This window comes from Drosophila navojoa, chromosome X, assembly GCF_054131105.1.
Source record: "Drosophila navojoa isolate 15081-1374.11 chromosome X, UAZ_NAV_1.0, whole genome shotgun sequence".
Classification (NCBI taxonomy): domain Eukaryota; kingdom Metazoa; phylum Arthropoda; class Insecta; order Diptera; family Drosophilidae; genus Drosophila; species Drosophila navojoa.
In genome coordinates, this window is record NC_142895.1 from 32,567,695 (window position 1) to 32,704,313 (window position 136,619).

The 136,619-nt window shown below is 38.0% G+C and overlaps 4 protein-coding genes, 1 long non-coding RNA gene and 1 pseudogene across 7 annotated transcripts in view; 2 read left to right on the plus strand and 4 right to left on the minus strand.

Annotated features, from left to right (window-relative positions):
- Positions 1-14,361: 14,361 nt before the first annotated feature.
- Positions 14,362-88,840, minus strand: LOC149090874 (uncharacterized). The gene is made up of 2 exons (XR_016197484.1): positions 88,746-88,840; positions 14,362-15,650 (listed from the first exon to the last, which is right to left on the minus strand). It is a non-coding gene; the product is annotated as an uncharacterized LOC149090874 (long non-coding RNA).
- Atg101 (autophagy-related protein 101) lies at positions 24,790-40,579 on the minus strand. Its single transcript, XM_089264681.1, has 3 exons — positions 40,323-40,579; positions 26,644-26,722; positions 24,790-25,849 (listed from the first exon to the last, which is right to left on the minus strand). The coding sequence occupies exon 3, from the start codon at positions 25,566-25,568 to the stop codon at positions 24,912-24,914; it is 657 nt and encodes a 218-aa protein (XP_089120807.1). The 5' UTR covers positions 25,569-25,849; positions 26,644-26,722; positions 40,323-40,579; the 3' UTR covers positions 24,790-24,911.
- Positions 50,159-53,074, minus strand: Myb (proto-oncogene like protein Myb). Its single transcript, XM_089263747.1, has 4 exons — positions 53,007-53,074; positions 52,534-52,678; positions 50,923-52,454; positions 50,159-50,845 (listed from the first exon to the last, which is right to left on the minus strand). The coding sequence occupies exons 3-4, from the start codon at positions 52,355-52,357 to the stop codon at positions 50,208-50,210; spliced, it is 2,073 nt and encodes a 690-aa protein (XP_089119873.1). The 5' UTR covers positions 52,358-52,454; positions 52,534-52,678; positions 53,007-53,074; the 3' UTR covers positions 50,159-50,207.
- On the plus strand, positions 65,662-70,808 carry Gbeta13F (guanine nucleotide-binding protein subunit beta-1). Of its 2 annotated transcripts, none has more exons than XM_089263393.1 (3): positions 65,662-65,888; positions 67,018-67,228; positions 67,287-70,808. In XM_089263393.1, the coding sequence occupies exon 3, from the start codon at positions 67,415-67,417 to the stop codon at positions 68,435-68,437; it is 1,023 nt and encodes a 340-aa protein (XP_089119519.1). In that variant the 5' UTR covers positions 65,662-65,888; positions 67,018-67,228; positions 67,287-67,414; the 3' UTR covers positions 68,438-70,808. The 2 variants fall into 2 exon arrangements, with proteins under 2 accessions (XP_089119519.1, XP_089119520.1); XM_089263394.1 differs by having other exon boundaries at positions 67,030-67,228.
- On the minus strand, positions 76,687-79,075 carry LOC149090875 (uncharacterized; annotated as a pseudogene).
- A 28,196-nt stretch (positions 88,841-117,036) lies between the features above and the next one.
- CycD (cyclin D) overlaps positions 117,037-136,619 on the plus strand; it is a 21,961-nt gene continuing 2,378 nt past the window's right edge. The window contains exons 1-3 of one of the 2 annotated variants that reach the window (XM_089264668.1): positions 117,045-117,240; positions 119,500-120,152; positions 134,940-135,161. In XM_089264668.1, coding sequence (XP_089120794.1) covers positions 119,574-120,152; positions 134,940-135,161 — 801 coding nt within the window. In that variant the 5' untranslated portion in view covers positions 117,045-117,240; positions 119,500-119,573. Of the gene's footprint in view, positions 117,241-119,499; positions 120,153-134,939; positions 135,162-136,619 lie in introns of both variants that reach the window. The other variant, XM_089264669.1, reaches the window with a different exon arrangement.

Consider the following 136,619-nt stretch of genomic DNA (forward strand, 5'->3'; position numbering starts at 1 on the left):
TAAAGAACATGTTTTGAACAGTATAAAGAGAATACATAATTCGCGCTATCCGAGCTAACACTCTTGCAACTTGTAGTATAATAAGCTTGTAAATAAACGAATATTAAACAAGTAAGAAGACTCTAGTCGAGACTGCTCGACTAGGAGATACCCTGAACCCTCCAAGCTGATATTCTTATCATTCTGCACTTCTTTTATGCACGCACACATGCATTTACATGCATCCACCCTCACGCGCCCGCTCTCTGCTAACTGCGCAGTAAGCAGCGACTGCGCTTGGGCTGCGCTGCAGTGTGGACAATAGTATGAGAATTTACTTGGTGAATAACTTCTTTCGTAAACATACGATCTTAATGAAACTTTCAGGGCGTAATTATATGGTCAAAATGTGTGTACATTCCAAAGCACAAGTCTGTAGTACTTGAAATACGTTTTTTACAAATTGGGGGCGAAGGGGGCGTGGTATCCAAAATCTGTTGATTACAAAATGTTTGTATTCATCATATATATATATATACACAGTAAATCTGAAGTCTCCACGTCTAATAGTACTCCGATGAGGCACAAAAAACAAAATCAATTTTTATACTCGATAAAAAAGTTATCGGAACTTGTCCGCCGCCGAACCTCGCTGCACAATGGAAATTAAGAAAGAGAATACTAGTGCTTCAACAAGAATACTAGTGCTTCAACATATACATACGTATGTACATACATACATGTATCCAAATCCATATACATTAGAGGTTTATCTTAAATGCAATTATGTTTTGTTTAACGAATTAAATAATTCAACAGACTATATTAGTCGGTTGATATTAATTTGGCAGTATCGCTTTTTTATACAGGGCAGTGACCAGGGATGAAAGTGACTCAGAAGAGCAGTCATCTTGACAGGGCACTAACCTTGACAGGGCACTGACCTTGACATGGCAATGACCTTGGGAGGGCAGTGTCCTTGAGAGGGAAATGACCTTGAGAAGGCAACGACCTTGGGAGGGCAATGACCTTGAGAGGGCAATGACCTTGAAAAAAAAAAGTGATCAGAAGGCATATGTTATTGTTCAAGTAGACGCGTTTACCAGATATGTCTATCTTAGTCATAGCCTTAAACTAGATTGTGAAAGTTGCATAAATGCTGTTCAATCCGCTGTTCATTTGTTTGGAGTACCAAACCGAATAATAGCTGACCCGGGAAGGTGTTTTGCGGGTGCAAAGTTTAGTCAATTCTGTGCAGATAAGAAAATAAACTTGCATTTGTTTAGTACCGGTGCTAGCCGAGCTAATGGCCAAGTGGAACGAACCATGAGCACGTTAAAAAATATGTTGACTGCGGTCGAAACTGGAACTCAGTCTTGGCAGAATGTGTTAGGAGAGGTGCAGTTGGCAATCAATTGTACAACTAACCGTGTGACGAAGGCTAGTCCATTGGAAATGCTATTGGGAAAGGTGGCACGCCCATTAGGTTTACTCCCACCTAGTGACATTGAGCATGAGGTTGATCTGCAAACGTACAGCAGTTTATGACAAGGAACGATTTGATAAAAATAAGGCGAAAGTAATTAGACACAAAGTTGGAGATTTTGTGTTACTAAAAAGTGAAGAAAGGCATCAAACTAAATTGAGTATAAGGGGCCTTTTGAAATAATCAGAGTCCTAGAGGGTGACAGGTACATTTTAAGGTCTCTAACTAGTAAACGAAATTACAAAAATATGCTCATGAAGATTTAAGAAGATGTGTGTGATAATTATAATAATATTGTTGAAATTGATAATACAGTTGAAGACGGTAAAGACAGTGAAAATAAAAATGTTGAGAATGAAGAAGTCACTAAAGAGAGTGAAGAAGAGTGAAATCACTAAAGAGAGTAAAGGGTACGGCTGGCAAAAGAAAATTGCAGAAAACTTGGTTATATAATAATGCAAGCACAAGTGCAAAACATACTGAAGTTCGGTTTGATCATGGCGTGTGGGGATTATATAATGTCGATTATATATAAATGCAAGCATAAGTGCAAAACATACTGAAGTTAGTTTTGATCATGGCGTGTGGGGCATTTGATTATATAATGTTGAATGGAATGGAGTAAAAATTGTTTAAAGAAGAATGCCGACAAAACTACTTATAAAAGAAATATAAATAATAATAATAATAAAAAAAAATTATAACTATGCTAAAGTATTCTGGTAATAAAACCTGATATTTTGTATGAATGGAATTGAAATATATTGTGAGGAGCAATATAGGTATGCACGTATTAATGTATATGAACGTACGTATTTGCTGTGCGTTTATATGCATATACGTGCATATATATGTTGCTCCACACAGCGACGCGAATACTGTAGGAGCGACCCTCGCACTGGAAAGGGGGTCAAAGTCCTGTTAGAGGCGGTCCCTTTCGCTCCTACAGATTCAGCAATGGGTTCGCGTCGCACGCACGACTATCATCGGGGACCGTTAGCCGAGGTGTCGTTCGTGCCGGGTGATAGTAGTGATCACTTTCACTCGCAGGGCACCAACGGTACTTCGGCCAATGGGAGGCTGCTACGCAATTTGGCGGGAAAGTGGCGTCACCCGGATCACGCCACTTTACCGTTTCTATGGGCACGAGCGGCTGAAAGGCCCCGCTCCAGAGCCGAACGGGCCCCGTTATCACCCGAAGCAGGGCCTGTGGCTGGGCTATAAAAGGCCACCGGCGGCTTCATACGGGGCTTTAGAGGATTTAGATGATTGAGAGGATTAAGTGGTGATTGAGTGACGATTAAGCGAGTGAAAAGTGATTAGTAAAAGTCAACGCGAGTGGTAAATCAGGACTCCCAGGACTTCAAAGGACAGCAAGGACATCGTGGGAACAGCAAGGACATCCAGTGGGAATCCTTGCGACAACGAAAGAGGCAATCAGCAGCATCAGCGGCACCGATCAGGACATCGGTGCATATCAGCGGCTTAAGCGAGGCCTGCACATCTGAGTAAGTTCACGTAGCCGTGCGCAAGAGAAGTGTTTGTGAGTGAAAACGAAGCTAGTGTTGTGCTGTGAGCGAGTGGGATAGTAGGAGAGGCCTGCATATCTGAGCGAACCGCGAGAGTTTTGTTCAGACCGAAGTCCTGGCGTTTCTCGAATCGTCCCGGTAAACTAGCGTGTTTTTAGCACAATACTCTCCTAGCCGGAGTGCGTTGAACCAGCGCTCGGTAGGTGTGCTCCGCTAAAGCCAACCAGCGAGCCAGCATAACTTTAAGTGACGTGTACATTTTAAACTTATTCAAGAGAATATATATTTACGCTATAAAACCTAAATTCACAAGTGACTAATTATTATCGCAGGGGCTTCAGCAAATAAATTTGTTGGCACGAATCCACAGTCAGCTGAAACTAGCCCAGCTTAGACTCGTGATAAACCGAAGGTTCGTTACAATATTGTTAGAATGATAAGTTAATACGAGTTAAGAAATCACATGAAAAGAAGGTTGATTTTTGTATAGAATTATGAATATCGTTTATTTATAAAAAAAAAAGGAAGAAATTTGAAGAAACAAGAAAATAAAGACTTAAATGTTGTTAATGCCAGATCCCATTAACAAGAATTGCTCCTCCCGCAACACACGTTATGTTATTAACAGCACTCTGTTAATAACATAACAGCACTCTGTTAATAACATAACCCAGTTCTCCTACTGGTTCACTGTACTCGGCGCCCCGCGGAGTACCTCGTCCCCCCTCCACGGTCACTGGCCTCTCCTGGTATTGACGAGACAACATACATATATTATTTCATACACGAGGGCGTGTTAAAGTCAGGATGGCCGTGTCGAAGCAAGTAGTATTAATATGTTGGCGCGCACTGTAATTGTGCTTACTACCTACTCGCATATTTTCCCTTTTCTGTATGCCTTCGTACTTATGCGTGTGGCTGTAGTGTCGGTGTGTAATAAGGTTGTATGAGTGTGGTTGTAGTTTTCGGCTAAGTTCCAGGAATTGATTTCATCATATTGCATCAGCCAATATTTGCGGTTGTCGCTTAAGAAGTACCGTTTTAGCGGGGCGACAGCGTTGTGTCGTTGTCGCCGAGTGAGGTTCGAGAGTAGGCAGAAAGAATAATTGAGAGACACAAGTTAGTTGCGTCTAGAATTCAAGTGCGATCGAAACTCGCTGCGCGAAACGATGACCGATAATAATGCTGTTCCGACATATATGTAGGATTTTACATTTATTGAGTAAATTAAAAGTCAATTTAACGATTTCCTTTTAACTTTAAACTTTAACGAGTTTTACAACAAATGTCTACAAAATTATATTATATTATATTGTATTTTATTATAGAGATTAATTTTAGTTACACTTAGGTTATTTAATTAACTGTACGTGTTCATGATCTTTTCACTTCTTGTGATCTCTATTTCACTTCTGTTCTTCTTTATCTTATTCGGTACTTTTACTTAGCGACACTTGATTCTGTTGTACGTCTTAGCTGCTTGACGGCTGCCTCACGACTCTTTCGTCGACGACTGCATAACGACTCTTCTTCTTCTAAGAACGACTCTTGATCTAGTTCAAAAACTAACGCTTACTCCGATTCCCTGCGGTTCATCTGCCAGGGGTGTTGCAATTTTTACGAATCCCACATTCGGCCCTCCTGAGAAGTCCTTCGACCCGAAGGAGTCCCACATTTTCATATACTCCGCTACTGTTGTTGTTCTACGTGGTCCTTCTCCGATTCCTACCTTTTCCACCTCATATCTGCCGTGATCTTTCTTTTCTAGTATCTTATACGGTCCTAAATACTTCCCTTTCAATTTTAAACCTGTGCCATATTGGGTGCGTCTAATAGCTACTAAATCATTAATATTGTATTGAGTTTCTGCCTTCCTCCTCAGATTGTAAGCTCTTTTGTTTTCTTCCTGTAACTTCTGTATATTTTCTCGAGCTCGGTTCCGTACTTCAGATCGCTCATCATTTAACTCATCGATTAAGCTTTGATCCATTAATTTCTTCAATTCGAGATCGTCAGGCAAACGCATCTCCAGGCCTGTTAGGATTCTAAAAGGAGACACTTTAGTGCTTCTTGGTGCCGTGTTATTAATTACTTGCTGGACTCTCGCGAGATGCTTGTACCAGCCTCCAGGACAATCGTGACTTAACTTGGAAAGCATTGGTACGATTATCTTATGCATTCTTTCTACCTGACCATTCCCGCGAGGTACACCGGTAGCTATTTGCATGTGTACAATTCTATGCTTTTGACAATAATCTTTAAAGATGTGCGAAGTATACGCCGTTCCTCTATCTGATACTATTCGCTCAGGGTTTCCAAACGCAGAAGCTTGCCTTTCTAAACATGAAATAACTTCGTCAACACCTGTACTACGAGTTGGGTATAGCCATACAAACTTTGAAAAAGCATCTACCACGACCAGAATGTGGTTATAACGTTTGTTAGTCGACTCCATTGGCCCGACGTGATCAATATGATAAGTACATAACGGTCTATCACCTTTATCAATCGAGTACAAAAACCCCTCTCTCTTTCCACTTTTGGTATTCATTATTATGCATTCTATGCAGTTTTCAACAATGCTGACTATTTTCTCTTTTGATTTCGGAATGAAATAATCTCTTTCAACTAGATCCTGAGTTTTTGCGGCTGAAAAATGTCCCTGCCTATGTGCAATCTGTATGATTTCGACTTCCATCTGTGCCGGAACAACAATTAGTCTACGGTTTGGATCTTTAAACAATATTCCATTTTCTATGTAAAAGTCTTCATACCTTCGTTTTTCCACAATGCTTCTTATAATCTTAGTCCACTCATCTCTTAGTTGTGCTTCTTTTAACCGATGCAGTAAACTATCACTTAGCATGTAACATGATACACGACTCAGCGCATCAACATGACGCATTTTTTATCCAGAACGATGCTCAATTTTATAATCAAAATCTTGTAAGTACATTGCCCACCTAGCTACTCGCAAAGGAACATCTTTCTTTTTCATGGTCATTGTAAATGCATTAGAATCGGTTACAATCTTGAACTTAATGCCTAGCACATACACACGCCACTTCCTCAGAGCACACATGACGGCTAAAACTTCTAGTTCGTAAGAGTCATACTTTTGTTCGGCTTCACTAGTCTTCTGACTCATGTATTGGACGGGATGAAACAAACAATCTTCGGGGTCTCTTTGTAATAATACTCCCCCATACCCATACTTGCTTGCGTCTGTATGAATCTCAGTTTCAAACTTCGGATTGTACAATTTCAACACTGGCCCATTTGACAACGCTGCTTTTAACTGTTCAAATGAAATATGCTCTAATTCATCAAATTTAAAGGCTACATTCTTCCGTAATAGATCAGTTAGCGGCTTCGCTATTACTGCATATCCTTCGACAAATTTTCGAAAATAAGATGTGAGCCCTAGAAATCGCTGGATAGCTTTCCTATTCTGTGGCACTAGAAAATTTGATACAGCTTGTGTCTTCTCCTTACTTGGACTTATTGTACCCTTTTGTATAATATATCCTAAAAAATTTACTCTTTCTTGCAATAGCTGACACTTCGACCAATTTATACGTAAACCACTTTTCTCTGCAACACTCAGTACCTTCTTGAGCTTCATCAGGCCCTCATCAAAATTAACACTCGGAATGATGACATCATCCATGTAAACGACGGCCTCATTATTCTGAATTAGTTCGCTCATAACTGACATTATGAATCTAGTAAAGACTGCTGGGGAATTCGAAATTCCAAAAGGTACATAAAGAAATTCATACTGCCCCTTCTGAGTTACAAACAAAGTGTACTTCTGCGAACCTGGTTCAACTGGAACATGGAAAAATCCATTAATCAAGTCTAATGTAGTGAATACCGACGCTTCTTGCAACTTATCTATTACCCATTCCATATTCGGCATTGGAAAATTATCTCTAATTACTTTCTCATTCAATTTTCGGTAATCGCAGCATAAGCGCTTTTTACCATTTTTCTTAGCAACTAAGACAATTGGAGAGGCATATTCTGAATAATTAATAATTAATTAATAATTTTCTCTGCTAACCACTCCTTTATTTGTTTATCGACGATCTCCTGTTCGCACTCCGCCATTCGTCTCGGATGTTGATACACCGTCAGTTAACAAAATTTTCATCTCAATCGGGGAGCTTGGCTTTTTTATCGGATGATAAGAATCTACTATTCGTCTCACGTCTTCTTGTTGTGATTTAGTCAAGTGTGGCAACTCTAAGTCTATTGTCTCACCATCTTGATCCAAACTAAGCATACACATGTTTTTAAACTCACTTAGCGCTGTTGAGCAAGAACTACTTTCAACGGATACTTTAGATTTTAATATGGTTCCACCTTCAGTCACTACTAAATCGACACACTTTAGAATTGTTCGGCCAAGAATGGCCTCGAAAACGATATCCTTGTCTGGTACCACATGAAATTCGATATTTATCTGTATATCGTCTATTTTTACTTCTACTACGCAGCTTCCAAATGTCAAAATCTGACCATCACCTATACCATTCAAAGATTTACCAGGGCCAGACAATTCTCTTATTCCTAACTTCTGATATACACGCTTTTGCATAAGACACAGATCAGCTCCAGTATCGACTAAGCCTTGCCAAATCACTGCACCACAAACTATATTCTTCAGTTCTAATCCAGAAGGCGTGAATGTACTCGACATCGTTTCGATTGAATTGCTTTCATTAACGAGATTTGCTGATTTCTTTGGTTCATTTACAATTTCACCTTTGCATTGTGCTGCACGGTGTCCTGGCTTACCGCATTTAAAACAGCAGAACTCTTTCTTAAGACAATCTTTCAGGGTATGCGAGTCAGCTCCGCATTTAAAACATTTTACAGCTTTTTTTTCTGGAAAATCTCTTTTGACTGCCTTATTTCTTGCTATGAACGTATTAGGCGTAGAATTACAGAACTTCTGATAACTCTCTATCTGTACTTTTAACTGTTTAATTGATCGAGCTTGGTACAAAAGTGTCTTATTTATCCGAGAATCTGGTATCCCTTCAACAAAATACTCGATCAAACTCTCCTCATCTAAATCAATATTCTTTGCTATTTCCATCAAGGCATACAAATATTCTTGAAGTGTCTCACCTTTCTTCACGATTCCCTTGTACGATTCCCTCGACGCACTTCGTCTAGCGCACACCTGACACCTGACATGCGCTCTTGATCAACTGCATCCAGTTTTTCTATCCACCTGATAGTCCGCCTGTGATTCCAACGATGAATCTCAGTTCCACCTTCTGTGTTGATCTTAGCGCACAGCCACCTGACTTGCGCTCTTGATCAACTGAGTCCCACGACGAATCTCAGTTCTTGATTAACTTCGTCTCTTTACGCACCAGCTCATCCGCCTGCGTATCAGCAAAATTTTCATCCACCGACTTCTTCGATGTCTCTGCTCGCACTTTTGTCTTTGTCTTTTACTCTTTCTGCTTGCGCGCGTCGCTTTCCCAGAAAAGTGAATTTCATCAGAATTTGCAATCGTCACTGAGCGTCTCTTTTTGTCTCGCTCGCACCTTCGCAATAATTGTTCATTTCTCACTTTTCAGCAGCTTTGTCTTTCGTGATTTAATTAATTAAATTGTTTAAAGTGTAACTTGGACCAATCCCGGTTGAGCCCCCAATTTGTAGGATTTTACATTTATTGAGTAAATTAAAAGTCAATTTAACGATTTCCTTTTAACTTTAAACTTTAACGAGTTTTACAACAAATGTCTACAAAATTATATTATATTATATTGTATTTTATTATAGAGATTAATTTTAGTTACACTTAGGTTATTTAATTAACTGTACGTGTTCATGATCTTTTCACTTCTTGTGATCTCTATTTCACTTCTGTTCTTCTTTATCTTATTCGGTACTTTTACTTAGCGACACTTGATTCTGTTGTACGTCTTAGCTGCTTGACGGCTGCCTCACGACTCTTTCGTCGACGACTGCATAACGACTCTTCTTCTTCTAAGAACGACTCTTGATCTAGTTCAAAAACTAACGCTTACTCCGATTCCCTGCGGTTCATCTGCCAGGGGTGTTGCAATTTTTACGAATCCCACATTCGGCCCTCCTGAGAAGTCCTTCGACCCGAAGGAGTCCCACATTTTCATATACTCCGCTACTGTTGTTGTTCTACGTGGTCCTTCTCCGATTCCTACCTTTTCCACCTCATATCTGCCGTGATCTTTCTTTTCTAGTATCTTATACGGTCCTAAATACTTCCCTTTCAATTTTAAACCTGTGCCATATTGGGTGCGTCTAATAGCTACTAAATCATTAATATTGTATTGAGTTTCTGCCTTCCTCCTCAGATTGTAAGCTCTTTTGTTTTCTTCCTGTAACTTCTGTATATTTTCTCGAGCTCGGTTCCGTACTTCAGATCGCTCATCATTTAACTCATCGATTAAGCTTTGATCCATTAATTTCTTCAATTCGAGATCGTCAGGCAAACGCATCTCCAGGCCTGTTAGGATTCTAAAAGGAGACACTTTAGTGCTTCTTGGTGCCGTGTTATTAATTACTTGCTGGACTCTCGCGAGATGCTTGTACCAGCCTCCAGGACAATCGTGACTTAACTTGGAAAGCATTGGTACGATTATCTTATGCATTCTTTCTACCTGACCATTCCCGCGAGGTACACCGGTAGCTATTTGCATGTGTACAATTCTATGCTTTTGACAATAATCTTTAAAGATGTGCGAAGTATACGCCGTTCCTCTATCTGATACTATTCGCTCAGGGTTTCCAAACACAGAAGCTTGCCTTTCTAAACATGAAATAACTTCGTCAACACCTGTACTACGAGTTGGGTATAGCCATACAAACTTTGAAAAAGCATCTACCACGACCAGAATGTGGTTATAACGTTTGTTAGTCGACTCCATTGGCCCGACGTGATCAATATGATAAGTACATAACGGTCTATCACCTTTATCAATCGAGTACAAAAACCCCTCTCTCTTTCCACTTTTGGTATTCATTATTATGCATTCTATGCAGTTTTCAACAATGCTGACTATTTTCTCTTTTGATTTCGGAATGAAATAATCTCTTTCAACTAGATCCTGAGTTTTTGCGGCTGAAAAATGTCCCTGCCTATGTGCAATCTGTATGATTTCGACTTCCATCTGTGCCGGAACAACAATTAGTCTACGGTTTGGATCTTTAAACAATATTCCATTTTCTATGTAAAAGTCTTCATACCTTCGTTTTTCCACAATGCTTCTTATAATCTTAGTCCACTCATCTCTTAGTTGTGCTTCTTTTAACCGATGCAGTAAACTATCACTTAGCATGTAACATGATACACGACTCAGCGCATCAACATGACGCATTTTTTATCCAGAACGATGCTCAATTTTATAATCAAAATCTTGTAAGTACATTGCCCACCTAGCTACTCGCAAAGGAACATCTTTCTTTTTCATGGTCATTGTAAATGCATTAGAATCGGTTACAATCTTGAACTTAATGCCTAGCACATACACACGCCACTTCCTCAGAGCACACATGACGGCTAAAACTTCTAGTTCGTAAGAGTCATACTTTTGTTCGGCTTCACTAGTCTTCTGACTCATGTATTGGACGGGATGAAACAAACAATCTTCGGGGTCTCTTTGTAATAATACTCCCCCATACCCATACTTGCTTGCGTCTGTATGAATCTCAGTTTCAAACTTCGGATTGTACAATTTAAACACTGGCCCATTTGACAACGCTGCTTTTAACTGTTCAAATGCAATATGCTCTAATTCATCAAATTTAAAGGCTACATCCTTCCGTAATAGATTAGTTAGCGGCTTCGCTATTACTGCATATCCTTCGACAAATTTTCGAAAATAAGATGTGAGCCCTAGAAATCGCTGGATAGCTTTCCTATTCTGTGGCACTAGAAAATTTGATACAGCTTGTGTCTTCTCCTTACTTGGACTTATTGTACCCTTTTGTATAATATATCCTAAAAAATTTACTCTTTCTTGCAATAGCTGACACTTCGACCAATTTATACGTAAACCACTTTTCTCTGCAACACTCAGTACCTTCTTGAGCTTCATCAGGCCCTCATCAAAATTAACACTCGGAATGATGACATCATCCATGTAAACGACGGCCTCATTATTCTGAATTAGTTCGCTCATAACTGACATTATGAATCTAGTAAAGACTGCTGGGGAATTCGAAATTCCAAAAGGTACATAAAGAAATTCATACTGCCCCTTCTGAGTTACAAACAAAGTGTACTTCTGCGAACCTGGTTCAACTGGAACATGGAAAAATCCATTAATCAAGTCTAATGTAGTGAATACCGACGCTTCTTGCAACTTATCTATTACCCATTCCATATTCGGCATTGGAAAATTATCTCTAATTACTTTCTCATTCAATTTTCGGTAATCGCAGCATAAGCGCTTTTTACCATTTTTCTTAGCAACTAAGACAATTGGAGAGGCATATTCTGAATAATTAATAATTAATTAATAATTTTCTCTGCTAACCACTCCTTTATTTGTTTATCGACGATCTCCTGTTCGCACTCCGCCATTCGTCTCGGATGTTGATACACCGTCAGTTAACAAAATTTTCATCTCAATCGGGGAGCTTGGCTTTTTTATCGGATGATAAGAATCTACTATTCGTCTCACGTCTTCTTGTTGTGATTTAGTCAAGTGTGGCAACTCTAAGTCTATTGTCTCACCATCTTGATCCAAACTAAGCATACACATGTTTTTAAACTCACTTAGCGCTGTTGAGCAAGAACTACTTTCAACGGATACTTTAGATTTTAATATGGTTCCACCTTCAGTCACTACTAAATCGGCACACTTTAGAATTGTTCGGCCAAGAATGGCCTCGAAAACGATATCCTTGTCTGGTACCACATGAAATTCGATATTTATCTGTATATCGTCTATTTTTACTTCTACTACGCAGCTTCCAAATGTCAAAATCTGACCATCACCTATACCATTCAAAGATTTACCAGGGCCAGACAATTCTCTTATTCCTAACTTCTGATATACACGCTTTTGCATAAGACACAGATCAGCTCCAGTATCGACTAAGCCTTGCCAAATCACTGCACCACAAACTATATTCTTCAGTTCTAATCCAGAAGGCGTGAATGTACTCGACATCGTTTCGATTGAATTGCTTTCATTAACGAGATTTGCTGATTTCTTTGGTTCATTTACAATTTCACCTTTGCATTGTGCTGCACGGTGTCCTGGCTTACCGCATTTAAAACAGCAGAACTCTTTCTTAAGACAATCTTTCAGGGTATGCGAGTCAGCTCCGCATTTAAAACATTTTACAGCTTTTTTTTCTGGAAAATCTCTTTTGACTGCCTTATTTCTTGCTATGAACGTATTAGGCGTAGAATTACAGAACTTCTGATAACTCTCTATCTGTACTTTTAACTGTTTAATTGATCGAGCTTGGTACAAAAGTGTCTTATTTATCCGAGAATCTGGTATCCCTTCAACAAAATACTCGATCAAACTCTCCTCATCTAAATCAATATTCTTTGCTATTTCCATCAAGGCATACAAATATTCTTGAAGTGTCTCACCTTTCTTCACGATTCCCTTGTACGATTCCCTCGACGCACTTCGTCTAGCGCACAGACACCTGACATGCGCTCTTGATCAACTGCATCCAGTTTTTCTATCCACCTGATAGTCCGCCTGTGATTCCAACGATGAATCTCAGTTCCACCTTCTGTGTTGATCTTAGCGCACAGCCACCTGACTTGCGCTCTTGATCAACTGAGTCCCACGACGAATCTCAGTTCTTGATTAACTTCGTCTCTTTACGCACCAGCTCATCCGCCTGCGTATCAGCAAAATTTTCATCCACCGACTTCTTCGATGTCTCTGCTCGCACTTTTGTCTTTGTCTTTTACTCTTTCTGCTTGCGCGCGTCGCTTTCCCAGAAAAGTGAATTTCATCAGAATTTGCAATCGTCACTGAGCGTCTCTTTTTGTCTCGCTCGCACCTTCGCAATAATTGTTCATTTCTCACTTTTCAGCAGCTTTGTCTTTCGTGATTTAATTAATTAAATTGTTTAAAGTGTAACTTGGACCAATCCCGGTTGAGCCCCCAATTTGTAGGATTTTACATTTATTGAGTAAATTAAAAGTCAATTTAACGATTTCCTTTTAACTTTAAACTTTAACGAGTTTTACAACAAATGTCTACAAAATTATATTATATTATATTGTATTTTATTATAGAGATTAATTTTAGTTACACTTAGGTTATTTAATTAACTGTACGTGTTCATGATCTTTTCACTTCTTGTGATCTCTATTTCACTTCTGTTCTTCTTTATCTTATTCGGTACTTTTACTTAGCGACACTTGATTCTGTTGTACGTCTTAGCTGCTTGACGGCTGCCTCACGACTCTTTCGTCGACGACTGCATAACGACTCTTCTTCTTCTAAGAACGACTCTTGATCTAGTTCAAAAACTAACGTTTACTCCGATTCCCTGCGGTTCATCTGCCAGGGGTGTTGCAATTTTTACGAATCCCACATATATATGTATGTTACTGAGTACAGTGAACATTTGATAAAGTGGACATACTAGATCTCCCTCCTTTTGAAAAATAACGTAATTTTAATGGAGTTATATTCTTAGTTATATTACTTATCCAAAGGTTTTTTTGTGTCTTATTTTTTTTATTATTATTTTTTATTTTTATTTTTTATTTTTATTTTTTTTTATTTTTGATGTTTTTTTTTTGCAATTAATTGACTATGAATTAAACATTTTTAATCTATCTTTATGTACTATTTGTTTTTTATTTTTATTATTTGAAATTGTTATATTATCGTTTTTTCCTATGCTTTCTACTTTGTATGGTCATGTATATTTAAAATCTAACTTATGACCTGTTTCGTTATTTAGTAGAACTTTATCTCCTACATTTAAATCAAAATTCTTAGCATTTCTATCATATTCTAATTTCCTAAGAGCCTTGGATTTTGCTAACATAACTCTTGTTCTTTTGTATGCAACTTCTAATCTAAATTTTATTTCCTTAGCATAGTGTTCTAAATTATATAATGGGCTTACTATATTATTTTTATTAAAGTTTACGAATGGTCTCAGTACTCTACCAAAGACTAGTTCGTATGGACAATACTCATGCGTTGCCGATGGTGTAGTGTTGAAGCAATATGTAAAATATTGTATCCAAACATCCCAATCAGCTTTGTCCGCAGATATGTATGAACGAACGTATTCGTTGAATGTTCGATGACTTCGTTCTATTGTCCCTAAGGTCTAGTGGTGGTGTGCAGTAGACGTTATGTTGTCTATTTTCAAATATTTGCACAAGTCATTTATAATGGAGTTTTTATATTCTGTTCCCATGTCCGTAATGAACGTCTTCATTGGACCGTACTTCAAAACAAAATTTTCGAACACAGCTTTGGCAACAGTTGTTGCACTTTTATTCGGAATTGGAATTGCTACTAAGTATTTTGTTAAATCACATATTAACGTAACTGCATATTCATTGCCATTTTCCGAACGTGGTAGTGGACCTATAGTGTCTACTATCACTCTGTCAAAAGCATGTATCGGGGTCTCCGTTATTGTCATTGGGGTCTTTATGTTTGTTGTTACTTTTGATTTTAGGCATTTTGGACATTTCTTAATGTACTCTTTGATATGACGTGTCATATTTTTACAATAATAATGTCTTTTTACTTTGGCCAAAGTTTTTGTATTGCCTGAATGACCTCCTTGAATTGGATCATCATGGTATGTAAACAGTATCGCTTCTTGATCTTTACTATTATTTATTAGGGTCACCGGCTTGAGTAGCGCTACTCTTAATGTTTATACCCTGAACCCATTGAAAATGGGAAATCAGGGTATAATGGTTTTGTTAAAATGTATGTAACAGGCAGAAGGAGGCGTGGCAGACCTCACAAAGTATGTATATTCTTGATCAGGGCGACAAGCTGAGTCGATTTAGCCCTGTCCGTCTGTCTGTCCGTCCGTCCGTCCGTCCGTATGTCTGAACGCGTCGATCTCAGAATATATAAGAGCTAGAGACTTGAAATTTTTTCCTAGGTCCGTGTATATCATATAACTACTACCGATGTTTTATTATAGATTAAAAACCTTATCGAAAGCTAGTTATTTAATTATATCTACTATACCTTTAGAGCTAGAGCATCTAAATTTTAAATGTACAATGATGTGTATTTTATATAATTTCGGTTTTTGGTCAAATTTACCCCCCACCCCTAAATCTACCCCCCACCATCACCTTTGTAAAAGGCGTATTTCAAGTAGTAGAGACTTGTGCTTTGGAATGTACATTCATTTGAACATTATGAGTATGTTCTGCAAGTTTCATTAAGATTGGACGTCTAGAAAATAAATTTTTCAACAAATAAATTCGTTTAATATTGAACACTCTGCAGCGCAGCCCAAGCGCTGCTTACTGCGCAATTAGCAGAGCGCGTTCTAATACGTGCGTGTGTATGTATGTGTGCCTAAAAAAGGTGCAGAGTGATTGGAATATCAGACTGGAGGGTTCAGGGTATCTCCTAGTCGAGCAGTCTCGACTAGAGTCTTCTTACTTGTTTTAACTCTATTTGATGACAGACATTAAGTCTAGACATGAGAAATATTTAGCTCTCCCTAGTTGGTCAAGAATATCAATTCTCGGAAGTGGAAATTTGTCAGATAATAGCTTTCTATTAATTTGACGACAGTCTATTACTAATCGCCATCGTTTTTTATCTGAACCTGGTAAGCCTTTTTTGGGTACCAGTAATATCGGACTGTTGTATTCGGAAACTGAAGGCTCTACTATTTTATCAAAAATGATAATATTTGGCTATGGCCTCATTCATTGTTTTGAAGTTTCCAGCCTCATTTCGGCACTGCCTTGGGATGGCATCCTGCTACAGACAATTCGTACTAAATTTCGCGTCGTTGGTACAACCGATGACGAAACTTCCCAAGAAAGGTCAGAAGTGGATCTGGAGCGAGGAGCAGGAGGAGGCATTGCAGAAGCTCAAGGAAAGTTTGACGACCGCGCCTATTCTGGCCTGTCCCGACTTCTCGGCCAAATTTGTGTTGCAGTCCGACGCCAGCGACTACGGCCTCCGTGCTGTGTTGTCAAGAACGGGTGATAGCCTACGCCAGTCGAATGCTATCGAAGGCCGAGCTGAACTACTCGGCCACAGAAAAGGAGTGCCTCGCAATCCTTTGGGCGATCCGAAAGATGCGTTGTTACCTGGAGGGCTACAGATTCGACGTGGTCAAGAATCACCTGGCATTGAAATGGCTCAACTCCATAGAAAGTCCCACGGGCAGGATTGCTCGATGGGCGCTAGAGTGGCAGCAATATCAATTCAACATACGTTATCGTCGAGGGAGCTTAAATGTAGTTGTCCGGCAACCCCTATGCAGTTGTCAGCAGGCCGTGGAAAATGATCCTCCTTGCGGGTGGATAAATAGGATGCGTGAAAGTATCGTAAAGGAGCCTGAGAAGTTTCAGGATTACGTGGAGGAGAACGGGCAGTTAGATCGGAATTTAGGTCATCGGATAGACGAGGAGGATTTTATCCCATGGAAGCTCTGCATCCCAAGCAGTTTGAGGAGCAGAGTGATGAGAGAGTGCCACGACGATCCCACGGCCGGACATCAAGGAGTGAGGAAAACGGCAGCACTACTTGTGATTTGGCAAAAAAGCAAAAACAATTCTCAATTCTCACTTTAATTTTGAATATTGCTGATCTGATGCTGCTGCTCTGGGTCAGATGGCTTCACAAAGCCATTCACTACTTTTTCTAAACTTTTCTTTTGGTAACTATAAGGAGTAATATATTCTTCCTGAATGTCTATTGAATAAATGTCATCACTTACGTCTGCACTATTATTTGAAAGAAAGTTTGAGCTGCATAAATTTAAAGTTGGAACTGCATTGACGCTTTATTTAAATTTACCAAAATATTTCCTTGCGAAATTTTTTTTGAATATTTTAGCTTTTTTCCAGTCAAAATTACTGGGTAAATTACAATGCTTTGATCCACTTGTTTAAATAATCGCACAATTAAAAGCCCATGGCAGTCACAAGGCAATGTACACGGATTATGAGCATACAAACTTACAATATTCCTCACGCAGCAAGAATAGTTTACATACATGTAAAACGGGACAGTAACTAACGACTGACGAAAATACTGAGAAAAAATTGACTTTCGCGCCGCACGCTCACAAAAGCACATTCCTGTAGCAAAGGACTTTGAATGTGTGGGTGGACGGACGGACAGGGCTATATCGACTCAGCTCGTCGTGCTGATTAAGAATATGTATACTTTGTGGGGTCTACGATGATTCCTTCTGCCCGTTACATACTTTTACACAAAACCATTATACCCTGATTTTCCATTTTCAATGGGTTCAGGGCATAAAAAACGAAGAGCAATGTCATCGTATGTGTGCAGGCCGGACGGTCGACCAACGGCATATATGCCGTTACAATGTCGTAGCGAATACATATTCTTTATGCGTACCAACGCTTTCATACTCTTCCCACAAATAACGAGCAAACGAAAGCCAATGTAATTTTTTTGATGCAAGACCTAAATAAACTCGTTAGGAGTATTATTATTTGCTCAATTAGATATTTTGTATAAAGCAATAATAATTAATGGATAGATCGATATATAATATAGTTACGTATTCATCATACTCCAACAATTAGAGTATTTGGTATGCATACATAATTTCTCTTATAATCTCCCTTAAGCCACTCTGTAGCTTAATCTTACGACTCTCAAAGCTCGCAAGCAAAGTTACGGCAGAATCACGCCACTTAAAGCTTTTACAAGAAAGGTAACTGCATGATCACGCCACCTAGAGCTTTGTAACGCCAATGTCATCCCATGCTGGAGCTTTATAGCTGTCAACGCCGACGCATTGCATTGTAAGCTTAGAATTAGAGTCAGTTGTAAATTTGCATCATAAGAAGAAACTTGTTCAACTCCAATGCTATTAAAATAAAGTTATATTTCTATTTAACTAACCGCATTGTTTAAAAATGTAATTGGCGCAGCCGGTAGGATACGCGCGGAAAACATAAACTCTATAAAGTCATTTTATTTGATTGGTTAAATACTAGTACCATCGCCCAATTGTGCGGAATCAATAAAAGACAGTGAAAAAGTGCGTCAGTTAAATTATAATCAACTGCCACAAACATTTCAAACAAAAATTATTGAGTGGAAACCACCGTATCCGCATAAGAACCTTATTTAAATCGTGAGTGAAAATTTGACCACGTAATAAAAAAAATAAATAAATAAATTATGTCGCTGACTGAAAACCATAACCAACTACCTTCAACTGGGAGTAGCACAAATATGCTTACTGAAGGCCAACTCAATCAATTGTTAATGCAATTAAAACAAATTCCAACATTCGAGGGCCAAGAAGATACTCTGGGGCCGTTTATTCGTCGACTGGATTATCTGCTTGCTCTTTATCCAACACATGATCTCAGACAGCAAAGCATAATCTTTGGAGCGACAGAGGTGTTGCTGGGTATCCAAGCACAAAGGGCAGTAGGACTTCAAGGTGTCAGCAACTGGAAATCCCTAAGGGCAGCTTTAATCAACGAGTACAAACCGCACATATCTTTCGAGGAGCTGCTTCGCCGTCTCTATAATACTAATTTCCAGGGTAGCTTGCGTAAGTTTGTAGAAGAGCTCGAAATCAAAGCCAGCATAATTGTAAACAAATTAGCATTAGAAAATGATGAAGTAAACAACTTTTATTATACACAAGCTATGAACGAAACACTAAAGAATGTAATAAATAAAAAATTACCTGATCGTATGTTCATGATTTTAGCACGTCATGATATATCTAGTATTTCTAAGTTAAAATGTGTTGCCCAACAAGAAGGCATGTATGAAGATAATGTAAACTTAATTCTCGTACAAAATAGTAGGAAATCAAATTCAAATATCAATCCTGATAGGCCTTCTAATAAAGAAATAAATAATACTAAAATGAATTCATACAATAATAGTCCATCTCAGCAAAAAACTAACGAAATTGTCAGCAATCAATATCTTATACCGCACCATGTCCGACAGAACACATTTAATCAGGGACGACCTTCTTTACTATCCTCTTTACCATCACAAAACCCACAAATATTTAAAGAATTTCAACAAAAACTCGTACAAGCTCAACAAAGTGATGCCCATAGAAAGTCAAGTCAAGTTTATTCGATACCAAATTTAACTCAACCTCAAAAGCGCCAACGTGAAAGTACAAGTGGCCATCAAAGGATGGAAATTGATGATTACCAACATATAGAAATGCCGATTGATCAATACTATTATCAAAGTTGCGAATATCTAAATAATGGTAACGAACCTTATTGCGAAACCGACCATCAGAATCTTAATCATCCATACCAACAACCAGATGAAGATAATGCCGAAAATTTAATAATAAACTCTGTCGTTGTCTAATTGATACAGGTAGTTCAATTAATATTATGCACCAGAATTTCTTTAACCTACCCATAACATTAAAGCCTACAGCAGTTCGTGCATTGCGAGTGGTGAATTTGAACGAACTAATTACTGTTCAACCTAATGAACTTTTCCCAGTAGAACAGCATTTTTACATATTTCCATTTTCACACTATTATGATATATTATTAGGACGCAATTTTCTTAAGGCAACTAATTCAATTATCGATTATTCCAGAGATCAAATTATAATAAACAATAAAACAATTTCTCACAAACTTGATGTTCCTGACAACAATTAAAATTTCACAATTACTCCAGAGCTTACTTACGCAATTGAAAATCCAATAGCCGAGCAGCCTCAATACCGACTCGATCACCTCAATGAAGAAGAACGGGCAAATTTGCTGAAGCTTTTAAAACAGTTTATTGACATTCAGTATCGCGAAGGCCAAATCTTAAGCTTTACTAATCAAACCATATATACCATATCATATTATAAGCCCATATGGCATCAAGCCCAATGAAGATAAAATAAAATCAATTAAATATTTCCCTCTTCCCAAGAGTCCAAAAGAAATAAAATCATTTCTTGGATTATGCGGCTACTATAGGAAATTTATCCCAAATTTCGCACAAATTGCAAAACCTATTACCAATTGTCTTAAAAAAGGAAATAAAATTGATTTAAAAAACGAAGCTTATCTCCAGGCCTTTGAAAAATTAAAAATTCTAATTTCAAGTGACCCAATACTTGTTTGCCCTGATTTCAAAAAATTGTTTCAAGTCACAACTGACGCTAGTAATGTAGCAATAGGTGCTGTTTTGTCACAAGAAGGTAAAGCTATTTGTTTCGCTAGTCGAACACTAAACGATCACGAACAAAACTATAGCACCATTGAGAGGGAATTATTGGCCATTGTTTGGGCAACAAAATACTTTCGGCCCTATTTATTTGGTAGGACTTTCGAGGTATTAAGTGATCATAAGCCATTGGTTTGGCTTCACTCAATACAAGATCCCAACATGAAACTCCAAAGGTGGAAAATTCGCCTATCAGAATACGATTTTACAATAAAATACATCCAAGGAAAAACCAATTATGTAGCCGATGCGCTTTCACGTATTCAATCACAACACGAAGAAGTAATGTTAGGAAGTACTTGTGCAACTGTACATAGTGCGGAAGAGGATAGTTCATTCTTAATCCCTTTAACGGAAAAAGCTCTAAATCATTACTCTCGACAAGTAATCATGGTTAAAGCAGACAATATTTCAGTTAAAATAAAACAATATTTCAAAAAAACAAAAAATTATAATAAATTATAAAGAGATAACTTTCGAATCTGCAAAGCAATTATTAATAGACCACTTTTTTGCTAAATCCAGTGCACTCTATATTGAAAGTGATCCCGACTTTTTCATCATCCAAAAAGCTTACAAGGAGATAGTCCATGACCAAAAAACTTCCATTGTAAGAGCATTATTATAGCATATTAAGCTTATCCACCCTGGCATAGAAAAAATGTTAAGACTTTTCAAAGAAAGTTATTATTTCCCAGATTCTGGTAAATTGATACAAAACATTATTAATCAATGCGATGTTTGCCAATTGTCGAAAAAAGAACACAGAAATACAAACGCCCCATTTGCACTATTACAAGTATTTACTCAAATGGGCAAGCCGATAACACTCAAAGCAGACAGAGACTCAGCTTTCACAAGTAACGCAATTAAACAATGGTTGACTTCGGAGGAGGTTAAATTAGAATTAGCATCAATAAAGACAGGGGTTGCGGACATTGAGCGATTTCACAAAACCTTAAACGAGCGTATTAGACTAATAAATACTGATACTTACGTTGAAGAAAAGCAGATGAAAATCGAAACTATCCTATTCATTTATAATCATAAAATTAAACACAATAGCACAGGTAGAACACCAGCCCATTTGTTTATTTTTGCAGGCACCCCTGCATACAGTAATCAAGTCTTAAAAACACAAAAAATTAATAAAGTCAATGAAAATAGAAAATCTTTTGAAGTCAATACAAAATATAAAAAAGCACCAATATTGAAAGGCAAACCCCAAAACCCATTCAAGAAAACTGCCGAAATTAAGGCTGTTGATGAGAAAAACTTTAGCGAATTAAACAGAGGAAGGAAGTTTATTCATCATAAAAATCAATTTATGCGTAAGAAGGTTATTAATGACTCTAACTATCACACCAGGCCTCCTGAACTTGTTCGTACGACTCATACTGATGACAATTGATTCCACATATCCCTACTCCACATATCAATAAAAAAATATAAATTAAAAAAATAAAATAAATAAATAAATATAAAAAATAAATAAATAAAATAAAATAAATAAATAAATGGAAATAAATTACCATTACTATTATTAAAACATTTTGAAAAATGTATTTAACCTAACATCACCTTTTCAGAATTGATATTTGAACATCTAAAATAATCCAAAATATTAATACCTAATATTAGAAAATAGCAAAGAATACAAAAAAAAAAAAAAACAAAAAACAAAATTGCGAAAAAGAACGCATTGTCAGTAACACTATATTTGTAATAAGTATGTTAATCAATATTGAAAAAAAAAAATCATAAATTTAATACTAAACAAGTAAGAAAGCTCTAGTCGAGACTGCTCGACTACGAGATCCCCTGAACCCTACAAGCAACTGATATTTCAATAATAATTCGCACATACACACGCACACATACATACGCAAACAAACAAACACAAGCACACACACACACAGGCAGCAAACAAACACAAGCACACACACACGAGCACATATACAGGCGATTGCGCTTGGGTTGCGCTGCAGTGTTGGCAATATAATCAGAACTTATTTGTTGAATAATTTAATTTCTAGACGTACGATCGAAATGAAACTTTCAGAACGTAATCATAATGTTAAAATGTATGTGTATACCGAAGCACAAGTCACTAGTATTTGATATACGACTTTTACAAAGTTGAGGGTGAGGGGGTGGATTTAGGGGTGGGGGTAAATTTTAACAAAAACCGAAATTGTATAAAATTCATCTTAATATACATTTTAAATTTGGAGACTCTAGCCTGAAAGATTTAGGAGATATAATATTTTAACTGATCTTCGATAAGGGTTTTTATCGATAAAAAAGTATCGGAATGAGTTATCGTTTTTTAGTGATAAACTCGATATGCGCGCGATATATACGGACATTTTAAAAAAAAGTTGAAGTCTCTAGCTCTTATATCTTCTGAGATCGACGCGTTCATACATACGGACAGACGGACGGACGGACGGACGGACGGACGGACAGACAGACAGACGGACAGGGCCAAATCGACTCAACTCGTCGCCCTGATCAGGAATATATATACTTTGTGGGGTCTGCCACGCCTCCTTCTGCCTGTTACATACATTTTAACAAAACCATTATACCCTGATTTCCCATTTTCAATGGGTTCAGGGTATAAAAAGATGAATTGTTAGAATTAAGTCCACTTAATTGTTAACTAATTCAAGATACAATATGTAGAATGGTAATACTTCAAGTGTACCGCCTGAGGACAGGCTACATTCTCGGGTTGGAGGAGTTACGTATTCATCATACTCCAACAATTAGAGTATTTGGTATGCATACATAATTTCTCTTATAATCTCTCTTAAGCCACTCTGTAGCAAAGTTACGGCAGAATCACGCCAATTAAAGCTTTTACAAGAAAGGTAACTGCATGATCAGGCCACCTAGAGCTTTGTAACGGCAATGTCATCCCATGCTGGAGCTTTATAGCTGTCAACGCCGACGCATTGCATTGTAAGCTTAGAATTAGAGTCAGTTGTAAATTTGCATCATAAGAAGAAACTTGTTCAACTCCAATGCTATTAAAATAAAGTTATATTTCTATTTAACTAACCGCATTGTTTAAAAATGTAATTATATATATATAGCATATGCTCACAGTATAGTAGTGTACACAATATATGATTTTACATATGCCCGAACATTATCATGCCCACAACATAGCAACACTTTGTTGCTTTATTTATATTTTAACAGCTATACATAAGTGCCGTAATATGATCGGTCACTTATGTATACGCCGCAGCTTAAACGCTAAACTGTATATGCCTTTTGCATATACATACAAACATATATACACACACATACCACATGCATTTATTATTACAATATATATATATATATATATATATATATATATATATATATATATATATATATATATATATATATATATATATAAAGGATATATAAAAGGATCGACAATCGCATTCCATTTTGTATACTGAGCTTAATCAGGTACTACTTTTTTTTAAATTCCTTCTGATTGAAATGAAATCAGGTGTTTGAATATAATGGCGAGTTACCCGCCAGTCACTATACTACACACATACACATATGTGTGTAGGAGTTATTCGCCGGTCACAGTGCCACAAAGTATTGGCAAGTGCACTTGTCAGGTATACCCTTCACTGAAAAGGAAAGAGCTGGGATCGTCGCGAAGAAAAATTTCAATTTTTGTGCGTTGCTAAGAGTGATGATTTCAGCGACCACAGATAGCGAGAGAGAAGGAAAGTAGGACAAATGGCACATAGCTATGCTTCATACGGAACCGGGACCATTTCGATTGAGCACTCACAGCGCACTGTTTTAACAGTTTCGAGCTGTAGAAAAATTTGCTCTACATGTATACTCTATAAGTTCTCTGGTCAGTGGTTCTACGCTTAGTAGGGGCGGGAAAAACAGAATTTTCATAGTATTAGGTTAAACTTAGCTAATAAATTACTCATCGGATGTTAATCAGTTTTCTGAAGCCGGTAACGCCCGACTGCAAAGTTCTTGTTTTCTTTTTCGACTTACACAGCAATTTAAATCATCGATAGCGATTTTTTTTTATTTTTCGCGATTTTTGATTTAGAGGAGTAAAAATGATCGAGACTCGACTATATAATGATTGTAAATAATTGTATTTTATTCATAAGTATAAGAAATTAATTATGTTAAACATTTTGATTACTTAGCATATGACCGACCACATAACCTGGTTAGATCTTAAAAATTTATAATAATATAAATCATTTAATATATACAGATGTTTTATACAAACGATTAGGCTTACGGCTTTCTAAGTAAAATTGGTTGATCTTATAAAAAATATTTACAATCCAATAAAAGCTTAAAACTCATGTCTCAATTGAGTAGAAAAAAAATCAGTATAGACAGACATTAATAAAAACATATTAAAAAGTAATTCCTACATTCTGTTGTTAAGCCAAATGTTCTTTTAGACATTTCCCCCATATTTATTTTTAGTAGTCACATCGCAAGTGTTTCTTTAATTATCTTTTTCACTGCATTTCCCATTGAAGGTGCTGTTGACCCAGAGGTCGAATAATCAAATTTAAACAAATAGGGTTGTATATCTGGAAACGAGGTATCGAAAATTAGATCTAGCTCGCTTTGACTGGGAGTCTTAGGCACATAATCATGACGGTTCATTAATTCTGTAATGTATATAACTTTCTCAGTGAGTAGATCAGATACATTTTCGCGAGAAAGCTGTCGATCATCTTCGTTTTCGTGCTTAATTAAATCTAGATGTATTGTCCACACTTCCCAGGGAATAGACTCCTGTGTGAAAAGCCAGCGATTTTTCTTTTTCTGAAAAAATTCTAAGCTTATCTGACCAGAGCCACAGCTATCACTCGACCGCAATTTTTCGCTAAAAATATTGATAGCACGCTTTACTTTGCGTATGAGGCTTTCCGAAGTACAACAAACATAGGTAAAGTCAATAAAGTCACAATCAACATCAGAGTAACCCACGGTACCTATAGAATACTGTGCATCCCCAGTATACATATATTTACCAGAACAGCGATGAAATAATACTGTATGAAAAATGCTAGCCACCGCTTCATCCACCTGCCGACCTTCCATGGTAAGATCAAAAATCTGTGAACGTGCATTCATGTTAATATTACTTCTTATATTTAAGGAGACACTCCCTGGGAGCACTTCTTAATCTATACACCGTATGATATATATAATATATTATTTTTTTCTAAATTAACTTTATTTTTAAACTTAGCTCAATTGCTAAATGGTTTTCCTTGATGCAATATTTCAATAACACATGTAGTAGTTACCACTTACTTCTTAACACTTTTAACATAATTAATTGACTTAATATAAAATTATTGCGTTCTTCAGCTTGAAATTATAATTCATTGCAACAGTCTTGTGATGAAAATCTGGAGAGAAAAAAATATTTAAATAAATCGGATTCTACTGTATACATACACTAGTCGGTATGAGTATTTTGACGAAAAAGTTTTTTGACTATTAAAATTGGTTTTGCTCAGTAATGTTATAAGAACGAAAATTGTGATCAAAGCAAAGAATCCATGTATAAAAAATTTCATGCGGGTTACATTTTGCATGCTCTTCCTGCTGATAAGAATGCATGCAAGTATCAAATTTGTACGTGGCATAAGTATTTCGACTGAGTTTTTATGAAACAAAAAACGGCAGTAGATCTCGATTTTTAGAGAAAATCTCGATATGCGCCTGATATATACAGACATAGAAAACAAATTCAAGTCTCTGGCTCTTATATCCTCTGAGATCGACGCGTTTACATATACAGACGGACAGGCAGACTATCGGACAAGGTTAAATCGATACAGCTCGTTACACTGATCAAGAATATATATACTTTGTGGCGTCTGCCATGCCTCCTTCTGCTTGTTGCACACTTTTAACAAAACCATTATACCATTATTTCACATTTTCTATGGGTTAAGGGTGTAAAAAACTAGTTAATTTCATTAAGGAACCAGAAACAGATAAAAGCTTCTTGGAGTAGAACTCATATTGAAAACGAATTGTTTTGCCAGAATGTAAAATGCTTGTAGAGAAAAAGACCATGGTAGATGCTCATCCCCTAAGTTCTTGTTGTTGTTGAAAAAAGCCGAGGACTATGCCCAAAGTACACGAAAAATTTTTCGTAAATATATTTATGCCGACCAGTGTATATAATACTCACCAATAACAATTTTGGCAACTTTTACCCCAAATGGTAGGCTCTGTTATACATGTGCTTTTGTTAAACGTATACTCAGAACCTAAAAATGTGTAAAAATAAATTAATATATGTTATTATGCTAAAAATATAAACACGATAAAATACTTAACTTAAGAGCCAATGAATTGATACATTGAAATTTGTTCGCAATATATACATATTGTTTAATAATATAATTAATACCCTATTCTATATAGACAATTTTTTGTTTTATTAAAAAAGCATTTAAAAATACCGTAAAAATTGCTATAAAGTCTAGAAAGCTTGCTATGCCAATAATTTAGTTCGTCACTGTATGTATAACTCATACTTTAGGAAACAACTTACTTCTTTGTATACATATTCACCAATAGTGATTACATATAATAAACAACTTCATTGTACAAATAAAGTCACGGTGCCGTATCGAACTTCTACTTTGCCACTATCCAAATAATACATACACTAGACATGTAGAACAAATTTTTTCAACACTGAAAAATGTGGCTCGTGGGTTCGAACCAACTTCGTATTCGCTCAGCTCGGTATTTTTTGACTTGGGTAATGAAAGATAGTACGACGAAATCAGTGCGCTACAAAAACCCAAACAAAAAGGTTCCGCTCTATGCGATTTGCGTTTTTTGTCCTACTCTCTCTCTTTCACTGTATTTCTCTCATCTCGCACTTTCTCTGTATGGGCTCTCAAATCAACTAGCTTAGCAGCGTACAAAATTTTAAACTTGTTCGCGACGCACAGTGGAGCCTTTGCTCATTTTGCGTTACAAAAATCATAACTTTTAAACCAAGCAAGATATTTCAAACATTTAAAAAGCATTCGACAGAGAATTCAAGCTATAAATAAACCAAAATACAGGGTGATGCGTTAACAGGGTGCTTCACAGTTTTACCTCAAACCTGAAAAATGTGATTTTTGTCCTAAAATGTATGTTTTTGTATGAAAAACTACAAATTATTTTGTTGAAATTGATTTTATTTAAATTATATGCAATAAATATAACAAAACAAATAAAAAAAAAAAAAAAAACAAAAATAAAAAAAAAAAAAATTTTTTTTTTTTTAATTTTCTGTAAAGTAGTTTTGCCGTCGGCATTTCTACCTACGGCATGCAGCTGCATGCAGATTTGACCTTTTTTATGCCGACTTTGGGTTCGTTTTGTACTATAGAAACCCAGGGTGGAACCTGGTGGCAGCAAAAGTTTTATTTATATTAAAGAGGACATATTCAGAAACACGTGTGTATAAATCGATGCTCGGAACTCGGCGGAACTCAAAAGATATAGACTACTTTAGGTAAACAAAAATGGTCAAATTTAGAGGTTTAGTAAACTTAAACCAGCTCTGCAATGAAAAGTCGTATTAACTTAATTTTTTGTTTATTCTATTAGTAATAATCCATTCTTTAAATCGCAACCAACACTGCAAAAATTGGTGAAAGATTTTTCCTACAATTCTATTGACAAGTGGGATATTTTTCACAAAAACTCGCTGCTTTTCACAACTTTGCCACTTTCCCAAATTTTGAAGGGCTATAACTACCCTTAAAATTGACTGATTTTCAAAAATCTTTCGGATACAAACCAGTAGATCGATTTATTTTCATATGACATCAACTTTTTAAAAATCGCTTAAGGTACCTTTTTTGATTTTTGCCACGCTCTGTCGGCAAAGGCTCCACTGTGCGACGATCCCAGCTCTTTCCTTTTGAGTGAAGGGTATACCGAAATCTTAATAGCGTTTGCCACGCTCTTGCATACAAACTGTAAGCGTTTGATGATTATTTGTGGGAAGGGTGTGAGAGCGTTGATACGCATAAAGGCATGCTTTACTACATATACTACATACTACATACATATGTATATGAGCATTTAGGTGCCTGTGTGCGTAACTCTTGTTGCCTGTGCAAATTGTTAAGCCCAAAATTTACCGTTGATCGGGTTAGTGAAATGATAGGATGATCATTGTCGCGCGATTAAGTAGTTTAGAGTGACTTCAAATGAGCCTTTATGACTTACATACGTAATTTTGGCAATACAGAGTATGGCTTGCCAATAATATATAATATATATATATATATATCATGCATCGATTTGGCTAGCTGCTGACTTTTCTAAACACTTTCTCGCATCATAGCTCTATTACCTAACAACTTTTACACCCTGAACACATTGGAAAGTGAGGTGAGTCGATTTAACCCTGACTGTCTGTCCGTATGCTTGAACGCGTCGATTTCAGAAGATACAAGAGCTAGAGACTTCTTTTTTTTTTAAGTGTCCGTATATATAGCGCGCAAATCACTAGCAAGTAAGAAGGCTCTAGTCGAGACTGCTCGAATAGGAGATACCCTGAACCTTCCAATCTGATATTCTAATCGTTCCATACTTTTATTCTTTTTCTGCTTTTTGCTGCTGATTTGGTGTTTGCGCATTTTGTTTTCTCGCATATTCCACACATTCTCTATTGGGTTTATGTCGGCACTCTGTGGTGACGTCTATAATAAATGAGGTGTGTTGTAGGCCAGAAAGATACGGGTACTCATTGCCTTATGTTTAGGGTCGTTTCTTTTTGGAAGTAATAATCTGACCCTATACCAAGTCTTTCAGAATGTTAATATAGGTGTTCATATAGGTTCATCACTCCTTCAACAAACTCCAAGCTGCCAACGACCCATGCAGCTATACAGCCCCGAACCATAAGTCCACCGCCGCCGTGCTTTATCTTCTTTTTTGTATTTATTGGACTTAGGGCCTCTCCAGGTCTTTTCTACACGCGTAAGAGCCCGCCGGAGTCAAAAAAATTGGCTTTTTGCGAGGAGTATAAGATTTAAAGTCAAATGATTTTATAGCCCAACGAACGGTTTGCGGGTGTACATCCTTTTGAGAAATGGGGTATTTTGGGGTACATTTTAACAAAAATCGAAGACTCTAGCTCTAAAGATGTAGCAAATATAATTAAATTACTAGTTTTCGATAAGGTTTTATCGATAAAAAAAGGGGTTGGGTTATCGATTTTTTGAGCTGAACTCGATATCGCGCTTTATACACGGACATTCTAAAAAAAGTTCAAGTCTGTAGCTCTCATAACTTCTGAGATCGACGCGTTCGAACATACGGACAGACGGACAGGGCTAAATCAACTCAGTTCGTCACCCTGATCAAGAATATATATACTTTGTGGGGTCTGCCACGCCTTATTCCACCTATTACATACATTTCAACAAAACCATTGTTTAGGCACTTGCCTTGAAATCTAAATAAGTAGTAAACTATTAAGAGCCATTGTAAACGCCGTATGCAATTTCAAAATCGCTTATGGGTTAGTAATGTGCGTACATTACAACACAATATACCCGCAACCCATTTTCCCACTATATAATATGGCTTACTTCTTAGCAAATGTAATTGCATAAATAATTGATTACTAATGGAAATATAGAAACGATTCAGTAATGTACTGTTTTTTATTTAAATTGATAAGAATAATTTATTTTGTAATATTACGTATTTATTTATACAATTATTTGTGGTTTTTAATCAAACTTCTGCAAGCCGACCCTTGTGAGCCCGAAAGCAGTTCCTGTCCACCCATTGGTTTTAATAGCATCTGTTAACTAAACATTATTAATTTTTTGTCATTCAAAATTATATTAAGATAATTTATACATACCAGACAGAGCATCGTTTGTATGTTTGAACTGCTTTCACTAATATATTGCAACAAGACAATTTATAAAATATATTATTTAAATTCACGTTCGCACGGCTCAACAAAATCAGAAAAGTGACTCGTCACGGCGGATAAAACGAAAACAAAAATCACACAACAACACTTGCCTTCTTATTCTGGGAAGCAAGCTGCTTTTGTAATCTGGACCATTTATACGGAACGGACTCCTTTTGGAAGGACAACCATTATACCCTGACTTACCATTCTCAATGGGTTAAGGGTATATTCATTTAATTCTCCCAAATTTTCTTGTAAAATGATTTAGGGCAACATTAACAAATCTGGGGTTGAACCCTTTGTATTAATCGAAGGAATAACGTTTCAGGAATAATACCTGATCATTTTACAAGATAATTTGGGAGAATAAAGTAAATATATGGGCTTTAAACTAAAAAATGCAGAACAATGGCTTAAAGAACACGTCCTATTTGTTTGAAAACTACGTTATATGGCAAGGAGTCACGTGCATAAAAGGGAAGGGGCTATTGTCAGACGTGAATTTCCTTGAAAATATATGGAGTCATGTGAAATCGTAGCCAGCAAATTATGGCTGGCTCCAAGAGGAATGATAGAGTTGTGGGGGAGGAACAAGGATATTAGGTGAGCGTATCCTGAAATGGTGCGACGGTACTCAAAAATGATGGCATATGGCATTAACAGAGTTAGCAAATGAGAGTTAATCGTTTTTTCGTATATGCTCTGCTTCATAACGATCTCGCTCTGAGCGGCTCTCTTTGTTTTGTTTAGAATCGGTTTCGGTCAGACACATTGCAATGACTAATTCGTGTGACGCTCTCATATGAGTGTCGCGTAAAGACTAATACTGTAGAAGATGTAAACTTTTGGGGTTTGCCACGCAAATCTGTGGGCAGACATATTTCCGTCGCAGCTTTTTCGTCTTGGGAGGTCAGCCCAAGTATATATTTAAAATTTGAGGTCTCTAGCATCAATAGTGTCCAAAATAGAGCAGACTTTGAAAAATCACTATATCTTCAGGTCCGATTTACCACACCCCAATTGGCGTAGATATATACGCCTTAGCTCGCGATCTTGGATGGTCGACGCAGATCTACTTTCAAAATTTCAGCTTTCTAGCGCTTCCTCCAATATGATTTTTGGTATATCGGAAAATGTGTTTTCTGATTTTCCACGCCCCTAGAGAGCGATCCGGGAAAATTTTAACACTTTATAAATCGATATAAACAAGTATGTGTTCTAAATTTCAAGTCTCTAGCTTCAATAGAGCCGAATTGAGCTGCGTTCATACGAACAGACGGACAGACAGCTAGACGGGCATTTGATAAAACTCATATACTCATTTCACTTTCGTGAATGAGTATAAAAATTTCTCTTATATATATACACATGCTCGATTTTAACAAAAACCGAAACTGTATGAAATGCATCTTAATATACATTTAAAAAAGATGTAGGAAATATAATTTTTTAAGTGATCTTCGATAAGGTTTTTTATCGATAAAAAAGTATCGGAATGAGTTATTGTTTTTTAATGATAAACTCGATATGAGCGCGCTATATACGGACGCTATATACAGACGGACAGGGCCAAATCGATTCAGCTTGTCGCTCTGATCAAGAATACACACACACATTCGAACATTATGATTACGTTCTGAAAGTTTCATTAATATTGTATGTCTACAGAAGAATTATTCAACAAATAAATTCTTAGAATATTGCCCACACTGCAGCGCAGCCCAAGCGCAGTTGCTGCTTACTACGCAGTTGGCAAAGCGTGGGCTAATGCGTGCGTCTGGATTCATGTGCATGTCTGTGTGCATTAAAGAAATGCAAAATGATTAGAATATCAGCTTGAAGGGTTCAGGTATATCAACAATGAATTCAAATTTTCAGATAAGGCAGCTAAATATCTTACTAATAAAAGAAAATTAAGATCTTAGGCGATTAAGTAGAAGCAAAATTACAGGCCATTGAAGATGCAACATTAAATTCGTGTTACAGTTTTGCTAGTCCGAACATAAGTTTAGCTATCTCTGCATACTTCTTTTGTCACTTTACGTAGAGATGCAATACGAAGAAATTAGCTAATTTTGTCCAAAATATACAATGCACGCTAACAAGCACAAAATTTAAAGAGCTTCGCACATAGGCATGCAGATGCTCATACATGTAGCAAGGGACTGTAAGTGTGTGTGTGCTCGTCGTGAAAACATTTTTATTATTCGCATCAACGCTTTTATACCCTACAAACAATCATGAAAAAGCAAACATTTTTCATGAGCACGGCAAAAAAATTGAAGAGTTAATTATATTCTTTACATAGAAGGAAAGAAACGGGATTCTAACACGAAGAAATTTTAATTTTCGCCAGCTACTGCTTGAGCTCACATGCATATATACATATACATATTTAAGAGAGCATCGAGAGAGAGAGAGAGCAAGGGAAACATTGAGCATAGAGACATATTTTGTTTCAAAGTCTACCATCTCAGTGGAGCGCATGAAGAGAAATGATTTTGTGACCCTATAATGTCGTAGCCCGAACCTGAAAGTGAGGAGCCGAACAAATACGAAGTGGTCTGGGTAGTTACGCTCGAAAAGTGTGCAAAAGGCTTTACACTACGTGTCTGATCTATGTGTTCTGTGATTAGTTGTTTTCCATTTTTTCGCATTTTGTCAATTTTCGCTAGTGACGCATTTAATATTTTATTAAACTACAATAAAGAGATGGGTAAATCCGTTTGAGAATTGATGGAGATGTTTTCTGTGCCCAGGAAAACGGTTGATAATGTCATAGTGCCGGAAGGTGACCAAAAAATTAAGTCGGAAAACTAATCTTCAATTTCGCATGCAACGCATAATTGAAGAAGCGGATAGATCTGTTGATTTCGTTTCATAAAAAACGCCTTCAACGTGTTTAAAATGCCCAGAGGAGGCACACTAATATCAAAATTATTTAAAACAAGTAAGTGAGCTTTAGTCGAGATTGCACGACTACGATATCCCCTGGACCCGTCGAGCAACTGATACTTCATCATGATAATCATGCTAATTCTTTCCTTCTTCTTGCTTACACATGAAATACAACAATCATACGCACCCACGCATAAACATACATGGGCTGCCGTGTAGGTTGTATAAGAACTTAATAACTTTTCTTGTGGATGTACTTTCTTCATGAAACTAAGATTATCATTATAACATGGATATGCAAGCACTTGCCAAAGCACAAGTCTCTAGTATTTGAAATACGCCATTTACAGATATCAGGGGGATATGAGGGTAGGGGGTGAATTATATATAAAAATCGAGATTGTATAAAATGCATCTGGATATATGTTTTCAAATTGAAGACTCTAGCTTTAAAGATGTAGCAGATATAATTAGATTACTGACTTTTGATAAGGTTTTTTACAGTTAAAAAATAACGGGATGAGTTATCGATTTTTGGAGCTAAACTCGATATCGCGCTGTATATACGGACATTCTAAAAAAAAAAGTTCGTCTCTAGCTCTCATAGCTTCTGAAATAGACGCGTTCAAACATATGGACAGACGGACGAACGGACAGACAGATAGACGGACAGGGCTAAATCAACTCAGCTCGTCGCCCTGATCAAGAATATATATACTTTGTGGAGTCTGCCACGCCTCCATCTGCCTGTTACCTACATTTAACAAAACCAAATTGAAGTTAAGCTGCCTAGATTGTAAGTGAGCTAACACATTATTGACAGTTTTATTTAGAAGTGATCTTTGTTTTTGTTGATTTTTTCTACATATTCAATGTTATGTTTTTCATTTGCATATTTAAATTAATGAAATAATATTAATATTAATTATTATTAAACAAGTAAGAACGTTGCAGTACTCATTCACACCCTATTAGCAATTTAGTAGCCAAGTTTAGCTCTAATAATGTAGAAAGTTCAGTTTTCTCGATTTGCCACGCCCCTACCGGGTGTAGATACTTCATTTTTGGCCGGCTCATGGAACAAACTAACCGTAACCTCGTTGCAAAATTAGGATACTTATGCTAAAAAAATGAAAAAATGAAAAAATTACAGATTTTTGATTTTTGATATACCACGCCCATAAAGAAGCGTAACAATCTTATTTGGGGAATCGATAGACGAGGTTACTGGTAATTTAACTATCGAAAAGGCTCGAGTCAAAGCCTGAAACAGATCGGCCTCGTCTATTAACACCCAGAGCTGATTACGTTGAGATGAATTGATGGAAAGCCAACTACTTCGACCAGGAAGGTTACCAGTAAGTTGCAGGAGGAATGTGGCATAACCATTTCCCGGGAAAGTGTCACTAAAACGTAACGATCTATCGTCCCGAGCAGCGCGGAAAAAAACAATGTTGTCGGCAGATCACGTTCACATGCGTCTAAAGTTTGCTAGAATGCATGGAAATCAGCCAGATTCATATTGATTTGATGTTATATTTCGCGATGAATCCAAGATGATGCTATATTATATCAATGGTCCAACTAGAGTGTGGCACAAGCCCCTAAAAGCCCTTGAGAATAAAAATATTATACTGACTATAAAGTTAGGAAAACTTTCGATAATGGTCCTAGGGTGCATCTCAAGGAGTTGGAGATCTATGTTTTATTTTGAACACCATGGATGCTAGACAGTATTTGGACATTTTGCGCACACATTTAGTAGCCAGTGCCAACAAATTTGGGTTCTTTGCCATTAGTAAACCAACTTATAGGTTTTATCAAGACAACGATCCCAAACATAAGGCAAATATTGTTAGGTGCTGGCTACTTTATAATTGTAAAAATGTGTTGGATACGCTAGCTCAAAGCCCGGATTTAAATCCCATTGAGAATTTCTGGGCTTATCTGAAGAGAACCGCCAAAAGGCAACCAATAAATAAAACAGAGTTGAAAACCATTGTTTTGGAGGAATGGCAAAATATAACCTGGTCCACTCGATTAAAAGATGCTTGGGATCAGTCATAGATGCTAACGGTGGCCACACAATATACTAACTTTAGCTACAAAGTAGTTAAAACACTTTAATGAATAAATAGTTTTAGTTGTGTAAACACTTTCGCGTCAGCTGATTTCTGTTACTTCTTTTGTTTTTTGTTATTTTCTTTTGTTAATAAAAACATATTTTTTTTATTTACTAATATAGTATATAGTTAAATTTACCTACTTTCGTTAAAAAAAATAGAATATGCATATTTTTACTATTTTTATTTCGCTTCAAAGCAAAAAATAATATTTTTTCCCTGTGTGTAAACGCTTTCTTGCCAAACTGTATGTATGTACACTTGCTCACAGAACTCTGCGTACACTTGCAAGAAAACCCAGATTTTTAAGTTTACATGTATATTGTATTGAATATAGAAGACTTAATAATTCTTTTTTTTTATAACAATTTTCATTTATTTATTAACATTATTATGTTATCATTTATTTTTTTTAAACTATACCTAACATTGAAAAAAAAAAACTATAAACAAAAAACATAACCAAAAAATGACACCTCAAAAGTCTGCGTACACTAAGTTTGCTGCGTACTGTGCTGCAATTCACGATCACCGTTAGTTTTTGAATGTTTCTTTAATTCCTCTTCGCTGATTTGCGTAATTTGCTATAAATTTGAAAGCAAATTTGACACGCGGTTTATCATGGAGCAAAAAGAAAAAGAATTATCGGTAGAAGTTCGTAAACTTATTTTAAAATATCGGTTGGAAGGCAAATCCTACCGAAAAATCGGTCAATTGGTAGGCAGAACTCATTCATCGTGCCAAAGAGTCTACGACAATTATGTTTCGTCAGGCTCCATATTGCCAAAGCCCCGGTCCGGTCGCCCACTTTTGCTCACGGAACGAGAGAAAAAACGTATTATGCAATTGGTGCCTCAAAATCCAATAATAACTGCTCACCAAGGATGTCTGGAAGTTGCACGCACTTGGAAAAAAGCGGGCTATCATGGCCGCGTTGCACGTAGGAAGATTGTATCAGATGTGAGCAGAAAAAAACGGATGGACTTCGCCAATGAGCACATTTCCAAGCCCTCAAGCTTATGAAAAAGGTCATTTTCTCAGATGAGAGCAAGTTTTGCCTATTTGGCATAAAAGGGAAGAAAATAGTATTTAGAAAAAGCGGGACAGCCATGGATTAGGAAAATTTATTATCTACAGTAAAGCATGGTGGAGGTGGTGTAATGGTGTGGGGATGTATGGCGGCCAGTGGCGTGGGAAATCTCTCTTTTATAGAATCGACAATGGACCATAATGATTATATAAAAGTTCTTAGTGAGAATCTGAATCAGAGTGCACAGAAATTGCAGCCGGAGGGCGAATTTTGCTTCCAACAGGACAATGATCCGCAGCATACAGCCCACAATGTAAAGCTCTGGCTACTTTATAATGTAAAAAGCCAACTCCGAACGCCTCCCCAGTCCCCAGACCTCAATCATATTAAGCATCTATGGGACTAACTCGAGCGTAGGATTCGGCAGCACACCATAAGGTATAAGAACATGCTGAAGGAGGTCATAATGGAGGAATGGGGCAAAATAACGGCAGAGGACACTAAAAAGCTGGTTGACTCAATGACTCGCCGTTTGGTCGAGGTATTAAAACAAAAAGGGTATCCTAACAACTAACAAATTCCTGCGTTGTACGCAGCAAACTTAAAGTGTACGCAGACTTTTGAGGTGTCATTTTTTGGTTATGTTTTTTGTTTAGTTTTTTTTTAATGTTAGGTATAGTTTCAATAAAAAAAATAAAAACATAATTATGTTAATAAATATATGAAAATTGTTATAAAAAACAAGTAAGAAAGCTCTAGTCGAGACTGCTCGACTACGAGATCCCCTGAACCCTACAAGCAACTGATATTTCAATAATAGTTAGCACACTCACACGCACACGCACACACACACACACACACGCATACACACACGCATACAAACAAATACACGCACACACGTACACATACAAATTAACACACGCATATACAGGCGTTTGCGCTTGGGTTGCGCTGCAGTGTTGGCAATATAACGAGAACTTATTTGTTGAATAATTTAATTTCTAGACGTACGATCGTAATGAAACTTTCAGAACGCAATAATAATGTTTAACTGTATGTGTATACCGAAGCACAAGTCTCTAGTATTTGATATACAACTTTTACAAAAATGATGGTGAGGGGGTGGATTTAGGGGTTGGGGGTAAATTTTTTTTTTTAGTGATAAACTCGATATGCGCGTGATATATACGGACATTTTAAAAAAAAGTTGAAGAGTCTAGCTCTTATATCTTCTGAAATCGACGCGTTCAAACATACGGACAGACGGACGCACGGACGGACGGACGGACAGACAGACGGACAGGGCTAAATCGATTCAGCTCGTCGCCTTGATCAAGAATATATATACTTTGTGGGGTCTGCCACGCCTCCTTCTGCCTGTTACATACATTTCAACAAAACCATTATACCCTGATTTCCCATTTTTAATGGGTTCAGGGTATAAAAAGAATTATTGCCTTAAGTCTTCTATATTCAATATAATATACATGTAAACTTAAAAATATGGGTTTGTTTGCAAGTGTAAGCAGAGTTCTGCGCGCAAGTGTATATACAGTGGCTCAAAGCTTATTTCGTACAGCGGTATAGAAATACATTAGAGCCGTATTCAATCCACTAGCCCAGTGGTCATACCTAAACGTATTAGCAAACTTGTGTTCGAAATTCTGTGTCAAACCAAATATTAATTTAAGAATTTTTTGGCAATAAAGTCATTGAAAGTGAAGTGCATGAAATAAGTGTGACATGGAAAGAGACTCTTCTTTTTTTCATTAGTTTTAAATATTATTTAAATATATATTATATTATATATATATATATATATATTTTTCCAAATTTTACTATACCACTGCACTATAGGCAATTTTTCGTGATAGGTGGCATAAAGTCAATAAATGTATGGAAATACATAAAGAAAATTTTTTTATTTCTTTGTTAACACTTCTTTTAGATGGAACAAAAATTTTGTTTGTAGCGGGGGTTAATTTTTTTCTTTGTGGGAACACCTTAAATGGTGAGGGGGTGTATATAGGGGTATAAATTACAGCAAAGACTTAACTTATTTAAAGTAGTTTCGTACAGCATAAAAAGCTTTCGGTAAGGTTTTAACGACGCGTTCATTCATACGCACTGATGGACAGACAGACGGATCAATATATACACTTTGCGAGGTCTGCCACGCCTCCTTCTGCCTGTTACATACATTTTAACAAAACCATTATACCCTGATTTCCCATTTTTAATGGGTACCCTGAACCCATGAATAAAAAAAAATTTAGGCTTCTAGCTTTATTTCAAGACTTTATGCCGTGAAAATAAGTTGTGACCCACTCTGAATACATGCATACGTTTGTAAATTGACATTATCTAAATAAATGCATGACACGAAAGTGTTTGCACAGGCATAAAGTTTTCGAAAAAGGCAATAATAACTACATATATTGACTATAAAAATTAGTGTTTTGTATGATCCACATTGGCTTCAATGTCCGCTTCTAAACGTCTACTCATGGAATTTATTAGTTTTTTGACATATTCCACCGGTGTTTTCTCCCATTTCCCTTTTTTGTTTGTTCGACCTTCTTCGCTGTCGTTTTATTGAGATCAGCCTACAGTTTCTCTATGAATTTAAGGTCGGGGCTTTGTTCAGGAGTATCCAACACCTTTGCACAATTGTAAAGAAGCCAACACTTGACTGGCTTTGTGTTTGGTTTACCATCCCTAAAAAATGCAAACTTGCAGGCACTGGGCACTAGATGCGTGAGTAAAATCACCAAGAACTGTTTGGCATCCATTGCGCTCTCGATAAAGCACAACTCTCCAACTCCTTTACTAGAAATATACCGCCAGATCATCACTGAAAGTTTTCCGAACCTAATAGTGGGAATTATATTTTTCCGTTCAAGGGCTTTCAACCCACTTCCGCCAAACACGGCTGGGTTCATCGTTGTAGTACAACATCATCTTCATCTCACACATGAATGTTAGACGTCCTTTTTCATGATCCGACGACAATAATGCTTTATTCCGACGAGACTCGGCATGCAAAGTCGTTACTTTTTAGACCTCTGCGCACACTTTCGGGGGATATGTCAATACGACATTCCTTCTACAGCTCCCTAGCAAGCGTTCTGGTCGAAAGTGTTGGATTATCATTAACTTTCCTGGTCAGAATACGCTCTGTTAGCGCCCGAGGTCGTCGGGTTGAACGCTTTGGATCCAGTGTTTCATTGTTCTGTGCGCGGGTTAAACAATCCTCTTCGATATTATAAACATTTTTGCAATCTCTGACACCGATTCCCCAATGGAATGGTTATAATAAACGAATTGAATCATGTCAAACGACAATCGCTTCCCTGGCATTTTTAATTTGTTCAAGATTTTATCAGCTTTAAAAAAACAAAATATGATGAAATTCTTCAAAACATAGCATTGACCACAGCTGTTCACATTAACAACGCCGAAAACAACGGCAAATGCGACTTTAGCAATAAGAAGAAATAAAAAATAGTACATAGCAAGTACATACATACATACATGTATAAGTATATGTAAGACAACTTAATAGACATAATGAATAAGAAACTTTTTTGAAATCTCACACTTAATGTTGATCAAATATGTATATGCATAATTTTTTGGCCATGTAAAAACACTTTCGTGTCAAAGTGTACATATGTATGTATAGCGCTGACTGTTGATATAATTAATATTAAATGCAGAAATAATTCTATTTTATCTGTAAAAATCGATTTTATATTAATAAGAAAGATGCTTAACATACATAAATTGATTAACTGCGTGAGTAATTTCACTGTGTGCATGTACACAATGTATTTGTGTACACCATGTATGAACAAAATAATACTTACATACATATATGGTACTAACTCAAATTATTATTTTTTTAAGTTGGTCATGCTGAAGATAAAGACTAAACTAATTGAGGTCGTTAGCTCAATCTGTGCCTCCTTTTCAATTGAATATATTGGTGTTATTGTGATGCTTTAATAATTCATTTTATTGACCAATATGCATTTTGTACAGCATAATATGCGTAATTCCCGAAATATGAAATATGAACATCGACATTTTATTTTAGCAAACAAATTATTTAATTGCTTTTCGATTTATATCTAGTAGAGGTGGTAGGCCGATCTATTGATGGATATTGAATACCCGATAGATCGATAGCTTTCTTGCACCATCGATATATTTATTATTTCTTTGTGACATTTGATTGTAGCACCACTGACCAGACAACACATAGATGAGACATGTAGAACAAATTTTTCTACAGCTCGAAACTGTTAAGTTGGTCGACCGCTATACTTCGTATTTGCTCGGCTCGGTCGCTGGAGGTTCGAGCAATGAAAATACTGCACGGCAAAAACAGTGCGCTGTGAGCGCTCAATCGAAATTCCGTATGAAGCACAGCTATGAGCCATTTTTTCTACTCTACTACTCTACTCTGTCTCTCAGTCCCTCCCCCTCGCTCTCTATGGTCGCTGAAATCATACTCTCAGCCGCGCACAAAAATTTAAATTTTTGTTCGCGACGATCCCAGCTCTTTCCTTTTAAGTGAAGGGTATACCGAAATTTGTAAAACGTTTGCCACGTTCATACAAAATGCTAGCTTTTTCATGATTCTAAAAAGGGTATGAAAGCGTTGTTGCTCATAATAAAAATGTTTCCGCGATGAGCATGCACACACACTCCCTTGCTAAATGTACTATGAGCATTTGTATGCCTGTGTGCGAAGCTCTTGCTGCCTGTAGAAATTTTGAAGCCCAGCACTGGTAGCACTGACTAAACACATAGACGAATCATGTAGAACAATGTTTTTCAACGCCGAAAAAATGTGCATAAGAGACTGTTCAACTTTGTATTTGCTCGGCTCAGTCTCTTTGGGCTCGAGCAGCCCGACAAAGCCAGTGCGCTGCGGGCGCTCTAAAAAAATGGTCCCGTTATTTTATGAATCACGGCTGTGCGCTATGTGTCCTACTCTATGGTCACTCTACCCTATGGTCACCCAAATCATTCAACTCTGTAGCGCACAAAAATTGATATTTGTACACGGTTTTGTATGCCTGTGTGCCAAACTCTTGCTGCCTCCAGCAATTTTAAGGCATTTGGTCGATCTTGAGGAGGATGCTTGGGACATGAGCATTGGCTTGTGCCTACCTCAACATAGAGTTGTGTGAACGATTTTAGGTTTGAATTGAAGAGGCGCGCTTTTATTTAAGTAGCTGTCTAACTAAAGTGATAAGTGCATTTGCCAATTCTTATTATAAGTTTATTTGTATTGGCATGCACCTGTATATGTACATATGTACATATATGAACAGGTATACTGATCTTCATCAGGTACTACGTTTGTTTAAGAATTCCTTCTGATAGACAAACCCACGATATTTTAAAATGAAATCAGGTGCTTAAATATAAGTGCGAGCTACCCGCCAGTCACTATACCACACACAACTATGCGTATGAGTTACTCGACCAAATGCAAATGTTGGGCCTCAAAATTTCTACAGGCAGCAAGAGCTTCGCACACAGGCATACAAATGCTCATAATACATGTAGCAACGGAGACTGTGTGTGTGCATGCTCATCGCGAAAACATTTTCATTATGAGCATCAACACTTTCATACCCTTTTTAGAAATAATCATGAAAAAGATAGCATTTTGTATGAACTTTGCACACGCTTTACAAATTTCGGTATACCCTTCACTAAAAGGAAAGAGCTGGGATCGTCGCGAACAAAAATTTCCATTTCTGTGCGCGGCTGAGAGTGATGATTTCAGCGACCATAGAGAGCGACAGAGAGGGACTGAGAGAGAGAGAGAGAGAGAGAGTAGAAAAAATGTGTCACAGATTTGCTTCATACGGAATTGGGACCATTTGGATTGAGCGCTCACAGCGCACTGTCTTTTCACAGTCTTTTCACTGCTCGAACCTCCAGCTACCGAGCCGAGCAAATACGAAGTATAGCGGTCGACCAACTTAACAGTTTCGAGCTGTAGAAAAATTTGTTCTACATGTCTAATCTATGTGTTGTCTGGTCAGTGAGCGTATCCATGCCATGTATGGCCTAGCGTACTGTTCCTTGCAATAAAACCAAGTCACACTCTTCCAGTAGTTCTCTGGCCAGTGTCCGTACTGAGATTTGTGGATTTCGGTCAACCTTCAGCATAATTAGGTGGTCTGCACGGCTACAAGTCTCTTTTTTACGTCCACCTGTAGCCTTTTGTTCCAGTCTACCTTCATATTTATAACATTGTAAACAGTTCTTCGTGAAAGACATAACTCTTCAGCCAATTGGCCAATAGATTTGCCCATTGTGTGGCTATAATTAACTTATTGGATCACATCAAAGCCTAATCTCTTTTCAGGCCTTAAAAATATTATATTCATTTACTTTTAGCAGATTGCTCTGACAAATTTTCCAACCGAAGTGAAAAATATGCACAAATAGGCATGCATGAGAAACGCGCATATCAAAGGTTACGGTAAAGCAGCGTTATTTCTAAGAACAAGAGCAAAACCACTAACCAGAGAACACATAGACTAGACAACTAGTGGAAAGCTTTTTGCACGCTTTTTCTGGGAGTTTAGCACCCCAGACTGCTTTGAATTCGCTCGGCGAATTACTTTTAGGCTCGAGCAACGAAAATATACGAAAGCACAATCATTTCGCTTCACGCGCTCGACCGAGATGGTCAAATGTTGAACAAAAGATCCCTCTATGCTCAATTGTTCCCCTTGCTCTCTCTCTCTCTGTGCTCTTTGCTCTCTCAAATGTGTATATGTGTGTATGCATGTGAGCACAAGCAGCAGCTCTGAGCTGCCAGCTCATGAAAATTGAAATTTCTTCGCAGCAAGAACCCATGCCTTCCCTTCTGTGTGAAGAGTATACTGAACTTATCAAACCGTTTAACAAGCTCGTACAACATATGTATATGTGTTTTCGATATTACTTGTGGGAAGGGTATAAAAGCGTTGCTGCTCATCATGAAAATGCTTTCGCGACGAATGTGCACGCACACACTCTCCCTTGCTACATGTATTATGAACATTTGTGTGCCTGTGTGCATAGCTCTTGCTGTCTGCAGCGATTTCAGAGCCCCGAATTCGCATTTGGTAGATCTTGTGAACTTCTCACACATGCATACATGCATACATGCATATGTTTGATTGTGTGTACGCAGGGGCCACGATACTCACAAATGATGGGGTGGGTGATCATTGTAAAAGCATTTGACTGCCTTTGTGCCTTTATACATATGTGCGTGTGTGTATGTTTATGTATGTTTGCATTCGACATGAACATTGGCGTGTGCCTACCTCAACTTAGAATTGTGTGAAGGATTTTGGGCTTGAATTGAACAGGCGCGCTTATGTTTAAGTACCTGATTTTCTGTCAATGATCGTGGGCTACCTATCAGAAGGTATTTAAAAAATATGTAGTACTTGATTAAGCTCAGTATATAAAATGGGATGCGATAGTCGATTCTCTGCAGCTGTTATATATACATGCGTATACAGGAGCAAGCAAATAAAAAACCTATAAAAAGTATTGGCAAGTGCACTTGTCGCTTTACTTAATAAGCGCGCGTTCAGACAATTCTAAGTTGAGGTAGGCAGCCAATGTTCACGTCCCATGCTTACACACATGCACACACACAAACGCACATGTAAAGGCACATAGGCATACAAATGCTTCTATAAGTGATATCCCATAATTTTTAGCTTAACGTCCCCTGCATACACACAATCAAAGATATTTATGTTTGTATGTATGTATGTAAATGCTAGACTTTAAAATTGCTACAAGCAGTAAGAGCTTCGCACACAGGCATATGTATGAGCAAGCGGCTGTAGTATGAGTGTGAGCTTTTGCAAACGCGTTGAAGAGTTCGGTATACTCTTCACACAGAAGGGAAGACATGGGTTCTTGCTGCGAAGAAATTTATATTTTCGTGAGCTGCTGCTTGTGCTCACATGCATACATATTAGAGGGCTGCATGTGTGCCAAAAAAACGTACTCGAATTAACAATGCTCATATTGAGTTGAGTGGCACCGAGGCTAAATCGAAAATTTTATGAATGAGCGAGTGCGCTCGTATATTATATGGCTCCGGGTATATGAGTTGCTTCGCTGAGTATATGAGTTGCATTGCTGCTAGCAGACAAAAAAAATTAAGGAAAAAACGAAGGGCAATGTAATTGTTAGTGTGCAGGCCAGACGGCCGACCAACAGCAAATTTGCCGTTACAATTTTAAATACATATTCGTTTAGTATCATTCTTTAAACTGAAGGCAGTAAGTTATGAGACATAGAGTCCATGTACACTCCAACTAACTCAACTCATATTCTGCCTCGCACTCACTCACTCAGTCTCATCTCGAATGGACTCTATTTCGCTAGGTTATGAGTACATGGTCGCAGCTCTTTAATTTGATAATAATATTTGAGAGAGCAGAGAGCACCAAGAGAGACAGAGAGAGCAAAAGCAACATTGAGCATAGAGGGATCTCTACAACAGTCGATCATCTCGGTCGAACGCATTAAGCAAAATGTTTGCTCTTTCGCCCGAACCTAAAAGTGAGGAGCCGAGCAAATAGTGAGTTGTCAGTGCGTGTCCGATCTATGTGTTCTATGTTTAGTGATATAACCCTGCAGGAAGCTATAGGCAACCTTAAACTTTAGATGTTTTCCTCACCAGTCGTCCCGTATATCTAACTAGCCCACGAGTTTTACATACATTAAATTCTGATTACCAGTGCTGCTTGAGGTCTCCGTCCACTTTGCTGCGCCGCAAATTGTTTTTTCTTCAATATCAAAAGAGCAAAGTGAGTAAAATTCACTCGTTTCATCAAAAATTCGCTCCCTCGCCTAATCTCAATCTCAATGCGCAGCACAGAAGATGTAAAGAATATAATTAACGCTTTTAGTGGCCTTTCGTGAAGACAAAGACGTTAGAATTCCAAAGAAACAAACATTAACAAACAAACATTAAAACATTATAAAGAGTAGCAACATACGACGACGTTTTTGGCTAAGGTCTCAGATCTCATCCTTTTCAAATATTTAAATAAGTTTATCACCAAAGTGATACTAGAAATTTGAAATAAATAAATGAAATATTACCCTTGCACTCTTAAATAAAGGTTATCATTCCAATTTTATTACTTGCATAATCAATAAATGCCTAGACAAAATCGGCCTGTTGAGTTCCTCACGTCCTACAGGCCTATTAATCTTTTGTCGGCAGTCAGTAAAATTCTTGAGAAGACTATAAAAAAAAAGTTAATTTAACTCATTTTATTGAAATTAAGAATATCCTTTTAGGTCATCAACAATACTGTTCAGCCTTTTTTGTAGAGTTAGAAAACATTATTACAAATATTTTTTCTAGTTCCATGCCAAAGGGAATGGTGCTGCTACACATCAAAGCCGCATTTGACTCAGTATGGCATGACGGTTACGTTACGTTTTAATTTCAACCCTGCGACGATAGAGATAGTGCAAAGTTATCTAACCTCCCAATATTTACCCAATACACCCCCTCAGTTTTTGCGGATGATACGGCAATTCTGTATGGGGGAATTCGTTCCGCTGATATAACTAGAAACCTCCAAGCAGAATATGACTCTTAAGATGCATATTTCTCCCAATAGACAATTTTAGTCTGCCCAGAAAAGACTAAGGCAATATTTTTTCGCAAAAAAGCGAAAAGGCATCTACGACAAGTAATAACTAGGAAGTGTAGAACATTGAGAGCTAATGCTGAATTGGTAGATATTAGACTATCGTGACTGACAGGAATCAAAATATTCCTGGCATAGTTATAGTATGTTTAGTGTTTAATTTAATTTAATTTAGCTTGCAATTAACATTCTTGGGGTTTTCTATTTCTTTGTATTTTTTTTTTCCATTGAATATTAGCTCCTATGCTATTCAAGTATATGGTATCACAGCCAAATCGCACTTGAATAAACTGCGTGTACTACAAGCTAAAACTCTAAGGAAGATTTCTGGGGCTCCTTGGTACATTAGAATAAGAAACATCGAACTGCGTCAACGTTACCAAAATTGGTGACAAAATCCAGGAGGTAGCCAAAACATACCTTGACAGATTAAGTTCTCATCCAAATAGCTTGGCCAGGCGCCTAGGTACTGTAGTGCAAAATTCACTCAATCGCCGTACTTGTGTTAGGAGGAGACTCAAAGGCTACCATCCTCAAGACCTGCTGGATCGGGTCTTGAGCTGAACACTTATGCATCTTAAAAACTCACTGTTAGGAGCAATATAGGTATGCACGTATTAATGTATATGAACGCAAGTATTTTCTGTGCGCTTATATGCATATACGTGCATATGCTGCATATACGTGCATGTTGCTCCACACAGCGACGCGTCACTGTATGGAGCGACCCTCGCAACTGAAAATAGGTCCAGGTCAAACTATAGTCGGCCTCTTTCGCTTCTATAGATTCAGCAATGGGCTTGCGTCGCATGTACGACGATCATTAGTCGAGTTGTCGTTCGGGGCGGGTGATAGTAGTGGACACTTTCACTCGCAGGGCAACAACGACAATATGAGCAGAATATATAGCGAGAAGAGAGTACCGAAAAGTGATAAAGTGAGAGTCCAGTGAAAGTGCAAGCAACGAAAGTCAACGTGAGTAAAACATAAGGACATCGAAATCCAAAACATTGCGGGAACAGCAAGAACAATCAGGATCGTCAGCGGCACCAACGCGGACGAGGACAATACTAGCAGCTTAAGCGAGGCCTGCAAATACAGGAGCGACTAAGTTCACGTAGCCGTGCGTAAGAGAAGGGCATTGTGAATGAAACGAAGCTCGGTGTGATGTGAGCGAGTCAAATAGTGGGATTGGCCTGTATATCCGAGCGAACCGCCGGAATTTACAGAGTATTTTATTTGCCAATCCACCCAGCAATGACCCACTCCACAGCCAAATGTGCTCAGTGATACCATTGAAACTATGAAAAGGAATTGTTAAAATGAACACTTAAAATTAGATATTAATTGAAATCGTTAAAATGGAAAACTTAAAATTAGATATTAATAGAGCTTAAATATAGTTAATATAATTAAAATTATAATAACTCTTAAGGTAAAAGTATGCCTGGGCATTGAGAATGATTCCCTAAGGTATCTAATAGAAAAGATTTTATTTTAGGAGGAGAGAGCTCGTGAATCTATACGATCCTGATACAGTTAATGCTGCAGAGACCATACAACTGAGCAATACTCTAAGATGGGACGCACAAGCGAAATAAATAATTGCTTGTAATATATGGATCTTTAAATTCCTTAGCCCAATGTTTAATAAAGCCAAGCACACTTTTGGCTTCATTTATGATGGTACGAATATGAAGATTAAAATTAAGATCTTTGACTGTAAAAATGCATTTTAAGGAAACTTTATTCATTTTATAGTCAACAATATGAGTGGTACGAATGAAAGTCATTGTCATACACTTTGAGCAATTTAGGTGCAACTGGTTTGTCACACACCAATGTTGAAATGCATTAAGGTCATCTTGAAGGGGTAGATGACCACTTGCACTGGAGTATGGGAGGCAAAGTTTTACATCAACCGCTTACATAAATATCGTAGAATAAGAGATACAGCTAGGAAGGTCATTTATAAAAAGGGAAAACAGTAATGGACCCAAATGGCTACCCTGAGGTACACCAGACGAAACAAAGATAACTTTAGACATAGCTGTTCTGAGCAGGACTCTTTGGGTTCTACCAATTAAATAGGATGAAATCCAAGATACAAGTCTAGGCGAAAATCCTAAGCGTTCAAGCTTAAGAATTAGTATGTGATGATGTACTGAGTCAAATGCTTTACTGAAGTCAGTATAAATAACATCCGTTTGCATTTTTTTTAGAAAAACTGTCATTGACAAGCGAAGTAAATTCAAGTAAATTAGTGGACGTTGATCGATTTTGAACAAAACCATGTTGAGATGGTTGAATAATCGATTTGCAAAAATGCTGCAAGGCCGATGTTCTAATTTTCTCAAATAACTTCGGAAGGACAGATAACTTCGCAATGCCTCTATAGTTGGAAATATCAGATCTTCCACCTTTTTTATATAAGGGAATGATGAAAGATTCTTTCCAAATTGAAGGGAACACAGCAGTATCCAAGGACAAGTTAAACAATTTTAGTAATTGTGACTGAAGAGAAACACTGCACTCTTTAATCACACAACTAGGAATATTATCGGCACCGGGAGAGAAAGATGATTTCAACGTCCTAATGGCTGCAGCCAGAGAGGCTGCAGTAGCTTTCGGAATATTTATAGACCCATATTCAGAAAGAGGATATGGATATGAGTTGTTGTAGAGATTAGCAGAAGAATAAGTTGATTGAAAAAAATCAGCAAATAGATCAGAGGAATCCTGGTCATTGCAAGTTTTTTCAGCACGAAGCACAAATGTAGACGGCAAACCAGAAGACTTGCGCTTTAAGTTTACAAATGAGTAAAATTGTTTAGGATCTCGAGCAAACTGACGTTTGCAACGTATAAGCACTAACCAAACACCAATTAGGTCGGACACGTAGTGCAAAGCGTTTTGCATACTTTTTTTTTTGACATTACGACCCACAACACAACTTCGTATTTGCTCGGCTCCTCACTTTTAGGTTCAGGCTACGAAAATATATGAAAGCACAATCATTTTGCTTCATGCGCTCGACCGAGATGGTCGATGGTTGAACAAAAGATCCCTCTGTGCTCAATGTTTCCCTTGCTCTCTCTCTCTCTCTCTCGGTGCTCTTTGCTCTCTCAACTATGTACATACATATGTATGTATGATTGTGTGTACGCGGGGGACGCGATTCCTACAATTGTGGGATATTACTTGTAGAAGCATTTGTATGCCTATGTGCCTTTACATGTGCGTTTGTGTGTGTGCATGTGGGTAAGCATGGGACGTGAACATCGGCTGCCTCCCTCAGCTATGATTTGTCTGAACGATTTTGGGTTCGAATTGAAGAGGCGCACTTATATTTAAGTAGCTGACTGACTGAAGTGATCAAAATTCGGGGCTTTGAAATTGCTAATTGCTGATATCCAAAATCTGTAAATTACATGATCTTTGTATTCATCAGGCAGAAAATCGGAAGTCTCTGAAGCGAAATGGTTGTCTTTTCGTATATTTTTGTAACACGAATCGAAACTAAGGACCCGAGCGAATACGAAGTTGTCTGGGGTGGTAATGCTCGAAAAAAATGTGCAAACAGCACTACTTGTCCGCTCTGTGTTCTGTGGTTGGTGGTAATACCTACCTTTTAAAAAATATGTTGTATAAAAATGTTTACTTTCGAAGCTATGAGCTAAATTGTAAATTCATATTTTAGTTGTACAATTTTCAATGACGCACCCTGTATGTTTTAGCGTTCGCATTGCAAAAATGTTGCCGTGCCCTATTTTAACTGCTCGGGGCACAAGCGACTGAGCCAAGCAAATACGCGAAGAAAATACATGCAAAAACTCAAGTATCTCGACGTCTTACGTTTTGGCAGCCTTTCATTCTGTTTTAAGGTTTTATATATTCTTATATTTTATTGAAGACCGTAAGCTATAACGCCTACACTACAAACTTAGATGAATACTTGTTTAAATATAAATATAGATGAATATATATAAATGTTAATGTGGCATTTTATTTTATTTCATTACAATTTTTAACAATTTATTTTTATTTTTGTTTCTCAAAATTTAACGAGCGCGGTAATAAGTCTGAAGACATATTAAGATTCTGAAGACATGCATACGCTTGTTTCTCCATAAAAATTTGATCTTTGGTTTTACCGCATGCAACTCGTGCCCACTTTGGATCCAAAATATGCTCATTAAGGACGGCACGAAACCTTTGACCGTATGGTCTATTTTCTTTTTTACCCTCATCAAATAACAGGTCCTGTTCACTGCCTAAATTTTCTGCAATAATGTTATTTGGGGAGAAATCTTTAACAGATTGTCCCGACATAAGGAATTTGCTAGGCGTCTCTGTTTCAAACGGTTTTTTTTCATATTGTGAGATGTTAACGTTCCAACTGGGAAGCAATGACTTTCTGGCTCGCTTAGGCGCAGGCGAACGCGGACTTATATTAGCACGAGTATTTGAACATTCGGTGTTTGATATGTTAACACATCTATTTTCGGCTTTGATGGTATTGATCTCCGATTCATTCAGCTGTTCCTCACTAATTATTTCTGCAAGATCTTCAGCCAGACTTGACGGACTTGATGGCACATATGAGCGTCCATCCAACTTTTTCCCAATAGCCGCAAGAGCATTTTTAAATGGAGTTGGAGTACGCGGGCCAATTAAACCTATGGAAATTCAATAAAAAATTATATTATAAGTACAATACTACGTAAAAAAAAAAAAAATATATATCGTTATTTACTTTTATGTGGCGTTTCAATTGATGTAGTTTCCAACTCTTTTTTAATTTCCATTCCTACACGGTTAAAAGTTTTACTAACTGGTGTACTTGCTGGCAAATTCATATCTTCAAATGTGAGACAAGGTGATTTCAGAAATCGGCTTGGTGAGAAAGGAAGCGATTTAATAGGGGTTATAACAGGTGTTTGTGAAAATTTGGATTTCATGTCACTTTTTAGTGTATCCAAACATTTTGCTGCATCAGGAATGTGCTTGCGCGATTTTTTTAGTATATTAGGAGTAGGCCTAAGTTTAACATCATATTGTAAAAGAGGAAGTGTTGTCGTGAATGTACCATTAGTTAATCCATTTATATTTTGTGTATCAAAACTTGACGCACCGGCAGTTTCGCTGGGTTCAGTGTACATATCTTTACCTACATCCTTAGTTTTCTCATCGCTAACAAACGTGTCCTCGTAATATGAATCTAAAAATTTGTTTACTCCTGATTTGCTTAAATCCGAAATACTGTTATGGAAAGGCATTGATTTGTTATATAAAACTTGTGGGTACTTATTAATACCACCTGTTTTAATTAACTCAATAAGACGAGTGCGTGAGCTTTTTAGGTCACTGCCAGCTACTGTATTGGCCGATCTACGTTCAGCATCATATTTACGACGCATTGTAGAATTCCAATGATTTTTTATAGCATTATCAGTTCGACCTGGCAACAGCTTTGCAATTTTAGCCCATTGATTTCCTAATTTGAAATGGGCATTATAAATTATTGTATCTTCTTCTTCCGTCCAAGCAGTTTTCTTAATATTTGGATTAAGGTGGTTATGCCAACGTTCACGGCATTGTTTGCCAATTCGCCCATTCAAGTATCGAGCAATTAAAGTCCATTTCTTTGGTCCAAATCGACGCACAAGTTCAATAACTTTCTCATCTTCTTCGCGCGTCCAAGGTCCCTTAATGAGCTCCGGGTTTAATACCTTAGCCCAACGCTGCTGAACTTGTTGCTCAAGTCTGTCTTTAAAATAAGATCCAATTATATCCCAGCGTTCCCGGTACTTTTCAACCAAAGACTTAAGTAAAATATCTTCTGATTTCGACCAACGCTTACCAAATCCATAGTTAGGATGCCCAGTTACTGATCTCATTGGTGTTTTCATCTGAGACTTAACTGCCAATTTTGTTTCTGTATAGTCTTCAGAATTTGTGTTCATTTTATCCAAATTGATGATTTTCGTACCATTCTTGTTTGGAGAGACAAGTCTATTAGCACTTACATTGTTAGACTTGAAATGGGTTTTCGAAAAATTAAGTAACTTATCTACTTCATCCTCAACGTGGTCACTTTCTTCAATATTATGTTCTGAATATTCAGAAGTTTCCGATTCTTCAGTTAATGTGTCGAATTCTTTAGCAAAACTGGCCTCAATGTCTTCCATATTTAAAAATTTTTATAATCCGTGTTTTCGTGGTGAGCAATAGTGATAAACTTCTGGGCACAGTTTCTCAGGACGTAAATAGTGATGAACGCATCCACTGCAATATAAGCACTTGATATAACTTTGAGGATGTGGATGCACCATATAATGTACGTAAATATCACTTAAGGAATTACTTTTAATTTGCCCTTTGCAGCTTAGACAGTGAACAAATTTGGATGTATAGCGATCCGCTCGCAATAACGGGTGCGTTGCATCGTTTTCTGAATGGTCGAAATTATTCGAGTGATACGTAAATTTTGAATAATAGTCGACACAAAGCTGTTTATTTAAAAAAAAAATTCCCGTTAAACAATGATGTACATATTTATTCATATTATATATGCATATATATATATATATATATATATATATATATATATATATATATATATATATATATATATATATATATATGCATATATATATATATATATATATATATATATATATATATATATATATATGTGTGTGTGTGTGTATTTGAATTTGTGTGTGTAATTTTGTATAAAATATATAGTATATACAAATATACAAATACAGACAAATACAGTTATTTTAATTAAGTGAATAAAACCATAATGTTATCTTTAGGAAACTAATAATTTACTTTAGTCATTACTTCTATGATCACTGCTCTCATTATAAGAAGGCGTCGATTATTTTTTGTAATCGATTAAGGTATTTGCAAGCGTGTTTCAAACATAGTCAATTATAATCTTAAGTTACACAAACTTTATCTATCAGTTAGTAACATGGAAAAGAAACATCGATGTACACGAACGTTTGGGATTTATTTGCAAAGATTTTATTTATATTGTCTTTTGATATATTGTATTTACTTTCTTTATTAAGTAAAATAATTTCACTAACAATATTACACTCTATCTCACTGTCTCTTTCTCTATGGGATCTCAAAACATTAAGCTAAGCAGCGCACCAAAATTTAAATTTGTTCGCAACGTTCCCAACTCTTTCCTGTTGAGTGAAGAGCATACCAAAATCTAAAAGCGTTTGCCACGCTCATGCAAACAAACTAAGCGTCTCGATGATTATTTGTGGGAACCTTGGTACATGTCATACCATATCTGTGCCTGTGTGCGCAACTCTGGCTGGCTGTGCAAATTGTGAAACCTAAATTTTACCATTGCACAATGGTCCAGATATAGTTTTTTTTTTTTTTTTTTTTGTATAAAGTCGATTTTTCGATGTTAATATATCGTTAAAAGTTTTTGTTTGCCCTAGAGTAAATTCTTCATACATTATAAATATGATAATAAAAAGCTTTAGATCTAAAACCAAAGCTTTCTGAGAGCTTTTAAAAGTGAGCGATCGATCAGCTGATTATTGAATAAAAATTGGTGCAAAAAAAATTTGTTGCCGTTGTTCGACACACGTAAATTTAATCCAGAAAATTAAACTCAATTTTGGAAGGTATGCACAATCTATCTATAAAGCATACTGTATGGCTACATAAATTTGGAAAAATGTCGGTCATTTTATAAAACAACTTTTACATTATATATGCGCCAACAATTCATAAAATATTGGTTCACAGTTACTAGATAAATAATTCGAGTTTGGTTCCACTAGGATTATTGGGCGAAAACACGTGAGAAGCACGCAATAAAATATACAAAAAGGACAGATTGTCGCTTTCAAGAAAAAATAGTCGGATCAATACTGCGACTGACATATTTTACAGAGCTATGAATCTATTGATAAGGGAAAGGGAAAGAAAAAATAAACAAGAAAGCTCCAGTCGAGACTGCTCGTCCACGAGATCCCCTGAACCCTTCAAGCAACACACAGAACAGAGAAGAGAGAGGTAGAGTGAGAGAGAGTGGGACACATAGCGCACAACCGTGCTTTATATAAAATCGGGACCATTATTTCAGAGCGCTCACAGCGTGCTGTATTTTCGCTGCTCGAGCCTCAAGAGACTGAGCCGAGCAAATACGAAGTTGAGAAGTCTCTCGTCCACATATTTTCGGCGCTGAAAACGTTTGCTCTACATGTCTCATCTATGTGTTGTCTGGTCAGTGCCTCAACCACTAACCAGAGAACACATAGACCGGACACGTAGTGTTAAGTGTTTTGCACACTTTTTTTTGACATTACGACCCACACAACTTCGTATTTGCTCGGCTCCTCACTTTTAGGTTCAGGCAACGAAAATATTCGGAAGCACAATCATTCTGCTTCATGCGCTCGACCGAGATGGTCGATGGTTGAACAAAAGATCTCTCTGTGCTCAATGTTTCCTTTGCTTTCTCTCTCTCTCGGTGCTCTTTGCTCTCTCAAATGTGTATATGTGTGTATGCATGTGAGCACCAGCAGCAGCTCTGAGCTGCCAGCTCACGAAAATTGAAATTTCTTCGCAGCAAGAACCCATGCCTTCCCAGCATTTGCATTTGGTTGATCTTGAGAAGTGCGCACACTTATATATGTACATACATATGTATGATTGTGTGTACGAAGGGGACGCGATGCCCACAATTATGGGATATCACTTGTAGAAGCATTTGTATGCCTATGTGATTTCATATGTGCGTTTGTGTGTGCGCATGTGTGTAAGCATGGGACGTGGACATTGGCTGCCTACCTCAACTTAGAATTGTCTGAACGATTTTGGGCTCGAATTGCAGAGGCGCGCTTACATATATTTAAGTAGCTGATTAAGTAAAGTGACAAGTGCACTTGCCAATACTTTTTATAGGTTTTTTTATTTGCTTGCTCCTGTATATACATATAACGGCTGCAAGGAATCGACAATCTTATCCCATTTTGTATACTGGGCTTAATAAAGTACTACATTTTGTTTTAAATACCTTCTGATAGGTAACCCACGATCATTGAAATGAAATCAGGTGTTTGAATATTACCGCGAGTTACCCGCCAGTCACTATTCAACAAACATATGTACATACATACATATGTATAAGTTACTCGCCGGTCATAGTGAAAAAAAGTATTCATTTCAAAGTATGCATTTTTTTTAAATACTTGATATGCACTTGTAAATACAGCTTATAAGTTTTTTTTACTTGCATGCATGTACATATATATAATAATAGGTGCAAAGGATCGCATTCCATTAGCTTAATGAGCTTAAAAAAATGCATTCATTGAAATGAAATCAGGTGCTTAAATATAAGCGCGAGTTACTCGCCAGTCAGTATACTACACACATGCACTTGTCGCTTTAGCTAGTCAATAAAGCTACTAACATAAATATAAGCGCGCCTCTTCAACCGAGCCCAAAACCGTTCACATCATTCTAAGTTGAGGCAGCCACACGCCAATGTTCATCTCCCATGCACACATGCCCATACACACACGCACATATGAAATCACATAGGCATACAAATGCTTCTACAAGTGATCTCCCATAATTGTAAGCATCGCAGCCCATGCGTACACACAATCAAATGTATATATGTACATACATATGTACGTATGTATGTATGTGTGCAATTCACAAGATCGACCAAATGCAAATGATGGGCTTTAAAATTGCTACAGGCAGCAAGAGCTTCGCACACAGGCACACAAATGCTCATAGTACATGTAGCAAGGGAGAGTGTGTGCGTGCAGGCTCGTCGCGAAAGCATTTTCACTATGAGCACCAACGCGTTCATACCCCTTCCACAAATAATATCGAAAACACATATATGTACATATTTTGTACGAGCTTGGCAAACGGTTTGATAAGTTCGGTATACTCTTCACACAGAAGGGAAGACATGGGTTCTTGCTGCGAAAAAATTTCAATTTTCGTGAGCTGGCAGTTCAGAGCTTCTGCTTGTGCTCACATGCATACACACATATACACATTTGAGAGAGCAAAGAGCTTCGAGAGAGAGAGAGAGAGCAAGGGAAACATTGAGCGTAGAAGGATCTTTTGTTCAACCATCGACCATCACGGTCAAGTGCATGAAGCGAAATGATTGTGCTCTCATATATTTTTGTAGTCCGACCCCTAAAAGTGATGAGCCGAGCAAATACGAAGTTGACTGGGAGATTACCCTCGAAAATAAGTGTGAAAAACACTTTACACTACGTGTCCGGTCTATGTGCTCTCTGGTTAGTGCTTCTCAGAAATGATAACGAAAACGCAAATATTTTGTACGAGCTTGGCAAATGGTTTGAAGAGTTCGGTATTCTCTTCCCACAGAAGGCAAGACATGGGTTCTTGCTGCGAAGAAATTTCAATTTTCGTGAGCTGGCAGCTCAGAGCTGCTGCTGGTGCTCACATGCATACACACATATACACATTTGAGAGAGCAAAGAGCACCGAGAGAGAGAGAGAGCAAAGGAAACATTGAGCACAGAGGGATCTTTTGTTCAACCATCGACCATCACGGTCGAGCGCATGAAGCGAAATGATTGTGCTTTCATATATTTTCGTAGCCTGAACCTAAAAGTAAGGAGCTGAGCAAATACGAAGTTGACTGGGAGATTACTCTCGAAAATAAGAGTGCAAAACACTTTACTCTACGTGTCCGGTCTATGTGCTCTCTGGTTAGTGGCTGGAGGCTTGAAATTTTTTTCTAGGTCTCTAAAAATCTATATCTGCTCCCGATATATTATTATCGATTAAAAACCTTATCGAAAGCTTGATTATATCACTAACCAGAGAACACATAGACTAGACAACTAGTGGAAAGCTTTTTGCACGCTTTTTCTGGGACTTTAGCGCCCCAGACTGCTTTGAATTCGCTCGGCGAATTACTTTTAGGCTCGAGCAACGAAAATATACGAAAGCACAATCATTTCGCATCACGCGCTCGACCGAGATGGTCAAATGTTGAACAAAAGATCCCTCTATGCTAAATGTTTCCCTTACTCTCTCTCTCTCTCGATGCTCTCTGCTCTCTCAAATGTGTATATGTGTGTATGCATGTGAGCACAAGCAGCAGCTCACGAAAATTGGAATTTCTTCGCAGCAAGAACCCATGCCTTCCCTTCTGTGTGAAGAGTATACCGAACTCTTTAAACCGTTTGCCAAACTCGCACAAAATATGTATATGTGTTTTCGATATTACTTGTGGGAAGTGTATGAAAGCGTTGGTGATCATGGTGAAAATGCTTTCGCGACGAGCGTGCACACACACAGTCTCCGTTACTATATGTATTATGAGCATTTGTGTGCCTGTGTGCGTAGCTCTTGCTGCCTGTAGCGATTTCAGAGCCCCGAATTCGCATTTGGTAGATCTTGTGAACTACTCACACATGCATACATACATATGTTTGATTGTGTGTACGCAGAAGCGGCGATGCTCACAAATGATGGGGTGATCATTGTAGAAGCCTTTGACTGCCTTTGTGCCTTTATATGTGCGTGTGTGTATGTGCATGTGTGTAAGCATGGGACATGAGCATTGCCGTGTGCCTACCTCAACTTAAAATTGTGCGAACGATTTTGGGTTTTGAATTGAAGAGGCGCGCTTATATTTCAGTAGCTGACTGACTAAAGTGCACTTGTCACTTGTCACATCCCAATACTTTGTGGCACTGTGACCGAAGAGTAACTCACGCACATGTGTATGTATGTATGTATGTATATGTGTGTGGTATAGGGACAGCCAAGTTACTCGCGGTATATATGTATTTAAGCACCTGATTTAAATGATCGTGAGTTAACCTATCAGAATGCATTTTTAAACAAGTAAGAAGACTCTAGTCGAGACTGCTCGACTAGGAGATACCCTGAACCCTCCAAGCTGATATTCTTATCATTCTGCACTTCTTTTATGAATAACTTCTTTTGTAAACATGCAATCTTAATGAAATTTTCAGGGCGTAATTATATGGTCCAAATGTGTGTACATTCCGAAGCACAAGTCTCTACTACTTGAAATGCGTTTTTTACAAATTGGGGGCGAAGGGGGCGTGGTATCCAAAATCTGTTGATTACAAAATGTTTGTATTCATTATCTGTATATACACAGTAAATCTGAAGTCTCTACGTCTAATAGTACTCCGATGAGGCTCAAAAAACAAAATCAATTTTTCGATTATTCTCGATAAAAAAGTTATCGGATGAGTTATCGAAAAAATAAAGCAAACTCGTACTGCGTATGGTATACACGAGTATTCACACAAAATTTCAGCTCTCTAGCTCTTATATCTTTTGAGATCTCGGCGTTCATACGGACGGACGGACGGACGGACGGACAGACGGACAGGGCTATATCAACTCAGCTCATCGTGCTGATCAAGAATATATATACTTTATGGGGTCTGCGATGATTCCTTCTGCCTGTTACATACTTTTACACAAAAACATTATACCCTGATTTCCCATTTTCCATGGGTTCAGGGTATAAAAATGTAGTATCTGATCAGTGGGCAAAATGGGATGCGATTATCGATCCCTTGCATATTTGTATGTACATACATTTACAGGTGCATGCAAGTAAAAAAAAGTGTAAAAAATGCAAGTGCACTTGTCAGTGTAGTCAGTAAGCTACTGAAATATAAGCGCGCCTCTTCAATTCAAAACCCAAAATCGTTCGCACAATTTTAAGTTGAGGTAGGCACACGGCAATGCTCATGTCCCATGCTTACACACATGCACATACACACACGCACATATAAAGGCACAAAGGCAGTCAAAGGCTTCTACAATGATCACCCCATCATTTGTGAGCATCGCGGCTTCTGCGTACACACAATCAAACATATGTATGTATGCATGTGTGAGTAGTTCACAAGATCTACCAAGTGCGAATTCGGGGCTCTGAAATCGCTACAGGCAGCAAGAGCTACGCACACAGGCACACAAATGCTCATAATACATATAGTAACGGAGACTGTGTGTGTGCACGCTCGTCGCGAAAGCATTTTCACCATGATCACCAACGCTTTCATACACTTCCCACAAGTAATATCGAAAACACATATACATATTTTGTACGAGTTTGGCAAACGGTTTAAAGAGTTCGGTACACTCTTCACACAGAAGGGAAGGCATGGGTTCTTGCTGCGAAGAAATTTCAATTTTCGTGAGCTGCTGCTTGTGGTCACATGCATACACACATATACACATTTGAGAGAGCAGAGAGCATCGAGAGAGAGAGCAAGGGAAAGATTGAGCATAGAAGGATCTTTTGTTCAACATTTGAACATCTCGGTCGAGCGCGTGAAGCGAAATGATTGTGCTTTCGTATATTTTCGTTGCTCGAGTCTAAAAGTAATTCGCCGAGCGAATTCAAAGCAGTCTGGGGCGCTAAAGTCCCAGAAAAAGCGTGCAAAAAGCTTTCCACTAGTTGTCTAGTCTATGTGTTCTCTGGTTAGTGATTATATCTCTTACACCTTTAGAGCTAGAAGTTTCAAATTTAAATGTATTTTATATAATTTCGATGTTTGTTGTTATTTACCTCCCTATCCACCTATATTCACCCCCTTAGTGAAAGTACATAAGTACATTTATATATTATTATTGCTAATCATGTTTATAAATGTGTTTATATCCGTAAATAATTATATATAATTCAAATTATTTTATACACATTTTCAACCGAAAAAAATGTCGTAAAACACTAAAATGCTTTGCAATATATGAAATACACATGTCATATTATACTCAATCTTTACTCATTATAGTCAAAAATTTCTAATTAAGTCATAATAGCCCATTTGATAGTCACCCTACGATTCAAATCATACAAAATTTATAAACTACTAAATCCAGAGACAATTAGCTTGCTATCCCATACAAGCATACACATACACAAATGTATGTATGCATGAGCTCACTTCACAAGGCAGACCAACGGCACATTTTGGTCTTTACAATTTGCACAGGCTGTTGTGCAAAGAAAGAATACATTTTCGCGACGAGCATGCACACACACATTTACATCCTTGCTACGTGTATGTGCTTTTGTGTGCGTGCGTGGCTTTAAAATTGCTACAAGCAGCAAGAGTAACGCAGGCAGGTCACAAATGCTCATACATGTAGCAAGGGATCATATTCTGCCTGTCGCGAGATCATATTCTTTGTACGCCTCAACGCATTCATACCCTTCCCATAAATATATATCGAAACGCTAACATTTTGTTTGCATGAATGTCGCAAACGATTTTAAGATTTCGGTATACTCTTCACTCAAAAGAAAAGAGCTGGGATCGTAGCAAAGAAATTTCAATTTTTGTGCGCTGCTGAGCTTCATGATTTGAGAGCCCACAGAGAGAGAGAAAGAGAGAGAGAGAGAGAGAGAGAGAGAGAGAGAGAGAGAGAGAGAGAGAGAGAGAGAGAGAGAGAGGAAGAGTAAGACAAAAAACGAAAAGCGCATACATGACCATTTCGGTTGCGTGCTTAGAGCGCACTGATTTCGTCGTGCTATCTTTCATTACCTGAGCCACCCAATACCAAGCCGAGCCAATACGAAGTTGGCCGGGACTTGCTAGACAGATGTTGCGGCGTGGAAAAACGTTGCTCTACATGTCTAGTCTATGTGTTGAACGGTTCAGGGTATTTCGAGTCGAGCAGTCTGGATTAGAGCTTTCTTACCTGTTTTGTCAATCAGACTAAGTTCCTCTATTCTATTCAGTGCTGGTAACAACGACTGCGGCGTCGTCAGCATATATTGCTAATCGTACAGCATTGGTAGAAGGCAAGTCGGCTGTAAAAACATTATAGAGGAGTGGGCCTAATAAACTGCCTTGAGGGACTGCAGCGTTTATACTGGACGGTTCGTCCTGCTCTTGGGCATAAAAACTCCTGTTTTCGAAATAGAACTTGATCATCTTAATTTTAAACCCTGCATGCGACACTTTGTCAAATGCCTGTTTGGCGTATAAGATACTCCTTAAATAAATTAAATTCAAACGCATTAATAATTATGTTTGTGATGCAATGACATTGCTCTATCGTACCATGTCTTTTTCTAAACTCAAACTGGTGTTCGGGTATGATGTTTAGATTGTCCAGCACAGCTAACATTCTTCTTAAAAGTATTCTTTCGAATGCTTAAATATTTTCGTATTCTGGGGACTTCTTCTTATTTAGGATTTGTATATTCTCTTCTACTTCTGAGAGTCGTTTGGTATTAGCAGAGTCATTTGGCAAGATGATGCTAAAAAATTGTCTACCGTTTCTACAGTTTGAGCATCATATACACCATTGGGCTTAAAAACCGAGCTTCAGTGTTCTGCAAATGCTTCAGCCTTCTCATCCTGTCATTAAGCAATTAAGCATACTGCAGCCATCGCGTGTTTTGCTTCCATTCCTGTGTTTTTCGAGAAAAACTAGATTTTCTTCAGTATTAGAGCTAAACTGCTACTAAATTGCTGATGGGATGTGAATGAGTATTCTGCAGTCGGTAACGCCCGACTGCAACGTTTTTACTTGTTTTTATTACGAACTCAGCTACTATGCGCGCAAAATGTGCTTTCGCATATTTTCGTAACCCGAACCTAAAAGTGAGGAGCTGAGCAAATACGAAGTGGTCTGGGAACTAACGCTCGAAAAAAAGTATGCAGTAATGCTTTACCCCACGTGGCCGGTCTATGTTTTCTATGGTTAATGGTTAGAGTTTTTTTTAATCAGGATAATAAGCTGAGGCAATTCAACCCAAACATTTTTTATGTCGCTATAACCGGAGAACTCTCAAACTGAAAAAAATATTTTCTTTTACGATTTCCAACATAAAACAATTTAATTTTGTAATCAAAACAAATGATCACTGATTAATACATAAATATGTAAATACGTTTGTTTGTATACAAACATCTTTTTATGTTTAAATGCTTTGTCATTATTTGGCTGTTTTTTTTTCGGAACGCCGTTATAGCCGGTGAATGACCTTAAAATATTTTTTAACAATCGTCGGTATAAGCGGATTTTCGTTAAATGCGTAATGCGCACTAATTGGAGACCAGTGTTTAAAAAACTGCGAACAGTTTTCGCAGTTCCGTTATTGCTAGAACTGTTGCTGCGAGCATTTTCGACAGTCGCAGTCGCTGCAAAAGCAAAAACATTTCTTGGTCAGCAGCGCAGCGCTTCGACAATCGACAGCTTCGGCAGTTCCATTATTGCTATAACTGTTGCTGCGAACATTTTCGACAGTCGCAGTCGCAGCAAAAGCAAAAACATTTCTTGATCAGCAACGCAGCGCTTCGGGAATCGACAGCTTCGGCAGTTTTGAGAATGCTAGAACTGTTGATGCGTGAACTGGCGACAGTCGCAGTCGCAGCAAAAGCAAATAACAATTCTTGATCAGCAGCGCAGCGCTTCGAACTGCGTTCACTGGTGACTGTCGCAGTCGCAGCTAGAGCAAAAACTGTCGACTGCCGAACAGCACAGCAGACAGCTTCCACAGTTTTTGCTTTGCTTTGTGCGTCATGAACGAAATGAATGAAAATTAACATTTTAATTATTTATTTATAATGGCGATTGTCAATTGCTGTTTCCAGGAAACTAGGATTGAGCTTCACAAGCAATATATTTTCCAGCGACTCTGCACTTTAACGATTGCGATAATCGGTTAAAACCAGTTTAAGTGTGGAAAATGCACGTTCAATAGTCATCTATTAATAAAAAAATAATTTTAATAAGTAAACTTGTAAAATTGTAGACAAGTACACACCTGAGTGGGTGGTATTGCAAAACAAACTTTGCTTAATGCATATAGCTCGGGATCAGTGAGCTGCTTCTCTTTCCAAAATTGTAAAATGTTTGCATCACTTCTGACAAAGGAAAGCTGCAAATTTTCAATTTTCGCGTGTACATCGGTTGTGCTACTAGCCTTGACTTCAATATCCTGTGTTAAATATTAATTTAACAATTCATCTTCAATGTCATAAAAGTCAACGTTGGAATGGTAGGGAGTTGAATTAGTTGTAAAGCCCGCAACAACGCCTTGATTGACCTCAACTATCCGTCCCATAAAGATTTCAAATATTTTACAGCTTCATTTCTTTCTATTGATGAAATGGTATGATGAAACCGAGGATCCAAGTATAAACAGGCAACTAAACTATCATTGCGCATTAAAGTATTTGTACGTTTTCTAAAAGATTCCAATATTTTTTCACCAATTTATTTTGTAAGTGGCTGGGTCGCATCTTGTATAATTTTTTGAGTGCATATTTTGCACTTTAGCAACTGCGCATAAAAATTACCATAATGTAATTGCTCCAGTTGAAATATTTTAATAGTTTTTTGTAGCGGATTAAAAATGAGAGTGTAATTATCCATGAACTCCCAAAAGGAGTCGTCAATTTCGAAATTCTCATCCGCGGACTTATTTTTTATTGATTCAATTTTCATTAGCACGTCCTTTGCTGCTTTTAAATTTTCACGTACGTTGAACCCATCTAGTTGGACAGTCCAGCTGAGGCATCTTCAGTTTTTTAAATTCAAAATTTACACGAAATCCGTTAGACGGGTTTCGAATATATTTCGTCAAACTACGACAAGTGAATAAGTATTTTGTGATGGCTGAAAATTTAGTCACATCTAGAGCGCAAAGCTGCGCAGTATGAGCAGCACAGCGACAAACTTGAATATTGCCCAATGTCATCTCTGGCATTTATTCTATGAGATCGATTTTTTAAAGTATTCATCATTACTGTAAACTTCATTTTCTTCGATTTCTTCTTCGGACACAACAGATAATTTTCGTTGCTTTAAGCATATTCGCGCCATTATCAGACGTAACTGATATTATCTGCTATAGATTTACGTCATATTTTGTTAATATTTTAATAATTTCCATAGCGAGGCTTTTGCTTGTGCTACATTCGACACATTTTGGTTCGAACATCCCTAAAATACGGGATTTTATTTCCAGTTCGCTAATAAATTGCGCACTTATTCCAAAAATGTTTCGAGATAGGCGCGAAGCACTGTCTATTTTAAGTGAAAGTAATTTGTTTTTCAATTCATCTTTTATGTCTTTGCGTAGATTATTAGCAACAATCAAGCAAGAAAACTTGCAATTTGATGCGTTTAAACAAATTGATTTTCCTCTCGGTTGCCTTGAAGCCGTCACAAATTGGGTTTAAAATATTTCGCATATTATCAGAATTTAACACATTGAACGGTATGGAGTCCTCCGTAACGAGCCCAATGTATGACCTTATTAGTTGCTTTTTGTTCATTTAAATTTAATTTTTTTTTTTTTTTTTGTATAATTTTAAACGACGAACAAATAGAAGAGTTTTCCGACAGTTCGGAAAGAGGAGTCGTTTTCAAATGATGTACATTGACAACGTGAGCTTTTAAATTAGAAATTCGATTGGTTTTAAGTTTGCTTTTGCATGTTTTACATGTAGCAAAGTCCCCTTCCTTATTGGTATCAAAATACTTTCAAACATCACATTGTTTATTACGAGACATTTTTGCTGTTGCTCGGATGCACATTAATACAAGACAACGCCTACGATCTGTTTCATTGCTACAAAGTATGCCGCAAGTGAATTCGGCATTAAAGTTACAAAAGTTACCAAAACATAGCAAAGCAAAAACTGTGGAAGCTGCCTGCTGTGCTGTTCGGCAGTCGAAATTTTTTACTCTAGCTGCGACTGCGACTGTCGAAAATGCTCGCAGCAACAGTTCTAGCAATAACGGAACTGCCGAAGCTGTCGATTCTCGAAGCGCTGCGCTGCTGATCAAGAATTGTTTTTTGCTTTTGCTGCGACTGCGACTGTCGCCAGTTCACGCATCAACAGTTGTAGCATTCTCAAAACTGCCGAAGCTGTCGATTCCCGAAGCGCTGCGTTGCTGATCAAGAAATGTTTTTGCTTTTGCTGCGACTGCGACTGTGGAAAATGTTCGCGGCAACAGTTCTAGCAATAACGGAACTGCGAAAACTGTTGGCTGCAGAAGCACAGCACAGACAAAATTTTACGACTGCTACTGCTATGACTGTCAGCTTTTCAAATACTGGTGGAGACTCTTTCATATATGTACATATGAAAGTTTGTATGGAGACCAACCAAGACATCGAATTTTCGTTGATATAACCGGTTTAATGCTTTAAGTTGTTACTAGATTTTATTGTATATACTTTATGGAATGATGAATCCGTCCGCCTGTTACGTACATTTCAACAAAACCATTATGGCGTGATTAAAAAGGAGATAAACTTAAAAATTTCTATCGAAGGTACATTACTTCTAATAAAAGTCTCTGTTATAGGTGGTAAAAGTTATCAATTCACTCGTGGAAACGTAGGGAAACGCAAGTGAAATTATGTTAGTTTCATCGATGAGGAAAAGTATCGATATTTGTATATCCAGCATGCCTGTAATACATCTAGGTGTTGGCTACCAATGGTGAAGTGCAAATGAAGAGTTGTGCTAAGATTGACATATTGTAAAAATCTGAAGCTGCTAGCTATTAGTTAGATTGACAGATCTATTGACAGTGTTAAGTCTATTCAGCTTTTTATTAGTTTACCGTGTACCAAAGAGTGTAACCTATACAATAAAGCAAAGATTCTTCATATTGATTAAGGAACGTCGAAAAGAGTGTCAGGTGTGTTTTCCCTATTAGAGGATTTATTGCATGTGAAAATTTCAAACCAATTCGTTTTAATATATATGTACATAGACATGGACATATGTATGCATATACATATACAAAGTATAACTACATACATGTATTTAAATGTATGAGTACAATGTTATATGCGTTTGAACATAAATATACTTAATTCTATATAAAAAAATATATATGGATATGTACATACATATTTGTGTATACATATATATAAGTTGAATTTGATAGCACATTACTGCTGAACATATATTTCGTTTTATAAGTTAAGGGAATTTTAATTTATGACATTCTAACATGAATATGATTATTCAACTATTTTATTTATTATATTTATATTTTTACATTAATATTTGTACCCCAAAGTTACTATTTAAAATTGATTTTTCTTCTGTATTTCTCTCTCGTTTTATCAATTTCATGAAATACAAATTGCTCTTGGTGCGAATGGGACAAATGCTCACTTACATTTAACTATGCTTGTCGCACCGACACTGGTTACATTTAAACTTGCTTTTCCTGTCGTACAATGCCAATACTCTGCACTATGAAACACTGGCTGTACTGCTTGCTCCAATTACTTTGATTTTTAATGGCAGTGGTGGTGCAAAAATTACAATTTAGGTGTACAAAAAAAAAAAAAAAAAAAAAAAAAAAAAAAAAAACAAGAGACGACGGGTGAAAACAGGCGGGCCGAACAAGTGAAGAACAGAAATCAAAAATATTTTACTAGGAACAGTTCAATACATTGTTTTTAATTTTTGTTGAATTTTTTTGTTATGAAAGTAAGCCCGCTATATGTGTGAGATGAATAGAAAACCATTTTTAAAAAATATATCGCTTTCAAATCCATTTAACAAAATACTTTAATAATTAATAATAAAGTAAGGAAGTGAGGTTGAGCAAAAGGAGACCAATCGGCATACGTCATCAAGATTTTTGAATCCGTTCGCAAAATCTGACAACTACCACCGAATTGGTTTGACTCTTATTAATCAAGTCCTATTTTTCACACAATTGACTATTTAAAAAATCATACTTCGCAAATACATTAATTCAACATTGCCGAGTAATGAAAATGGTCTAATAAAAAAATTAATTTATCAAGTTTAACCTGCAGGGAAACTCGAATTAACAGTGTGCGATTATAATTGCAAGACAAAACCGAAGCTTTGGAATCGGAACAGCAAATCATCTTCATTTGGAAATAATCATATTGACAGCGAATGTCCAGCTGCTTTAGCATTGTACAAGACTTCCATAAAAGTTGTTAGGAAAAAAATCAACTAGCACGCAAGCGAATTTTGATATTTAGAAACGTAAGTAATTTGTGTATACACAAAATTATATATACTAATAATATATGTACATATTTAGATTTTGAACCATAAATACTGGAAGTTCTTCAGCCCGCATTCCAAGGTTTTTTTAATACATTTTTGCACCATTACTTATAAGAAAGAGAAAATCATTTAAGAAAAGAACGTAACTGTCATCTATACAATATGAATGAACTAGATAGTCTAAGACAAGAAGCTGAGTCATTAAAGAATGCGATTCGAGATGCACGGAAGGCTGCGTGCGATACCTCTCTGTTGCAAGCTGCCGCTTTGCTAGAACCTATTGGACGTATACAAATGCGCACCCGACGTACACTGCGCGGTCATCTAGCTAAAATTTATGCTATGCATTGGGGTAATGACTCCAGAAACCTTGTATCAGCCTCACAAGATGGGAAACTAATCGTCTGGGACTCTCACACTACGAACAAAGTACATGCTATACCATTGCGTTCTTCGTGGGTGATGACCTGTGCTTACGCTCCATCGGGAAGTTACGTTGCTTGTGGTGGCCTCGACAACATGTGTTCAATCTATAACTTAAAGACACGCGAAGGAAACGTACGTGTGTCCCGTGAGCTACCAGGCCATGGCGGTTATCTATCATGCTGCCGTTTTCTGGACGATAATCAAATTGTGACAAGTTCAGGTGATATGTCGTGTGGCCTATGGGACATCGAAACCGGTCTGCAGGTTACTTCATTTCTTGGTCATACGGGTGACGTGATGGCTCTTTCCCTGGCACCGCAATGCAAAACATTTGTCTCGGGTGCATGTGACGCGTCTGCAAAGTTATGGGATATAAGAGAAGGTGTTTGTAAGCAAACGTTCCCAGGACATGAGTCTGATATCAATGCAGTCACCTTCTTTCCAAATGGACAAGCCTTCGCGACAGGATCTGACGACGCAACTTGTCGGCTTTTTGATATACGGGCAGATCAAGAATTGGCAATGTATTCGCATGACAACATAATTTGTGGCATTACCTCCGTTGCGTTCTCAAAAAGCGGCCGTCTGTTATTAGCGGGATATGATGATTTTAATTGTAATGTATGGGACACAATGAAAGCAGAGCGTTCAGGCATTCTAGCCGGTCATGATAATCGTGTTTCATGTTTGGGAGTCACTGAAAATGGTATGGCAGTAGCAACAGGATCGTGGGACTCGTTCCTACGCGTGTGGAACTAAATGTTTTACACAATGCGCATTAACGGGTGGGATAGGGTCAACGTAGCGGTGGTTGCAAGCAGTCTGCGTTTAGCAACACCGACAATAACAACAGTAGCAACAAAACAACATCCTTTTAAATTCAGGTGAATTTAAATATATATTCCGCACCAATAACAATTTTGTGCTATGCTGTCAACGGTTATATGTTACTGTTATTAGACGAAAGTGCTTCACGCTACGAGAGGGCAACCGACATAAAAAGAATGGTATAGGGCGTTGACTGCGAAGTAGACCATAGCAAAAACAAGAACTTTATATACAAATTATTTATATTGCTATATACTTATTATACTTATACAAACCAAACACAGACATACATAACAACATGCAACTAGACATACACACATACAAGTATATTATTAGTGTAAATGAAAAAATTCTATGCAGATCCTATGATTGGTTGGTGTGGCTGATAGTCGTTGTTCGTCAGATTTCCGATCGAACCTACAGTTTAAACAATAAAAAATCAGTTTAAAGCATGTATACGGACGCCAACGCTCACTATACAGAAAAAACTATTTGAGAGGGCAGTATCTTGACGACTATGATAGCACAAGTACGAGTATTATGGTAATTTTACTGTAATATTCGTACATATGTGTTTAATAATAGATGACATGTCAGTTTCATTTATCAGGCAAGAAAAATCCTTACATGACTATAAAACAACAGAAGTTGGTCTTAAGCAAAGTCAAATAAAATTAAAGCATTTATAAAAGAAAATCACAGGTAGAAAAGAAAAATAATAATAATAATAATAAAAAATAAAAAAAAAAAAAAAAAAATATATATATATATATATATATATATATATATATATATATATATATATATATATATATATATATATATATATATATATATATATATATATATATATATATATATATATATATATATGTGTGTGTGTGTGTAATGAAAACAACATCGGTAAACAATACACTTTATAAAACATTTTTCTTATAACGTTTAAGTCCTTAATTTATATACAAACAAAAAAAGAATGATTTAAATAACATACTTATTAGTAAAACAAAAACTATTTACATAATTAATTGACGGCCATATAAGCTACAACAATAAATGGAAAAATTAACTTTAAATCTATAAAAAATTTATAAATGTTTAACGAAATCTTAACATATAGACTAACAGAATTAACGATCGTTAAAGTACAACAGTCACTGTAGCAACAACGTGTATGAATTGTCAAACTTCATAACGGGCAGATTAACTTTTTCAATTGTTACAGGATAAGTGTATTTAAGAATTTTTCTTAGTATTCCAAGTGTAAAGGTTTGAAGGTTGATTTGTAGTTTACGTATTGTTTGATTATGAGCTTCTAAATTATGCCCAAAATGTAAACTATTTTTTTTTGCATGCAATCAATTAAACTAAAAGCCATTCATATAGTAGGGATGAAAACGAAATAAAACATCACTTTATTTTCTACTTTATTAATTTTTTTAATGTTGCTGGAATGGTAAAGCTTGTACTTCAATACATACACAATGCTACGCTTTGTTAAACTGTTAAGATCGGGTCCCATAAGAGTCATAAAAAAATGCATAATTCATAAACATGTATGCTGAATGCAAAGAAAACGCCATTATGTGTTTATTTAGAATTATGATCTTGTATCAGAGCAGTATATTATTAAAGATTTTTGTATCATGCAGACAACAAAGTTTCGGTCAATGTCATAAAAATTGTAAAAAAAAATCCTCCCTTTGGGTTTTCCAAAATTGACAACTTATTAGTATGGTCAGAAAGTGGCATTATTTGGAATTTTTTTTATATGCATACCAAATAAGAAGTTAATGAAATTAATACTATAGTTAAAATCAAAAGTACAAGTGCATAGGATCAGTCAAATTTTATTCATTAATGTTTGACCATGCGTTAACACTAAAGATGCTTTTGAAAAAGCTTGAATATTTTCTGGTTTATATAAATGCATTACTAGAATCTGCCATAAATCCATAAATTCATGTTAATTTGAAATTCGACACATTTATGTTTATATATATTTAAATATACATTTATGAATGCAATACATTTTTCCTTGTGTTTACACATATGTATTTCCCACATTTCATATGCATACGTACATTGTACTCTTATGATTTTTATGTACAATTTAATCAAAAATCAAAAGTAATAAATAACTTTAATGTCTGTAATTAGCTGAATTCATCAAGAAAGTAAATCAATAACCTAATGCTTAAATGCGTATTATGAATAAACAAAAAGATATTGAAAAGAAAAATACATGTTCATGTTAAAATTACATTAAAAACTCAAAAATACATTTTGCTTACATACCATACTTTATGTACTATCAATATTGAATTAGTTGACTCGGCATTATGAACAATGCGTAAGAAATTTCTGTTAAGTAAAAATGGATCCTGCTAGCAACTTGAGGTTAACTTAGAAAGTCAGCGTTGAAGACATATATGATCATTAATGACGCGAACATATTTGGAGCAATAAATTAACATCCAACCTAATTGTAATGTGCAATTTGCATTTGGAATATTTTTTTTTGTTCATGATAGCCTATCTGTAAGTATTAATGTACATACATATGTATATATAGTACGTACATGAAGGGATATTTGAAAAGTTTAAGCGTTTACTTATCGGTTGCTGGTTGTACCATTTTTTCTTTTTATTGGCAATCTGTCTTTACTAAACAATAGGAAAGTGTATTAACAATAAACAATAACCGGATGGTTTTGAACACCAATGAGGTCAATTCATATATTCACATATTTACATATTAATAACTAAATCTCTCTAAAGCTAGAGCTTTGTAGTGGTCATGAAGCCTATTTAACCTCTACGATTTTTATACTATTTCACGAAAGTGAAATAAGTATATTGGATTTGTCCAATGTCCGTCTTGTCCGTCCGCCTGTACGTATGAATGCCATTTATTGAGTTGGGTGCTATTGAAGCTAGACGCTTGAAATTTGGAACACATACTCGTTTACATCTCCGATTTATGTTAAAATTTTCCGGATCCGCCCACTAGGGGCGTGGCAAATCAGAAAATGCATTTTCCGATATGCCAGAAATCATGTTAGTTGAAGAGCTAGAAAGCTGAAATTTGGTATGTAGATCCGCATCGACCACCCAGGATCACGCGCTACGACGGATATATCTACGCCCATTAGGGGCGTGGCAAATCGGATAAAACTGTATCTCCTAGAGTTTTTAAGCTAGAACATTCAAATTTTGCACGTGAGTTAATGTTATGATTCTATAAAGATTGATGAAAAATTATGTGCTTACGCCTTTTAGGGGCATGGACCTGAAGATATAGTGATTTTTCAAGTTCTGCTATATTTTGGACACTATTGATGCTAGAGACCTAAAGTTTATATAAGAGCTAGAAGCTTCAAATTTAGATAATTAGGTTACTAGTAACCTCCTCTATCGATTCCCCAAATAATGTTACGCCTCTGATGGGGCGTGGCATATAAAAAATACCCTGTAATTTTTCATTTTTTGAGCGTAAGCATCCAAATTTTGCAGCTAAGTTACCGTTAGCTTGTTCTATGAAGTGTCTACGCCAAATGGAAAAAACTTTTTACAGTATTGGAGCAAAACTTGGCTACTTAATTGCTGATGGAGTGTGAATGAGTATTTTGCAGTGGGTTACGCCCGATTGCAACGTTCTAACTTTTGTTATTATTATACCCTGAACCCATTGAAAATGGGAAATCAGGGTATAATGGTTTTGTTAAAAGTATGTAACAGGCAGAAGGAGGCGTGGCAGACCCCACAAAGTATATATATTCTTGATCAGGGCGACAAGCTGAGTCGATTTGGCCCTGTCCGTCTGTCTGTCCGTCCTTCCGTCCGTCTGTCCGTATGTTTGAACGCGTCGATTTCAGAAGATATAAGAGCTAGAGACTTCAACTTTTTTTAAAAAATGTCCGTATATATCACGCGCATATCGAGTTTATCACTAAAAAACGATAACTCATTCCGATACTTTTTTATCGATAAAAAACCCTTTCGAAGATCACTTAAATAATTATATCTCCTACATCTTTCAAGCTAGAGTCTCCAAATTTAAAATGTATATAAAGATGTATTTTATACAATTTCGGTTTTTGTTAAAATGTACCCCCCACCCCTAAATCCACCCCCTCACCCTCATCTTTGTAAAATATCAAATACTATAAACTTGTGCTTCGGTATACACATACATTTAAACATCATGATTACGTTCTGAAAGTTTCATTACGATAGTACGTCTAGAAATTAAATTATTCAACAAATAAGTTGTCATTATATTGCCAACACTGCAGCGCAACCCAAGCGCAATCGCCTGTATATGGGTGTGTGTGTGTGTGCGTGTGTTTGTTTGTATGCGTGTGTGTGTGTGTGCGCGTGTGTGTTTGCTAATTATTCTTGAAATATCAGTTGCTTGTAGGGCTCAGGGGATCTCGTAGTCGAGCTGTCTCGACTAGAGCTTTCTTTCTTGTTTTATTACTGTATTTATTATTGTTTATCTTATTTCATTCTACTTAGTTTTAATAAATAATATATAATAAACCTCCTTAATCTATTTTTTCATTCACTTATTCTAGTTTTTTTCGCTTAACCTATCTCATTTCATCTTATTCTATAGTTATACCCTGAACCCAATGAAAATGGGAAATCAGGGTATAATAGTTTTTTTAAAAGTATGTAACAGGCAGAAAGAGGCGTGGCAGGCGATATATATTTATTCTCTGCTCTCTGCTCTCTCAAATGTGTATATGTGTGTATGCATGTGAGCACAAGCAGAAGCTCTGAACTGCCAGCTCGTACAAAATATGTACATATATGTGTTTTCGATATTATTTGTGGAAAGGGTATGAACGCGTTGGTGCTCATAGTGAAAATGCTTTCGCGACGAGCCTGCACGCACACACTCTCCCTTGCTACATGTACTATGAGCATTTGTATGCCTGGGTGCGAAGCTCTTGCTGCCAGTAGCAATTTTAAATCCCAGCATTTGCATTTGGTTGATCATGTGAAGTGCTCACATACATATGTATGTATGTATGTATATACATTTGATTGTGTATGAATGGGATCTGAATCGAACAATTATGGGATATCACTCGTAGAAGCATTTGTATGCCTATGTGCTTTTACATGTGCGTGTGTGTATGTGCCTGTGTGTATGCATGGGACGTGAACATTGGCTGCCTACCTCAACTAAGAATTGTCTGAATGATTTTGGGTTCGAATTGAAGAGGCGCGAGTTATCAATCTGTGATTGATTTGTAAGTTGATGTGCAGAAATAAAACACGACTTGTCTCGAGTAGTGACAACTGTAGAATGAGTTTATTCATCTTCAAGGAGCAGCGAGTCTGAACGTATGTATATGTTGTCTCTCGGCAACTCATACGTGTGCACAAGCAACTGTGCACATGTATGTGTGGCTGTGTGGCTGTGTGGCGCTGTGACCGGCGAGTCACTCATGTACATACAACTATCCACCGTTGATGTTCTATTTCAGCTTCTTACGTTCTATGTAGAAGCATCTTGTATCCTTTGTTTTCCTTTATCTTTTGCTTTAAATTTTTGTTTTTTTTTTGTTTTTTTTTTTTTTTTAAATATTTCTTTTGCAACAATATAACAGTAACAATTCCGGTATATTTCAAAATTCGAACATAAGTGTAACATAAGTTTCGTATTTCAAAGTACATAAGTATAGTAATTCATGTGAATTACATCTAATGGCTTTTGTGGTATTTTGGGTTCTTGAAATGGTAGTTTTTGGGGGTGTCTATCGTATTTCATTGTTTGACATATGTCGCAATTATTTATTGTTTGTGTAATTTTTTGTTTCATGTGAGTAAAATATATTGATCGTTTTAAATTGGCGCATGTTTCGTCGATCCCTCTATGATTATTTCTAAGGTGATATTCTCTAATTTCCTTTTGCTGATCGTCAGGTGTTATAACTTCTCTAAAAAATTCTGTGCATCTTAAAACCTTATAAAGTTGACTATGAGCAAAGTATTTTGAATACACCTGTTGTACTATGTAATATTGTGTCTGTTGCAAGTATTGCACAAGTTTTGTTCGGCTTTAAAACAGATTTTAACAGTCTTGTCATTACCTCTTCGTTGAAATTGGGCTCAAAAATGGTACGCCTAATTTTGTTTTTGAAGGGCACTTCTACTTTAATATTTGATTGGTCAGCCTCATTAAAAATAATTTGTATATTAAAGTCATTAAGTGGTTTTTCAGAAATGAATATTCGTTGTTCCCAATTTTCTTGTGCGGAATGTATAGTTTCTCCACAGGTTGCAATATGTGACCCACTCTCTCCTATATTTACGTCTATTTCTGTTCTTCTCTATTAGTGTTATAATGGCTGTACGGTTTATTATTGTAATTAGGTCTCTCTCCAATTTGTTGCCTTTGTGCCCTATTTGACTCACGACCCGTAAAATTGTTTTTAAATCTAATCGGATTTTCATTAGCTTGACTCCAGAATCTGGCTTGTCTTTGATTTTAAAAAATTTCTTTTTCAGCCATTTCTAGTTCGTAGGCTGTAATAATATCTGATGGGTTTCTTCCTCTGAGACTGGGTCCTAATGATCCCCGTAGTCCTCTTAAGAATGTGGCTAAACATTGTTTTATAAAAAAATCCTTTTTTGCTTCTTGTAATGTTAAATTGCTTTCTTTTTCATTGACAATATTTATTGAAGTCCTCTGTAAATTGGTAACCTTTTCGTAAAGAATTTGTACAGGGCGACTCTTTGTTGTCAAATTTCCTAGTTCGGAAATTAAATCTGATTCTGTTCTTTTATCCGAAAAATGTCTTATAAGTGTATTCTTTATATCACTCCAATTTAATTTTACTCCCGTTTGATATAAAGTTTCGTGAGCTTTCCCTTGTATTTTGTTCCTAATTGCTCTTAGTATAAATAGCCCTGTAGGAGTTTGCTCTGAGCCTTTTATAAACAGGAGTATTTCCTCGCCGTTAGAAATGAACTCTCCTAATTCTTCTGCGTTTTCCTCATAAATAGGCATTGTCTTTATAAGATCAGATATGTTGAAAGTGCTCATTATATTTTGTCTATCTGAATTGGGTCCTTGAGCCGGTGGTATGTGTTCGTCCGATGACCCATAGAAAATCGGGGATTCTTCCCTGTCTTCTATATTGGCAGTGCGTCTTGCACTTCTTGTTGTTTTTGACATGCTTTATGTGATTTATTCGTATGTGTGTATTGAAGTGTGTATAATTTTTTTAATTAGATGTTACTTATTGTAAATACTTATATGGGGTAATGAAGGTACGTTATGTGTTGTAATCCACTTGTAGTGTGACTTTGGACTGTGGTTCGCAGTTGTTGCGTTTCCTTTATTCTCTCTTCTTCCCTTTGTTTTCCTTGTTCTGTGAATAATGATATTATTATTATATATATATATATATATTTTTTTTTTTTATTTTTATTATTATTATTATTTTTTTTAAACTGTGCTGAACCGAGGCATGATTCTTGCGCGTTGCAGTTATCATGCCAAAGGGCGGACAGACATCAGTCATGCTTTGTAACATACGTACGTATGTATATATATATATATATATATTTTTTTTTTTTTTAATGTAATGAGCACACACACATTGGTTCTTACCTACTTGTGTATAGTGTGATATCTTAAATCTTATATTTTGTTTATTTTATTTATTTGTTTCCTTTTCTATTTTTATAAATTTGAAGTTGTCCAGGATCCTTGCTCGATGCAGTGATCTTGTCCAAACACCAAGTCTTTTTCCACTTTGCTTGCAAATGCGTTGATATTGTTTGTTTTGTTGTTTCTCTTTTGTTTATTAATGTTTTAGTTTGTTGAAAAAACTTTTAACACACTGCTTTCACTAACTTTATATGTATGTATAAATTAAATATGCAAAAGCGGTTTTTGGATTAAAAAAACATTTATTCAATTTTGGAGTTGGATTAGAACTAAACTTAAGAATAATTATACAAGTAATATTTATATGAAAGCTGCCGATGCTGCTATTGGCGTCGCTGCTGCCGTGGTCAATGCTGTTGCTGCTGTTAGGTGTCTTGTGACACGATGGCTCTCACGGTGGTGCTGATCGGTGCGCTGACTCGGCGCTCGTGGCGGAAATGCACACGTTGACCAGAATGTGTTTTGACCAAGTGCATTTATCTTATTATTATTGCTGACGATAGGCTGCCACGGTTGCGGTTGCGTTGCTGTTGTATTCTGCTGACAAAGCGCACGTGTCAAAAGTGCATGCACTGGAGCCGTGATATAATTGGGCCGGTGCAATGCCCTTTTGTAGGGTCTGTCGTTAACTCTTCCCTCTTAGATGCGGACGTCCTCGGTCGCAATATAGAAAACTTGAGCATTTTCTCTCTTTTCTGCTTCGGATGTTGTGACTTGGCCTGTGGTGGCTGGGGTCTTCCGTTTCAGCAAGTATCCAACTACTGCCATAATTATCAGGAGAGTTCCAGAGAGTGTTATATTGATTGCTGCTCTTGTATCGTTGCTGCTCTTTAGGGTTTCTAATTTTCTTGTGTTGCTTAGATTTATTTCCTTGAGCATTTGCAATGAGAGGACTTCATCGATCTTGTTTGTTTCCGCCATGATTTGAAATAGCGGTGGTGTGGCTTCTGCGAAGGACATTACTTTTAATTCGTATACGTTATCTTCGATGCGTATCGTGGAGTTTTCGAATTGTTCCAGGAAGGTACCATGGAGCTCTACTTCCTCTTCGTCGATCTTGATTGGTCCATTGAAATCGTTGAGCAATATTGTTCCGACAAACAGCTGTTCGTGATTGGGTACGTGTTGATTGTTGATAGCACGGCAGTTTGGAGGTTGGCTTTTTAATAGTGGCAAAGTACAAGTATCATTTCTTAAATCGACTAACTTATTTTTATTACAAATTGTTTTTTCATTATGCGACTCACATGAGTCTCGTATAGCATAGATTGCATTTTCGCATTTTACAAGTTTTTTCTTTTAATTGGCTTAATTAACATGGTTGTACAAACTTCATTTGAGATTAAAGGTATGTTGATTATATAGAGTATATTTTTTCCATTACTTGCAATTTTTATTTGGCTAAATTCTAACAAGTCTTCTGCATTTAAAAACATTATTTTTTCTCTTTCTAGTATCTGCTCTATTATGTTGACTTCAGATTCTGACAATATTATTGAGTTTATTGTATTTGTTTTTGCCCAGTCTATGGCATGAATTAAATTAGTTAAATCGTCTTTAAAGATTTGGAGCTTGTATTTAAAAAACGTGATTTTTTCTTCTTGAATATTAGAATGATCTTTTACAATTTTCATTATGTTATTTGAGGTTTGTGTGATTTCATTGATTCTATCTTGCAATACTCTATTGATGACTACTTGTCTATTATTATTTTCTAATTGTTCATTTATTTTTGAAATTAAAACCTCATGGTCACTGTGGCCATTTCCATGCTGTTCCCAATGCATTAATTGCTCTTGCCACTCTTATGGAGGGTTTGAGTCTACGCAAGTCATTTCTGACGCTATTTAGTTCATAATTTAGCAGTGGGTACATCTGGTGTGAGGTACTTATATTTTTAAGGGTTTCTTCGAAAGTTCCGAAGGTTTTTTCATATTCTGAAATGTCAAATATGTGAATGATTTTGAAAGTTCCGTTCTGCATTGCCGAAGTTCCTGTCTTTATCGGAATTAGCTGAGAGTGTGAGTAGTCGAGGATTGTGGTTATACCCAGACATAGCGGTGCGAATATCCTGTAAGTTACGTTCGAATGTTATTTTTGTGGATAATTTTTCCTGAAACTGTTCTAATGGTTGAATTTCTGTTTTCTGCTACAATTTCCTTTTTGTATTTGGGTGTGAGTTTTGAACCTAGGCGCTTGTTTACTTTTACATAGACTATCTCCCCTTGTGTGTAAGTTTTGGTTTCCTGTCTCTCTTTATTGTGGTAATTTAAGTCATATTTTTGTTTATCTAGTAGTGTGTTGGATATTATTTTCCTATTCTCTTCTGTTTTTTCTGGGTTATCCTGAACTGTTGTGCCGAAAAATATCTCTATTGGTTTTCTTTTAGTAACTGAATGGTAGGAGGCGTTATATTCCTGTACTGCTTTAAAGAGTGTATCTGTGAAACTCATATCTTTATTGTCTTGTCTTAGGCAAGTCATTATCTCTGACAGGGTGGAGTGAAATCTCTCTATTTGTCCGTTACTTGTTGAGTTATAGGGAGGGGTAGTATAAACTTCGATACCTAGTTGGTCTTGCAGCAAAAACTTTATAGAGGCTGAATTTAAAGCTCGCTCGTTGTCGATTACTACGGTTCTGGGCATGCCGAATGCAATTAGGATTTCTCTTAATGGGATTTTTATATCCTCTGCAGATCTTGAATTTAGAATCTTAACTTGAACGTATTTTGAAAATTTATCGATGCTAGTTAAAATAGTCTTATTTTCTGTTATATAAATATCTATATGAATGATTTCGCCTGGAAATTTGGGAATTGGTGTTGCTTGAATTGCGGGGTGTGGAGGGTGTCTATCATATTTTGATTCTCTGCATGATTTTGTAATTTCTTTTTTTTTGTGTAGTTGAGGGAAGAAAAATTTTTCTAGAATTTGGGCTTTATTTTAAACTGTTCATCGACGCTCATAATGTCTTCTACCTTTCTTTGAGTGTATCGTATTTTATAATTGGAAAAGTGAAGTGGGTAGAATTCCTGTATTTTGCCCATTATATGTTCTGGAGTAAATAAGCCGTTAATGAGTCTTGGGTCAAGTCGTTTCTTAGAAATGTCAATTAATTCGTCTTCAGTAAAGTGGGGTTGTGTTACTGTATGCCTATGGTATGTAGGGAAGGGAATTTCGAATTTATAATCGTACTTTTCGCCGATTACTATGAATAGCTGATTCTTGAAAACATTAATAGGTGTTTCTATTGTGGGGATGAGGTTGTGTGATGAACTTTCATCACTCATAACTGTGGTTTCTGTACTATTGACTTCGTTTATTGGGTTCCTTGATAAAGCGTCTGCTACTACGTTAGTGGTTCCTGGTTTATACTTTAACTCTTAATTGAACTCTTCTAAGTAACTCTTCCAACGTTTTAGTTTTCCGTTGTGATTTTTATTACTTAGAGCAAAGGTTATTGGTTGGTGGTCTGTGAATATAATAACTTTGGCAGTTCCATACAAATAAATTCAAAGGTTTTGCAGTGCCCAAACTATGGCTAGCATTTCCTTTTCGTTTGTTGCATAGTTCTCCTCTGTTTTTGACAATGTTCGTGATATAAAAGTAATGGGTCTGCCTTCTTGTTCAAGGACTGCACCGATTGCGTAATTCGAAGCATCGGTTGTTAAGTGGAATTCTTTGGAGAAGTCTGGATATTTTAAAATTACGTCATTAGAACAAAGAGTTTGCTTTATTTTATTGAATGTTTCTATTGCCTTGTTATCTAGCTTTATCTGTACTTTATCTGATGCTTTTGCTGATATACGACCATCTTCACCTCTGAGGTGAGTGGTAAGGGGTTTAGCTAGTTTTGCATAATCTTTTATGAATCTGCGGTAGTAGCCGGAGAGGCCTAAGAACGATCGTAGTTCTTTAAGAGTTTTGGGTATGGGGAATCTGGAAATCGCTTCAACCTTTTCTGGATTTGTCTTAACGCCACTGTCTGAAATGGTGAATGCTAAGAAATCTACTTCCTTTTTGAAAAATTCACACTTGTCCATTTGGATTTTCATATTAGCGTTAAGTAAAATCGTGAAGACTTGTTTTAGGTGAGGAGCATGTTCGTTTTCAGTTTTGCTGAAAACAATGATGTCATCAATGTAGACATAGCAGATTTTTCCAACATGATCCCTTAGAATATTATCTAAGGCTCTTTGGAATATTGAAGGGGAATTCTTGAGACCAAAAGGTGGTCTTGTAAATTCGTACTTCCCTCCGTTAACAGAAAATGCTGTCTTTTCTATGTCTGTCTCCTTCAAAGGAATTTGGTGGAAACCACTTTTGAGGTCGAGGACCGTGAAGAATTTATTATCCCCTAAGTGGGCTATGATGTCCCCTATTTCTGGCATGGGTATCGATCGGAGATTGTGACCAGATTTAGCTTGCGATAATCAATTACAAGTCGGTATTTCTTTTTTCCTGAGGCATCGGTTTTCTTTGGTACGATCCATACTGGAGCGTTATACGGTCATCTAGAGGGTCTAATGACTCCGTCGTCAAGCATTTCTGATATCTGCTTTTCGACTTCTTGCTTTAGAGCAATAGGATATGGGTAATGCCTGCTGTAAGCCGGAGTGTCGGTATTGGTTCGGATCTCTCCTACTACTTTAGTCGTGTAGGTTAATTTTTGCTCTGGGTCTGCAAATAACGGTTTAGCTTCTTGAATTAGTCGATCTATTATCTTTTTCTGGCTATCGGACATATGATTTGTTCGGACCTTTATATTGTTCACTGCTTGTGCAGGTAATTGCTTGATTCGGAATTTATTACTGCCATTTACTATTAGGATATCATTCCTGACATCGATAACAACATTGAGTTGTTTCATTGTATCATTGCCTAGAATGCCATGAAATGTTTTTAGAGTGGGCAATACGAAAAATCTGATTGGAGTGTTGAGGTTAAAAAGATTGAGCAATAGAATTAGCGAAAAAAGATTCTTTGTTCTTTTTTGCGTTGGTTACTAGGGAAGATTGTATGTAATTCTGATTGGCACCTGTATCAATAAGGAAGTTCAGTACCTGTCCGTCCCTCGTTTTGCATTGGAAGTAAGGTAACGAGGAACGATTTAAGCTAAAAAATTGACATCAGATATATCAGCAATTTCTATTTGAGTCTGGTTGTCTGTGGTTGCTTCGTACTCGTATGGTGTTTCGACGATACCTTGCTCCTCTGCCGCAGCATAGTAGGCCTGTCCACTCATACACTGTTCGTATGCCTCGGCATAAGCTTCGGTGGCGTATGCGCTTGAATATGCGTTTGCGTAAGCGTTAGCTTCGTCATCTACGTTCTGCGCTTGGGTTTCCCCAGTATTGATGTCAAATTGTCGCTGTTGTTTGAATGGGTTCTCTCCCTAGAAGATAAGGGTCTCTTCCCAGTGAATTGGTTATTATTTGGCCTATTCATATAATTCACATTCCTGGTTCTGATAGACGAGTCGACTTCCATTGGCTGTGGAGTCGGTTGTGGTTTTGGAGCTATTGGTCTTGGTGGTGCGTTAAAGAACTGTAGTGGTTGTTGGTGTATGGGTATGAAACCTGAATTCTGGGGGTTAAACTTAGGTGGATAATACAGATCCGGATTAAAGTTGGTTCGATTTAAGACATGTGGGCTATTGTATCGAAATGAAGATTGAGTAATTCTATTTTGATGATTGTTCTTCGGAGGAAGCGGAGGGGCTCTTATAGGGTTAACGGAATTCCTAATCGACTGGTTCTCAATCAGTCGGCACAAGTGAAGAGCATGTTTAAGGTCGGTTGGCTCTTTGATGGCTAATAACCTTGGTAAGTCTCCATTGAGACCTCTGATAAACGTATCTAATGCTTTGTCCCTATAAATCTTGGTAATAGCTCTTACTGTTTCTGCAGATGAATCGTGGTTATTTATCTGATTCAATATTAGAGACAGATGATAATAAACGGCTTGGTAAAATTCGTCTATTGATCGCCCATTTTGCCTAAGAGTATAGAGTTGGTACTCCAGTGTCTTAAGATCTCTGCGATCTGCGAAATGGTCAGTGGGACATTGGGATATGGCTTTCCAATTTAGTGGGGTATTATATGCTTCTAACACAGCATCGGCTTCGCCAACTACTTTACTTCTTACTACCATTAAGATACCATAATGCTTTGGTGTTCCCTGTACAGTAGAGTAGGCCTCAAATATCCTGTCTACACTTTTGCGCCATGAAGTGAATTCTGCTCTATTCCCAGAAAAGTCTTTTAAAACTCTTGCAACGGATGGTAACTTGTCTAGTTCGTTGATTCGTCCCATATATTCTGGAAGAATCGTCTGATCTTGCTCGACTGGGACGGTCGTAGCTGGGTTAAGTAACTCGTCACCTTTCTCAGACAATATCTTCCTAAGGTATCTCTCTATCGTACTCTCAATTGGTTCGGTCAAGTAAGTTGGTTTTATGGCACCTGTACTGGTGGATCGGAGTGAATTTTCTGGTGGTGGCATGTTTATTTTAGAGAATGCGGTCGTTAGTTCGTCAATGGTCACGGACAGATTCAAAGAGTGGTGTGTCCGCTACTAAAGATCCTGCGACGCACACTGATTAAGCGGTACCCTACGGGCGGACACTTATAGGGCAGCAACAATGTTTTTGACCCACGACCGTACCTCGTTTACGTATTTAGAGTCACTCTTTCACGAACACGGTGTAGCTGCGGATTAGGCACTATTACGGATCGTTCGAATGCTCCCGTTAGCTACGGATTAGGTACTAACGTTTCGATAGTTGCGCATTAGGCACTAAGGATTTTCGTCGCGTTCACTAGCAGCTATATTTCGTTATAGGTGCTCTCGCGAACAATAGTTGATACTGTGTTTTTCGACACGTAAACTTTCTAGGATAACAATCGCGGGTCCCTGCTCGGGCGCCAATTATAAATATGCGAAAGCGGTTTTTTGTTAAAAAAAACATTTATTCACTTTCGGAGTTTGATTAGAACTAAACTTAAGAATAATTATACAAGTAATATTTATATGAAAGCTGCCGCTGCTGCTATTGGCGTCGCGGCTGCCGTGATCACTGCTGTTGCTGCTGTTAGGTGTCTTGTGACACGATGGCTCTCACGGTGGTGCTGTATTCTGCTGACAAAGCGTACGTGTCAAAAGTGCATGCACTGGAGCCGTGATATAATTGGACCGGTGCAATGCCCTTTTGTAGGGTCAGTCGTTAACTTATATTATTATTATTCTTAATGAGCAGGGAGGTCCACATGCAACAAGATTCAAAACTGAAATGATTTAACGCAGTGGCGGCGAAGATGATGAAAGCTATGATTCTTATGAACTACCACTGACCAAACACTGTTTGCCGCTACGCAGTAATTGCGCAGCGACGACCCTGGAATATAGCGGTTCTTGTGAAATTTGTCTTGTGCGGCGATGATCAGTGGCGCCTCTATGTCGCGACGTCGCGACGCGTCAGCGGCGTGCTGCTGCAGTTCCAACATTAAAACTACGAAATGTAGTCAAAGTTAGTCTTGACAATGCACGGGTGTACGTACATACATACATGTACTTACATGTATGTACATACATATGTATGTGTTTAACAAGACATGCACATGTAAACACAGTTCAAGCAATATTTACCAAGATGATGACATACATACATATGTATGTATGTATGCCATTCTGCTGAAGAAGTGTTATACATGTTTAATTGTTAATTAAAATATTGCCAATGACAATATAATGTTCGGATCGTGACTACGTTAAATATGCGTATATTAAATACATATGTATATTTATATGTAAGTGTTTAATGCTATTTTGCTTGGTTGTCTTGTTCGCTCTGTCCAATACAGTAGGTTCAATCACTAAATGTCTTTATGATCTTTAGCACGATAAGACAGCAATTTATGCGATACACCTACACATATGCACATGCATGCATGCATCTACATACATATGTATGTACATATGTATAATTACCAACGAGTGTTACCTGCATACATGCAAGTACGTACATACACAATTTTTCCATATACATATATATTATTATTGTTATATGTATATGTTTGTATAGTGACTAGCGGGCAACTTATATTTATGTAAGTAGCTAATTAACTAAAGTGACAAATGCACTTGCCAATACTTTGTGGCACTGTGACCGGCGAATAACTCATACATATTTATGTGTATGTGTGTAGTATATGTATTTAGTTACTGGCGGGTAACTCGCGCTTATATTTAAACACCTGATTTAATTTTAATGATCGTGGGTTGGCTATCAAAAGGAATTTTTTTAAAAAGTGTAGTACCTGATTAAGCTCAGTATACAAAATGAGATGCGATATTCGATCCCTTGCGCCTGTTCATATATAGATGTTTATGTATATATGCATACACAGAAGCATGAAAGTAAAAAAGACTTATAAACAGTATTGCATTTGTCACTTTAGTTAATCAGCTACTTACATAAATATAAGCGCGCCTCTTCAATTCGAACCCAAAATCATTCAGACAATTCTTAGTTGAGGTAGGCAGCCAATGTTCACGTCCCATGCATACACACAGGCACATACACACACGCACATGTAAAAGCACATAGGCATACAAATGCTTCTACGAGTGATATCCCATAATTGTTCGATTCAGATCCCATTCATACACAATCAAATGTATATACATACATACATACATATGTATGTGAGCACTTCACATGATCAACCAAATGCAAATGCTGGGATTTAAAATTGCTACTGGCAGCAAGAGCTTCGCACCCAGGCATACAAATGCTCATAGTACATGTAGCAAGGGAGAGTGTGTGCGTGCAGGCTCGTCGCGAAAGCATTTTCACTATGAGCACCAACGCGTTCATACCCTTTCCACAAATAATATCGAAAACACATATATGTACATATTTTGTACGAGCTTGGCAAACGGTTTGATAAGTTCGGTATACTCTTCACACAGAAGGGAAGACATGGGTTCTTGCTGCGAACAAATTTCAATTTTCGTGAGCTGGCAGTTCAGAGCTTCTGCTTGTGCTCACATGCATACACACGTATACACATTTGAGAGAGCAGAGAGAGGGAAACGTTTAGCATAGAAGGATCTTTTGTTTAACAATCGACCATCTCGGTAGAGCGCATGAAGAGAAATGATTTTGTGTTCCCATATTTTCGTAGCACAAGCCTTATAAGTGAGGAGCCGAGCAAATACGAACGGTCTGGGAAAATAGGTGCGCAAAACGCTTTGCACTACGTGTCCGGTCTATGTGTTGTCTGGTTAGTGGTAGATATAAGAGCTAGAGACTTCAATTTTTTTTTTAAATGTCCGTATATATCGCGCGCATATCGAGTTTATCACTAAAAACGAACTAATTCCGATATTTTTTATCGATAAAAAACCTTATCGAAGATCAGTTTTAAAATTATATCTCCCACATCTTTAAAGCTAGAGTCTCCTAATTTAAAATGTATATTAAGATACATTTTATACAATTTTGGTTTTTTTTTAAATTTACCCCCCACCCCTATATCCACCCCCTCACCCTCATATTTGTAAAAGGCGTAATTCAAATACTAGAGACTGCTTCGGTATATACACACATTTAATCAATATGATTACGTTCTGAAAGTTTCATTAAGATTGTACGTTTAGAAATTAAATTATTTAACAAATGAATTCTCAATATATTGCCAACACTGCAGCGCAATCCAAGCGCAATCGCCTGTATATGTATATGCGTATGTGTGTGTGTGCTTGTGTTTGTTTTTATGCGTGTGTTTTTTTTATGCGTGTGTGCGAATTATTATTGAAATATCAGTTGCTTGTAGGGTTCAGGGGATCTCGTAGTCGAGCAGTGTCGACTAGAGCTTTCTTACTTGTTTTAAAATGGCTGTATATACAGCGCGGATGTCGAGCTTATCTTTAAAAATCGATACCTATTCACGATATTTTATTATCGATTAAAAACATTATCAATCAAGTCAGGTGCCACTGTAGCTAATTGTGAATGATTTTTAATGTTTTTTAACAAGAGCTTCGCATACAGGCATACAGATGCTCATAATTTTATCAAGGGGCTGTAGTGTGCGTGTGTCCACTCGTCGCGAAAACATTTTCGTTATGAACACCACGCTATCATAACCTTCCCACAAATATTAACGGAAACGCAAATATTTTGTACGAGTTTGGCAAACGATTTGAAGACTTCGGTATACTCTTCACACAGAGAGGAAGACATGGATTCTTGCTGCGAAGAAATTTCAATTTTCGTGAGCTGCTGTTTGTGTTCACATGCATACACACGTATACACATTTGAGAAAGCAGAAAGCATCGGGAGACCGCGAGAGCAAGTAAACATTCAGCATAGAGGGATCTTTTGTGCAACATTTGACCATCTCAGTATATTTTCGTAGATCGAGCCTAAAAGTAAGTCACAGAGCGAGTCCAAAGCCCCAGAAAAAGCGTCCAAAAAGCTTTCCACTAGTTGTCTAGTCTATGTCCTCTCTGATTAGCGGCTCAAATCTGGGGCGCGAAGCTAATTTTAATTTATTTTATTTTATTTATATTATAGTTTTTATATATTTAATTAAATAAATTTTTTATTTGAATTATATTTTTAAATACATCGAAATTGAAATTTTAACCATGCTAAATGTGCGTTTTTATTAGTGTAGTCGAGCACTCTCGACTAGAGTTGTCTAACTTGTTTTCTTTTTATATTCGTTTATTAACAACTTTACGTATCTAATACAATATATGTTTTGTCGGCTAAAGGTAACGCACGTTGCTTGTGGGACGGTCGTAAAGCATTGCTTCGCAAGCACTTTGCACTCCCTTAGCTTGGAATAGCTCGTCTTCGCTCGATTCTGCGAAGCTCCATCATGATTATGGTCGCGAAGGTGCTCATAAGTTTCCAAGCTGCCTCCGATTCCAACATCACGTTGACAGAGTATGACAGGTTATCCATGGCTCAAGCTGAGGGATAAGAGTATGTGTCCACCGCCCTTTAGCTGAGCTATTCCACTTTCTTTGCCATGGTGCAATGCTGTTCTCTCTACTATCATTGCGTCGTATAGGCTCGTGTGCATTCCGTTCCACAGTCTCGGCGACTAATTCCTCTAGAGGTACCATGCTAGGTATGCCGAGCGCCGCGTCGTCAGAGACTGTTCTGAATGCGCAGCAGACTCTGATTGCGCTCAGTCTGTAGGTGACGTAAATGCCCCGGCTGTAGCTCGGCGTTGCAATCGCGCTTGCCCATATTGGTGCAGCGTAGAGGATGACGGACCTAATGACGCTCATTAGAAGGAGACGTCGTTGCTGTTTTGGTCCCTGCGTGTTAAGCATAATTCTTGAGAAAGATCTACAAGAATCAGCTGCCTTTTTATGCACATATTCTAAGTGCTCGTGGAAAGTTAATCTTGTGTATATTATGACACCAAGATGCTTTATCGCCCTCTTTGATGCAATGGTGACGCTGCTGATCTTTATATTGGCAGTTTCCACTCTTTTGCGACTGATCATTAAGACGACTTCGGCTTGTGTGGCGCCAGCTCGAGCCCAGGTCCTGTCAACCAGTTTCGTATGCGTTTGATACTTGCGCTGCACGTATCCTCAGTATCTTTAAGCTCCTTGCCTTTTGCGACGACAACTACATCATCAGCAAAGCCGGTGGTGTGCGCACCTGCTGGAAGTTCCAAAGGCAGTAAGCCGTCGTACATAATTTTACATGTGAGAGGCCCCAGCACTGAACGTTGGGGTACTTCAGCTGACACAATATGAGTTTATGGACACAAATGTTGTATACCAGTGTTCTTCCTCTGAAGTAGCTCTTAATTATCTCTTTTATATATTTAGGGATATTCTATTGTGATAGCGCATCCAGTATCATATCCCAACTAGCTGTGTTGAAGGCATTGTTTACATATAGTGTCGCGATGATGCAGTTTTGCTTCGTTCCGTGCCTCCATCTGGATGGTGGAAGTTGCCAGGCCAACAACTTTTTCTAGCGCATCAGTTGTTGACCGGGCCTTCCGGAAACCAAATTGTTTAGGTGACAGACCTCCGACGCTAGCAATAGAAATCTCCAGTCGAGAGCAAATCAGTTTCTCAAACACATTGCTCATGGTGTCTAAGAGGCAGATTGGTCTATACGACGATGGCTCTTCCGGTAGTTTGCCAGCCTTGGGTAGCAATACCAGGTTTTAAGTTTTCCATTTTGCAGGGAACGTCTCCTGAATTAAACATTCATTGTATAATTCGGCAAACGTAATGGGGTGCAAGGCGAGAGCTAGCTTTAGCGCACGATTTGGGATCCCGTCCGGCTCTGGAGCTGTTAGTTCTAAGACCTTTGACAGCTACTAATATTTCCTCGTCTGTAACTAAAATAATTTGAGTGCTCGTTGAGCTCTGATTAGCAGCATCGGACACAGGGGCATAAATGGAGCTTAATCGTTCTGGAGAGAGCATTTCCACAATTGAGTTAAGCTCCAAGCGATCCGTAGGCTGCACCTGTCTACCTAAGTGTAGTCTTTTAACTACTATCTTGTATGCCCTGCCCCAAGGGTCATATTCGGCTGAGTCACACAACTCTAAGAAGAATTATCTTTTACTTGTCCGAATGGCCTTCTTCAACTCTTTCCACCAATATATAGGCTCCTGTTGTCGCGTGAGCTGATTGCGACGTAACATGCTCTTATCGCAGGCACTCTGAATTTGGGCTATCATTTGGCATGCTCTGGCCTCAGCATTACCAATTGTGCCCAGAGACTGAATAGTCTCTGAAAAGACCGCGGGATCAAAAGTATCCAGCCGATACGATTCTCTTCACAAGGCTGACGCCCACAAGGTTCATCGCTGCCCGTATAGCTATCGCAATGGCTCCATGTTGCTTCCCGAAAGAGAAATGAAGTGACAAAAGTAATGTCAATTACAGGTCCATATCCAGTCCGACTAAGGGGGAACTCGTGGCCAGTGTTGAGCAGTTCAACATCTAGTTTTGCGAAGATCCCCAGTAGGATACGGCCTCTGGCATTTGTTGAGTTAAGATCTCCTGCTATAATGGCCTTCCGACCCGTAGCATCCTCGGCAAGCTCGTCTAGCACCGTTGGGAATTCACTGAGCTGCATGCTCGGAGCCAGATAGCATCTGTAGAGCCATAAGTTGCCATATCGGCCACGTACGAACCCATTGAATGACTTAACATCCCAAAGTACATTCGCTGAGTTGCCACATACTCACAACACAGCTTTGCCATTTGCGTCTGTTGCCCATGTTCTATGGCATGAGGACCTACAGTGATGAGGCTCACTGAGAAAGGCTACGTCTATACATTTTTCTCTTATGGTCTGCTCTAGTAGATCTTGGGCAGCAACACAAATAAGGTAATTCCTATTTGGGCTAACGCTTCTATTAGTGAATTGGGTGCCTGGCACTCAACTATTGGGAACTGATTAGAAGTCAACGGCATGGAGCTTGCAGCTAGTCCTCCATCATGGCATCCATTTTTGCTCCGACTACCACGGCGTGAAGCCTGTAGTGGCCATGGCTACTAATATAGTTTGAGTTTAGAGACCGCAGTAACTTAAACTCAGCTTAACTACAGTGAGAGCCCGAAAGTATGCACTACTTCTAATATCTGCTACTTCACTCGGGCAGCTAACTTGCTGTCTTTGCTAAGAATTAGCAACTCACCAAAGTTAGTGAGCAGCTGACTGTCCGTTGCAATTTCCAGCACTACTAACAGCTGTTCGAGTGAGTGCACCTGATATTTATTATTTGCACAAGTATGACGCCTAAAGTTGAAAATCTTTTCGCGCTTAAAATAAAAGGAAAGCCCTGAAGAAGCTATAATCAACGATGGATTACAATAACATTGACCGCACTCTACGAAAACGCAACTCGAACTCCTCAGTGTGAGTGTATGTGTGTGCGAATTGTTATTGAAATATCATTTGCTCGAAGTGGATCTCGTAATCGAGCAGTCTCGATTAGAGCTTTCTTAGTTGTTTTCCTTTATTATTTTTTTTTCCCGCTATTATTATAATTTCTCTCCCGCTCACTACTATATTCACTATTCACTATTATGTTTTATTATTTTAGTTTTTTGTCACTGTTATAAATTTGTTCCCGTTCACAACTATGGTCACTATTATATTTTATCATATCAATTTTTGTCCTTTTGTTTTTTTTTTACTTGGGGTACGCGCGACCTGTCAAACGCAAAAAACCAAATCCAAAAAAAAAAAAAAAAAAAAAAAAACAAGTAAGAAAACTATAGCTGAGAGTGCTCGACTAGATACTGCCCTGAAACAAACTAATAGAAACGCACATTTAGCATGGTTAAAATTTCAATTTCGATGTATTTAAAAATATAAATAAAATAGGAAACTCATTTAATTAAATATACGAAAATTTTGAAACAAATTAAAAAACAATCTACGACGCGCCCTGGATTTGAACCCGAGACTTCCCGATCGAGCGCCACACCTTTTATCATGATGCCACCTCACTGTTCGAATTTCGAATGGCAAAACTGAAATAGATTCACTGCTGAAGCGCCATCTTTCAAATCTAAACCAAACTAACTGCTAATGTGACTTTAAGAATGTGCAAGAACAGCCAAACTAATAAAAACGTACGTATAGTATGGTTAAAATTTCAATTTCGATTTTTATAAAACGTATAAGTGAAATAGAAAACTCATTTAATTAAATATATAAAACAATTCGGTTTGTGTCACAGCTGTGTGAATCCGCGTTTATCTATTGCTCCACAAAAGTAATTATTTATCTCAACGCCGCCATCAGAACGATCTGGAAATTTGTGCGTGGGCGCCGCGCTCCGAAAAACACAAAAGTGAAAACAATTTTTTTTTTCAGAACACGTGCGCGTTGCAAAAAAAAACATAAACGCTAGCATACTTTTAGGCTGTCGATTTTTATATTCAAGGCATACTTTTAGGCCTAGCATTATAAAAACACTGTGTGCGACTGCACTAATCCAATATGTCTAACACCGCTACCAACAAACAAGCTCCCGGTTCCCCGACCCTGCAAGCAGACATACAAGCCCGGTTTGATGTCAATATGGCTAAGAGAGTGGCTCTCCAAGTCCCAAAGCCAAACACCGCATCCGCAGATCTCGATACCGCCTATGCAAAAGCGCCATTAAATTTGCAAAATCAACTCAAGTAGTTAATGGCTCAGATATCAAATGCATCAGCCAAATTAGATGTTTCGTCAGTGCAAGCCCCAAAAAACGCGAACACGAAAAGGAAACTCCTAGATACTTCTCCAAAGCTAACGAAGAACTGCTGAACCTAAACCTCGGCCGCCCCTTATTTGGTGTCTCAACATCAATTCGGTGGTTAATTTACATCTGTTGATCGAGCAATGCATCAGCAGAAACTCGTACGATATTAAGGCAAGGCGAATTGACGTTGGAGTTCTCACACGAAACAGTGATGATTACCGCGCTGTCGTGAAGCACTTCACAGAGCAAGGACTGGATTTCCATTGCTACCAATTAAAAGAGGACAAACCATATCGAGTTTGCCTCAAAGGGCTTCATCACAGCACTGATGTTCAATACATAAAAGAGGACCTTGAGACTAAGGGGCACATAATTAAAAACGTGTACAACCCAGTCAGCCGCATCGACAAATCACCGCTCAATATATTCCTTGTTGACATGACCCAGGCACCGAACAACAAACAAATTATGGATTTACGTGTTATCTGCAGACAGCGATGTACAGTTGAACTGCCACGAAAGTTCAATGATTTAACTCAGTGCTATCGATACCGGGAGTTCGGGCACACGCTGAGATACTGTCGCAAAGCACCTAGGTGTGTGAAATGCGCAGAGGATCACGACTCCAAAAACTGCACTAAAGCGAAGTCACAGGCCCCACTTGTGAACACTGTAAGGAACAACAGCCTGCCAACTACAAAGGCCTCGTCTACAAGCGCCTTCTCAAAATGCAGTCTCCAGCAGAAAAACCGAATCCTGCATTAGTCCGCAACGGCCCAGCTGGCAATCATTCCAGATCTGCTGCATCACTAATATTAACTCATTTATCAGAAGTGCCCTTCCTGTTGGTGGCGTATCTTATGCCCAAGCCCTGCGCGGAGAGGGTAGAACTCCAATCCAGCCAACAAATGAGAATTTACTCACTGAACTCCTCCAAAAGCAATAGGCTCAGTTCGATGAAATACAGGCTGATTTAAAAAAATTGAATGAGATGTATATACAGCAACAAACCATTCCACAGAGCCTAATGGTTATTGTTTCGAATTTAACGTCGAAATTATGTTTTCCCAATGGCAACATTAAATGGCTGTTGGTTTCACTATTGTCAAGCATTGAAGCGCAACAGTTTAAAGATATCAAATTTTCGTGCAACAATGAAAAATAATAGAGACTGTACAGAACTTTTCTCAGCCTCCCATTAATTCAGCCTTGGCAAATTTGTGATATGTTTACCATTTTGAAGGACCAAATGCTTGAACTACCAAAAAGTAAGCATGATATTCTCAAACGGTTCTTGAAATATTTTGAAATGGAATGGATGGTCAAAGTAAGAATACTAACTTCGTTTCATCACCCTTTGTACGTTTTTTATCATTCACCAAAATATATTTTTCCAGATCACACCTGATGTTTTCTCTGTGCGCTCACAGATTATGCGAACAACTAGCTCTTTAGAATCCTTCAACGCGATATTATCGAGAAAATTACAGAAGCATGGCCGATTTATCAAATTTCTCGAAATTATTCGAGATGAGGACTATGCCTCGTCCGTTATGCTAGCTGGTGCTATGGATGGCGATATAACCGCTCTTAACACAAAGCGCAAAAAACAAAAAGCAAAGGAAAATAAAATGGAAGACCTTCTCAAGGATTTGGAGAGCAAAAACATTTCCGAAATAGAATTTTTTAGTTGTCTCTTAAACGAAAGCAACGACCTAATTAAGTGGGACACCAGCTTCGAAAATGAAGAGTTACCTTCAGATTCTGAAAAGGAGGATATTGACAGCAATTTGCACTTCAGTCAAATGTATTAAAATGCATAATTTGTGTTGACAAACCGAGAGATGTGGTACTTCTGCCTTGCAACCACTTCAAGATATGTTTGGAGTGCCACACAAATTTACAAATTCGAACTGCTAACTCTTTATTGCTCTGCCCATATTGTAGACAAATAGTTGAGAATCACATTAAAATTTTTCAATAAAATATTTAAAAATGTAATTGTTTTGTTTTCTTATTTTTTAAAGCCCTTTTATCGTGTCATAACGCCCATAAAAAAGTGAAATAAAGTCCGGCGTGCTTTATGTCACATTTAAAAGTGTCATTGCGCCCGTGGGCTTTATGTCGCAAAAATGTGTGTCTTAGCGCCCATGGGCCTTATGACACTGGGCGTTATGACATGTACCCAAAAATTTTAATGTGATTCTCAACTATTTGTCTACAATATGGGCAGAGCAATAAAGAGTTAGCAGTTCGAATTTGTAAATTTGTGTGGCACTCCAAACATATCTTGAAGTGGTTGCAAAGCAGAAGTACCACATCTCTCGGTTTGTCAACACAAATTATGCATTTTAATACATTTGACTGAAGTGCAAATTGCTGTCAATATCCTCCTTTTCAGAATCTGAAGGTAACTCTTCATTTTCGAAGCTGGTGTCCCACTTAATTAGGTCGTTGCTTTCGTTTAAGAGACAACTAAAAAATTCTATTTCGGAAATGTTTTTGCTCTCCAAATCCTTGAGAAGGTCTTCCATTTTATTTTCCTTTGCTTTTTGTTTTTTGCGCTTTGTGTTAAGAGCGGTTATATCGCCATCCATAGCACCAGCTAGCATAACGGACGAGGCATAGTCCTCATCTCGAATAACTTCGAGAAATTTGATAAATCGGCCATGCTTCTGTAATTTTCTCGATAATATCGCGTTGAAGGATTCTAAAGAGCTAGTTGTTCGCATAATCTGTGAGCGCACAGAGAAAACATCAGGTGTGATCTGGAAAAATATATTTTGGTGAATGATAAAAAACGTACAAAGGGTGATGAAACGAAGTCATTATTCTTACTTTGACCATCCATTCCATTTCAAAATATTTCAAGAACCGTTTGAGAATATCATGCTTACTTTTTGGTAGTTCAAGCATTTGGTCCTTCAAAATGGTAAACATATCAGAAATTTGCCAAGGCTGAATTAATGGGAGGCTGAGAAAAGTTCTGTACCATTTATAACAGTCTCTATTATTTTTCATTGTTGCACGAAAATTTGATATCTTTAAACTGTTGCGCTTCAATGCTTGACAATAGTGAAACCAACAGCCATTTAATGTTGCCATTGGGAAAACAGTTTTCAACGCTTTTCTTAAGGCCATCTCATAGTCAGTTGTAAAGCTTTTTGGCTGAAACTTAAAGTAGTTTGCATTCAAAAATGCAAAAAGGTGTTCGTAAGCATCAGTTGTTTTTTTGTCATCAAAATGTATATAAATGGAAAGGTCTGTAACATGAAGAAAGATATATGTTAATTGAGAGCAACTAATTTGAATATAGCACAACAAGTATTTATGTACTTACGTGGTTTCTGTATTGATAATGAACAATAAGTAGTTGTTTAAAGCCGCATGAAGGGGTTATATTAAACGTTCCATCTATCAAAAAGTGACGCTCTCCTACTCTGTTTTCAATCATCTTTGCAATGCTTGGCGATAAAAAAATACAATAAGCAAACTTTTCTTCTAATATTGTTGTCCTATAAGAGGGTTGCTGGTTGTGCTTTGAAGTGCCATATTCTTGCCGAAATTCGGTATCGTCAAAATTCAATTTAGTTTTAATTGGTGAATTTGGACTTTTCTGCGTGACTTCACTACGAATTCTAAACAATTGCCGTCTTATTTTCGGATAAGCAACTGAATGTCCAGTTTCTCCACTCTTTTGACACTCCTCATAAAAGATTTCACGCACTCCTTTTCTTTTTAAGTTATTTTGCTCACATTGGCTTTTTATATTATTGATTAGCTCGAGCTTTTTTATTAAATCTTGAGGAGACGAATGATTATGGCTGCACTCGAGACTCAGTTGAGTGCAAGCGCCAGCATTGGACAAGCTCACGGTCACATTGCAATCTTTAATATAACAAATATACCGCGAACTATTCTTCGAACTACTTTTAATTTTAAATAATTGTTGCTGGCTTGGTAGAAGCAATAACTTCGAATTTTTTCGAAAGCCAGCAACAAAATTATATTCATATTCCATTTTAAGTGCACTTTGCCTGAAGATTACTGACAAACTGATGCTAATTATTCTTAGCAAATGCGCCAAGAACGTGTAAAACACCAAAACAGAAGAGATAACATATTAAACGGTACTTTTGGTACGGTTCTTTCATCGATTGATAATGCACTTTGCAAGTTTTTAGAAATTTTGGGCGTTATGACACTCTTCAATTGTGTCATAGCGCCCTCGGGCGATATTTCGCTTTTGGAGTGGGCGCTAGTTCACATTTAAAAGTGTCATTGCGCCCGTGGGCTTTATGTCGCAAAAATGTGTGTCTTAGCGCCCATGGACCTTATGACACTGGGCGTTATGACATGCACCCAATTGTTTTGTTTTCGTATTTTTCTAAAGCCCTTTAATCGTGTCATAACGCCCATAAAAAAGTGAAATAAAGCCGGCGTGCTTTATGTCACATTTAAAAGTGTCATTGCGCCCGTGGGCTTTATGTCGCAAAAATGTGTGTCTTAGCGCCCATGGGCCTTATTACACTGGGCGTTATGACATGTACCCGAAATTATGGCCTTACGAGTGGGTATTGAAACGCTAATGGCCTCAGAGGCAAAACTGAGCAGCTAGCTGTATTTCTGGCAAGCAAGCAGATCGACATAATGCTAATTGCAGAAACGCACCAATACCCTCAAGTCAAAATACTCGGATATGAGCAAGCCAACGGTGGAGGCGCAAACAGGTTTGGTGGATCGTCAGCCTTCGTACGCTCGTCGCTCAGACATTCACCTTTACCCCCTATATCCAAACCAACGATGCAAGTTGCAGCCATTCGGCTATCTACATCTATCGGAGAGCTAGAGATCGCATCATTCTATTTCCCGCCGATTGCAAGACTCTGTGAAAATGATGTACGAGAGCTCCTTGAACAGAGGCAGGACAAAACTCTCATCGGAGGAGATTGGAATAGCTGGCATCCATTCTATGGAAGAAACATCATTAACACACGAGGAGAAGCTACCTTCGAGGCCATACATGCTATGCGGTGCAAAATACTTGTAACTGGAGCCCCAACGCGGTATCCTTGAAATGGACATAACCCATCAGCAATTGACTTTGCTGTCTACAAAGGTATCGCCGACCGTCAGATTGGTATAGAAGAGTGCTTCGATCTATCTTCAGACCACCTTCCACTCATAATGACAGTGCACGCACAGCCTCAGCCCTTCCCTATCAGAAAACGACTTCTGCCGCCATCTGAGCTCTTCGCTACACCCTGAAATGGAGCTAAACTCACCCGAAGGCGTAGACTATGCAGCAAACAGGCTGCAAGAAACAATAGTCGAAGCCGCACTCCTAGCTGTTCCGCCCTCATGACGCCGATCAGTACGCCCTCAGCACAACATCGCACTCCCGTTGAAAATACAAAATCTTCTCACGTTCAAAAGGTGGGCAAGACGACGTTGGATGATCTCAAGAATGTCAATGGACAAAATGAGGCACAATGAAGCCACTAGGCAACTCAAAGCTGCTCTTGGTGCGCTTCAACAGAGACGAATAGACGATGCTCTGGAACGAGCGGACTCCCCGTCTGATGCTTAATTTCACCTGTGGAAGCTTACCCGAAGCATTAAGAGGTAAGCCAATGCGTCGTCACCCTATCCGCAGCACATCTGGTCGTTGGTTAACGGGTGATGTACCACATGCCGAAGCCTTTGCCCTCCATCTGCAGCAGCAGTTTACGCCCCTGATCAGTGCCGAGCCAAACGATGTAGAAGAAACAGCAAATAACATACTCTCTCCACTCACAGCAGATGACGGGATTAGGACTTGCACCAAGGAGGAAGTCGTAGACGGAATCAGTCGGACCAAGAAAATAAAGCGCCGGACACGACCTAATAAACAGCAGAGTCCTGAGTTCGCTACCCGACTCGACTATAGAGTATATCACTGCGCTGTACAACGCCATTTTTCGCATCCGGCACTTTCCAGCTTACTGGAAGCGGGCTGTGATTGTGGTGATCCCCAAACCAGGCAAACCAGTAGACGATATTGACTCGTACAGACCAATTAGCCTGTTGCCTGTACTCGCTAAAATATTCGAAAGAATATTCTTAGCTAGAGTCCAGCCGCATCTGGAATGCAGGGGGATTATACCAAATCATTTATTTGGCTTCCGGAGGCAGCACGGAACACCGAAACAGGTACACAGGGTTGTACACCATATGCTCGGCGCCTTCGAACAGAAGATGTACTGCTCTGCCGCATTCTTAGATGTCAAGCAAGCCTTCGATCGTGTATGGCATTTAGGATTGTTGCAAAAAGCAAGGGCGAAACGGTGGTGCATAACCATCAATGCACAAAAGTCAGTAAAGTATCTTAGTTACACTCGACAAAAAACTGACCTATAGTGCGCACATCACGCAGGCAGTAAACAGTGCCAGATACAAAATGCCAACACTGCAGCGCAACCCAAGCGCAATCGCCTGTATATGTATATGCGTATGTGTGTGTGTTTGTTTTTATGCGTGTGTGCGAATTAATATTGAAATATCAGTTGCTTGTAGGGTTCAGGGGATCGTAGTCGAGCAGTATCGACTAGAGCTTTCTTACTTGTTAGTATATGTTCGCCCTATTCTGTTTCGGTAGTTAAGTCCTTTACTTGTGTCTGGGTGAATCTGATTTTATGATTCCTAAAATGTTTGGGGTATATTTGTTGAATTTGGTTCATGATTTCTTCCGATGTTAATATTCCGTTGATTACAGAAGGGTTTAAATAATTTTTTAATATCTGAACTAGATTATTTTCTGTGGACTCTTGTGTAGTTATTATGTGTCTATGGAAAGTTGGGAAAGGAATTTGGAATTTATAGTCGTCTTCGTTTGCTTTGTTTATGAATATTTGATTCTTGAATACGTTTATCGGGACCTCCATACTAGGTATTAGGCTATGACTTGAACTTTCTGCGCCATGCTGAGTGGATGTTACTGAATTGATGTGGGTTACTATGGGTATTCTTGAAAATGCGTCTGCTACTGTGTTATCCCTGCCTGGTTTATAAAGGATTTCATAATCAAACTCTTCTAGGTACGTTTTCCATCGTTTGATTCGAGCGTTGCCATTCCAACTGCTAAGCGAATGTGTAAGTGATTGATGGTCTGTATATATTTTTACTTTTGCCTTACCGTAAAGGTAATTTTTGAGGGCTTTTAATGCCCAAACAATCGCCAACATATCTTTTTTATTAGTGGCATAATTTTCTTCGGATTTTGACAATGTTCTTGAAAGGAAGCATATGGGACGTTTATTCTGCCAACTTGGCGAAATCTCTTATGAACCTTCTATAGTAGCTAGAGAGTCCGAGGAAAGATCTCAAATCTTTAAGTGTTTTTGGATAGGGATACTTGGCTATGGTTGCTATTTTGTCTGGGCTAGTCTCGACGCCTTTATCTGAGATGACATAGCCGAGAAATTCTACTTTGTCTTTAAAGAACTCGCATTTGTCTAACTGACATTTCATGTTAGCTTCTTGAAGAGTTCGAAAAATTGTGTCAAGATTTTCTGCATGTGTTTCACTATCTTTGCAAAATATGATAATATCATCTATGTATATGAAGCATATCTTGCCGATACGATCACCAAGAATGTCGTCTAATGCTCTTTGAAAAATAGAAGGTGCATTTTTCAGACCGAAAGGGAGTCGTGTAAACTCGTATTTTCCGTTGTTTACGGAGAAGGCGGTCTTTTCGATATCTGCTTCTTTTAATGGAATTTGGTGGAAACCACTTTTTAAGTCAAGCACTGAAAAAAATTTTTTCCAAGTTGTGCTAGCACTTCATTTATTTCTGGAATAGAGTATTTGTCTGCTATTGCTTCTTTATTAAGCTTTCTGTAATCAATAACCATTCTATACTTTTTCTCTTGGGATGCATCCATTTTTTTGGGAATAATCAACACGGGTGAATTGTAGGGTAATCGGTATGGGCGAATAATTCCGTCTTCTAAAAGTTCTCGCATTTGTTTATGGACTTCGACTTTTAAAGACATTGGGAATTGGTAAAATTTTGAATATATGGGTAATTCTGTCTTTTACGTTTGTTGTGTAGGTTAATTTTTCGTTTGGGGTGGCAAATAAATTGGGGTATTTCGTAATCTCTGTTTTAATCTTTGTTTCTGTTCGCTAGTCATGTGATCTGTCCGTGGTATGACAGTGTTAACTGCCCCGATTTTTTTCTAAGGGGTATAAACATGGTATCTTTATTTATTAATTGGTTTTTGCTGCTGTGGATTACAGCGTCTAGTTCTTAAAGGCTGTCGTTGCCCAGAATTGCGTCAAATGCTTTTAACGTAGGTAATAGGAAAAATTTTACTTGGATATCTTGTCTGTCAAAGAGATTAGAGATTTTATGGAGAGTTATTTTTATATTTCCGCCGACTGTTACGGCTTCGAAAGGCTTTTGATTGGGAATCGGGTCAGAAACTAGTTTGGGCTGTATTTAGTTTCTGTTTGAGCCTGCGTCTATTAGTATTTTAATTATCTTTCCGCTTTTTGTCCTACATTCTATGTAAGAAAGCGAAGAGCTAGTTATTCTAAAAATTTTGATTTTAGCATGTTCAATGGGGATCTCTTGTTCGTCGTCATCTTGTTCTATTTGTTGTGCGTACTCTTGTAGTGGTTGTTCGTGTTCGGTCTGTTGTTCATAGCTTTCGATGATCTGTCCGTATTCTTCCATAGTTATGTAAGCGTTGTGGCTGTCATTGTCGGTATATTTCTCTCCTGATTGAATATTAAAGTTTCTTTGTCTTTTATCGGTTGTATTTGCTATTGGTGGGGGTCTTTTTCCTGGTTCAAAATTTGGCCTGTTCATGTAATTTATCATCCGTGCTTGGATGCTTTTGTCAACGTCCATTGTTTCGGGGCGTGGCTGTGGTTTGGGTGCTAATGGTCGGGGCGGTACGTTGATGAGGTTGCGTTTGGTAATGTTGTTGTCTATGGTTCGGTGTCCCTGATTCATGGTATTTGGCCATGCAGGTTGCATTGGCATTTGGGCTCTGAAATCAATTGGCACAGTTCTTATCATCTGAGGGGGATTTTGTGCGTATTGAACCATACATAACGCTCTTGTGACCTGTTTGATGGCTTTTATTGATGCCATGTTTGTTCTATAGTTTTGATTTTTTAATTTTAAGCATAGATGGAGGGCTGAGGAAAGGTCTGTTGGTTCTTTTATGCTAAGAATACGTGGCAAGTCTCCTCTCAAACCTCTGATGAAAGTGTCTAATGCTTTTTCCCTGTACATTTTCGTCATGAGGATTTCTGAATCTCTATTGAGTTCCATACATCCTACTTTGTTCAGTATTAAATTCAGCTGGTTGTAGACAACCTGATAAAACTGTTCTACTGTCTGGTTGTTGCCCAGTATTAACATAGTCATCTCGTATTCTAATGTATTTATATCTCTTTTATGTGCATAGTGCAGTGTGAGGCACTCGGAGATGGCACTCCAATTAAGGAACACATTGTACGACTCGAGGGCCGCGTTAGCTTGGCCGATGATCTTATTTCTCTCGGTATGCAAAATGCCATAGTACATTGGTGATCCAACTTGGCTTGCATATATGAAGAGTATGCAATCCATGAGCTTTTTCCATGAGCTAAATTTTGTTTTATTGCCGGGAAATTCCCTAAGACTTTTGACAATGTCTGGTACTCTGTTAAGGTTGTTCAAATGTTGAGTGTCATTTATGGTCTGATCGTCCATGTCATTGAATTCCATTAACTGAATTAACTATTTGTCTCACTAGCTTTGGAAGTTGTTCTGACAAAATTTGAGCAACAGTGGCTGCAATCAACTGTTCTGCATTATTCGCCATGCCTCTGTTCTGTAAGTGTTCGTTCTGACAGTCTATATGTTGCTGTCTATTAATAATATGTGCACCTATCTGATGTTGTTCGACTAAGACTGGGGGCCTAATCAAATTATTCTCGTTAGCCATACGTTATTAACTGCCTTTTATTGTGACTTTGATCTAATGTTTTATGTTTACAGGTAATGGATTTCTGTTTGCATTTATTGATGTTAGTGCTAGTTTATGATTATCATTAGTACAACTTAATTTACTATTAAAAAAATTTTTATTATAATTTTTTTTTTTAATTTTAATAAACATTTTATTTTTAATTCATTTTATATTATTTTCCCTTCTACTTTGGAAACTCCCTTGGGCTATTCTATATTTTGTGTTTTCTTAATATTTTATTTTTTTCTCTTTATTTTGCTTAAAACTTTTCATAGATTTTCTTAAACTTGTTTAATTTTTATTTTTCTCAAAGATTTTTCTTTGATTTTGTTGCATTTATTTGACTTTCATTTTTCAATTTTTCATAGATTGTATTACACTAGCTCGTTTCAGTTTTGTTAGTTAGGGCGCCAGTTAAGTTCTTACTTTATTTAAACGGTAAAAAAAGATATTTTATTGCTTAAACGCAGTCCGTTTCATTCAAGAACAAATTTGCAACTAAATTAGTTAAATCAATGCTATCCCTAGCTAAGCTGTGGGTGTGGTGTCGTGCAATTCTTCTTAGAATTGCTGGAGCTCTGGTTGGCGTGTGCAGGAAGTCCGGTAGACATTTTGTCAGCAGTTTTGGCTTATTGGTCTGATCAGTTTGTTACGTTTTGTTGCGTTGCAACAATTCTCATTGGGATTTGTTGCAATGTAGAATATTTTTGTTGTTAACATGAAGAATATTTTCGTTGTTAACTTATATATTCTTATATTCTTATATATTCTTGTCCGTCCGTCTGTCCGTATGAACGCCGAGATCTCAGAGGATACAAAAGCTAGAGAGCTGAAATTTTGTGTGCATACTCGTGTATGCCATACGCAGTACGAGTATTTTTTCGATAACTCATCCGATAACTTTTTTATCGAGAGTAATCGAAAAATTGATTTTGTTTTTTAGCCTCATTGGAATACTATTAGACGTGGAGACTTCAGATTTACTGTGTATATACATATGATGAATACAAACATTTTGTAACCAACAGATTTTGGATGCCCCGTTCGCCACCAATTTGTAAAAAACGTAAGCGTATGCACACACATTTGGACGATATGATTACGCTCTGAAAATTTCATTAAGATTGTATGTCTACAAAAGAAGTTATTCACCAAATAAATTATATTAATTAATATCATACTATTGCCCACACTGCAGCGCAGCCCAAGCGCAGTCGCTGCTTACTTTGCAGTTAGCAGAGCGCGTTTTTATACTTATGTGCGGATGCATGTATATGTGCATATAAGAAGTATAGTATGAGAAGAATATCATCTTGGAGGGTTCAGGGTATCTCCTAGTCTAGCAGTCTCACCTAGAGCCTTCTTATTTGTTTTCTTTAATTTTCGCTGCTTTACATACGCACATTACCTCAGCTATGTACATATTTTCCGACAAAAATAACCTTCACCAACAGTCCTCCAGTCACCTCTATTAAACAGCACCTTTATTTGAGCATATCGACGGGTTTTTACGCCGCCCGTATATCACGCTATCTCCAGCACCGCAGTCCCTGCTCGGGCGCCACTTGCAAGGTTAGTTTTCTATGGCCGTCTCGTCTCGTCGACCACGCCCATTGATGTGATGGGAACCAACTACCAATAAGCTCACGCTATTTTCTTCGGTTGTATTCAGTTTATTTATTACAACTATTCGTCCTCTTATTCTGTACTCCAAAATCTCTAATACAAAAAATCTGCTAGCGCCGAGCGTCGAAAATGGACACGCGCGCGACCGCCCGCGCCGAGCGCCGAAAATCTCACCTCCTCGAACTATACAATAACTTACTCATTAACTTACACACTACAAAGCTGCCGGCTATGACGCAAGCCGATAATGCAATGTATGGGGGTTCGCGGGCGAATCGCCTTATACTATAAAGATTATTGAAACAAGTAAGAAGGCTTCAGTCGAGACTACATGACTAGGGGATGCCCTGAGCCCTGCAAGCTGATATTCTATTCTGCTATGATGCTTGTTAATGTGGCAGGGGAAGGGAAAATTGGTACAAGCCATTACTCACGTGCACCTTTCTCGTCTCTCTCTCGCTTGCTGCCCCTCCTCGCTTCCACAAATACGCCGCCGGTCTTTGTTCTTGCGCTTATTAATTTTTATTGGGCTGCGTTTTTCGCTTACGTTTTTTAAATTAGAGTCTTTTTTCTTCTTAAATTGTCAACTTAAACTAATTTTAAACTAATTAATTTTACTCACCCGTGTCCGACACTAGCGGGCGCCGTAGCGTCGGCTTTGATCCCACGTCTTCGCGTCGGCGGCCTCTTCTCGTCTAGAGATCAGCATGTCGTTCAATGCCGCCGAGACGCTGACCATGGAGAGGGGACCGAGTGAAAAAACTCGACGCCTGGCTGCTCCTCCCGCGACGGCCTTTTGGGAGGCGTCTCCGTCGCTGCTGACGCCCTCCACGCGCGCCGACGTGGCTTGAGACTCCCACTCCTCGTCACTGATGATGACCATCGTGTCGTCGTCCATTTCACTCTCTGCAAATTAGAACATTAGTAATTGTTCGTTCTCGAATGTTCTCTGGGCCGAATTAGTTTCTCGAATTAGTTCGTTAGTATGAGATGGCTGGTGTTTATATGGGCAAAAAAAAAAAAAAAAACCAGGGGGGGGGGGGGGGGTCGAGTTCTGATGCCCAAGCTGTAATCGCTGGCGTCCGTTTTCAGAACGAACCGCGTCGAAAAGCCGGGACACACCAGCACCGGCGCAGTCGTGAGACTTTCTTTGAGCCTCCTCAACGAGTCCTCTTGTTCTTCGTCCCAAGCCCATTTTCGCCCATTCTTAAGGAGTCTTGTCATCGGCTCCACCAACGACGCGAAGTTTGGTACAAATCTCCTATACCACCACTTTTCTCGGATCCTCGCTGTCTATCAGCCTCCGTGATGACGGGCTACTCCGAACTTCGCCACTGTCATCCGCCTCCAGTATTCCTCGTGCCTCTCGCGCTGCCGAGTTATTCCGAAACTCGCCCACCGTCTGTAGTTCCACTGCGTTGACTTCGGAGGGATGCTCCTCAGGCCCTTCCTCCAGATCCTTCGTACTCCCTGGCATAGGGCACTCCTTGAATTCCCGTCCACGAGCCTCCGGTCAAGCGAGCGGGTTCGGACCTCCAGACCGATCGCTCTCTTTCGACACACTACGCCCGCTCCTTGGGACACCTCTTCGTTTAGCTCCCCCTTCAGTGCCGTTCTGCCGCTGCACAACGTGGTTTCCATAGCGCACAAAAAATCCATCCCCAGGATAAGATGGTCCAACACTGACGGTGTGACTAGTACCGTCATCTTCACCACCTGTCCTGCGAGACTCACTTCTACTTCCATCCTCTTCCTAACTTCCAACGCATATCCATCGGCCAATTTGATCCGTGACTACACCTCTAGGATCTTGCCTCGCAACTCCTGTCGGCGCACAGTCCTCACTCATGAAGCTGCGTGTCGCGCCAGTGTCGACTGTGGCCGTCATCGCTCGACCCTCAATCACCACCGCCGCGACGACCTTCCCCCCCTTCGACCATAAAGGGACTCCTTATCTTGTTCTCGTTGTCTGGGCGGCGCCGCCCCGCTCTTGCGGAGGACGCCCCAGTCCGTTTCCCGCGTCGTCTCGCTCGCAGCACTCTCGCGTGCTCCTCCCCTTCCTTCAGCGTCGTTGGCAGGACGGTAATGGTCCACTCTGACATTCCCGTTGGGATCCCACTCCTGTCTCTGTATCTTGAGTCATCATCTGGTGGACAGCCTCTCCAGTCGCCGCACCTCTAGCTTGGAATTCCTGCATCTGGGCGCGGAAAGAGTTGTTGGGTCGTTTCTCGACGGGCTTAGACCAGACAACCTTCGCCCTACCTGAAGCAGCTTCCCTTCCGTGTCCTGTCCTCTGTTCTTGAGCATTCTCGTACTATGCCGCCATCTGTGTAAACTGCGTCAGCGTAGCGAAATCGTGACGCCGATAGTCCGGGCCAGCGTTCTCGTACGCTCGGCACAGCTCCTGCGCCGTGCTATACCTCGCCTGGCGCATCAACAGCCTGAGCTCGATCAGGTAATTCTTGAAACTTTCCTCCTCTCGCTGGTGCCGCGCTCTTATTTGGTCTTCCAGACGTTCAAAGTATTGTGGGGGCAGGAAAAAATCCAAAAATTCTCTTCTGAAATCAGTTTACGACGAATCCCCCAGTCGGCTGGTCAAAAACCACTTCGACGCTTTATCCACGAATACCTCGCCCATCGCTCGTGGCATCCGACCCAGCTCGATGCCGTAGGTAATCGCTCGAATCCTAACGGGTCCGACCGGACGGCGAATCTCATATCCCATTTCCTCACATGCTCGGCGACGCCCCAGGACGGGGGTCCCTCTGGCGGGATCGTGGGTATGGGGATTAGCCTGTCAGTCTTTGGAGTCGTTGACAGCGCCTCATCTTCTCTGCCATCGCTGAACACCTTCCGTTCCCCGAGCCGTCGGACCGCCTTGCTATTAGCCACAGGTACTCTCAGTTTCAGGGACTCTATCGGGGCGGGACCATGCTCATGAACTTTACGCAGGTCCGGCTCCGATTTCTGGAAGGCGCGGCTGCCCACGCCTCCTGTTTGGCACGGTGCCTCCCAGACCGAACTCGGACCCTTTCGAGAAACGCTTCTCAATCTCGGCCAAGCTCGTCTTGGCCTCCGCCGAATAGTTGTTACTTTGTAGAACGCAGAGAGTCTCTTCCTTAGTGCCTCTACTCGCCGTCCAGCCCGAACTCTCGAGCTATCGTGATTAGCTCCTCCTTGCACCGCTGGTAGATCCAGCCGGCGGTTTATTCTGGGTTATGATATTCGGTGTTTCCATTTTGAATGTTCCGGTGATCTCTTTATCCTCATCCGCTTACAGTAGACTTATTCTATTACAGTTCACTCTATTTATTTGCTTATTCTATATTTATTCGTTTCTTTATTTTTACTCGTTCGCTTTTTCCGATTAATTATACCTTTTTTCTTCTCTCTTTTATTTTTTTCTCTTTTTTTTATTATGATTTTTCAGCCTCATTTCAACATTATTAGACCTGGATGCTTTAGATTTACTGTGTATATACATATGATGAATACAAACATTTTGTAATCAACAGATTTTGGATACCACGCCCCCTTCGCCACAAATTTGAAAGTTTCATTAAGATTGTATGTTTAGAAATTAAATTATTCAACAAATGAATTCTCTCTGCAGCGCAACCCAAGCGCAGTCGCTGCTTACTTCGCAGTTAGCAGAGGAGCGGGCTTATGCGTGCGTCTGGATACATGTATGTATTAGAGGTGCCAAACTATCGATGGTGGGCCCCATCGATTGAGGACGATAGTAATTTCCAAACCATCGATAGAGGTCGATAGTACCATCGATAGTGGTCGATAGTCGCAACGAAAAACAGTGATTCTTGGCCTTAAAAATTTTAACACTGAAATTTTGTGAAATTTTATTTTAAGATAAAAGCTGAATTGACATAAAAGCTAAAACCTAAAAACTATTGAGTTCTGTTTTTTATTGTAGTGATAGATGTTTGTTCAAAAATAGCAAAACGTTCACATTTTCTTCTTTAAGCCGTGTCCGCCTATCAGACACAATTTGTCCCGCCTTGCTGAAAGCTCTCTCCGACTCCACAGACGTAAAACAGACAATGAAAAAGACTTAGACAGACATTGTTTTTGTCGCGTATGGTTTAGCTCTGAGCGAGACAGTTATTTCAGTTTTCGTTTCGCTCAAGTCAAGCATTGTCTTGTAACGAGTCTAAGCTGGGCTAGTTTCAGCTGACTGTGGATTCGTGCCAACAAATTTATTTGCTGAAGTCCTGCGATATTAATTAGTCACTTGTGAATTTAGGTTTTATAGCGTAAATATATAATCTCTTGAATAAGTTTGAAATGTACACGTCACTTAAAGTTATGCTAGCTCGCTGGTTGGCTTTAGCGAAGCACACCTACTGAGCGCTGGTTCAACGTACTCCGGCTGGGAGAGTGTTGTGCTAAAAACACGCTAGTTTACCGGAACGATTCGGGAAACGCCAGGACTTCGGTCTGAACAAAACTCTGGCGGTTCGCTCAGATATGCAGGCCTCTCCTACTATCCCACTCGCTCACAGCACAACACTAGCTTCGTTTTCACTCACAAATACTTCTCTTGCGCACGGCTACGTGAACTTACTCAGATGTGCAGGCCTCGCTTAAGCCGCTGATATGCACCGATGTCGTGATCGGTGCCGCTGTTGTTGCTGATGGCCTCTTTCTTTGTCGCAAGGATTCCCACTGGATGTCCTTGCTGTTCCCACGATGTCCTTGCTGTTCCCACGATGTCCTTGGAGTCCTTTGAAGTCCTGGGAGTCCAGATTTACCACTCGCGTTGACTTTCACGGCACTCTGACTTTCACTAATCACTTTTCACTCGCTTAATCCTCACTTAATCGTCACTCAATCCTTTTATCACCACTGAATCACCACTTAATCATCTGACTCCTTACTTAATCATTTGAATCCTCACTTAATCATCTGAATCCCACTATGGAGCCGCCGGTGGCCTTTTATAGCCCAGCCACAGGCCCTGCTTCGGGCGGTAACGGGGCCTGTTCGGCTCTGGAGCGGGGCCTTTCAGCCGCTCGTGTCCACAGAAACGGTAAAGTGGCGTGATCCGAGTGACGCCACTTTCCCGCCAAATTGCGTGGCCGCCTCCCATTGGGCGAAGTACCGTTGGTGCCCTGCGAGCGAAAGTGATCACTACTATCACTCCGCACGAACGGCACCTCGGCTAACGGTCACCGATGATCGTCGTGCGTGCGACGCGAACCCATTGCTGAATCTGTAAGAGCGAAAGAGACCGCCTCTGACAGGACTGTGACCCCCTTTCCAGTGCGAGGGTCGCTCCTACAGTATTCGCGTCGCTGTGTGGAGCAACATGTATATGCACGTATATGCATATCAACGCACAGCAAATACGTACGTTCATATGCACTAATACGTGCATACCTATATTGCTCCTCACAGTCCTTTGCGTATGTATGGGTAATCACACGCAATTGTTGCGTTATTTATGTATGTATGTTTTTTAGTCAAACTGTCTTTTGCTGGAAGTCTTTGTCTAAGCGAAAATCGTATTACTCTTTACGCGACACTCATTTGAAATCGTGACACCAATGAGTCAATGCGAAGCGCTTGACCAAAACAAAGAGAGCCGCTTTTTATGTTATGTTAGGAAGCAGAGCATATTCGAAAAAACGATCAACTATCATTTGCAAGCTATGATATAAAATTAAGAAAAATTATAATTATTTATCCCGCGCCTTTGACGATATTATCGTCCACTATCGAGACATTGAACCATCGATAGTTCAGTCGCTCGATAGTGCCCGACCATCGATAGTGACGATAGTGCCATCGATAGTTTTTCACCTCTAGTATGTATATGTATATGTGCATAAAAGAAGTATAGAATGATTAGAATATCAGATTGGAGGGTACAGGGCATCTCCTAGCCGAGCTGTCTCGACTAGGTCCTTCTTACTTGTTGAATTTAATTCCATTATGTCTAAAATGTTATCTATGAAAATGTTAACATCTGCATCTATTTCTGGAATTTACATTCCAGATGAAGACCTTATGTTGGCCAATATCAAAGAAGATAGTAGGTCTCAACTATATGTACTTCATGACCAATGTAATTCACGTCATATTGCTACAGATATTGAACATAATGCTGATTTAGAAATAGTATTATCATTAGATGCCACGATACAAAATGCTTTTAATGAAAATTCATTGCGATATTTCGCTGGCTATCTTCAGCACAAACTGTTGCAATAAACAGATTGTGAAGTATGTAAAAATCTTCTAAAAACATCAGATGAAATGCAGTGTTCTTCTGAGTATTTCATACTCAATAAAAATTATCATTATATAAACAAATATCATCAGTTGAAGGCCCCTTTTTACAGTATGATAAAACTGCATTTCGAAGCGTTTAAGACCATTTTCGAAAAGGAACCATATATTCCACGCACAGCGAAATTCTCTTTATATACTGAATGGTTTTGTCTCTCTCTCTCTCTCTCTTTTTCTCTCCCTCTCGCTGTTATATAAATGCGAACTCACAATCAATCATGTATGTATGTAAGTGTGAACACTTCACAAGATCAACTAAATGCAAATGCTGGGCTCTAAAATTACCACAGGCAGCAAGAGCTTCGCACACAGGCATATAAATACTACATGTATGAACAAGGGGGACTGTAAAGTAGTGACTGTAAAGAGTGCACGCTGGTCGAGAAAACATTTTCTTTATGATCACCAACGCTATCATACCGTTCTCGCAAATAAATAAGAAAACGCAAATATTTTGTACGAGCTTGGCAAACGGTTTGAAGAGTTCGGTATACTCTTCACACAGAAGGTAAGACATGCTGCGAAGAAATTTCAATTTTCGTGAGCTGCTGCTTGTGCTCGTAAACATACATACATATACATATGTATTTGAGAGTGCAGAGAGAAGAGAGAGAGAGAAGCAAGAGCAAAAATTGAGCAGAGAGACATCTTTTGTTCAACATTTGACCATCTCGGTCGAGCGCATGAAGCGAAATGATTCGTAGCCCGAACCTGAAATTGAAGTGCCGACGAATACGAAGCTGATTGGTACCTATACAGATTTTTCGATGTTTATTAACTTGTAATACATGTCTAGTCTATGTGATCTCTGTTCAGTGGTATAGTTTTGTTTTTGGCTTTTGGTTAAGCCGGTTTTTTTAAATTTTCAGCCTACTCTAGCTTGTATTTTTGAGAAATTTGGTCTATTTTGTCGTTCAAAATCTGGCACCACTGCTTGGTGGCACGAAGAGACACATGTAAGTATTTTCCGGAATCAGAGCTGGCTTTCATCAAAGCTGGAGAAATAATTTCGCAACGACGAGCTGTTCTTAAGGCGAAATAATAAAAAATATGCAGACACCAAGATCATTGGTTGTTAATGAAGATGCAACACACGTAATTCTGCCAAAATTTAATACTGACGGAGTTGGTTCAGATGCCTCAGCTTGGTTTACAACAGTGGATCTAATTTTTGCTGATAGAATGCCCAAAGGTAGCGGGCTGATGATAACTTTAAGCGAGGCGCTAGAAGGAAGTGCATCACAAAGGTTGTCCCAGATATGCTATGCCGGCACCACATGGGCACAATTTAAAAATCTCTTCATTCAACGCTTTGTTGGCATCGAAACGTCTGCAGGCGTACTGTTGAAAATTTAAAATGGACGACCAAAGTCTGGAGAATGCTTCACCGAATATGGCAGTCGAATTGTCACCTTATTAATGACAAAATTTAAGTCCAAGGACCTGGAAGAAATCACCGTATCACTAGGGAAACGCCACCTGGACGATGACGCATTCACAGCAGGCTCCGAACGCAAGAAGTTTAAGCACCCCTTTCAAGTGAAATGCAACTACTGTGGAAAGCCTGGACATAATTATGCTGAATGACGCCAATCCAAGGGAAATGTCACATCGAGGGTTCAACACAAGGGACAAATGACCGGTCAAAAGTTACATTTTTCATATGCAACGGAATCGGGAACTTCGCATCCGCTTGCCCAAAAGGACGATCTTGAGGCAATGACCGCGTAATCTAGAAACGTGTAGACATATGTTTCGTAGCTGCACCATCAGGAACCATAACAAGTGCAACCAGTGAGTCTGTTCCATTTTGTTTTGACTCAGGAGCTGAGTGTTCATTGGTCAAGTAAAGCGTTGCCCATAAATTTAGTGGTAAACGAATTCATATTATTGTTAAATTAAACGGCATAAGTATTATTCAATATGTAGCACTCAACTAATATTATGTAATATAAGTATTGACCAATATTATTTAGAGATAATTGGATAATTGGACGTGAAATTTTTAGCCAAATTCCAGATTTATGAAACCAAAAGAGTAGATTCGCTTATAATAACCAATTATGAAGACGTTATTGCATTGAATAGTGAATTTGATGATTCAGAAAAAAACTAGCCTTGAGAAATATTTTAAAATGCTATTCTGATCGGTTTATTGATGGAATACCAAAGACTAGGGTCACCACAGGGCAGTTGGAAATAAGACTAATAGATCAGCAAAAGACAGTACAGCAGTACAGAAGAATTACTTAAAGCTAAGATTATTCGTCCAAGTTGTTCACCCTTTGCTAGCCCCATGATGTACTGATCGACTTTGCCTGGACTATCGCATGTTAAACGGGAATACAGTAGCTGATAAGTACGCATTGCCCCTCATCTCAGACCAAATTGCCAGACTTCATGGTGCCAAATATTTTTCATGCTTAGATATGGCATGCGGATTTTACCAAATTCCAGTGCTCGAAGACTCGATTGAACGAACGGCATATGTAACGCCTTAAGGTCAATGCGAGTTCTCGACAATGCCATTTGGTAAAGGCATTAGGGACTTTATCTTATACTTATGCAATTGTGTATATCGATGATGTTCTCATAACAGCTGAAAGCAAAGAAGATGCGTTAGTTAGACTACAGACGGTACTAGACGTTTTAAAAAAAGTTGGATTTTCTTTTAATGTCACAAAATGTTCTTTTCTCACAACTAGAATAGAATATCTAGGATTTGAAGTGAGCAATGTAGAAATCAAGCCAAATACACGAAAAATTCAAGCTTTGACTGAACTACCACCTTCACAAAATGTCTCACAGCTAAGACAGTTCATTGGGTTGGCCTCTTACTTTCGTCAATTTGTGTTAAACCTCTCACAGACACTTGAACCACTTTATCATCTTAGATCTAAGAAAAATACTGATTTTGTCTGGTTATCGGAACATGTGCAGATACGTGTAAGAATAATAAATGTGCTGACGCAGACGCCAGTATTAATCATATTCGATCCAAAATACCCGATAGAGTTGCATACAGACGCAAGTAGTGTTGGCTATGGCGCGATACTGTTGCATAAAGTTGACAACAAACCTCACGTAGTATAGTATTACAGTAGGTGTACGTCTGTTGCCGAATCCAGGTACCATTCATACGAATTAGGGACGTTAGCATTTGAAGGGACGTAAATTTATCATTTATACTGATTGCAATTCCTTAAAGGCCAGCCGTACGAAAACGGATTTGACACCGAGGGTTCATAGATGGTGGGCATTTTTGCAGGCATTTGATTTCGAAATAGAGTATTGAAAAGGCAAGCGAATGGCGCATGTTGACTTTCTTTCTCGGCATCCAGTGCACAAAGAACAAAAAAGTATCAATAAAATACTTGAATTGAGAATTAATTTAGCTGAAGTTTCAGACAATTGGTTGATTTCAGAACAACAGCGAGATTCTGAAATACAAAATATAATACAAAACCTAAATTGTAATAACTCACTAGGAAATCTGGACAATACATATGAATTGCGAAAAGTTATACTGCATAGAAAAATACAGCGCAATAGTAAGACCAAATGTTTACCGGTAATCCCAAGGGCTTGATGGGCAGTCATAAATCACGTTCATGAAGCAATTATGCATCTTGGTTGGGAAAAGACGCTAGACAAAGATGATATGTATTATTGGTTTGAAAACAATTGCATTACATGCAAAGTGCCAAAGCCACCTGTTGGAAAAGTGCAGGCAGAGGTGCATCCTATTCCTAAAGTAGATATACCGTGGCATACAGTGCATATTGACATAACAGGCAAACTGAGTGGTAAAAATGACTTGAAAGAATACGTTATTGTCCTTATTGTCTTTACAAAGTTTGTTTACCTTTATCATGCATTAAATGTGGATTCAGAAAGTTGTATTAAGGCTGTAAAATCAGCCTTGTCCTTATTTGGGCTACCTTCTCGAATTATAGCAGATCAAGGACGCAGTTTCGCAAGTAAAAGTTTTCGCGAATTCTGCTCCTCACAAGGAATAAATTTACATTTAATTGCTACTGGTACCAGTAGGGCAAACGGCCAGGTAGAACGCGTCATGAGTACTCTGAAAAGTATGTTGACTGCAGTCGAAACCAGTCAGAGATCAGGGCAAGATGCGCTGGCCGAAGTGCAGCTAGCTATGAACTGTACGATCAATCGTGTGACTAAGTATAGTCCACCAGAATTATTAATTAGAAAAGAAGCCCGTCCTTTTGGTTTGTTGCCAATAAACGGGGAAGGTGATGAGGAAGCAGATAAAGAAAAGTTAAGAAATGAGGCTAAGAAGAATATGGAATTTCATGCAAGATGTGACAAAAATAGGTTTGACAAAAATAATTATGAATTATGAATATCGGTGGCGCCCTTTGAGCGAGGCGACGGTGGTGTCGCGCTGTCGCTGAGTGTAGACCAACTTGCGTTTAAAAAGCAACTGAAGCGAGAATAAGAGTTAGTTGAGTTCAGACAGTGTTACACTCAAGTTGGAATTCGCTACGTTATTAGAGTGTCATCATGACAGATCGGTCGAATGAAATGACTGTGTCTCCCACATATTCTTACACAAAATTGCACGACTCATTTTATGCTGGATGTAGGATTGAAATTATTTAAAATTGATTCATATCTATGAACTTCAAATGTTCGATGAAGCTATCGATAGTATCGATGGCTCCATCTATTGATGGTTTTGCAGCCCTAGCTCGCAGCGCACTGGCTTTGCCGGGGTGTATTTTTACTGCTCGAACCTCAAGACACTGAGCCGAGCAAATAAGAAGTTGACCAGTCTCTTATGCACATATTTTCGGCGTCGAAAAAGTTTGTTCTAAATGTTTCGTCTATGCGTTGTTTGGTCAGCAGTGCTTCCAACTTTTCAGGCCAAGAAAATGCAAAATTAATCTTTCATACCTGCTAGAAACGACTAGATCAAATTCAAGACTAGCCAGTTTAGCCAGTCGGTTTAGCCCTGTCCGTCGGTAAAATTTTTCAAATGTCAGTGTATATTGCGCAGATATCGAGCTAATCTCAAAAAGAGTCCATCCACAAGAAAAGTTATTAAACAATTAAATTCCAATAGTATGTGGGCCTATCAAATGTGTATCCGTGCGCGGGTTTGTGTGTGTGTGTATTTGTTCATGTGTTGTTTCTTGTGAAGCAGGACACGAAGAATTATTAAAATATCAGTTGCTCGAATCTCAGAGGATCTCTTAGTCGAGCAGTCTCGACTAAAGCTTTGTTACTTGTTATGAATTATATATTTATTTGAAAATTGACAGATAATTACCGAACTCAATAAAATCGATTTCCCCTCGGCAATGTACGAATATTTTGCCAATAATATTCAATTCCAGTTTGAATTTAAAAATTGCCAAATGCCAGCAGCTAGTTTACAATTTTTTCTACATTGGCAGTTGAAAAAGGCCAGATCTGTCCAGTATAAGGCTAAGTTGGCAGCCCTGCTAACGAACGATAAATAATTGTAAAATTCTTGTTAAAGATGGAAGAATATACATACCACTAACCAGAGAGCACATAGACCGGACACGTAGTGTAAAGTGTTTTGCACACTTATTTTCGAGGGTAATCTCCCAGTCAACTTCGTATTTGCTCGGCTCATCACTTTTAGGGGTCGGACTACAAAAATATGCGAGAGCACAATCATTTCGCTTTATGCGCTCGACCGAGATGGTCGATGGTTGAACAAAAGATCCCTCTGCGCTCAATGTTTCCCTTGCTCTCTCTCTCTCTCGATGCTCTTTGCTCTCTCATATGTGTGTATGCATGTGAGCACAAGCAGCAGCTCTGAGCTGCCAGCTCACGAAAATTGAAATTTCTTCGCAGCAAGAACCCATGCCTTCCCTTCTGTGTGAAGAGTATACCGAACTCTTTAAACCGTTTGCCAAGCTCGTACAAAATATGTATATGTGTCTTCGATATTACTTGTGGGAAGGGTATGAAAGCGTTGGTGCTCATAGTGAAAATGCTTTCGCGACGAGCGTGCACACACACAGTCTCCGCTACTATATGCATTATGAGCATTTGTGTGCCTGTGTGCGTAGCTCTTGCTGCCTGTAGCGATTTCAGAGCCCCGAATTCGCATTTGGTAGATCTTGTGAACTACTCACACATGCATACATACATATGTTTGATTGTGTGTACGCAGAAGCCGCGATGCTCACATATGATGGGGACTAAAGTGCACTTGTCACTTGTCACATCCCAATACTTTGTGGCACTGTGACCGAAGAGTAACTCACGCACATGTGTATGTATGTATGTATGTATATGTGTGTGGTATAGGGACAGCCAAGTTACTTAAGCACCTGATTTAAATGATCGTGGGTTAGCCTATCAGAATGCATTTTTAAAAAATGTAGTATCTGATCAGTGGGCAAAATGGGATGCGATTATCGATCCCTTGCATATTTGTATGTACATACATTTACAGGTGCATGCAAGTAAAAAAAAGTGTAAAAAATGCAAGTGCACTTGTCAGTGTAGTCAGTAAGCTACTGAAATATAAGCGCGCCTCTTCAATTCAAAACCCAAAATCGTTCGCACAATTTTAAGTTGAGGTAGGCACACGGCAATGCTCATGTCCCATGCTTACACACATGCACATACACACACGCACATATAAAGGCACAAAGGCAGTCAAAGGCTTCTACAATGATCACCCCATCATATGTGAGCATCGCGGCTTCTGCGTACACACAATCAAACATATGCATGTATGCATGTGTGAGTAGTTCACAAGATCTACCAAATGCGAATTCGGGGCTCTGAAATCGCTACAGGCAGCAAGAGCTACGCACACAGGCACACAAATGCTCATAATACATATAGTAGCGGAGACTGTGTGTGTGCACGCTCGTCGCGAAAGCATTTTCACTATGAGCACCAACGCTTTCATACCCTTTCCACAAATAAAATCGAAAACACATATACATATTTTGTACGAGCTTGGCAAACGGTTTAAAGAGTTCGGTATACTCTTCACACAGAAGGGAAGGCATGGGTTCTTGCTGCGAAGAAATTTCAATTTTCGTGAGCTGGCAGCTCAGAGCTGCTGCTTGTGCTCACATGCATACACACATATGAGAGAGCAAAGAGCATCGAGAGAGAGAGAGAGCAAGGGAAACATTGAGCGCAGAGGGATCTTTTGTTCAACCATCGACCATCTCGGTCGAGCGCATAAAGCGAAATGATTGTGCTCTCGCATATTTTTGTAGTCCGACCCCTAAAAGTGATGAGCCGAGCAAATACGAAGTTGACTGGGAGATTACCCTCGAAAATAAGTGTGCAAAACACTTTACACTACGTGTCCGGTCTATGTGCTCTCTGGTTAGTGTACATACGATAAAATGGCAAGGCTGCAACGATGTATTGTACTGCAACAGCTATCAATTAATGTGATGCCAACTCTCAAAAAATGCTAAAAAGTGCCAGTTTGATTTTATAATAATTTCCAGATTTCCCGCCACCAGCTAGTTTACAATTTTTCTTGCAATCGGCAATTGAAAAAGGCCAACCAGATCTGGCCGGTAAAAGGCAAAGTTGGCAGCCCTGTTGGTCAGTGGTGCCGGTCTATATGTTTTATGGTTAGTGTCTATGGTTAGTGCTACAATCAAATGTCACAAAGAATTAACAAATATATCGATGGTGCAAAAAAGACCTCGATCTATCAGGATAATCAATATCCATCGATAGATTGGTAACAGCCATCGATGGTTTTGCAGGCCTAGTATGTCGTACAACTTAAGATCATAAGATACGTACAATCATATATTTTGTCGGTAATAAGCAGAACATATTCGGAGGTTTGTGTATGCACATTTAAAATAAAGGTCATTTATATTGATACTATGCTATGTGTGGAAATTTAAAAATGTTTATTTGCGATTATAAACACGCTGTTATGCGTACTTCAATACGTGTCAACATATACAACGCTAAATAGTATACAAAATGAGTATTATCTGTATAGTTATGTATTTACATACATGTGTACATATGTAGGTTAAATTCAACTTATGAATTTGCAAAGGTGTACACTTATTGCTATTTCAAAATTAAACGTTATGCATGTGTATATATATACATATCTTCATTTTTTCTATAATGTACGTGTAGAGTGGAAGATATACATACATATGTATGTATTTGTAGTATACCACGTGTCCTTACATTACATCAATTAGAGCAATTTTCGGACTGCATATGTATGTACATATGTATGTATTTACAGTGACGAACTAATTTTTTGGCACAGCAAGCATTTTAAACTTAATAGAAATTTTTGAAGTATTTTAAAACGTTTTTTAAAAAACAAAAATTGCCTAAATAGAATAGGGTATTTATTATATTATATTGCAAAAACTTCACAGTACTTAAAAAAAAAATTAAATAACCAAAAAAAAAACCTTAATTTTGCAGAGCAAAACTATTGGCACACTTAGTATTTTTGTTTAAAATATTTGACGATTGGGCAATTTTTTTTTTTGGCAATTTTACTCTTTATGTTTCTTTTTTTTTAAACAGCACAAATTTGAATTTCAACTTCGAAAATTTTGCAACATCCATATGCATATATTTTAACTTTTCTTAATAATGGCACCTAAGCTAAAATAGACATCGGTAGCTCAGAAGAAAATTATCCTGCATTTGCACGATCAAGGCAAATTTTATGCAGAAATTGGAGAGATCCGATTTATTTAAAGAATTTTTAAGCGCGTTAGGGGAACCGCCAACCTGCAATGTTCAAAACCCAAAGTTTTTAAACAGACATGAGCAAGTAAGAAGACTCTAGTCGACACTGCTCGACTAGGAGATATCCTGAACCCTCCAAGCTGATATTCTAATCATTCTGTACGTTTTTTATGCACATATACATACATACACATGCATCCGCACGTACGTATAAAAACGCGCTCTGCTAACTTCGCAGTAAGCAGCGACTCCGCTTTAACAAAAACTGAAATTGTATAAAATTCATATTAATATACATTTTAAATTTGAAGACTAGCGTTAAAGATGTGGGAAATATAATTATATAACTGATCTTCGATAAGTTTTTATCGATACAAATATCGGAATGAGTTATCGTTTTTTGGTGATTAACTCGATATGCGCGCTGTATATACGGACATTTTTTAAAAATTTGAAGTCTCTAGCTCTCATATCTTCTGGGATCGACGCGTTCATATATACGGACGGACGGACAGACAGAAGGACAAGGCCAAGTCGACTCAGCTTGTCGCCCTGATCAAGAAGGGGCGTGCCAAATCGAGAAAATGAAGCTTAGCCATTAAATTGACTATGGGGTGTGAATGAGTATTCTGAAGTCGGTAACGCCCGACATATTTTTACATATTTAGTCGAATTCATCTGTTTTTTTATTGTAACAAGTCAATGATAAGTTTTTTATGTTGCAAAATGTATAATTTAATAGATCTCATAAGAGTTTACAGTTTCTTTGATAACTGCGTACACCTTGATAAATATATACAATTTGTTATTTTAAATAAACCAAGTAGATAATTTCATGAATTTAATTTTAAAAACAAATAAGAAAGCTCTAGTCGAGACTGCTCGACTACGAGATCCCCTGAACCCTACAAGCAACTGATATTTCAATAATGATTAGCACACACACACACACACACACAAAGTGATCTTCGATAAGGTTTTTTTTATCGATAAAAAAGTATCGGAATGAGTTATATCTTCTGAAATCGACGCGTCCAAACATACGGACAGACAGACGGACAGGGCTAAATCGACTCAGCTCGTCGTCCTGATCAAGAATATATATACTTTGTGGGGTCTGCCACGCCTCCTTCCGCCTGTTACATACATTTTAAGAAAACCATTATACCCTGATTTCCCATTTTCAATGGGTTCAGGGTATAATAAAATTAAATTTTATAAGTGTCTTGTAGCAAATGCTACAGACAACTGAACGCAAAAACCGTTTATTCCTGTACGCAGAGTTCTTCTGGCGAATGTAAATCAAATAAATGTGTATATTAAATTAGTAGATAAGAAAAATAATAATTTCATTTTCCTTCTGCTTACAGAAATACAAATGTTAACGTGTTAAGCACTATTTAAAAACAATCAAATCAAATAAGTAGATCTATGTGGATAAAGCATGGATTTACTGTGTACTGAAAGCATATTGACTCATTCGGAAATATCGTTAATTGGGTATAATAACCAAACAGCACAAAATATTACAAAACATAACATCAAATGTAACTCCTTTTGCGAGCCTTTGTCTTATTCATCCGCATGCTTTTCGACTATCAAAACAGGCAACACAGCCTCCAGTGCCAGAGTCAACATTGCAGCGAATTCCAGCGTACCAATCGCTTGCAGTATGAGTGATCTTATGTATGTTTTATCTTCAGTTGCAACTCCTGCAAATGCAACCAAATTAACAAAGCAGAGAAGAAGTCAAGTACTGTGTAAAGTTCCTCCACATCGCTCATGTAACAACACCAAGTGGGCGTGTACAGCAGTAATAAAAAAAACAGATGCTGCAAACGATCACCATTTGATTTATGAAAATATGGTCGTTTCTGACCCCATTTTTAAAACTGACCGTTGTTTAAAAAATGCATTAAAAACTGAAGAAAAAGATCAATATATCCTTGGAACATATTTTAAAACTGTTCAAAAGGACATTACCCCGGCTATGCGCAAAATTGTAGCTCAGTGGATGATGGAGGTGAGTAGCTACTATACGTTCTAAAAGTAAGGTCTTTTTTCTCTCTCTCTTCCCTTCTCTGTTTCTTTTGTGCGAGTCTGTGAACAAATACAACAAATTTGTCACTAGATATCTATGTACAAGTAAAACAAATTTAGCTATAGATGTCTAGTCAATGTGTTCTGTGGATAGTGGTTGTATAATACAATCGGTAGTGTTCGATTGCAATGTAGTATACGTATACCCTGCATCCATTAAAAATGGGAAATCAAGGCATAATGCTTCTGTGAAACACGCAGAATGAGGCGTGATAGATCTATAATATCCTCCCCTACATATATCAGGATACCGAGTTGAGCTCATCTAGCCATGTCCGTCCTTCCGTATGATCGCAGAGATCTAAAAAACAAGTGCTTAAGTCATACAAGTTTATCATATTTGTATACCCAGAACCCCTAGAAAACAAGAATATACCTTGATTTCTTGATTTCAAACTTTTGGAGTCTGCCACGCCTCGTTCTGTCTGTTCCAAGCATTTTCACATATGATCATATTTTTTATACCCTGAACCCATTGAAATCAAGAAATCAGGGTATATTCTTGATTCCAATGGGTTCAGGGTATAAAAAATATGATAGTCCGGGTCGAGTGTTGCAATGGGTGACAGCTCCAGACATTAGTTTCTGCGCACAGGTTGTCTCCTGAAGTCTCCTGCAGAGCGTAGTGCTAACAGCAGAGTCGCATTGATGAACGGCGAAGGGTTGAGTTTCACAATCGTCTACTATCCTGTTATCTTCAAAGTCTAGTCTGCTATTATTATGTTGTACGGGGTAAATAATGATTTTCTTATAAACCAATTCAGGCTTAGGATGAGGAAATACATTTCGGAATTTTGGAAAGCCTTGATATTAGATATCTGCTATACTTATATTTGTGGCGTGCTCTTTTGGCAATTCTTTTATACAGGGAACGCAAATAAGGGTTATGCATTTTAAAAAATTGAGGCCTTTAGGAAGCCCCAAGAAGAGAGGGAAAACACACATAAGTTATTCTTTTACGGCAAATTAAAAAAAAAGGATAAACTTTTATTTCAAAATTGTTGAAAAATAAAAATTATGTTTGATTATTATAAATGATTTTTATGGTAAAAATCAAAAACAGTTACAGAACAATTTTCACATAAAAATCAAATCATAGAATTATGCCTTAACTTTTATTATAAGAATTGAATTGAAATATTTTATGAGCTGAAGGTGCTAGATCATATATTTTTATATATTTATGTGATCTACGAATTAATATCTTTCATTTGATATATAATATGTATGTAAATATTTAAATGTGTCTTTACTTATACATATATGTATGTATATTTAATTATTTACTTAGGCGCTTGTCCAGTGCACTTGCGCTGTGCACTTCTCCGTACCTATTTAGCAGGTAATGTGATGCAAATAAAGCATAATCGTACATATATATATTATTGTCACCTTTCACTGCACCTATGCATGTATGTACCTATGTACATATTCGGACTGATTAAATTTACTTCGCGTAATTTCGGTAATTATACCCTGAACCCATTGAAAATGGGAAATCAGGGTATAATGGTTTTGTTGAAATGTATGTAACAGGCAGAAGGAGGCGTGGCAGACCCCACAAAGTATATATATTCTTGATCAGGGCGACGAGCTGAGTCGATTTAGCCCTGTCCGTCTGTCTGTCCGTCCGTCTGTCCGTCCGTCTGTTCGTATGTATGAGCGCGTCGATCTCAGAAGATATAAAAGCTAGAGACTTCAAGTTTTATGAAAATGTCTTTATATAGCGCGCGCATATCGAGTTTATCACTAAAAAACGATAACTCTTGCCGATATTTTTTTATCGATAAAAAACCTTATCGAAAGTTAGTTAAAAAAGTAAAATTACATCTTTAAAGCTAGAGTGTCCAAATTTTAAATATATATTAAGACGCATTTTATACAATTTCGGTTTTTCTTAAAATTTACACCCCGCCCCTATATTCACCCCCTCACCCTCATCTTTGTAAAAGTCGTATTTCAAATACTAGAGACTTGAGCTTCGGTATAGACATACATTTAAACATTATGATTACGTTCATTACGATCGTACGTCTAGAAATTTTGTGTGCATACTCGTGTATACCATACGCGTAGTACGAGTTTGCTTTATTTTTTCGATAACTCATCCGATAACTTTCTTATCGGGAATAATCGAAAAATGGATTTTGTTTTTTGAGCCTCATTTGCACACTTTTAGTCTTTTAGACCTCAAATTTAGTGTGTATATACATATGATGAATACAAACATTTTGTAATCAACAGATTTTAGATACCACGCCCCCTTCGCCCCCAATTTGTAAAAAACGTATTTCAAGTACTAGATACTTGTGCTTTGGAATGTACAAACATTTAAAATTTCATTAAGATCGCATGTTTACAAAAGAAGTTATTCACCAAGTAAATTCTCATACTATTGCCCACACACAGCCCAAGCGCAATTGCTGCTTACTGCGCAGTAAGCAGAGCGCGGGCGCGTGAGAGTGGATGAATGTATATGTGTGCGTGCATAAAAGAAGTGCAGAATGATAAGAATATCAGCTTGGAGGGTTCAGGGTATCTCCTAGTCGAGCAGTCTCGACTAAAGCCTTCTTACTTGTTCTGAATTGTTTTAATTATCAAACTACACTCGCGACGTTTGTCCAACGAAAGTATATTTGATATTTGTATGTTTATACCCTAAGATATATATTCTTGATCAGGGCGACGAGCTGAGTCGATTTAGCCCTGTCCGTCTGTTTGTCCGTCCTTCCGTCCGTCTTGAGTCTTGAAATTTGGTTTCTAGTTCCGTGTATATCACGTGCATATCGAACTGCTCCCGATATTTTATTATCGATTATAATCCTTATTAAAAGCTAGCTATTTAATTTTATCTCCTACACCTTTAGAGCTGGAGCTTATAAATTTCAAATGTTGATTTGTGTATTTTATAATTGGTTTTTGTTAAAATTTACCACCCCTATATCCATCCCCTCACCATCACTGTGTAAAGGGCGTATTTCAAGTACTAGAGACTTGTGCTTTGGAATGTACATACATTTGAACATTATGATTAAGTTCTGAAAGTTTAATTAAGATTGTACGTCTAGAAATTAAATTATTCAACAAATAAATTCGTATTATATTTTCCACACTGCAGCGTAGCCCAAGCGCAGTCGCTGCTTACTGCGCAATTAGCAGAGTGCGTTCTAATACGTGCGTGTGTATGTATCTGTGCCTAAAAGAAATGTATAGTGATTAGAAATCAGATTGGGGGGTTCAGGGTATCTGCTAGTCGAGCAGTCTCGACTAGAGTCATCTTACTTGCTTAAGTTAGAACTTGCGAGTCTAAAACTATTTTTGAATGCCTTAGACTCTTCGGGAACCTCAGCCGTTGGGCGCCAGTTAACGAGACGAGACGTTTTGTATATGGAACAATCGTGATGTGGGTGTAATGAGCTTTATTTGTCCACTGAACCGCCTCGTGACTCCGGTGGGCACTCAACGTTGGCGCGGTGGCTTCGAGTTGCATTACAGCTGTGTTGCTCAATGTCCGGCCCTTTGCCGGGATCAGCAATTCATAGTCCGCGCGTATTGACTCATATATTCTTGATCAGGGTGATAAGCTCAGGCGATTTAGGTTTTTTCGTCTGTCTGCCTGACGGTATGTCGTCGATCTCAGAAGATATATTCCTTTTTTTTATGTCCGCGCATATCGAGCATTCAATTTAATTTTTCCCTTAATTTTGGACACCGGCTATAAACTCACCAAACTCCCAAGTAAAGGTATTATCAATGATTTGACAATTTTTTTAATTTTCTGAAAATTTCATGAGTCATTTGACATTAATATATTACAAAACGTTTGGATAGTTAATAAACGCACGTGAAAAACCCACAACAGATTCCTAAACGTGTGCTCACATACATTCAAACTTATTCTAGCATATTCTTGGAATAGCATTGCGATTGAAGTCCTAAAACTCTCAGTAGTTAGCTAAGTTTAGATTTACTAGACCAGTGAACTTATTTCAGTTTTGCTCCGCTTGCGGTGGTGTTCTTAAACAGGAAAAAGAGTCTTAGGTTCAAATCCGACTCTGGCTTTCAGGCAGGGATGATATCGACATATACATTATTCAATCTTTTTTTTACTCATTCACAAAAGTGAAATGAAATGAAATGAAATGTGCAATGTCCGTCTAGCCATCCGCCCGTCTGTCCGACTGTCCGTATTAACGCAGCTTATTTCGGCGCTATTTAAGCTAGAGACTTGAAATTTGGAACACATACTCATGTATTCATAAAGTGTTAAAAAATTCCCGATTTTCCCTCTAGGGGCGTGGCAAGTCGGAAAACGCATTTTCTGATTTTGGTCTTGGGTGGTTAGCCCAAGTATATATACAAATCTAACATCAATAGTGTGGAAAATATAGCAGTATTTAAAAATTACTATATCTCCAAGTCCGATTTGCCACGGCCCTAGTGGGCGTAGACATAATTTTTTATCCTCATTCACGAAAGTGAAAACCTAGCTATGGGGTGTGAATGAGTATTTCGCAGTCGGTAACGCCCGACGCCAACGTGCTTACTTGTTTTACAAGCAATGAGATGTCTTTGTGTTAATGACTCATTAAATTGGGAAGTCCAAATTTTGGATAGCGGCAAAATGTACAAATATATAAAATTTAATTGCCATTATTTACCAAATTTGTAGATAGAAATGGCTTTAAAGTAATTAACTTTTATTTGATTTATTATAATCTATATATATAAAAGAGAGTTGTGAAAAGTGTTCCTACACTTATAACTCGAGATCTGCTGGACCAATTTTCATGGTTTTTGATTTGTTGGATTTGTCTCCGCTACGAGTAGGATAGTAGATCTTAAAAATTTCACGAATAATTGAAAAACGCGGTTTTTCCCTAAAGATAACGGTGACAGTTGATAACGGTGGCAGTGTTCGGTCCTGCTCTCATATTATACAATAGTATAGAAGTAAATAAACAAATATATTCAGTCAGTCTACGGCACAGCCTCAAGCGAACCTGACTATTCATAAAAAAACACATTTGATAAAAATAATACGCGTGCATCCAGAAGCTAAATATCTCGAAAGTTCAGGTATTTATATTACTATTATTAAAAATGCCGCGTCCTAGAAGAGCTAATCTTTCCCGGCGGACCCATGATGCAATTAGGCAACGGAATACTGCGAGTCAATGATCTGACGAAGAACGAGAAATCGTCCGAGAAAGGCGCCGCGTTAGTACCCAGAAAAGTAGGGCCTTAATTCGTGCTTCTCAAAGAGAGGCAGCCCGTGAAACGGCAATAAGAAATGGTTCAAAGCATTAAATCTGTGGCGATATGTAACCAAACTTCAACTGTCTGTGAATATAAGAGTTGCATTATTGAACGATCTATCTGCTGATGATTTCTCGAAGCAATTGCTGAATATCGGTAATGGCCGTATTCCTGTTGACGAATCGAGTGGTTTGATTTAATTTCCTCAAAATTTTTGCAATTTCGTCTCATTAAAAGATGAGCTTATCAACAAAGTATTTCCGAATATCATTGCTTTCCACAAAAATACTAAATGGTTAAGTGAGCGAGCAATTTTGGCGGCTAAAAATAAAGATGTGGATGACTTCATTTTATAATTCAAAATAAAATCGTTGGTACTCTGTATTTAATCAAATCTATCGACTGTGTAACAAACGAAGAAGAAGACACTAATCATCCAACTGAATTTTTGAACTCCTTGGATGTGCCTGGTTTACCACCGCACAATTTACAACTGAAAGTTGGCTCGGTAATATCATGCTTAGAAATTTTAGCCAACCAAAACTGTGCAATGGAACGCGTTTGGTGATAAGAAAACTGATGAGCAATGTGATTCACGCTTCGATACTCAAAGGAAAATTTAAAGATGAGGAAGTTCTTATTCCTAGGATTCCGATGATCCCAACAGATATGCCCTTTGAGCTTAAACGATTTCAATTCCCGATTCGTCTTGCCTTCGCCATAACGATCAACAAATCACAGGGCCAATCTTTGACTATTTGTGACCTCAATCTAGAAAATGCGTGTTTTTCTCATGGTCAATTGTACGTTGCATGCTCACGTGTTGGCAAACCATCCGCATTATTTGTTCATGCACCTGACCAAAAACCAAAGAATGTCGTTTACCACAAAGTTCTTGAATGAAAATCCGATTATTAAATAAATCAGAGTGTATCCCAATCTGAACAACATATATTTCAACAATTTTCTAACTAGAAATAATGGATAGGGCAATGCAACGTTGGCCGGGCCAGCTAGTTTCTTATAATTTGTACATATTGTATTCAAAAAATTGTGATTGAATAGTGCTTTATTTTCAGCTTTTACTTTAGTTTTGTATAGCTACCGCTCTCTTATATATAATGTTTGAAAATGTAGCGTGAATGCGCCATTATGCATTGAGCTCCGAGCTCAAACCTAGCAGCCAAGCAGCTTTTATATACAAGCGGAAGAAAATATTTTTGTATGTTATCAAATCAGAAATAATTTAAATTCTATCTAATGTTTCCTATTGCAGCTAGTCATGTCATTAATTTTTTTGTCTTGGCCACATTTATTTCAATATTTATTTGCTTCTTCCTGCTTACACACTCACATATATACACGTACGCGCTGCAGTGTTGGCCCACTACGGAAACTTAATTGCTTAATAACTTTTCTTGTGAAAGTTCTTTCTTCATAAAACTTTAAGATTGTGATTATATTATGAAAATGCGTATATTTGTTAAAGCTCAAGTCTCTTATGCATACGCCTTTTACAGATTTAACGGTAAGGGGGTGAATGTAACGTTGGCCACGCCTTAGGATTTCCATTAAGATGAGGACGTGTCGGTTTCGGTCGATTTGGAATGTCTTTTACGATCTGCAGCTTGCTTATTTTCCTTTCCAATTTTTTTTGACACTTTGTACACTTTGAGATCCAATGCGTCTACGCCATAGACTTCGTGGGCAGGCCTTTCATATATTACCTCCAAGCGTTGACTGAACTTTGCGCCAGATTAAATATAGCGTATCTTGATGTTTTCGGTCTCGTATCCCAGCTACAAAATTGGTCTGATTCCACTTTCATGAAGTTTTGAAGGTTCTGATTTCTGCCACTATGCCACTATATTTCCCTTTAAATATTGATGTTGGGCGAAACAGTTGTTTGTTTATTGTAGATTCATTGCCTTATCCCGATGGAGGCTTTTTGATTTGATCACCAGGTTGATCTTGCTGTGCCTCGACTCACAGCTGGGTTGGTCCAAATCAATAACATTAGTATTTTACTTTGTACTAATTACAAACATTTTTCTCGAGTCGAAGTATTAAAAATACTTCATCCAGCTCGAGGGACCACGAACGCCATGAGCACTCCATTTTCAGCAATACACTCCCTAACCATCAATCAGCCACCACTGTGCTTAATGGTGGGCTTAATCGGATAAAACTGTATCTTCTAGAATTTAAAAGCTATAACGTTGAATTTTCACGTGAGCTAATGCTATGATTTTATAAAGATTAATGAAAACAAGTAAGAAAGCTCTAGTCGAGACTGCTCGACTACGAGATTTCCTAAACCCTTCAAGAAACTGATATTTCAATAATAGCTCGCACACATTCGCGCTTGGGCTGCGCTGTAGTGTTGGCAATATTATGAGAATTTATTTATTGAATAATTTAATTTCAAGTAATAAATTTATTTAGTATATGAAATGCGCCCTTTACAAAGATGATGGTGAGGGGGTGGATATAGGGGTGGGGGTAAATTTTAACAAAAACCGAAATTGTATAATTGCATTAATATATATTTAATATTTGGAGAGTGTAGCTTTAAAGATGTAGGAGATATAATTATACCCTGAACCCATTGAAAATGGGAAATCAGGGTGTAATGGTTTTGTGTAAAAGTATATAACAGGCAGACGGAATCATCGCAGATCCCATAAAGTATATATATTCTTGATCAGCACGAGCTGAGTCGATATAGCCCTGTCCGCCTGTCCGTCGGTCCGTCCGTATGAACGCCGAGATCTCAGAAGATATAAGAGCTAGAGAGCTGAAATTTTGTGTGCATACTCGTGTATACCATACGCAGTACGAGTATTTTTTCGATAACTCATCCGATAACTTTTTTATCGAGAATAATCGAAAAATTGATTTTGTTTTTTGAGCCTCATCGGAGTACTATTAGACGTGGAGGCATACTCGTGTATACCATACGCGTAGTACGAGTTTGCTTTATTTTTTCGATAACTCATCCGATAACTTTCTTATCGGGAATAATCGAAAATGGATTTTGTTTTTTGAGCCTCATTTGCACACTTTTAGTCTTTTAGACCTCAAATTTAGTGTGTATATACATATGATGAATACAAACATTTTGTAATCAACAGATTTTGGATACCACGCCCCCTTCGCCCCCAATTTGTAAAAAACGTATTTCAAGTACTAGAGACTTGTGCTTTGGAATGTACACACATTTTGACCATATAATTATGCCCTGAAAATTTCATTAAGATCGTGTGTTTACAAAAGAAGTTATTCACCAAGTAAATTCTTATACTATTGCCCACACTGCAGCGCAGCCCAAGCGCAGTCACTGCTTACTGCGTAGTTAGCAGAGAGTGGGCGCGTGAAGGTGGATGCATATATATGTATGTGTGCGTGCATAAAAAAAGTGCAGAATGATAAGAATATCAGCTTGGAGGGTTCAGGGTATCTCCTAGTCGAGCAGTCTCGACTAGAGTCTTCTTACTTGTTTTGTAACTGATTTTCGATAAATCGACTCCTTACTTTTAGGTTCGAGCTACGAAAATATACGAAAGCACAATCATTTCGCTTCATGCGCTCGGCTGAGATGGTCAAATGATGAACAAAAGATCCCTCTATGCTCACTTATTTTCTCGCTCTCTCTCTCTCTTGATGCTCTCTGCTCTCTCGAATTTGTATATGCATGTGAGCACAATCAGCAGCTCACGTAAATTGAAATTTCTGCGCATCAAGAACCCATGTCTTCCCTTCTGTGTGAAGAGTATACCGAACTCTTCAAACGGTTTGCCAAGCTCGTACAAAATATTTGCGTTATCGTTATTATTGGTTGGTGCTCATATTGAAAATTTTTTCGCGACGAGCGTGTACACGCACACTATAGCTCCTTGATACATGTATGCCTGTATGCGAAGCTCTTGCTGCCTGTAGCCATTTCAGAGCCCCGAATTTGCATTTATCATTGCCACTCAAAGCATATAACTATCGATATTACCAATTGATATCTCTATTCAAATAATTCTCCGATACGGCCATACTGTTATTTTACCTTTAATTATTTTTTTTGAACAAATTTATTTTACATTAATCTATTACAAAAGACATTCAAATCCTATGCCATCCAACACATCTCACATCAGTCTAGAGATCCAACTCTTTGGCATTCACATCTCTGATGTTTCATGGCATTTACATCTTTGTTTGATGCCTCGCTTGGGCCTTAAATAGGACATGATCTCCTATCTTAAACCATACAATTTTGGCCTTATCTTTATCGTATCCAGTCTTATCGGGTGGGGCGTTGCGTCTCATATTATCTTTAGCTTGCGCTCTGGCTTGCTCTAAATATACGTGATTTTCCTCATCGTCAATAGGCAAGAGACCGAGCGGTCGAGCCACCTTTCTAATTAACAGTTCTAGCGGACTATAGTTATTGACACGATTGTGCTATTATAGCTAATTGTATCTCTCCTAAAGCGTCCTGTTAGGAACGCTTGCCCATTAGCTTGATTGGCGCCTTTCGCTATCAAACGCAAATTTATTTTCTGGGCGTTAAAAACTCACGAACTTCATGGCCTTTATACAATTCGCAGAGTCAATCTGGGTGGAATGATATAACAAAACATATTTAGTAAACGAATCAATTAAGACAATTACATAATCCTTAACCTCGCTTTTCCCACTTAACTTTCGCGTTATATCAATATGCAGCATATGAAAATTTTCAAATTTAACCAATAATGGCAATAAGTCTTGTCTAGTGTCTGTCAAGACACCCGCTCTAATTTCATAGGTATTCTCCTCTATGCCCATATCTCCCTCACGTATCTCACGTATCACGTATTTGCTACAATAGCGGACAACTCCTGATTACGCTGTTGTCCGCTAGGAGCTAATGTTCAGATATCTCTGCCAAATTAATTCGTTTTTCTGTAACTTTCTCAAAAGACTGAGAGCTATCTGGAAACAAGTTTCGAGAAAAGAAATCTACGTGAGACATGCGTTCTCCTTTCGAAATTCAATAAGTAAGTAATGACGGAAATGCTTCACAGCATTAAGAACTGCCAATGTGTACTCGTAAGAGTGATACTTTCATTGAGAAGGTGAAGTTCTTTTACTAAAATACTCGACCACATGTCGCTTATTTTCAATTTTGTGCAGTAGCATTGTACCTTACCCATCAATGCTGGCATCTGTATGCAACTTAAAAGGCTGTTGAAGGTCGATTATAGGTAATACAGGTTTGCTTGTTAAGATCGCTATGACTTGTCGTCTGATTTCTTCATGTTGTTCATTCCATAAAAAAACCCTATTTTTAGTGAGAAGTTGAAACAAGGGCTTCATTTTTTCTGAAAACTTTAGAGTGAATTGACGTAAATAAAAGGCGAGTCCTATAAACTCTCTCTTACTTGTGTGACTGCTGATTGCTGTGGCGGTAACCCCACCGGTAACTCACTGGGCCTATTCTGTACCCGAGATCTCATAACCTAGATAGGCAATAATGATTCTCAAGAACGAACACTTAGAAATGTTCAAAGAAAACCCCGTTTTCGACAAAATGTCTATAACTATTGTGCAATGATCAATATATCGTCAATGTAAACGATGACGTATGGATAAGCTAGGTCAACTAATTGCTTAATGACGGCACGATGAAACACTGAAGGAGCATTCTTTAATCCGAATGGCATCGCAAAAAAACTCATATTGCCCATCTGGCGTTACGAAGGCTGTTCGCTCTATTATGTCTGGATGTACAGGATTTGATCAAATCCACTTGCCATATTTAAGCAAGAAAAGTATTCTCATCTAGAAATCTGATCCGCAATTAATGGCAACGGATTCCTATCGGAAACAGTATTCGAGTTCAATTCTCGGTAATCTACGCACAAACGGTCAGTACCGTTTTTCTTTCGCACCAGCAACATTGGACTAGCGAGCAACGCACCAGTTTCCTTTCTGCCGGTCTAAGTCTGTATGGCCTTCTTTGTACAATTTTATTCGCATCAATCAAACGAATCTTAATATCTATCGGCCAAGCATTAAATCGTGCTTCAGATAAGCGTCATCAACAAGGTGAAACAATATTTCAATAGAAAGATAGAATCTGAGTTGTACTACATATGGAACTATTTCCAATACCTTTTAAGACTACCATATTACAAAATCGTTTCCTTGCAAAATTCTTGCCAATGGAGTCTTTTACCAAAGTGCACTCGGCACCAGAATCGAAATAAATTACACATTCTCACCAAATACACTTAATTGTCCAAGAGGCTCTACTACAACAGATAGCCACATGCTTTTCGCGAGCGCCATCATGTCCTTGCCTCTGTTTGCGATTGCAGGACGACGATAAATGACCTTGTTTTCCAAAAGTAATGCATGTTACAGATGACCAGTCCCTTCCAGATGTTGTGTCGCTTGTTTTAGATTGACTGCTCACCTTGTTTTTCCTCTGACGGCATTCGGCGATCTTATGGACTTTTTTGTCACAACAATGGCGTTTCACCTGAATCACCTGAACGATCTTTGCGTTTTCTAAACGCAAACGCTGCCAACTGCTGTTGAAGTTCGCTCCTGGCTTTAATCTCCTTGATAAATATCAGCTTACTTAATTTATTGTCGATTTGTGCAAGATGAGCCAAAGCAACAGAAACTGCAATCCTTAGACCTCCTTGGGAGCGCCATTGAAGAGATTTACCAGTATTGCAGCTGTTGTCTCCAAACCTTCGAAGCGTAGAATGAATAATTCCTGGCATTGCGCCCGTCATGCCAGCAAAGCTTATTTGTGCTAGTCACTGCGAAGCGCTACCTTCCAGAGCTCGACTAAGTGACATAACGAGATCGCTACCTTGTAGGGAATTATCTGCAATAATTAAGCCAACCGTCGTGCGCCAGGAGAAGGCATCTGCGCTAGGTATATCTGGATTACATTTTGGCAGACAAACTTGTTTTGCATTGGTTTGTGCCCTCAATGCACTGTGGGCCTGTAAACCTATTTCAATTAAAAAACTTGAATAGTATATATTTTGACTAAGACGAATAAAAAGATTTAAATTGTTTTGATGCATCCATGAAATTTCGCCAGCCTTTCAAAGTCAGCTGTTTGATTGCATGCGTGCAAAACTAAAAAACGCTAGGAAATTGTTTACTTGCGAGCGTGACAAAATGATTGTGGTTTAAACAATATTTTACAAAAAAATATATTAAACAATTTATACAAAAAACAAGTAAGAAAGCTCTAGTCGAGACTGCTCGACTACGAGATCCCCTGAACCCTACAAGCAACTGATATTTCAATAATAATTAGCGCGCACACACACACACACACACACACGAATACAAACAAACAAACGTACACACATACACATACAGACAAACACACGCATACACACACACTCACATATACAGGCGATTGTGCTTGGGTTGCGCTGCAGTGTTGGCAATATTAGGAGAACTTATTTGTTAAATAATTAAATTTGATATACGACTTTTACAAAGATGAGGGTGAAAGGGTGGATTTAGGGGTGGGGGTAAATTTTAACAAAAACCGAAATTGTCTAAATTACATCTTAATATACATTTTAAATTTGGAGACTCTAGCTTGAAAGATGTAGGAGATATAATTTTTAAAGTGATCTTCGATAAGGTTTTTTATCGATAAAAAAGTATCGGAAAGAGTTATCGTTTTTTAGTGATAAACTCGATATGCGCGCTGTATTTACGGACATTTAAAAAAAAGTTGAAGTCTCTAGCTCTTATATCTTCTGAAATCGACGCGTTCAAACATACGGACGGACGGGCGGACGGACGGACAGACAGACGGACAGGGCTAAGTCGACTCAGCTCGTCGCCCTGATCAAGAATATATATACTTTGTGGGGTCTGCCACGCCTCCTTCTGCCTGTTACATACATTTTAACAAAACCATTATACCCTGATTTCCCATTTTCAATGGGCTCAGGGTATAACTAATATGTTAGAAATTATTATTTTCATATAGCCCGTATTCATTGAGAATGGGTAATCAGGGTATAAAGGTTTTATTATATGTATGTAAGAAGCAAATGTGGCGTGGATAACCCAATTAGGAATATATATGTATATGTGAACGCTTCGATCTCAGAAGCTTAAGCTTAAGACTTTTTAAGTTTGTGATCGTCACGTGGCTATTGAGTTTCTTTTCGAAAATTGATAACTATTAGCCGAAATCAGTTATAAAATTATATCTCCTTGATCTGAGGACTTTAAAATTTTTAACATATATTAGTGTTTGTTTGTATTATTTTTGAAGAATTTGTATTTGTAATTTATATTATTTTATAATTATATATAATTTTATATAATTTTATAATTAGGGGTTTTGTTGAATTCCACCATTCATCCCCTTCCCCTCACATATGTAATCGGTCTATACTAATACTAGAAACTTATAACTTCAAAAATATTCACGTTTTGATAGTATAAATAATTTTTATGTGTAAGTAGAAAAGCACAATAGAATTATAAATATCGGAATATCTGTCCCTCGAAAAGTTCAGGGAATCTCGTAGTCTAGCAGTTTCGACTTTCTACTACTACAAGCGCGATTTAGAAAAATTTTACATAGCGATGTTTTTTTTTTTTTTCGCGTTAATAATGCATATTTGCAGCTCTAAAATCTAGTGCCTCTGAGTGTGTAAGGCTCAGCATTGGTCTATTAGCTATTCTTACCCTATCGCTAAGTTTGTAAGGCTCTGATCTCGTCTCATATATAATGGGGTCCTATAAATCCGACGAGCTACAATTATTTTAATTATCAAGAGCATCCTCTAAGTATAGCGGCAAGCAAAAAACTATATTGAGCATGCGCGCTATATTTATCGTATGCATTTTCAGTAGTACTTAAAATTACAGATATTAAACTCATTAGCTTTCAAATAACATTTTACAGACAAAAACTGCACTACATTGTTATTTGTATGAACGCATGTATACACTGCGCGTCATTAGGTTAGCGCTCCCATTACACTCATTGTGTGGCATTGGTATAGGTACCAATATCTTTCTACGGCACTTGCAAGCTTCCATTTTTGATTCCATCCGTGAAGTGCTGGATTCAAGCAAGTGTATGAGTCCGGAAACCAGTATAGTGCAAAGACTGAGTTATCGAAAGCCAGTTATTCAATTATCTCCTACACCTTTAGAGCTAGAGCTGCCACATTTTAAATGTGGATTCATGTATATTTTATATTTCGATTTTTGTTGTAATTAAATTATTCAACAAATAAATTCTTATAATATTGCTCACCCTGCTGCGCAGCCCAAGCGCATCATGCAAGTAGCAATCAGCGGGTCTCGTAGTCAAGCAGTCTCAATACAGCTTTCGTATTTGCTTATGTTAAGATATAAATAATACGACTAATTTACTTTATTTAATTGACCTGCATTTATTGTTTAGGTGTGTGTTGAAGAAAAATGTCAAGAGGAGGTAGTTTTACTAGCAATTACCTACATGGATCGTTTTTTGTCTAAAAAATCTGTGCGAAAAACTCATCTGCAAATATTAGCAGCAGCCTGTTTATTACTCGCTTCAAAACTGCGCGAGCCCAGCTGCCGAGCACTTTCGGCAGAACTTCTCGTATTTTACACGGACAACAGCATTTGTAAAGATGATCTAATAGTAAGTAAAACATACACTATGTCACTAATTTAAATTGTGTTAAGTTACTAAACTATATTAGCTCCTAGTTTTTATATATTCATCTATATTTCAAATTGAATATCATTAACAAGGAATTAAGTTTTGAAGTATAATTAACAAGACTAAATCATTCCATACACACCATTTTCATTGAAACTGGGAAATCAGGGTATAATGGTTTTGTTAAAAGTATGTAACAGGCAGAAGGAGGCGTGGAAGACCCCACAAAGTGTATATATTCTTGATCAGGGCGACGAGCTGAGTCGATTTAGCCCTGTCCGTTTGTCCACCTGTCTGTCCGTCCCCCCGTCCGTATGTATGAACGCGTGGATTTCAGAAGATATTAGAGCTAGAGACTTGAACTTGTTTTTCCTAGGTCCGTGTAATCACGCAAATGTCGGGTTTTTCTCTCAAAATCGATAACTTTTCCCGACTTATCAGTTTAAAACACTATCGAAAGCTAGTTGTTCAATTATATCTCCTACACCTCTAGTGCTAGAGCTTCCAAATTTTAAATGTAGACTTATGTGTTCAAATTTTCAAGTCTCTATTTTCAATAGCGCCGAAATGAATTGTGTTCATCGGACAGACGGACGGACATTGCACAAAACCAATTTACTCATTTAATTTTCATGACTGAATATAAAAATCAAATCAAGGTATAATGGTTTTGTCAAATGTATGTATTAGGCAAAATGAGGAGTGGTAGACCCCATAAAGTGTTTCTGATACGGGTGACGAGCTAAGTCGTTGTAGCCATGCCCGTCCGTCAGTCTGTTCATAGGAACGCGGAAGAAGATATATGATCTAGACACATTAAATTGTACATGTATAGTCGTGTATCCCATTTGCAGTACATGTTTATCATATTCTTTGGATAACACATTCGATTTCTTTTTTATACCCTGAAACCATTGAAAATGGGAAATCAGGGTGTAATGGTTTTGTTAAAAGTATGTAACAGGCAGAAGGAGGTGTGTTAGACCCCATATATATTCTTGATCAGGGTGACGAGCTAAGTCGATTTAGCCCTGTCCGTCCGTCCGTATGTATGAACGGATCGATAACAGACGATACAAGATCTAGAGACTTGAAATTTTTTTCCTAGGTTCGTGTGTATCACGCGCATCTTGGAGACTCTAGCTTGAAAAATGTAGGAGATATAATTTTTAAAGTGATCTTCGATAAGGTTTTTTATCGATAAAAAAGTATCGGAATGAGTTATCGTTTTGTAGTGATAAACTCGATATGCGCGTGATATATACGGACATTTAAAAAAAAAGTTGAAGTCTCTAGCTCTTATAACTTCTGAAACCGACGCGTTCATACATACGGACGGACGGACGGACGGACAGAAAGACGGACAGGGCCAAATCGACTCAGCTTGTCGCCCTGATCAAGAATATATATACTTTGTGGGGTCTGCCACGCCTCCTT

What these genes read in the sequence shown, in the direction of transcription:
- Atg101 (XM_089264681.1), bottom strand. Translation starts at nt 25,568, where the DNA reads ATGAATGCACGTTCACAGATTTTTGATCTTACCATGGAAGGTCGGCAG.
- Myb (XM_089263747.1), bottom strand. Translation starts at nt 52,357, where the DNA reads ATGGAAGACATTGAGGCCAGTTTTGCTAAAGAATTCGACACATTAACT. An exon ending in AATTGAAACGCCACATAAAA is followed by an intron (nt 50,846 to 50,922) that starts GTAAATAACGAT and finishes GAATTTCCATAG; the next exon opens with GTTTAATTGGCCCGCGTACT.
- Gbeta13F (XM_089263393.1), top strand. Translation starts at nt 67,415, where the DNA reads ATGAATGAACTAGATAGTCTAAGACAAGAAGCTGAGTCATTAAAGAAT.